General features: G+C 46.1%; 1 protein-coding gene, 1 long non-coding RNA gene, 1 other non-coding gene and 3 pseudogenes across 3 annotated transcripts; 3 read left to right on the top strand and 3 right to left on the bottom strand.

The window, feature by feature from the left end:
- Positions 1 to 3,198: 3,198 nt before the first annotated feature.
- Positions 3,199 to 3,854, top strand: LOC105734526 (DNA replication complex GINS protein PSF3-like; annotated as a pseudogene).
- Positions 3,855 to 15,058: 11,204 nt separating this feature from the next.
- On the top strand, positions 15,059 to 15,165 carry LOC135273032 (U6 spliceosomal RNA). Its single transcript, XR_010340926.1, has one exon. It is a non-coding gene; the product is annotated as a U6 spliceosomal RNA (small nuclear RNA).
- A 21,558-nt stretch (positions 15,166 to 36,723) lies between these two features.
- Positions 36,724 to 38,591, bottom strand: LOC135273024 (pyruvate kinase PKM-like; annotated as a pseudogene).
- A 30,031-nt stretch (positions 38,592 to 68,622) lies between these two features.
- LOC105733681 (protein MGARP-like) lies at positions 68,623 to 125,871 on the top strand. Its single transcript, XM_064371862.1, has 9 exons — positions 68,623 to 68,777; positions 70,507 to 70,722; positions 71,017 to 71,105; positions 90,299 to 90,356; positions 91,605 to 92,565; positions 114,292 to 114,481; positions 117,141 to 117,235; positions 123,157 to 123,250; positions 125,000 to 125,871. The coding sequence occupies exons 7-9, from the start codon at positions 117,155 to 117,157 to the stop codon at positions 125,434 to 125,436; spliced, it is 612 nt and encodes a 203-aa protein (XP_064227932.1). The 5' UTR covers positions 68,623 to 68,777; positions 70,507 to 70,722; positions 71,017 to 71,105; positions 90,299 to 90,356; positions 91,605 to 92,565; positions 114,292 to 114,481; positions 117,141 to 117,154; the 3' UTR covers positions 125,437 to 125,871.
- LOC135273028 (uncharacterized) lies at positions 92,139 to 97,546 on the bottom strand. The gene is made up of 3 exons (XR_010340921.1): positions 97,408 to 97,546; positions 94,007 to 94,108; positions 92,139 to 92,708 (listed from the first exon to the last, which is right to left on the bottom strand). It is a non-coding gene; the product is annotated as an uncharacterized LOC135273028 (long non-coding RNA).
- LOC135273027 (malignant T-cell-amplified sequence 1-like) lies at positions 111,023 to 111,783 on the bottom strand (annotated as a pseudogene).
- Positions 125,872 to 143,601: the final 17,730 nt, after the last annotated feature.

The raw sequence follows: 143,601 nt of genomic DNA, 5'->3' as shown, positions 1-143,601 counted from the left end.
AAAGATTCAACACAATTGGTGATGGAGATGGTTAACAATTTCTAGAAAAGAGTCTTAGAATATTTACATTGTGCAATCCCAAATAAATTCAAAGTTAGTAATAATCCTGTCAACAAGTTGGTTATGACTTTTGAGAAGACATCTAAATAAGTTGGTGACAATTCTTTGTCAAACTTCAAATTAAAAAAAAAACATTCACACTACCTCCAGAAATGTTATTTAGCAATGTATTATAGCAGAAATAATTTATATATGTGATGGGAGAGATTTTGGTAGATAAATAATTTCTGATGAATTTGTTAAAAGCTGTTTGAGCTACTCAAGGATAAAAAATTGAACTTGTCGAAAGTTTTAAAGTTAAAATTTAACATTTTTTTCTTACTGATGAAAAACTTAGATTGAAAGAATATCAATGTTAGCCAAGCAAACTAAATATTCAAACCTGTAGTCATGTTTAATGGTATAGGTACAACTCATATTTCCATTGACATAATTCATTTCACTATAATCATATTTTATAAGAACTATCTAGATTAGCATGCTGAAAATGACATAGGTGATGGCTCAACTTTCTTTATGACTTCATCTTTGCTAAGATATATGAAGTGGTAACACTTCTAAGATCAGGAATTTATCTTATGGGTACAATGAGTGAGTCTTGGGTTTTTGTTTTTGTTTTTTTTGCTTATAGTTTGAACACATTTTCTATAGAAAGAATATTATTATCGTGGAGTTCCATTAAAAGTCTAGATTATTTTCCTGCTGTTTGTAGACATTTTGCATTCAACCAAAATATGTAATTAAGTATTTTAACGCCTTTTAAATATGTTTAAACAACAGGTGAAAATGCTATATACACCACTGCCTATATATTGCACTGTTATCACCCCATATTAAACAAATTTATCCTAATATCACATTAGAAAAAGATTTTGTATTAGCACTGTGTTTCTGGTGTTTATATCTAAGAAAGTAGCACATTTTCATCTATAGTTATAGATGTACAAAATAAACAATGCTAGTAAAAGGTTTTCATATGAGAGCACACTGTCTCATCTGTGTTTTCTAATTCTTTGGGATATATTAACATTTTTAAATGTTGATTTCAAACTGAACTTATTAAGTTATTACTTGCTGAAATTTTAGAATTTTTAAAGGCAATTTTCATACTTTATGGAGATAGTGGGATTTATCAGCTTCAATCAGGATTATTCCCCCAAAGCCAGTCTATATTGTCACTGTTTTTTTTTTTTTATTGACCTTTTTAGGAAAGTATTTTTTTTCTCCAGAAACTATTCACTTTTGCTTCTTGATCTGATAAAGCAGAATGAATTGATCTGAGATTTCCTATTTCTAAAACTCATTTTCAAATTTGTATTATGTGATCTTTTATCATTTTTCAATGCATAGACAGCCACTGAAAAATGACTAATATGTGAAAGCATTAAAATTTGGCTGTATACCATGTAACTGTCATCACAGAAACAAAATATCAGTTCAGAAATTGTCTTCACATTTGCATGATAATATAATTCTAAAAGTGTTAGTCTAAAGCAAAAAAAGTTTTCTGAACAGTTTTATGAGGCTTTTCTTCTGACTTTAGCTGAGACATGATTTCAGTGTGTTGAGAACTGATTTATGCCAATTTGATCATTAAGAGCCATTAAGTTCCTTTCAGTGACTATCAGGGACTTTAGATAGCAGTGGATGAATTCCTTGTCACATCCCCAACAGAAACTACTGCTGCTGCCAGGTGGTATTATATGAATATTTATATACGGTAGAATTAGGTGTAAGAATTGGCTTTCTCATTTACCACACCTTCATAAATGTATAGACATAAAATTAGGGAAAGATGTGTACCACTATTGCTGCTAAGCCATTTTATAACAAGTTATAGAAAATATAATTCAACATTATAACAATGTGGTGAAGGTATAAGTCATTTCAGCTTTGGCTTTACTGGTTCATTGGGCCCTGAAAGCTATATATAGGAGTTGAATGCATAATTAAATCATATTCATAAATTTGTGGTGCAGATAGATTTCTTAATTTAGCTGGACAGAGGCCTCAGAAAGTGTTACTGTCCAAAACATTTGTCATAGTGATGTGCTCATTCCTTATGCATCCCTGGCCATACACACTTTCAGTATTCTTGTCTGTAGTGTGTACAAAGCATCTATCTTTGAAAAAATAGGATGATTAAAAAAACACCTTGTATTTTTCATGTTCTTATAATAGTGTTAGAATTTGCAACTGGTTGAGCATAACTGATTAAATGTTTCTGAACTTATCAGCAATCTAGCAAGTAAACTCACATATTGAATTCTACTAGAAGACAGAGCGTAAGCATATTTGAATCTAAAAATTCTGCTACATTTTGTTTGAAATAGGTTTCAGCTAAAACACGATCACAGATGCAACTGCATAATTCTTCCTGTTGAAAACTTGTGAAGATTATTATACTCATCTCTCAGCTTAAAATGATCTGTGAATATATAATTTTATAACCAAAATGTATTTATATTACTTTTAAATTTGTAAGCATTTCTGATCTATGCCAATTTTTTTATTTGTAAGCAGTTTATGGAGAAACAGGTGCAAATTTGGCAAATTTAAAATATATCTGCAAGACTTAATATTGTTAAAATGTCAGTACTGTTCAAAGTATTCTACAGATTAAATGTAATCCCTATCAATATCCTAATAGTGTTTTTCAGAAATAGAAAAAAAAAGTTTATATGGAATATCATGAAATCCTAAGTAGCCAAAACAATGTCAATAAAAGAAAAGCAAAGGTGGGGAAGATCTCATTCTTCCTCAATTTAAAATTTAGTACAAAGCCACTGAAATCAAAACGGTATGGTACTGGCACTAAAACACATGTAAACCAATGAAATGGAGAAAAAAAGAGATTCTAGAAGTAAACCTTCCTATACATTGTCTAATAATTTTCAAAAGAGTTCCGAAACCATTCAATGCAGAAAGAGCAGTCTTTTCGGCAACTAGTGCTGAGAAAACTGAATATCCATTTGCCCCCAGAACAAAAAACAAAACCCGCAAAAATAGAACAATGGAATCCACTCCCCTGACCCTAACCATCCTGCCCAATCTCCGCCCCTCCGTGTTGTACACCCCTAACTCTCCGAGGCTCCTCCGAATCACGCAAGTGGAAGCGGAGAAGCTAAAGTGGCTGCCATGTCCGAGGCTTATTTCCGAGTGGAGTCCGGTGCTCTGGGGCCTGAGGAGAACTCTCTTTCTTTGGACGACACTCTGATGTCCCACGAGAAGCTCCCAGTGCGCACGGAGACCGCCATGCCTCGCCTCGGCGCATTCTTCCTGGAGCGGAGCAGAGCGGAGCCGCAGACACTGACAATGCGGTCCCGCGGGGCTCCAAGCTTGAACTCCCCTCGTGGCTGGCAAAAGGACTTTTTGACAACAAGCGACGGATCCTTTCTGTGGAACTTCCCAAGATCTACCAGGAGGGCTGGAGGACCGTGTTCAGTGCAGATGCCGATATGGTGGACCTCCACAAAATGGGGCCCCACTTCTACGGGTTTGGCTCCCAACTCCTGCATTTTGACAGTCCTGAGAATGCAGACATTTCCCAGTCTCTGCTGCAGACTTTTATCGGACGTTTTCGCGGCATCATGGACTCCTCCCAGAATGCTTACAATGAAGACACTTCAGCCTTGGGAGCCAGGCTAGACGAGATTGAGAGGGGCTTATTTCAAACAGGGCAGAAAGGACTGAATGACTTTCAATGCTGGGAGAAGGGGCAGGCTTCTCAGATCACAGCTTCCAACCTCGTTCAGAATTTTAAGAAGAGAAAATTCACTGGTATGGAAGACTGAAGGCCAGAGCACAGAATGGCTTCTTGTAGACATATCCCTTCCTGTGTTCTTGATACGAGCTGGTTGACCTTGTACAGAAGCAGAATCCTGTCCCATTTCATGGCTTATTTCCTGTGGCCATATGGAATTGGACATGCTGGAGAATGTGGATATCCCTGCCTCTGTAAGTCTTCCAGGACCGTCCCACTCTGCTGACCCACAGCCCAGGCCCATTAACCCAAAAACCCACAGCGAAGGAGAAATCAAAGTCCTTCCTAATTAAGGATCACTGCCATATAACATATCACAGTAGAGTTGCAACTGGAATTCCTTGTGTCTAAGAGTTTGGACAGCTTCAGATGTACAGTTTCACTAGCCACAAAGCACAGGTACAAATTGGGTCATCTTTGCCCATTTACAAAATGTTCTCTTCTCTTATTTGCCTCATCTTCCTCACGGTTGTACAGAGGATAGCACCCCACCATGCTGGCCTGACTTGTAAATATCTATTGCTGCCTGACTGCAGGGAGTTACCCCAGTTTCCAAAAACAGTCGGCAAGATAAAGGAGGAAAAGGGAAAGGCAGATGAACAGCATGGCTTTTACTGAAGCAAAGACGTTGGCCTCATACTCTCTACTTAGAGCTTAATGAACTGGAATCCGCATAGCTCAGCAGTCAACCCAGAAGGGAAATGGTTAAACTGGGCTTGTTTTTGCCTCTGAGAGCCTAAGAACACCTGCACACTTATTTCACTCCCTGTCTAGAAAAGCTGTCAAGGAGTCGTTTGGAATTGCAAAGTAGTTATTGAGGAGTGTTCACCAGCCTGCATTACATCCGGAACTCAAGACTTGATAGCTGACTATGAAAGGCCCTGTTTTCAAAACCTAACATTGCAAATGTAAGTGGGCAAGGAGCCTCCACTGTGCTTTTTTTACCTCTTCAGTAAATATTGCAACATTGTTGCATAGAAGATCCCTGACCATTTGCTAGCATCCTGGTTAAGCAAGCACAAATCTCTTTTCCTGGACATCAAGGATGCAGCCTCAGGTTGAGAAAGAAACAGCGTTCCTTGGGCCGGTGAGACTGTTCGCAGGCATTAGTGCTTCCCCTCTGACGCCCCACAACTAGCAAAAGTTGCCTTTGTCATTGGGAATTATAAAGGGATTCGGGTATCCAGATTGTGCAGATGCAAACTTAGATTGTCAGTGCAAACTTACAACCACAGAAATGCTTTTAAAATGCCTGTTTTAAGTTGGAATTGATATTTTTATAATTTGGTTTTAGTGCTAAATACATGATTTGCTTTGTACATGAAAAAAAAAAAGAACAATGACCCAAAAGTAAGAGCTGAAACTATAAAACTCAGGAGAAAACATAAGAGAAACTCTTCGCAACATCTGATTTGGTAATGTTTTATGGGCTATAACAACAAAAATACAGGTAACAAAAGAATATATAGATGCATTATATTTCATCAAAATTAAAAACTTCAATGCATCAAAGAACACTTATCAACAGAGTGAAAAGACCACCCAAGGAATGGTAGAAAACTGCAAATCATCTACATAATAACAGATTAATATAAAAATTGGCAAAGTACTTGAATAGACAGTTTTTCAAAGATATGCAGATATCTAAATATCTTCATTTTACATACTTAAAGATATATCAATATATTTATTTTTTTCTTTTATTGAGATGGAGTCTCCCTCTGTTGCCAAGCTGAAGTGCAGTGGCATGACGTTGGCTCACTGCAACTCCTACTTTAAGGGTTCAAGCCATTCTCCTGCCTCAGCATCCCAAATAGCTGGGACTACAGGCACATGCCACCCCGCCCAGCTAATTTTTGTATTTTTAGTAGAGACAGGGTTTCACCATGTTGGCCAGGATGGTTTCAATCCCTTCACCTTGTGATCCGCCCCCCTCGGCCTCCCAAAGTGCTGGGATTACAGGTGTGAGCCACAGCACCCGGCCCAATATATTCTTTTAACGTACTTTTTGGTCATCTACCCAAGAAGATGGCCGTTGGCTTTTATTTTTATTTTTTCTATATCTGCAAAAACACCATTAGGATGTTTTAGGATATTTGAAATAGGTTTCAGCTAAAATATGACTGCAGATGCAACTGCATAATTGTTCATGGTGAAAACTTGCGAAGTTTATTATACTCATCTGTCAGTCTCTACAACCCATCCTTGGCCCACTGGACACTCCCTTGGATTCTCTTCTGGCACTTCTCTGCCATTTGTTTAAACCTAAATTCAGTTTGCCACATGTTGAAGACTACTCCCATTCTGTGTTTCTAACTGAGAGCATTACATTACCCTACATCCAGTTGCTATAGCAATAGGAAAATTTTTAAAAATTCTCTCCCTTGCCTTCATTTCTGGAGGAATGAAAAATACATCTTGAATCTTTTCCCTAAGCAATTGAAAAACTGGTCCCTTCTCTTTGTCCTCAATATGAGTCCTCATAGTCGAGCCCACCGTCATTTCTAGATAACCATGCAGCTTTGTGCATGATCCCGCTGCATTCATTTTTGTTGACTCTTAATCCAGTCCCCTTACACAGCCCCAAGAATATCCTTTCTAAAATGCAAAGCTCAACCTGAAATCATTTCAATGGTCCTTCAGTTCCCTCAGGATATCAAGTGCACCCTCCCTAAAAAGTTTCTCTCTCAAATAACTAGTACTTTATTTATTTATTGAGTTGTTTTGTTTTGCATTGTTTTGTTTTTTTTTTTTACTCACAAATTATGAACTTACCATTTTGGCCTGTTATCCAAAAACACCACATTCCTTGTTGCTTTTTGGTCTTTGTACCTGCTGTTTACTCACCTCAAGTCATAACACTAACTCACACTTTTCATAAGACACATTCTTCCTTCCGGTTTCACTTTCTTTCCAGTCTCTAGGCTGCGTTTAATGGACTTTTTAGATATTCTTATTAAAATATCATACTTCTCCACTCTATCACTTACCACGGTCTTTTGTAATTTGCTGTGTATTTTGCTGCATTCTCCATTAGGTTGGAGTAGTCCTTTGATCTGGAATGCAATCGGTATTCACTCTCAGTTGCTGTCATAATAAATTTCTACTTGGCTTCAAACAACACAAAGTTATTAACTTAGAGGACTTTAAATCAGAAATAAGTCACAGGTCTTCCCGGGAAAAAAATCAAGGAGTCAGTACCAGGGCTGCATTCCTTTGGGAAGTCCCAGAGAAGAGTTTTTATTCTTTCTTTTTTCAGCTTCTAGAGGCCACCCCAGAATTACTTGGCTCAACCCTCTACCTTTAAAACCAATAACATTTTGCCAGGTCTTCCTAAAACCACTATCTTTCTGGTTCTCTTCCTCCTGCTGCCCTCTTCCACTTATAAGGACACTTATGATTACATTTGACCAATCTAAATAATCCAGAATAATCTCTCCATCTGAAGGTCAGTTAATTAGCAGTCCTAATTTTATCTGGTAAATTTAATTCTCCTTTGCCATGTAACTGCCATTACAAAGATTCTGGGATTCAATGAGGACATCTTCTGTTGGGGGTCATTATTCTTCCTACCTCCCTGCTATGACCTGAATGTGTTTGTCTTCATCAGGTTCATATGTTGAAACTTGATCATCAGTGTGATGACAATAGGAGGCAGGGCTTTTGAAAGGTGATTAGATCATGAGGCAGAACCCTCATGAATGGGATTAGTGCCCTTATTAAGGAAGTCCCAGAGAGCTGCTTTGTCTCTGTCATCATGTGAGAAGATACTGAAAAGGAACATCTAAACCAGGAAATGGGCCTGCACCAGACACTGAATATGTCAGGACTTTGATCTTGGAATTTCCAGCCTCCAGAATTTTGGGAAATACATTTCTGTTGTTTATAAGCTTCCCCATTTATGGTGTTTTGTTACAGCAGCCCAACAGATTAAGACATACACTATCTGAGTACATAGTATAATCCAAATGCATATTTTATGAATGAAACAATAATCAATCACTGAATTCCAAAATATATCAAATTTAAAGTGTAAAGCTTAATGTTTGTTCAATACCTATGAAAATTTCTGCACAGATATAGGTTTACCATGTGTCAATACAATGTGATATAGTATAAATAACATGGAAATTCAATGCAAGAGACTTATTTTTGTCTCAGCTATGCTTCTCACCATTCTTGCTTTAAAGGGTTTATTTCTTGAAGAAGCATGTTTTGTTTGGAGACTTGCTTTTTTTTTTTTTCTTCCATAACATGGAGGTTGAAATAGGGTCCAATATACTTATCTCATAAAAATACATTACTCAAATTAGATAGTATATAAAAATTCTTCTTAAACCTCCATAAACAATTAGAATATCACCAATCAAATACTAAAAGCAATACTATACTATTGTAGGCTGGGCGTGGTGGCTCATGCCTGTAATCCTAGCACTTTGGGAGAGTAAGGTAGGCAGATCACTTGATATCAGGAGTTCAAGACCAGCCTGCCTACCATAGTGAAACCTTGTTTCTACTATTAATACAAAAATTAGCAGGGCATGGTGGCACAGGTCTGTACTCCCAGTCACTGGGGAGGCTGAGGTGGGAGGCTGAGGTAGGAGACTTGCTTGAACCGGGGAGGCAGAGGTTGCAGTGAGCTGAGATCATGCCATTGCCCTCCAACCTGGGCAACAAGAGCAAAACTTCCTCTCAATAAATAAGTAAAGTGATACTATACTATTTTGAACACATGAATTACTATCTGGGATTATTTATCAGAGGCAGTTAAAAACAGATTCCTCTGTATGGGGTTAAATTGCACTTGTGTTATGTGCCATTAAATTTCTTGTTTGCCTTTCACGGTGTATAAGATTTCCCTGGTGACTTACTATTTTCAACATTCAGCTCATATTTACTTGCAATTTTAAGCTTTTGTCACCAACAGTGTTGTCACTGAGAAAATACTGAACCCTATGACATAGCATGAGTCTGTTCTTGATCTTTAGGAAATAGGACAACAAGAGCATTTAAGATAAATGATACAGAATAGAGCTTTGTTTCAGCCTCGTGGAGGATGGAGAAGAACAAATTCTTAAGTTTGGACAAGCTCATCTTTATTGTAGTAGCTCTGGGATTCAAAGATGCCCTGATGTTTCTCTGCTAACTTGGCTATCACTGTCTGGCATTCCTGCTTTCTTAACCTGTAATTAGACAATAAGATAGACAATGAATTACATGGGAAAATGTGGAATGAAACAACAGAGAAGGACAGAAAGTGTTTCCATCAGTAACTCTCCTTTTCTAAGTTACCACTTATCTTCCACATTTTGCTTCCCAAAGGGGCTTCTTTTGTTTGTTTGTTTTTCTTTTAATTTTTAATTGTTAGATTCTGGGACATTAGAGCCGTCCTCTCAGTTCTGTGGCATAACTGATTAATTAGAGTATGTAGAGAGGAGAGCCCGCATAGTTTTACAAGGATGTAGAGGCATTACATTTTAAATTTATAATTTCCAAAAAAGGGAAGAAGTCAAGATAATTTATATTGCTGTGTCCAACTTGTTTTTCATTCTGAGTTTAGCTTTAAGAAAGCTTACATTAAAATAAGATATACTTTATTGTTGTAGCTTCTAATTTCTATAATTCATGATTATTTATTAACATATTACTTGTTATTATCGCATTATAATATAATTTAATATCAACTAAAGGAATGTGAATTACTTGATGAATGCTTAGAAAGTTAATGCCTGCTATGTCAATATAATATTTTAGCAGAGAGTTAAAGTGCCAGAGGTTAAATGCAATTCTGTATCATGTAAAGTAGTTAATTAAGAAGTAATTTTAGGGCCGGGCGCGGTGGCTCACGCCTGTAATCCCAGCACTTTGGGAGGCCGAGGCGGGTGGATCACGAGGTCAAGAGATCGAGACCATCCCGATCAACATGGTGAAACCCCGTCTCTACTAAAAATACAAAAAATTAGCTGGGCATGGTGGCGTGTGCCTGTAATCCCAGCTACTCAGGAGGCTGAGGCAGGAGAATTGCCTGAACCCAGGAGGCGGAGGTTGCGGTGAGCCGAGATCGCGCCATTGCACTCCAGCCTGGGTAACAAGAGCGAAACTCCGTCTCAAAAAAAAAAAAAAAAAAGAAGTAATTTTAACTATATAATATCAAAGATTGAGAGTAGAAATCTAAAATATGTGTCTCATTTAAAAATTCCCCAAATCTCAGAATTAATATGTTATAAACTCATTGTATAGAGAAAAACCATAACAAATAAAGCAATCTTAATTTATAATAGCAAAAGCTAAACTTTAAAACTGTATTTTGCAAAAAAAAACTGATATGATAAATAAGAAAACTTGAAACATTATTAAAACTTTGGGACGCCTTATTTTAAAATGTCTTTATTATGTAATCATTTTCTTTCCAAGTATGAAGCATACACAGGAATTATAGCATCTTTTCTAAGATTAATATTCTTATATAATCTTTCTAAGATTAATATCTTTATATCAATGTGATTTCTAGCAATAAAATCTTATGTTAGAGATTATTTTAAATCTATAAACATACATAAACTTAATGTAATGATAAAGTTATTATAATTGCCATTAAAATGATCCCAAATTTTTTATCCCAAATTACATATTCTATCCTATTTATCCAGGCCCTCTATATACATTTCCAGTAACTACTAAATTGTAATATTATATTAATTTGAAATTAAATTTTCATTTTAGTACAGCTTTAAAAAAGCAGTTTGGAAAGGCATACAATGCTCCAGAAAGAATTTTCCGAATTTCAATGACAGATACAAAACAGATTTTGAATTCTTGAGTTTGTATTATCTGCTCATCATTGTACACAATTAGCATATGCAAATTGACATTGGCTTTATGAAGTGCTAAGTCATCATACTATATAGCTAACCTAGCATGCAAGTCTATTTAGCAAATAACTGGTTATATTATTTTTAACAACTTGTGTTGTCTTTAAACAAGTGAGCAGAGATTTCTAAATGGACAATATGTTTAAGATCATTTGTGAAAAATATTCAATCTGTTAAAAGATAATATGAATATAGAAATAAGAACAGGTCAAAAATAACACTTAGCTACTATGAATTGATCTATATCTTCTGCCTTCCTCTAACTGTTGTGATTCAAGTCTCTGAAACAAATGAACAAATAGAAGTGTAATGCTATTTGCATCTAGAAAATGATCTTGAAAGATTAATGGACAATGGAAAGTTTCAGAAAACTTGAAGTTCCTGACTTTTCTATGCCAACCTTAAGGTCATCATCATCTCTTTTACGTTGTGGGGTCTTCATTAATTTCACAACAAATTGCACAATGCAGTTGATGAAATCTTAAATTAATGTCTAACTGCCATTCACATCAATTTAAACGTTTCAGACAAAGGAATATTAAAGATATTAAAATACATGGTTGCGTCATGAAAAGCATGGAATAAGGGTCACATTTTTCTATTTCCCATGAATATAAAAACACTGTTTAGCTTAATGTAAATTAAATGCAAGAAAAACCACCAATTTTGTACAGTTTCCGTTCATGTTTAGAATGTTCTCACAGTCCAGAAGCACTTCTATTGTTCTTAATAATTATATGGTTATGTCACATCACCGAGTATCTTCTGTATGAGCTCTATCCTGACCCTCTTGGACCCCTATTAAATATTTATTTTATTTTATAACCTTCAAAAATTTTTTAAAGCATTAATGTGTATACAAGTAACTTCAAGGTCTTACGAAATACAGATTCTGTTTTTATGGGCCTGGAATAGGTCCTGAAAGTCCTCATGTCTAACCCCTCCTCTGGAGATGCTGATGTTGCTGGTTTAAGAACCACAGTTTAAACACAAAAGTCCTTCAGCATTTATAGCATGAATGACAACATTTTTCCTTTTTATTTCAGCCATTGTTTCAGATCCATTAAAAAAACTCTCAATTGAGATAAACTATTTGTATTAAAATTGTAGAAATTGTTTTAAAAATATTCTTGCATCAACTATTTTGGTCCTGAGCATATAGTATTTGCTTAATAAAATGTGTGGACACTTTGAAAATGAAACAAAGTTTATTTCTTCATTTGATAATCATGTGTCAAATATTGTTTCAGATGCCAGGGATAGCATTATAAAGAAACAGGGTCTTTGTACTCATAGAGATGGTAGTCTGCCGTTTAGACTTGAGGAAGTAGATGGGTTATTATATGGGTTTTGACTGTACAGTAACTCAAACATCACCCACTGTGCTGAAAACATATTAAGGTAGACATGTGTTTCTGGATTTCCTCAGGTTATGTTTTAGTTTGTTACGAACACCTTACCTGTAGAAGCAGCAGAGCATTTTAGTAATAAGAGGAAAATAAATTGATCTTGGTCAAAATACAGAGAATATGAATACAGGAGAAAATAACTTAGAAAAGATTATAAAATGTTAAAGAATATATATTAAAACTTTAAAGGGTTATATACATTAAAAATATCATATAGTCAGGAAGATTTTTTAAAACCAGCCTCTTTCTAGAGGCTAAAAGTAGAAAGGGCCAATACAACTGGGAACATTATCCTTATAAATAAATTTCTATTTTAAAATGAGTTGTAAGCTATGACACCATTAAAAACCGCAACTTCCGCCTCCTGGGTTCAAGCAATTCTCCTGCCTCAGCCTCCTGTGTAGCTGGAATTACAGGCGTGAGCACCCGCGCCTGGAAGATTTTTTTTTTTTTTGAGACGCAGTTTCGCTCTTGTTACCCAGGCTGGAGTGCAACGGCAGGATCTCGGCTCACCGCAACCTCCGCCTCCTGGGTTCAGGCAATTCTCCTGCCTCATCCTCCTGAGTAGCTGGGATTATAGGCACGCGCCACCATACCCAGCTAATTTTTTTGTATTTTTAGTAGAGACAGGCTTTCACCATGTTGACCAGGATGTTCCCGATCTCTTGACGTCGTGATCAACCCGCCTTAGCCTCAAACAGTGCTGGGATTACAGGCGTCAGTCACCGCGCCCGGAAGATTTTTTTTTTTTTCCGTTTTTTTTTTTTTTTGAGACGGAATTTCACTCTTGCTACCCAGGCTGCAGTGCAATGGCGCGATCTCGGCTCACCGCAACCTCCGCCTCCTGGGTTCAAATAATTCTCCTGCCTCAGCCTCCCCGAGTAGCTAGAATTACAGGCGAGAGACACCGAGCCCGGATGATTTTTTTTTTTTTTTTTTTTTTTTTTTTTGAGACGGAGTTTCTCTCTTGTCACCCAGGCTGGAGTGCAATGGAATGATCTCGGCTCACCACAACGTCCGCCACCTGGGTTCAGGCAATTCTCCTGCCTCAGTCTCCTGAGTAGCTGGGATTATAGGCACGCGCCACCATGCCCAGCAAATTTTTTGTATTTTTAGTAGAGACGCGCTTTCACCATGTTGACCAGGATGGTCTCGATCTCTTGACCTCGTGATCCACCCGCCTCAGCCTCCCAAAGTACTCGGAATACAGGCGTGGGCTACCGCACCCGGCAGATTTTCTCTTTTTTAGTAAGATGGAGTTTCACCGTGACAGCCAGGCTGATCTTTAACTATTGACCTCAGGTGATCCACCCACTTCGGCCTCCCAAAGTGCTAGGATTACTGGCGTGAGCCCCGGAACCAGTCCAATCTCTCTGATTTTTAAAAATAAAGTTGGCCGGGCATGGTGACTGATGCTTGTAATCCAAGCACTTTGGAGACCAAGTTGGGTGGATCACCTGAGGTTGTGTGTTCAAGACCAGCCTGACCAACACGGTGAAACCCCGTCTTTTAAAAAAAATAATATATAAATTAAAAAATAAATAAAGTTAAGCCTGGTTGTGAGGGCTCACGCCCATTATACATGGACTTTGGGAGACTGACTTGAGTGGAACACCTGAGGTCCGCAGTTCAAAAGCAGCCTGGCCAACATGACGAAACCTGTGTCTCCTAAAAATACAAAAAAGTTTGTTGAGCATGGTGGCGAAGACCTGTAATCTCAGCTCCTCAGGAGGCTGAGGGAAGAGAATCATTTGAACCGGGGAGGCAGAGTTTGCAGTGAGCCAAGATCCTGAAACCGTACTGCAGCCTAGGCAACAAGAACAAAATTCTGTCTCAAAAGTAAATAAAAAAAGAAATAATTAAATAATAAAGTATACACTGGGCACAGTGGCTCACCCCCGAAATCCCAGCATTTTGGGAGACTGAGAAAGGAATATCGTTTGAGGCTAGGAGTTTGAAACCAGACAGGGTGACAGAACAAGATCCTGTCTCAAGGAAACTTTAGCTGGGTGTGGTGCTGTGCACCTGTAGTCCTAGCTACTCAGGAAGCTCAGGTGGGAAGATTGCTTAAGACCTAGAAGTGGGAGGCTGCATTAAGCTACGATTGCACTACTGCACTCCAGCCTGAGGGACAGAGCAAGTTCATTTCTGTAAAAAAAAAATAAAAATAATCTTCCTTTTTTGAGACAGACTCTTGCTCTGTCACCCAGGCTGGAGTGCTGTGGCGCGATCTTGGCTCACTGCAACCTCTGCCGTCCGGGTTCAAGTGATCCTCTTGCCTCACCCTCCTGAGTAGCTCGGATTACAGACACACACCACCATATCTGGCTAATTTTTGTATTTTAGGACAGACAGGCTTTCACCATGTTGGTCAGGCTGGCCTTGAACTGCTGACCTCGTGATCCACCCGTCTCTGCCTCCCAAAGTGTTGGGATTACAGGCATGACCCACTGTGCCGGGCCATAATGTGAACTTTTCAGAAGGTTTTAAGATTAAAATATTTACAGGGCTGGGCATGGAGGCTCTTGCCTCTAATCCCAGCACTTTGTGAGGCACAGGCGGGTGGATCACCTGAGGTCAGGGGTTCAAGACCAGCCGGCCAACGTGGTGAAACCTGGTCTCTAATAAAAATACAAAAATTGGCCAGGCCTAGTGACTCAGGCCTGTAATCCAAGCTCTTTGGAGGTCAAGGCAGGCAGATCACCAGAGGTTGGGAGTTCAAGACCAGCCTGACCAACATGGTGAAACCTCGTCTTAAATATATATATATATATATATATATATATATGTTGGACACGGTGGCTCACACCTGTAATCCTGGCACTTTGGAATGCTGACGTGGGCAGATCATGAGGCCAGAGGTTCAAGACTAGCCTGAACAACATAATGAAACCCATTCTGTGTAAAATAAATAAATTAATAAAATAAAATAAATTAAAAAATTACCTGGGTATGTGCTCTCTTCGGCAGCACATACACTAAGATTGGAAAGATACAGAGAAGATTTGCATGGCCCCTGCACAAGGATGACATGCAAATTCATAAAGCGTTCCATATTTTCTTTGTTGTTTTTAAAAATCAAATAAAAATAAATTTAAATTCAAAGTTAAAAAAAAAAAAAGAAAATTAGCTGGACACGGTGGTGGACACCTGTAAACCCAGCTACTTGGGAAGCTGAGGCAGGAGAATCGGTTGAACCAAAGAGGCAGAGGTTGCAATGAGCCAAGATCGCAGCATTCCACTCCAGCCTGGCTGACAAGAGGGAAACTGTATCTCATAAAAAGGTGGGTCGGGAGGATTTATCCAGCACCTCGTTTTGACAATTGTAGACATTGATCTCTCTGATTTTTTTTTTTTTTTTGAGAAGGTGCCTTGCTCTTATTACCCAGGCTGGAGTGCAATGGCGCGATCTCGGCTCACCGCAACCTCCGCCTCCTGGGTTCAGGCAATTCTCCTGCCTCAGCCTCCCGAGTAGCTGGTATTATAGGCACGCGCCACCATACCCAGCTAATTTTTTGTATTTTTAGTAGAGACGGGCTTTCACCATGTTGACCAGGATGTTCTCGATCTCTTGACGTCGTGATCGACCCGCCTTAGCCTCAAACAGTGCTGGGATTACATGCATCAGCCACCGCGCCCGAAAGATTTTTTTTTTTTTTTTTTTTTTTTTTTGAGACGGAGTTTCCCTCTTCTTACCCAGACTGGAGTGCAATGGCGCTATCTCGGCTCACCGAAACCTCCGCCTTCTCGGTTCAAACAATTCTCCTGCCTCAGCCTCAGAAGTATCTGGAATTACAGGCGTGAGCCACCGCGCCAGGAAGATTTTTTTTTTTTTTTAGACGCAGTTTCGCTCGTGTTACACAGGCTGGAGTAAAATGCCACGATCTCGCCTCAACGCAAAGTCCGCCTCCTGGGTTCAAGCAATTCTCCTGCCCCAGCCTACGGAGTAGCTGGTATTACAGGCTTGAGACACCGCGCCCGGATGATGATTATTATTATTACTGTTTGAGACGGAATTTCACTCTTGTTACCCAGGCTGCAGTGCAATGGCGCGATCTCGGCTCACAGCAACCTCTGCCTCCTGTGTTCAAGCAATTCTCCTGCGTCAGCCTCCTGTGTAGTTGGAATTAGAGGCGTGAGCCACCGGGAAAGGAATTTTTTTTTTCGAGACGCAGTTTCGCTCTTGTTGCCCAGGCTGCAGTGCAATGGCGCGATCTCAGCTCACCGCAACCTCTGCCTCCTGGGTTCAAGTTAATTCCCCTGCCTCAGCCTCCCGAGTAGCTGGAATTACAGGCGTGAGCCACCGTGAGAGGAAGATATATATATATATATATATATATATATATATATATATATTAACACGCAGTTTCGGTGTTGTTAAACAGCCTGGAGTGCAATGGCACCATCTCGGCTCACCGCAACCTCGGCCTCTTGGGTTCAGGGAATTTTTCTGCCTCAGTCTCCCTAGTAGATGGGATTACAGGCACGCGCCACCATACCCAGCTAATTTTTTGTATTCTTAGTAGAGACGGGCTTTCACCATGTTCACCAGGATGTTCTCGATCTCTTGATGTCGTGATTGACCCGCCTTACCCTCAAACAGTGCTGGGATTACATGCGTCAGCGACCACGCCCGGATGATTTTTTTTTTTTTTTTTTTTTTTTTGAGACGTTGTTTCGCTCTTGTTACCCAGACTGCAGTTCAATGGCGCGATCTCGGCTCACCGCAACCTCGGCCTCCTGGGTTCAAGTAATTCTCTTGCCTCAGCCTCCAGAGTAACTGGAATTATAGGCGTGAGCCACCGTGAAGGAAGTTTTTTTTTTTTTTTTTTAGACGTAGTTTTGCTCTTGTTGCCCAGGCTGGAGTGCAATGGCACTATCTCGCCTCAACGCAATCTCCACCTCCTGGGTTCAAGGAATTCTCCTGCCTCAGCCTCCCGAGTAGCCGGAATTACAGGCGTGAGCCACCGCGCCCGGATGATTTTTTTTTTTTTTTTTTTTTTAGACGGGGTTTCGCTCTTGTTACCCAGGCTGCAGTGCAATGGCGCGATCTCGTCTCACCACAACCTCCGCCTCCTGGGTTCAAGCAATTCTCCTGCCTCAGCCTCCCATGTAGCTGGAATTACAGGCGTGAGCCACCGCGCCACTAAGATTTTTTTTCTTTTATTTTTTTTGAGACGGAGTTTCGCTCTTGTTACCTAGGCTGGAGTGCAATGGCACGATCTCGCCTCAACGCAAACTCTGCCTCCTGGGTTCAAGCAATTCTCCTGCCTCACCCTCCGGAGTAGCTGGAATTACAGGCCAGAGACACCGCTCACGGATGATTTTTTTTTTTTTTTTTTTTTTTTTTTTTTGAGACGGAGTTTCGCTCTTGTTACCCAGGCTGGAGTGCAATGGCACGATCTCGTCTCACCAAAACCTCCGCCTCCTGGGTTCAAGCAATTCTCCTGCCTCAGCCTCCTGAGTAGCTGGAGTTACAGGCGTGAACCACCGCTACAGGAAGATTTTTTTTTTTTTTTTTTTTTTTTTTTTGAGACGCAGTTTCGCTCTTGGTACGCAGGCTGGAGTGCCATGGCACGATCTCGGCTCACCGCAACCTCTGCCTCCTGGGTTCAGATCATTCTCCTGCCTCAGCCTCCTGAGTAGCTGCAATTACAGGCACGCGCCACCATGCCCAGCTAATTTTTTGTATTCTTCGTAGAGACACGGTTTCACCATGTTGACCAGGATGTTCTCGATCTCTTGACCTCTTGGTCCACCCACCTTAGCCTCCAAGAGTGCTGGGATTACAGGCGTGAGCCACCGCGCCCGGAAGATTTTTTTTTTTTTTTTTTTCAGACAGTGTTTTGCTCTTGTTACCCAGGCTGGAGTGCAATGGCACGATCTCGGCTCACCACAACCTCCACCTCCTGGGTTCAGGCAATTTCACCACAATCAAGGAACAGGTTGGACTTGTTGCCCTGCCGCCCTTTTGGGTCCCACAGCGTGGGTACATGAACTGCCTGAAGGAGCCTGCAGGGGTTGGGGAGGAAGGTCCCCACTGTATCATCCCTGTTTCCCAGTGGCCGTTCTGGGAGCTCCAGGGTCCACTTGTCCCCATGCTTGGCCCAGAGAAACAGGGTTGTGGCCACGGGAACTTACACGACAGCTTTCCGGTTAGAGTCCTGGGAGGTCCTGTACCAAGTAGACAGCTTTCTAAGGGGAATGGCTCCCTTGAAGTACTCCAGGCAGCATTCCTGGCCAACACTGGTCCCTCGAGTTGCAGGGAGAGGAAGCAGGGTGGGCTGTGTGTGAGTGTCTGCGTGTGTGTTGTGGGAGCCCTGGGGGTGTCTGTGGAAGGTCGGCATGTCCATGTCCACAAGTGTGCATCTGTGTGTGGTGACTGCATGTGTCACTGCCTATGTGTATGTGTGTGTGAATGTGCACAGGTATGTGTGTGAGGCCTCTGTATATGCTGTGGGGGTCCTGTGTGTTTGTGGCTATGCATGTCTGCATGTGTCTGTGGGGGATCCTGTGTGTCCTGTCAGTGCCCACATGTGTGTGTGTCTGTGTGCAGTCCTGTGTGTCTATGCCTGGCAACCTTATTTCATCTTTCCTTTCCTAACCTAATATAAGAATCTGTTTTTTAGGCCAGGCGCAGTGGCTCATGCCTATAATCCCAGCACTTTGTGAGGCCCAGGTGTGTGGGTTGCTTGAGGTCAGGAGTTCGAGACCAGCCTGATCAACATGTTAAAACACCATCTCTACAAATAATACAAAAATTAGCCCAGTGTGGTGGCAGGTGCCTGCAATCCCAGCTACTCGGGAGGCCAAGGTAGGAGAATCGCTTGTACCTGGGAGGCAGAGGTTGCAGTGAACCAAGATCCCACCATTGCACTCTAGCCTGGGTGACAGAGTGAGACTCCATCTCAAAAAAAAAAAGAAACTCTTTTTTACGTGCCCTTGGAATCTTTATGCTGATTCTCTCATTGTGCATAAAACTTGTTAAAATAAATGCTAATAAATAATTTTGAGAATCGTTCATTTTCCATTGCACAACTACAGCCGTGAATCCCAACCTCACAGCCATTGCAGCTCGAGATGTGCTCATGTTGGTCCTTACCAAGCCCACCTGCAAGAGCTGTGACATCATCATCATAGACATTTTTCTCTGCTTGTTTCCCTCAAAATCCTAGTGATGTGGGCTTCTCATGTCTTTTGTGGGATGGGAGTAGGTGGGGTGTCAATAATGCACAAATGTGTGTGTGTGTTGCTTCCGTGGTTTTCATGCCCCCAACTCCTGTCCTCCCAGTGCCTGTCCCTGGCCACCTTTCCCTGCTCTCACCTCCATGGATGTGCTGCAGAAGACCCCAGGAGGAGGGTGACCAGGGCCAGCATCTTCAGTGGGGCCATGGTGCCAGAAGTCCAGGAAGGAGTCTGTGTGTGCAGGTCCCTCTGCTCAGGGAGACACCCTGCTGGAGTCGAGGGTGGCTGTGACCTATTTAACCTCCTTGGGGGTCTTGCCTCGCCTTCTGTCACCTCCCCACATCCTTTGCTAGACCAGTGAAGTTTGAAGAATTTGAGATGATTCAGGAAAGTCCAGCTCTTGGAATGTTTGTGAATTTCCAGAGAATGGGCCCTCAACTGGAGACAGAGGCAGGGTACATGTGTCTGGAGCCCATGCAGTGACACACTTCTCCTTTCAAAAGGGACATTTCTTTGTTCCTCTATTAGAATTGAAAAGCCTCCATCCACAACGGAGTTCATCCCTCTGTGGCTAGAAAGCATCCTTCATGCATGGCGGCCTGAGTGGGGGGAGATGGGGGTGTTGGGAATCAACCAGCAGAAACTAAGCAGGGCTCTTCTCCTGGACCATGGGCAAGCTTCAGGGCACTAGGGGCCCACCCTGGCTGCAGGCCACGGGCACAGGGGCATCGCTCTGCAGGGAGGTCTATGCTTTATCTGCCTCTGAGAGAGGCTGAGGCCCAGCCAGGGCACAGAGCAGCTTTGGTTGCCTGTCCCATCCCAGGCTAGGCCCTGACCACAGGAGGCCAGAGCCCAGTGGTGCTTCAATCACCATTCAATCCAAATAGCTAGAGAAACCACGTTCCCCTAAATGGGTTGCCTTACACTAAGATGCACAACAGGGCTGGGTGCGGTGGCTCATGCCTGTAATCCCAGCACTTTGGGAGGCCTAGGCAGGTGGATCTCCTGAAGTCAGGAGTTCGAGACCAGCCTGGCCAACATGGTGAAACCCTCTCCACTAAAAATACAAAAAATAGCAGGGCGTGGTGGTGGTCGCCTGTAGTCCCAGCTACTTGGGAGGCTGAGGCAGGAGAATCACTTGAACCCGGGAGGCGGAGATTGCAGTGAGCTGAGATCGCGCCATTGCACTCCAGCCAGGTGGACAAGAGAGAGACTGAGTCTTAAAAAAAAAAAAAAGATGCAGAACAGAACAAAGGGGTCTGTGGGAGATGCTGCTTCTCGCTTCTAGCAGAGCTGTGTCCTGGAGTCTACTGGACACCTGGTCAGGATCCAGCCCGAGTCAGGCCCTGAGCTGACTTTCCCAGCACCCCAGCTCATTGCAGGGCAGATGACAGAACGCAAGTCCACTTTCCAGTAAGGGCAGGACTGAAACAAGAACTACAAGCATAAGGCAGTGGATAAAGTTGGTGAACTGGCTTCTCTGTGACTCTAGGGTCTCAGCCCCAGGCCACAGCATCACTGCATGCGGGTCAGGCCCCTGGCCACCCAAAGAAATTGCCAGTCACCCTGTCAGGGCTCCAGAGAGCCAGAGCATGGGCATCCCTTCAGTAGAATGAGGGTCCCATGCCCTCCAGGTGGGCAGCACCAGGGCAGGGTGGCTCCAGGCAGGGCAGTACCTGGACTCTGATTGTGACATGGGGGACCTAGGCCTGGCTTTACCCTGTCCCTGCATGACCAGGGCCAGCCCAAAATGACAGCAGTGCCCCTTCGGCAACACGGCACAGGTGCCTTCCGCCCTCTCACAGTCCGCCCTGTGTTGATCTCTGAATCATTACTACGTTTTCATTACCGGTCCTGATAACAGCAACAGCAGCTATGTGTCGTGAGATTTTTGTTTCTTGTTTTTACATTCTGGGGATACCTGTGGAAACGCCACTCTCCCGGAGCATCGCTCAGAGCTAACCTCATCAGTCTTCAGGTGGGGCGGGGGTTTCCGATGAAAGGAAACCAGACAAGGACCCTCCACCTCAGGAGGAGCCCCAGGCGCTCCTCTCCCCACCCCTCACAAGGGCGGCCTGGGAGGCTGGGGCTGCTTCCATGCCTGGGAGCAAGGCTTCCCCTGCCCATGCGGAATCTTTCCGTGGGCAGGATCCTCTGTGTGATCTCAGGCAGCTCACAGACCCTCTCTGGACCTCAATCTTATCACCTGTAGAGGGAAGTTTGGTCTGTCCCACAGAGCCCTGCCAGGATGGTTGATCTCAGGAAAATGGGGTCCACCTTGGTGGGCCTCGCACCAGCATTTCTCTGCTTCTCTGGGGGTCATATCAGCTGCCTGAAACCCTGACCCTGCCCCCTCCTCAAGCCACAGCCCAGATGGGTTCTTTGCCCCCAGTCACCCGTCCTGTGCCCAGGGCTGGCTTCCATTTGCACATGCAGAGGAGGGGGAGGGGAGCCTACTTTTCCTGCCTGGGCCCCTCCTGGGTGCCAACATCCCAGAAAAAGGGAGGGGCAGCCTCAAGGTGGCTCCCTGCAGAGTCCCCCTGCAAAGAAGGCTGGCTGGGCAGGGGAAGGGTGCAGGCACAGGAGGCCCTGACCTGGAGACAGAGCCTGGGCCCAGAGGTGCAGGGCCTGGGGCCCGGGAGGAGGCAGGAGGGAGCACCTCTTCGACCACCCCTCCTGCCTGCCCCACCCTCATGCACTCAGCCTGGTGGCTTCTGCCCACCCTCTTGTGGGGGCTCCACCTGCCTGCAAAGGACAGCTGTGATTCAGCGGGCAGCCTGATGATAATGATGTGGCTGCAGTCCCTGCCACTGGGGAAACTCCCCGGGTGAGTTCTGAGTCCTCCTTGCTTTCTCACAGACTCAGAGCTTTCTCCAGAAGGACCCGAATTCCCCTGTTTTTTCTGGGGAACAGACTAGGAAGCTTCTGGTTCAGCTCAAGGCTGGTGCAGGCTGCCTGGCTGGCAGGGGCAGCTGAGCCTCTAGGGGCTATGCCTGGCACTGCAGGGTGGGCAGAGGCCAGAGTCTGCTGTTTTGGGGGTTCACAGTGGGTAGGGGTTGGGGAACAGGGCCTGACTCCTCATAGTGACATGCAGGTGAGATTAAAGGACCTCAGGGGACAGCCGGGGGAGTGGTTGCTTCTGGCCAGAATTCATGGAAGGCTGCCTGGAGGAGGTGGCTGTGGGGCTAGGTCTTGTAAATAAGATTCATACTGAGATTGGAAGAAAGGGCATGTCACAGGGGGCACTGTTTAGGCAAAGGCGCAGAGAGGGGAATGTGCAGAGGTAAATTAGGACAATAGCATGAAAGCCCAGCATGGGGCACAGCCTCGATGGCAGGCTGAGAGCCAGTCACATGAGGACAGGCTGTGTCTGCCTTGCCCCATGCTGTGGGCATCCCCAGTGCCAAGCACAGTGCCTGGCATGTAGTGGACCTTCAGTGTCACCTGACCGAGTCCACACAGGACTGGAAGGGCAGGCGAGATGGGCGCGAAGGGCCCAGTGTGCCTCAGCCTTCTTTGGGAGGTGGTGGCGGGGACCAGGGACATTTTTGAGGTGGTTTCCTCACCAGGGATTAACTGGGCTTATTCCTCGTCAGTTCTCCCGGGCAGTGAGATGGATGCCAAGGGACCTTCCAGACACAATGTGCTGAAGTCTGGGCCTACGAGAAGTATCGAGAGATCTTTATGATGCTGTGAGGACTCTAGGACCTGGAGGTCTGTCAGGGCAATCGGGAATGCTTCCTGGAGGAGGTGGCGGTGAGGCAGAGCTTTGCGGAGGGGCAGCAGGGGAGAGGGTGCTGTGGCCAGAGGAAGGGAAAGGGCCACAGCAGAGAAGCAGGCCATACACCATTAGGCCTGTTAGGAGAGTGTGAAAGGGGGATTGGATCTGAGTGGGAGGAGCAGCCGAGGTAACTCCCTGTCTCAACGCCTCTGACTAAAGCAGGCCAGGCACACCGCCCAGGCACCTGCTGCTCTTGCCCCAGCACTTGCTGCAACACTCCCACTCCACGTTGGCCAGAGGGCACAGGGCCAGGCTGACTCGGGGTCCTTCTCCCTGAAAGGCAGGAAGGAGGTTTCCTGCCCCGACCCCAGGCTCTGCCCAGGCTCCTGGAGAAGGCTGGCCCCTAGGCATGGGTGGAACCAGGATGCTCTCAGTCACAGAGCAGGGGCCAGGTGGCGGGGCAGCAGCTCTTCATCATCTTCAATTGCATTTGATAGCTGTAGATGACCGGGAGGGAGCGGCTAGGCAGAAGGGTCATCCCGTTCATACCAGTGTCACCTGAGGCTCATTTGTTCACTCATCTCCATCGCTGACAGCTGAAGCTGGATTTGTCCTGCCCTGCCCAGGGGGCCAGGAATCTGGGATCAGGGCCAGCCCAGCTGAGATGTGAGGGTCCCAAATGGTATTTCCACCCCTGACCCCAAAATAGGCCCCACTCCCCTGTTGCAAAGAGTTGACATGACCATTGATGTGTCTGTTGTTCTTGACAGGGTGTCCTCTTGGTTCCTCAGGTCAGAAACCCAAGGGTCATCTCTGCCCCGGGCTCTCCCTCACTGCCCACATCCAGTCCATCAGCAAAGTGGCTAGCTGGATGTGTCCTGAATCCATCTCCTTCTCCTCCTCCATCTCTCTGCTGGACCGCAGTCCTGAGCTCATGCCCCAGCCTCCTGGCCTTCCTGGTCCAGTCCATCTTCCTCTCAGAATGCCAGTGATCTCCAAAACACAAACCTGAGCAAGATTCTCCCCTCTCGATTTTATTTTTGAGACAGGGTCTCACTCTGTCGCCCAGGCTGGAGTGCACCCATTCATGGATGGATGAATGGGTGGATAGGTGGATGGATGAATGGGTGGATAGGTGGATGGATGAATGGGTGGATAGGTGGATGGATGAATGGGTGGATAGGTGGATGGATGAATGGGTGGATAGGTGGATGGATGAATGGGTGGATGGGTGGATGGATGAATGGGTGCATAGGTGGATGGATGAATGGGTGGATGGGTGGATGGATGAATGGGTGGATGATGGATGGATGGCTCACACCTGTAATCTTGAAATCCTTCAATGCCTCCCCATTACCCTTTCAGGACGAAGCCCAAATTTCTGCCTACTTCTCCAGCCTCAACTTTTTCCTCCAGCTCCACCACCCACCACATCACTTTGTCCCAGCCACATGGACCTTCTTTCAGTTCCTTGAAAATGCTGGGCTCTGCCAGACTCCCAAGCCTTTGTACAGCCTGTTCCTCCTGTCTGGAACGCTCTCTCCTGCTCCTCTGTCTCACTTCCTTTCTCTCCTACCCTCATTTCAGAGCACAGCTTGAACCCTCACTTCCTTCCTTCAACTCCTACCTTCCTCTATGTCCCCAGAGTTCATTGACTTCCCTCTTCATGGCTGTCTTCATACAGTGTTGTGATTGCTAGTTTATTTGTTGGGACTCACACACAAAACGGTACAATCCTTGAAGGACCTCTTTTGTGTTCCAACTTATCCCTCCAGGACTTAGCACCTTAGTGGGTGCTCAATAAAATATGTTTATTGGGCCAGTGTGGTGGCTCATACCTGTAATCTCAATACTTTGGGAGGCAGAGGCAGATGGATCACTTGAGCCCAGGAGTTCAAAACAAGCCCGGGCAACATGGTGAAACCCTGTCTCTACAAAAATTGCAAACAAAAAGTAGCCAGGTGTTACAGTGTGCATCTGTAGTCCCAGCTGCTCTGGAGGCTGAGTGAGGAGGATCACCTACACCAGGAAGGTTGAGGCTGCAGTGAGCCGTGATTGCACCACTGCACTCCAGCATGGACAACAGAGTGAAACCCCATCTCAAAATATATATATATGTTTACTGAATGTATAACTAGGTGAGTGGTTGTATGGATGGCTGAATGAATGAATGGGTGAATGGATATGGATGATTAAATGAGTGAATGGATAAATGGTGGATGGATGATGGATGGATGTGTGGATGGGTGATGGATGGATGGGTGGCTGGAAGGTGGATGAAAGAATGGATAGATGGATGGTAGAAAAATGGATGGGTGGATGTGTGGATGGATGATGGATAGATGGATGGGTGGGTGGATGGTGGATGGTAGATGGATGTGTGGATGGAGGCTGAAAGAATAAATGGATGGTTAGATGAATGGATAAATGGATGGGTAGATGGATGGATGGTAGATGGATGTGTGGATGAATGGTAAAAGAATAAATAGATGGATGGGTAGATGGATGGATGGGTAGATGGATGGATGGTAGATGGATATATGGATGGATGGCAAAAGAATAGATGGATGGATGGGTAGATGGATGGATGGGTACATGAATGGATGGATAGATGGATGGATGAATGAATGGCTGGGTGGATGGATAGATGGATGGATGGATGGGTGGATGGATGGATGGACAAATGGATGGATGAATGAATGGGTGGGTGGGTGGATGATGGACAGATGGATGGGTGGGTGGATGGTGGATAGGTGGGTGGATGGTAGATGGGTGGGTGGATGGTAGATGGATGTGTCGATGGATGCTTAAATAATAAATGGATGGGTAGATGAATGGATAAATGGATGGCTAGATGGATGGATGGTAGATGGATGTGTGGATGAATGGTAAAAGAATAAATAGATAGATGGATGGCTAGATGAATGGATGGGTATATGGATGGATGGTAGATGGATGGATGGTAGATGGATGTGTGGATAAATTGTAAAAGAATGAATAGATAGATGGATGGGTAGATGGATGGATGGTGGATGGATGGTAGATGGATGTGTGGATGGAAGGCAAAAGAATAGATGGATGGAGCCGAGTGCGGTGGCTCACGCCTGTAATCCCAGCACTTTGGGAGGCCAAGGCAGGCGGATCACGAGATCAAGAGATCGAGACCATCCTGGCCAACATAGTGAAACCCCGTCTCTACTACAATATAAAAATTAGCTGGGCATGGTGGCGCACATTTGTAGTCCCAGCTACTTAGGAGACTGAGGCAGGAGAATTGCTTGAACCTGGGAGGTGGAGGTTGCAGTGAGCCGAGATTGCACCACTGTACTCCAGCCTGGTGCCTGGTGACAGAGCGAGACTCTGTCTCAAAAAATAAAAATTAAAAAAATATATAATAGATGGACAGATGGGTACATAAATGGATGAATGGATGGATGGATGGATGGATAGATGGATGGATGATGGATGGACAGATGGAAGGATGGATGAATGGGTTAATGGATGATGGATGGATGGATGAAACTGGATGGGGGAACGGATGGACTGATGGATGGGTGGGTGTATGTTGTAGATGTATAGATAGATAGATGGATGTGTGGTGGGATGGATGAATAGAAGGATGGGCGCATGGCTTGATAGATGATGAATGCATATATACATGCATGGATGCATGGATAGATGGATGGTCACTTACAGATTTCTGAACTACAACATGGGTCCAGCTGACATTCTATCTCAGGGCCTCCTTCACCCCAGAGCAAATTGTTTTTAAACCAGTGTGTCCCACCAGTTTATGAGACACACCGAATCCTTCTGCCATGGATGAAGCAGAGGAACCTATTCAAGGGCACCCTGACTCCTCCTCTATCCAGTTTACAACTTCCTTGTGGTTATGGCCATTTTCTGCCAAACCTAAATTGCTTCAACTGTGGCTTGGATATCAACCTTTATCCAGCCCAGAGGGGCCTCCTTCACTCAGTTACACCATCTTCTAGCTCTGCACTGTCTCCCATCCCGTGACCCCCTTTCCCTCTGCTGACAACATGATGCTGTTTCTCCACTTCCATAAAGACCTCTCCTTGACCTCAACACCCCCAAATGCTGCCCTCCCATTTCTCCTTTCATTCATGACCAAAACGCTTTGATGTGTGGTCTGTACTTCCCTCTACCATTTCCTCTCTGCCCACTTGTGATTCAATTAATCCTCAGCAATGTGGCTTCCAGCTCTGATGCTCTAGGAAGGGTCCTCTCTCTGAGCCTCTCAATCCCCTCCATCCACTCCCTGAACCTCCCATTGCCTTACATTGGGCAGTGTGGGGCAGTGGTTACCAACAGAGGTTCTGGAATCATTACTTATAGCCCTGGGTTCCAGTCCCTCTTCTACTTGTTCCTGGTTGTGTGACCAAGAGCAATTTTATGAACCTCATTTTTCCCATCTGTGAAATGGGTGTGATGATAAACCCTCCCTCATGGTATGACCTGGAGAACTGACTGAGATAAAGTCTGTAAAGTTCCTGGTCTCCAGCTGGCTCAGGGAATCTCCTTATCATCCCTGGGAACCTACCTCCCTTCTTGATGCTCCTGCCACTGGGATCTGGGACACGGTTCCTCCCTGGGCTCTTTGTGAGCTCCCCTTCTCAGAAATGTCCCTGAGCCCTCACTATAGGCTGGGGTGGGGGTCGGGGGTCTCAGCAGTTTAGTCTATTAGTTTACTTTGTCTTCACAGCAGCTTCGGGGGTAAGAACTATTATTTTCTACAGATGAGAAAATTAGGAACTAACCAGAGTAGTTGAAACAACGGGTTCACTGTACTCCTAGCACTTCGGAGGCTGAGGCGGGAGGACCGCTAGAGCCCAGGAGTTTAAGACCAACCTGGGCAACATAGTGAGACTCTGTCTTTATTAAAATAAATAAAATGAAAATTAGCCCATCATGGTGGTGCACGCCTGAGCCATAAGTGTGCCACTGCACTCCAGCCTGGGCAAAAGAGCAAGACCCATTTCAAAAAAACAAAAAAACAAAACTAAAAAAAACCTACTTCATGGGCACAGAGCTAGCTGGTGGCAGGAGCAAGCCTGCGCCTGTCCTAGACTTTGTTTTTTTCCCTCAGGCAACCTTCCCTTCCTCCCTGGCGTCGTCTACCCCAGATCTTTCACCTCTGGGTAAACACTTCTTTAATCTCTGTCCCTAGCTCTGACCAATAACCAATCAGACACACTCACCGGACGCTGCCCCTTCCTGCCCATCTTTCTGTGGCACCCCTCAGCTCTCTCTGCCTTGCAGCCTGACCAGCCCTGTGCAGTTCTGTCCCCTACACTAGCCTGCAAGCTGCTGGGACGCAGAAATCTGTCCCACCATGGTTCACTTAGCCCCAAGTAGAAGACATGCAAAACCGAGTTCCCTCTCACACCAGTTCCCTTTTTTCTTTTCAAGCCAGCATTGTTTCCCACCTCCCTATCTGCCCCCACCAGTCTGAAACTTTGCCCTTGACTCATTCCTCACCTCTATCCCCCACATTACATCAGGCAGAGACTCTGCTCAGTGCTGTCTTCGGTGGGAGCTTGGCTTCCTCGCTTCCTCCTCATCTCCACTGTCTCAGCCCTCATCCTTCACACCCAGACAGTCTCAACAATTTCTGGGCCTGTTTCCTCCTCTCTGGTCTCTCCTGACACCTCCCTCATCAGCCTGAATGCCCATATCTGATGGGTCTTTCACAAGGGCTGCACTGATCATGTAATGCCCCCCTCCTCCAAAACCATCAATCGCTCTCTGCTTCCTTCCCCATCCAGTCAAACCTTTTCAGGCCAGTCTTGAAGCTGTACCCTCCATCTAGCCCCTCCTTCCTATTCAGTCTCATCCCACTGCTCCCCAACATTCAGCTTCCTTGAGGGCCAGTGTGTCCCCTCACTGTGGGACTTGGTTTGCTGATTCCAAACTCCTGTCCCCTTCTTGTATGGATTATCTTCCCTTGATCCAAAGTCCATCCACCTCTCATCTAAGACATGCCCTGAAAGATCCAGTGAGGGGGTCACCTTGCAGTGGAGGGCTTAGGAGCAAAGACTGTAGGTCAGGTTGAATTCAGCTCTCCCATCAGTGGGCGGTGACACCGTGAACTCCAAGTCACTTCTCTCTGAGTGTCGGTTTCTACAGCTGCAAAATGAAAATAGTAACAGTAACTACATTAGAAGGCTTCGGTTCGCATCAACTGCCTTACTGCATGTATCTGGCAAATAGTACACGTTTCTGACTTTAAATATCATCTATATGCCAACCACTCCCAAGTTTCTCTTGCAAACCCCAGCCTTCTACGTCCAGCTGCCTACTTGCCATGCCAAATAGGCAGCTCCAACCCCCCAAGTCCGAAACTGAATTCCTGATTCCCACCCACCCCTACACCTGCTCTCTCCTCCTTCTCTGCCAGCCCCTTCCTTCTGGTTACTAGGTCCAGAACCCCAGGCGCTATCCCTGACGCCTCTTCCTCTCGCCCCCAACTTCCCATCTGTTGGGTGAGCTCATGTCTCTGCTTTCCAAATACACCCAGAAACCAGCATCTCTCCCCAGCTTCCTACAACTGCCTTCTGGGTGCTCCCCCTGTCTCCGTCCTTGCTCCTAGAGTATATTCTCAGCACAGCAGCAGAGGAACCATGAATCTCCTGTGTTCAGAACGTCCCTGTGGCTCTCCACCTCACCTAGAGGACAAGTCCAAGAAGATCCTCCTGCAGCCATGAGGTCCTGTGAGCTCTGTGCCCTGCCTCTGCCCACCTGTGTCTCCTGCCTCCCTGGTTCACTCTGCTCTAGCCACATTGGCCTCCTTGCTATGCCTCAGTACAGCCAGGCAGACATGCTCCCTCCTGAGGAGGTTTGCATGGACTGTTCTTTCAGCCTGGAATGTTCTGTCCCCAGATACCTGCAGGACTCACCCCTTCACCTCTTTCAAATCTTTGTTTAGGCTGGGCACAGTGGCTCACACCCAACACTTTGGGAGGCCAAGATAGGCAGATCACTTGAAGTTCAAGACCAGCGTGGCCTACATGGTGGAACCCTGTCTCTACTAAAAATACAAAAGATAGCCGGGCATGGTGGCAGGTGCCTGTAGTCCCAACTACTTGGGAGGCTGGGGCAGGAGAATCACTTGAGCCCAGGAGGCAGAGGCTACAGTGAGCCAAAAGTGCGCCACTGCACTCCAACCTGGGCAACAGAGCAAGACTCCGTCTCAAAATATATATATAAATTTGTTTAAATTACATCTTTCAGTGAAGTCTACCCTATTTCAAATTGCACGCTACCTCCATCTCTTCCTCTGCTTTTTTCCCTTCTTTTTTGCTGTAATACTTATGTCTTCTGACATGCTATGCCATTCACTTACCTGTGTCACTGTTTGCTGTCAGTCCTGTACGCCTAACCCGACCAGAGTAGGATATATGTTGCACGGGACAGAGGCCTCTGTTTCTTTTCTTCAATGGAATATACCCCGGCACATGATAGGCCCTCGATATACAGTTGCTGGATTAAGTGAGTGAATGGATAAGTCACTGGTGGTGTTCCTGAAGCAGAGTTCAGAAACCCTTCTTATTACTCTCACTCTTACCAATGGACTTGTCTCAATGTCTCTCTGATACCTGGGCCTCAAGGCTTCTGGGATTTCACTCAAGCCTTGTAAATTAGTGCCTTTTATTCATTGCTAGAGTCTGACTCTCTTTCCAAGGAGCATCTGTCCATGTTTCCAAGCTACTTCACCATGTTGCCCAGGATGGTCTCTATCTCTTGACCTCGTGATCCACCCGCCTCAGCCTCCCAAAGTGCTGGGATTACAGACGTGAGCCACCGCGCCCTGAAGATATTTTTTTCTTTTTTTTTTTTTTGAGACCGAGTTTCGCACTTGTTACCCAGGCTGGAGTGCAATGGCGCGATCTCCGCTCACCGCAACGTCCGCTTCCTGGGTTCCAGCAATTCTCCTGACTCAGCCTAAGGAGTAGCTGGAATTACAGGCCTGAGCCACCGCCCCAGGAAGATTTTTTTTTTTTCGAGACGCAGTTTCACTCCTGTTACCCAGGCTGGAGTGCAATGGCACGATCTCGCATCAACCCAAACTCCGCCTCCTGGGTTCAAGCAATTCTCCTGCCTCAGCCTCCTGAGTAGCTCGAATTACAGGCGTGAGCCACAGCGCCAGGAAGATTTTTTTTTTTTTTTTTTTTTTTGAGACGGAGTTTCGCACTTGTTACCCAGGCTGCAGTGCAATGGAACGATCTGGCCTCAACCCAAACTCCGACTCCTGGGTTCAAGCAATTCTTCTGCATCAGCCACCCGAGTAGCTGGAATTACAGGCGTGAACCACCGCGCCAAAAAGATTTTTTTTCTTTTTTTTTTTTTTTTGAGGCGCAGTTTCGCTCTTGTTACCCAGGCTGGAGTGCAATGGCGCGATCTCGCCTCAACGCAAACTCCGCCTCCTGGGTTCAAGCAATTCTCCTGACTCAGCCTCCCGTGTAGCTGGAATTACAGGCGAGAGACACCGCGCCAGGATGATTTTTTTTTTTTTTTTTTTTTTTTTTTGCTACCGAGTTTCGCTCTTGTTACCCAGGCTGCAGTGCAATGGGGCGATCTCGGCTCACCGCAACCTCCGCCTCCTGAGTTCAGACAATTCTCCTGCCTCAGCCTCCTGAGTAGCTGGGATTACAGGCACGCACCGCCATGCCCAGCTATTATTTTGTATTTTTAGTAGAGACGGGCTTTTACCAGGTTGACCAGGATGGTCTCGATCTCTTGACCTCGTGATCCACCCGCCTTAGCCTCCAAAATTGCTGGGATTGCAGGCCTGAGCCACGGCGCCTGGAAGATTTTATTTTATTTATTTATTTATTTTTTTGGAGACGGTGTTTCGCTCTTGTTACCCAGGCGGCAGTGCAATGGCGCGATCTCGGCTCACCGCAACCTCCGCCTCCTGGGTTCAGACAATTCTCCTACCTCAGCCTCGTAAGTAGCTGGGATTACAGGAACGCGCCACCATACCCAGCTAATTTTTTGTATTTTTAGTAGAGACAGGCTTTCACCATGTTGACCAGGATGGTCTCGATCTCTTGACGTAGTGATCGACCCGCCTTAGCCTCAAACAGTGCTGGGATTACAGGCGTCAGCCATCGGGCCCGGAAGATTTTTTTTTTTTTAGAAGGAGTTTCCATCTTGTTAGACCAGAGAAGGCGAGCCGGTCCCGGCGGGGGAGTCCAGCGGCAAACGGTGCGGTGGGGACAAAAGGAGACCAGGCATGGTGAGCCGGTCCCGGCAGGGGAATTCAGGAGCAAACTGCGTGGGCGGGCAGGAGGCGACCAGGGACGGCGAGCCTATAACGGCGGGGGAGTCCAGGGACAAATGGTTCGGGGGGGAGCAGGAGGAGACCAGGGACGGTAAACCGGTCCCGGCTGGGGAGTCCAGGGGCAAAAGGTGCGGGGTGGGCAGGAAGAGACCAGGGACGGCCAGCCCGTCCCGGCCCGGGAGTCCAGGGGCAAACGGTTCGGGCGGAGGGTAGGAGGAGACCAGAGACGGCGAGCGGGTCCCGGCGTCGGAGTCCAGGGACAAACGGTGCGGGGGAGGCAGGAGGAGACCAGGGACGGCGAGCCGGTCCTGGCGGGGGCATCCAGGGGCAAACGGTGCGGGTGCGGCAGGAGGAGACCAGGCACGGCTAGAGGGTCACGATGGGGGAGTCCTGGGCAAACGGTGCGGGGCAGGAGGAGACCAGGCTCAGTGAGCTGGTCCTGACGGGGGAGTCCCGGGGCAAACGGTGCGGTGGGGGGCGGGAGGAGACCAGGCATGGAGAGCCGGTCCCGGCGGGGGAGTCTAGGGGCAAATGGAGCTGGGGGGGGGTGCAGAAGAAGACCAGGGACGGTGAGCGGGTCCCGGCGGGGGAGTCCAGGGGCAAACGTTGCGAGGGGGGCAGGAGGAGACCAGGCATGGAGAGCCGGTCCTGGCGGGGGAGTCCAGGGGCAAACGGTGTCGGGGTGGGGGGGGGGGCGCAGGAGGAGACCAGGCACGGCGAGCCGGTCTCGGCGGGGGAGTCCAGGGACGAACCGTGCGGGAGGGGGCAGGAGGAGACCAGGGACGGCGAGCTGGTCACGACGAGGGTGTCCAGGGGCAAACGGTGCCGGAGAGGCAGGAGGAGACCAGGGACGGCGAGCCCAGAACCGAATTCTGTCAACAACCCAAATTAGCAGGAAATGGATTTTCCACCTAGACCCTCCAGAAAGAAACATAACGTATTGACACTTTGGTTTTAGTCAAAGAAACCCATGTTGGTCTTCTGACTTATAGAACTGTGAGAGGATACATTGGTGTTGCTGAAAACTCTAAGTAGTTAGCAATTTGTAATGGCAGCAGAAGAAGCCACTAAGTTGTTAATAATTTGTAATGGCAGCAAAAGGAGTTTGACTTTGATCTGCTGTTCTCTGCCAAGTAGGCCCAGATTAAATGAAATATTTGAAACTTGGATTTCTACATATAAGTAGAAATGTTTTAAAGTAAAAACATCATTTAAAACTGGAGAAATTTAATCGTGAGCTAACTGATGCTGTTGCAGCTTTATAAGAGTCAAGATCCAAAGGCGGAAGTGGAGGGTGAGGGTGGTAATCGCAGACGAGGGCCTCTCTCTGCTCATGGGAATTTGCAGCAATCTTGTGTCTGAATGTTCCTCCTCCAGACGTGTCTGCAGCATGCCTTCTGCCCACACAGAGGCTATATTCCACTCCTCTTTTGTGGGAAGACTCAATTTTAAAGTGGAAGCTCTTCCGAAAATAGAGTCCCATTGGATCTGCAGCTTGGATGTCATGACATTCCCTGAGTACTACTCACTGTGTAACTGTTTCACTTTTGTTGGATGAAACCAACAATATAAATTTTCATTTTTCTTAGATTTTCAATCCTTTCCTGTGTTCTTGAGTGTTCTGCCTGGCCTAAAGTAGGAAATATTAAATTATCTAACTTCAGCAGTTGGAAGCTGCATTTGTAAATATTTTGATTAGCAAGTTTGTTAGACATTGTGTGGATAGGCCTAACTTCTAAATTTAACGTTTCCATTTTTTAAAAACAACAAAGCTGTGACTGAAAATTATACCCATGCTGTGTGTGCAGATCACATACAGCAGACATAGGTCTGTGCAGATTCAGCACAGTAGTTAGGTAGAAGTTTTGGTAAAACAGAATACTTCCATGTCACACAGGGTTTGCCATAGTCACTGAGCTTGGCTGAGACTATTAGCTTCTTTCTTCCCACCTATCTTCCTTATTTCCTTTTCCCCTCTTTTACTCATTAGATATTTATTGACTCTCCTCCATCTCATGCACTATGTTAGTGCTAGAAATTCAGTGATTAGAAAAGCATGTAGGGTTCCTATACTAATGGGGCTTAGAATCTAAGCGGTCAATCAGACTTTAAATAATAGCACCAATGTATATAAATCCACTGAAATAAAAGTGCTTAAGGACAGTATGAAGCAGGGAGCCTAGAACTGCTCTGGAAGGTCAGAAAAGCTCCCTAAGGGAAGTAGCCCTAAGCTACACTGTGAAGGATGACGGGGAGCCAACTAGGAACCTGCAGCTCATGCAAAGTCCTGAAGAGGGAGGACCATGTCAAAGATGTCACTATCTAGGACCAGTGGTGTGGAGGTGAGAAGAATTTACCAAGACAGTTGTGGGTAAAGAAAGGCAGATTTATTAGAGAAAGTATGAAAATGCGTTGTAAGGGGACAAGTTGCTGTTAGGAGAAGAGGTGCTAACTGCAAAGAGACAAAGGCTTGCTGGGGACTTTAGCGAACAGTACTTGTGCTGTGTGCCGAAGAGGGCTTTGTGCGGTACTGATAACGCCAAGGTGGCAGGGAACTAACTTGCATTTTTCTATCAGGCAAGGGTCTGATGATAACTGGATGCAGGAAGATAGTGAGTTATTTGCACAGGAGGGCTGCATGTCCTGGACCGTGAAGAAAGTCAGACACAACTTATCTGCTTTTTCTTTTCCTTTTCTTTCTTTCTTTCTTTCTTTTTTTTTTTTTTTTTTGATGGAGTTTTGGTCTTGTTGCCCAGGCTAGAGTGCAATGGCGCAATCTCAGCTTGCTGCAACCTCCGCCTCCCAGGATCCAGTGATTCTCCTGCTTCAGCCTCCCAAGTACCTGGGATTACAGGTGCATGCCAGCACGCCCAGCTAATTTTTTTTTTTTTTTTTAAGTAGAGACAGGGTTTCACCATGTTGGTCAGGCTGGTCTCGAACTCCTGACTGCAGGTGATCCACACACTTCAGCCTCTCAAAGTGCTGGAATTACATGTGTGAATCACCATGCCCAGTCCAATCTTCTTTTTCTTTTTTCTTTCCCTCAGTCTTGCCATCCCAACTTCTTTTCCCTAATTAGGTTGCCACAAAAGATTTCCATCATTATCCAAAAAGAAAAGGGAAAACCTTGAAGAGTTTTAAATATAGAAAAGAGAGAGTCAGGTTTTTGAATTTTTAAAAAATCTTTGTGGAGGCAGAAAACAGGAGAGGGAGGGGTAGGGGAAGCAAGAGTGGATTGGGTGAGAAATAGTGGCCTGTGGCTGTAGGAGAGAGTGGAGCATGGGGTGGGGAGTGTCCAGACTCCCTCCTACGTCTGGTCTGAACAATGGATGAATTCACCTGTGACATCATTAGGTCTAGGACTTTTTGTAGAGATTTTCTTTTTTTTAGAGATACAGTCTCTCTCACTATGTTGCCCAGGCTGACTTCAAACTCCTAGGCTCAAGTGATTCTCCCACCTCAGCCTCCTAACTAGCTGGGACTTCAGGTGTGCACCACAACTCCTGGCTGTCTGGAGATTTTTGATTATTGATTCAGTCTCCTTACTAGTCATAGGTCTGTTCAGATTTTCCATGTCTTCATGGTTTAGTCTTGGTAGGTTTTACGTTTCTAGGAATTTGTCCATTTCATCTAACATATCCAATTCATTGGTGTACAGTTGCTCATGGTACTCTCTTACGATCTTTTTTATTTCAGTAAATCTGTAGTCATTGTCTTTTCTCTCTCTCTCTTTCTTTCTTTCCTTCTTTCCTTCTTTCTCTTTCTTTCTTTCATTCTTCTTTTTCTTCGGCTGTTGTTTATTTACATACAGCTAGGCTCTCTGGCCACAGGCCCAGAGGTGACTGCAGTAGTAGGGGAGATGGAAGGTGGAGGGTCGAGTGTTTGCTGCAGGACAGCTGAGTGGAGGGTGGGGACAGGTGTCAGTGAAAAAGGCCCAGGGGGTTGGGAAAGCAAGTAAGGGCCAGGGCCAGAGTCCGCTTAAACTAGAACTACTGCCCCACACCCTAAGTCCCCTAACTCTTGGTGGCTGTTTCCTGACCCCAGGCCAGGGTTGGGAGTCCTCTGGGCATCCATTTTCTACAGGAACTGAACAGAGTACACACAGGAAAGGAAGCTGTTACCCTCTTGCCATATGCTCTGGGAGCCTCCATTCTGCATTCCTCCTTCTTCCCTTGCTTGGGTGGGGCCACATGATGGGTAGCCAAGCTCTGGACTGTCACACCAGAGCAGGCTCTAAAAACAGCTATGTTTCAGTGAGGCATAAATCTTCTTCCCTTGTGTCCCCGCCTACCAGTGCCACATTACAGCCCAGAGTGAGCTCTATAAGCATTGCTGGCCTAATGGAGGGGTTGGGGAAGGCAGTGGACAGGGGCTGGAGGAAGGCCTCTGGGGTCTATCACAGTATATCACAGCATGGGAACAACACACATGGTGTTGGTGAAGCCAGAGCCAGGGTGTCACCAGGTCAGCACAATGACCACATCTTCCTTCTTGAAGAAGCCTCAGGCCTTACCAACATTCATGGCCAAGTTCACCTGGAGGTCCACATCCTCAGCCCAGGCCTCCTGGACCAGATTCTTACACAGCACAGGGAAGATGCCATGGTACAGGTGGACCTGGCGAGCTGTCTGGGGATTCCATGTCACAGAAGTCATGGGGGTGCATGGGCAGTATCTGGCTACCTGGTGAGCATACCCGCAGACTTGGTGAGGAAGACTACGGCCCCACTGCAGCACTTGAAGGAGGCCTCCACGGCACCCACGGCAGTGACTTCTGTGGGGTCACTGGTAATGGGTGCCAGATGGCAGAGCTCCTCAAATAATTGCAAGTGGCAGATGGTGGCCTCTGCCTCACAGGCAATCAGGTGCTGCATGTGCACCACCTCCAGAGGATCGTCCCCTTTGGCTGTCTCTAGATAGCATGATGCAGTCAGCTCCCTCCAGGACTGCAGTGGCCACACCACTGCCCTCAGCCCGGGTGCAACGGGGCTGCTGCTGCTGCTGCTGCTTCTTTTTTTTTTTTTTATGGCAGAGTTTTGCTCTTGTTACCCAGGCTGGAGTGCAATGGTGCAATCTCGGCTCCCAGGTTCAAGCAATTCTCCTGCCTCAGCCTCCCAAGTAGCTGGGATTACAGGCATGTGCCACCATGCCTGGCTAATTTTGTAACTTTAGTAGAGACGAGGTTTCTCCATGTTGGTCAGGCTGGTCTCAAACTCCCACCTCAGGTGATCCACCTGCCTCAGCCTCCCAAAGTGCTGGGATTACAGGCGTGAGCCACCGCACCCAGCCAGAGTAGAGCTTCTTGATCATGTCCTCCAGCATCAGAGTGGCAAGATGACAGGCTTCCCAGCTTGGTTGTACCACCCAATCATCATTGTCTGAGCAAGAAAGACCTTCTCTGCAGGAATCTCATCTCAGTAATCCCATCACTGGCCTTAATCCCATCACTGGCCTCCAGGATTTCATCAAACCTCCAACCCCCTTCATGATTCTCAATTTTGTTGATTATCTTGATATTCCTTCCTTTCTCTCCCAGGAACTTTCTAACTTCATGGACATCAGATGTCTTGCAGATGAATGACGTGAACATCATATTGACATCTTGCTTGACCCCTAACTTCAGGTCCTGGATGTCCTTCTCTGACATGTCAGGCAGGTCCACGGCAGCCCCGGGAAGGTCCATACCCTTCTTGCTGCCCAGGGAGCCACCATTTTCCACCTCCGTCACCAGAAAGTCAGCATCCATCATCTGTGTAGATCTTGCTGCCCCCCTCCACCACTTTGCAGATGTTCTTGTAGTCCAGCCACAGGATGTTCTTGTTACACTTTTCCATTTAGGCGTTATAAAAAAAAAAAAAAAAAAAAAAATCCAGTGTGAACTTGAGAGGGGTTCCCTTCTTCAGCTCCACCTCTGCAGTGCTGCTGCCCTTGAGGAGCCCAGCTGGGATCTCAGGTCCTTTAGTGTCCAGAGCCACAGCAATGGGCTGGTAGAGGATGGAGTAGGAAGCACAGCTTTCTGTGACTGTGTGCACGTTCTTGATGGCCTCCACATGGTACTTCTGAGTTTCATGAGAGTTCAGATGAGCCGCATTCATTCCAGACTTAATGGTCTTCTTCAGCATCTCTAATGATAGGGAAGGTGGGCCCATGGTACAGATGATGCTAGTGCTCCAGGCTGTGATGGGTGGCAATTCAGTGGCCAGGCAGCACATGCGCTCCAGGAATGTGTCAGCCATGGCTGCATGCAGCTGCTGAGTCTGAATGAAGACCACCCCAGCTTCACCACGGGGCTTCAACGTGACTCCTGAGGTCCTCCAGTGCTGACAGATTTGGGCTACGCTCCAAACCTAGAGAGAGGTCAGGAGCCCTGGATGCGCAGCTGCTGTGCCTACTTTCATTTCTAATTTTAGAAATTTGAGTGGTCTCTCTTTTTTTCTTAATTCACCCAGCTAAAGGTTTGTCAATTATGTCAATCTTTTCAAATAACCAACTTTTGATTTTGTTGATATTTTTGTATTATTTTTCTATTTTCTAGTTCATTTATCTCTGCTCTAGTCTTTCTTAAGGAAAATGTATTTTTAAGACATAAATTAGCTTTCTTTATTGTTAGTTACTAACTTTGAAAGTTTTATTCTCTTTTAAGGAAAATGTATTTTTTAAAATATAAATTAGCTTTCTTGGTGCTACTAACTTTGAAAGTTTTATTCTGCACATGGTAACATTGTACAAAATTAGTTTTAAAAATTTCAGTCTCCACAAATGCTTGCATTCAAAAATCATCTTGTTCTTCATCTCTAAATCCTTATCCAATTGGAATCTATTTTATTATTTTAACTTTTTAAAAATCTTATTTTATTTTATTAGAGATTCAGGGTTTACGTGTGCAGCTTTGTTACCTGGATATGTTGTATAATGCTGGGGTTTGGAATTCTGGTGAACCCATCACCCAAAAAGTACATGGTACTCTACGGGCATTTGGAAAGATATTTTTAATGAGAGAGATAATAACATGTTTTATGCTAATGTCAGTGATCCCAAAGAGAAGAAAAATTAATGATGTAGCAAAAGGATTTCTGGAAGAATGTTTTTGGTTTGCCAGAGGAGGTGTCATTTAGTGTGAAGTGATAGAATGGCTTTGATAAGAGCATCGATGGGAAATCTGAGGTCCTGGGTGGGAAGGCAGCGCAAATAGGTGCAGATAGGTGAGCCAGTGTTGGGGCAATTACTGCTGCAAGAGAATCATTACTTCTCTGTGCCCTCATTATCTCTATAGCTATACTCTGGGGTGGGATAGAAAAGAAACAGAATGGAAGACAGAGATTGGCTCTATTATTTCTCCAGCTGGAAAACCTGGGATGTTCCCAGCAGTCCATAATGGAGCATGGGCCAAGGTTGTGGGGTGGTGCACATTCATGAAGGATGTGATTTCCAAATGGCGTCATGAGATGGTCATTGTGTGTGTGTGAAAGGTGCTAAGTGTCAAACCTAAACATTTGAAATACATGACAGTATGTGCTCTTTATTATTTAAAAAATATTCTTTAGAGCTCTCAGACACAAGAACTAACTTAGATGTCTCATCCTCCGATAGGTCCTGCCTGTCTTACACTCTAACTTGGTTGTCTTTCTCACATGAATTATACTGAACGATGACTAAAGTTTAGCTGGTTCTTTACTGGCTCGTCTTGTAAAGGTCCCAAGGCTGTGTAGGATTGTCACAGAATGGGGCTGCAGCATGTGCCTTCAGCCTAACTACCTCACCCCCTACACCATGAAAGGAGAGGACTCACCACCATTTAACACATTTCTCTACCCTCTGCATTTCTTGTGGGTTATACTCAGATCTGATGGCTTGATTAGCTTCACATTTCATCTAGATGGTGCCAGCCATGTGTATTTTGTGACATCTGGGATACATCATGTCTGCCAGTTCCACTGTTCCACTTCCAGTAGGCTACGGTTGAACAGTGGGTTCATGGATACCTATCTATTAGCAAAGTGTCCATTAACCTTTGCTGCATGGTTTCAGTAGCCATTGATGATCATTCCTGATGCCATTATTTCAATGAGTTGCAAACTGGTAATTTTCTAACATTCCTCCTCCATTATCGATTGTGATTTTTCCATAAATAAAAACTTTTCCTCATCAGCTATTTGGTTGCCCTGAAAAAAATGAATACAGGAAAAACAGGATGGATGTTTTATTCTTTTCTGTCATTTATCAATCTTCAGAATAATGAGTTGGTGCCCAAGCAACTCCCAAAGGTAGTTAACCAATGAGTTATGTGTTGTGGTTTTTGTGAGAGGGTGGAATGGTGTATTATTATAAACTCATGGATTTTTTATATGCTTGACACTTTCCAATCCATGTCAGCCATCTTTCTTTTTTAATCCAAATTGTCCATCTTTAGCCAGTGAGTATCATTTCAAGTTGATGTGTGTGTCATTTCAGCATAAGCCCAAAATCTGATCTTTGACTTCTTCTTTTCTTTCTCAATTTATGTATTTCTTGCCCCAGAACTGGAAATGGCTACGTTTCTAAGGAACCTAGTTCCTTTTCATGAAAGGTATATAAAATCCACAATCTGAGTGCCTGCAAAGTCTTCCAACTTGTTTTCTCAGTTCTGCTCAACCCTTCACAGACCTACCATAAGTAGCATTGCCAGATGAAACTTCCTGGACCCCTGGCGGGATAGATCATCCCACCATTAAATATCTTTCAGTGAACTTTGGGGACCAAGAGAATACAAGTCGTTCACATCAGCTAAGACATTTCTGCACCCAGACCTGCTTTTGTCTCTCATGGCAGCTTTGCGGGAATGCTTGGATACAGCCAGGCAGCCCTGGCTCCTGGAGAAGTTCATGGCCACCCCATTCATGTCATTGTTGGGGTTGAGCCAGAGTCAAGGCAGTGAGTGGGGTGTGGGACACAAAGCACCAGGGTTAGTCCCATCTCTGTCATTTGCAACCTGGGTGATTTGAGTTCATTATTTCCCCCTCAGTGCCTGCAGGCTCCTCATTTACAGAAAAGGAGAGGAAAACACCAATCTCACAGGGTCATTGTGAAGATTAAGTGGGACCTACATACAGCACCCAGCCCAGGACACTAAAAGACAATAAATAAGTTTCCTGTCCTTTCCCAGATCACTTATCCTCAGTTATATAATCAGATGGTTCAGAATCTAAAAATTCTGAGTTCTTCCTGAAGTGCTGCAGCTATTTTTACCTGTCCTTTCACAAAAGGTTACAGTCCTGTCCTGTTGTCGGGGTGAGGGCAGCCCTGAGTCACTTCCTCCCTCCCTGTGCTGGTCCTTCTGTGCTGAGCTGGACCAAGGCCAGGCTGCTCACCAAGAGCTGCCCAGGCCACGAGGGCTTATGCTCGCTGACATTCAGGAAGGGTTTCTGTAAAACCATGGGCTTTGCAGGAGACTGGGCTGATCTCCCACTTCCTGAATTGGTCATGTACTTTTACTTCCCTGACATCCTTTTTCTGAAATGGATCAACGTTTCTCCCAAAGTCAGCGATAATTAGCAGGTGGTTGATATTCAGATTTGAGGCTGATTGTCTTTGGACTTCAAACAAGTGATAAGACTCTTTCCTTTGAAAGATAAAAATGAATGTATAGCTGTAATCCACAGCTTGACCTCACATCGGGATGACCAGAAGAGCTTAAAAATACTGATGCCTGCATCTCACTCCAGAGACTCTGACATAATTAGTCTGGGGTGTGACCTGGGCATTGGGGTATTTTATAAACACCCCCAGGTGATTCTAATGAGCAATGAAAGGTGAGAACAGAAAAAGTAAGTGCTTAGGTAAGTGCAGTTTCCCTGCCCCCAAGCAGGTGTCTTATGAGCTGGAGAACCAAAAAGTAAAGTTGGCCTTTCTCTGGCTTCCAGGACTCTCCGTGTGTCATGCCTACAGGTGAGTCAAGAGATGGAAGAAACTGCCAAGTTATGGAAGGTTTGTGAGCCATGCCAAAGGGTGATCCATTTCAGAAAGAGGATGTCAGGGAAGTGAAAGTGCATGACCAATTCAGGAAGTGGGAAATCAGCCCAGTCTAGCTCTTGCTAAAACCCTTGTCAAAGAGTTTTCATCAGAATGGCAAGTTGGTCAGGTTTGCATTGTGGGAAACATTGCCTGGCAGCACTGAGGAGAATGAATCTGAGTGGGGATGGTCACAGGAGGCCCCTGAGGTCCCAGCTAGAAGATAAGAACCTGAAAAAAGGCAGGCACCACAGCAGATGGCCAGGGCCTGGAGCACAAGAAACAGGGGGCTTCTCCTCCCACTGTGCTGGCTCAGGACTCTTGGCCTCTGTGCTGAGCCCATTCTCCCGGTTGCCTTGTGATTTGCTGGACTTTCATATAGAGGCCTCAGTGTCTCCACTGAGTTGTCCTTCCTCATAATAATGACTCACATTAATTATGCTTTTGCTGTGGGCCAGCCACCCACTCAGAACATCTCACTTTACCAATAAGAAAGCTGAAGCTTAGAGAGGTTAAGTGATTTGCCCAAGGTCACACAGCCAGTAGGAAGTGAAGCTGGATGCAGAGGCTGATTTCTGACCGATAAACTACTCATGTCCACTTCTACCTATGGCGCTTCTGTGCTCCTCCCCTGGCTGAAGCCAATTCCTGTTGAACTGAGCCCGAGAACCTGCTGCACCCACAGGCTCTATGTAACTTTCTGTCCTGGGGCTTCCTGATCAGCCTGCCCTTGGAGTCTTGGTGCCCACAAGAAGGAGAGGGTCCAGCTTGTGGTTCCATTGACTGGACTGACCAACCTCTTAAAATAATTCTAATTTACATTATTTCAGCTCCTATTTCCTCATAACTAAAAAGGCCCCTGTCCCTTAAGTTTCTCACATGCTAAAGTACTGAAACTCCATAAATTCACCATTTTTTTTAGAGAAAGTTTTTTTAAATAGTGTCTGTAAAGAACTTAACCTTTGTGAATGGGTTAGAGTTACAGGCTATAAGTGTGCATAGTTTAGAAGTTCCTGGGTTAAGACTTTGAGTTCAGGTTCCCAGTACACCTAGAAAAATCCAGAAGGTATAGGGGGAAGTAGAGAAGGGTTACACTTTAAGAATTTCTGCGTCAACACTGTTGGAAATGCAGCCTGAAATTATACCTACAATAGTTAGAAGCAACATCTTAAGAAGGCTCTGTCAGTTCCCAGTGGTACCATTTATTTAATCTATATCACATACTTTTGGGCTATGATTAACAGTGAGTGAGTGCACACTATATGGCAATGCTGTGTTAGTACCTTACACAGATTATCTCTCATTATGACATCCCCATTACATAGATGAGGAAACTGATGCTCCCAGAGGCTAAATAAATAACTTGCCAAACTTTCCAAGTTAATATGTTATAGGGGCCGGGCACCGTGGCTAATGCCTATAATCTCAGCACTTTGGGAGGCTGAGGTGTGTGGATCACTTAAGGTCAGGAGTTCAAGACCAGCCTAGCCAATATGGTGAGACCCCGTCTCTACTAAAAATACAAAAATTAATCGGGAGTGGTGGCATGCGCCTGTAATCCTAGCTACTCGGGAGGCTGAGGCAGGAGAATCACTTGAACCCAGGAAGCAGAGGTTGCAGTGAGCTGAGATCATGCCATTGCACTCCAGCCTGGGTGTTGCAGCGAGACTCCATCTCAAAAAAAAAAAAAATATATATATATATATATATATGTGTAATAGAAACTGTACTGTACAGCAAACCCCCATGTAACAAACCCTCACATGTACCCCCAAACCTAAAATAAAAGTTAAAAAAAAGAAAAATCACAAAAAAGAAAAATAAACTGTACTTGAAAGTAGACCTGTCTAACCCAAACACCATGCTCTTAACCATTATCTATATTGTTAAGACTCTCAATAACAAATTATAGTCTCATTTGTATGTGAATGTCCACCACTTCACATATTGTTTTGTTTTTGTATATTTGACAGGTTTTTCCGATAGATAGCATTGTAATATTTCTGTTAACTTTATTTTTTGTAAAATGACATCACTGGTATGTTTCAAATAGGTTTTCAGTCAGTGACAGCTAATGAGCAAAGGAGCAATGATTAGAGAATCATTTCATCTTGGGATCTTGAGAAGAAATGATTCTCTAATCATTGCTATGGCTGTGTCATCACTATGTCCATGGCTATGTCTTTGCTTATTGTGTAGCGCAGCAGGGATGCTGGCCACCTGCACAACCCATGACCAACCGAGGGTTCATTCAGCCTTCAACCTGGTGTGGGGCATGAGGTAACTTTTCTCTCCGGGCCTCGGTTTCTTGCTCTGAAATATAAGATGCTTTGCAGCACCAACCTATGGCTTTCTCTGGCCAGCTGCTGGTAGTACGCTAGCAACTCTCTGAAGAGTTGTCCGGTTCCATGATTTTACAGCTTTGTTGCTGGTTACAGCAGTAGCCTCTTTTAAAACAGGAACCCATCTATATTATGCAGAACCTGCGTTTCCCAGTCTATGACAATCACTAGCATCAACCTTTTGTTAATAAAAATAAAGTAACACTCAATTCAATAAGGGGTTACTGACAAAACAAAATCAGCAGAACTCAGGCATTTCTGACCACTGGAGACTTTACTGATCACCCCAAAAAGCCAGGCAACTTTGAGGAGGCCCAAGCACATTCAGCCTTGGACTGCCAGCACCTGACTCTCCCATCCATCACAGGGCCTTGCCGGAGCCAACTCCCAGCAGTATTGTTCTCCATATGCAGTGGAGTGTATTTTTAATTTTAGAAATTCCCATCTCATGACCAGTTTGAAAGAGCCTTTGGTGACTCTTTTAGGAAAACTAAGAATTATTTGGTGACACGGGTAGTTTCTTCAACTCAACTAGGGGAGGAGAATTTTTGTGTGCTAGTTGTGTGAGTATGGCAATTCCAAGCCTTTGGTAACAGAACTGTGAACTCCTCTGCTACACTGGGAGCCCCGCTGTGGGTAGGACCCATATGCAAATTTGCCGGGTACAGGGCAGGTACGAGTCTGTGCTTGTTGTGTAAATGAGTAGATGATGAATGGTTGAATTCCAGAACCCAAAAGACCTTTGGATTCAAATTTCTTAGCTTTATAAGAACCACTATGTAAGAATCACTGAATTTACTTGGAGGCTATGTGTATATACATACATATATATGTGCATATATTTCTCTTATTTATGTTACAAACACACTGTATACATTTTATAGATTCTTCTTATACTGAAGAGGGTGGGATGAGAATAATTGTTTATATTTGTTGATGTTTTCCAGTATGACTTATGATTACAGAATATGGCTTTCTTTGGAATAAAATGGTATGTGAACAAAGGCAAGAAACCATATGGGAGGGAAATAAATGCCAGCACAATTTTCCTTCCTCATTTAGGTAGAACTGAAGAGTCTTTTCAGGTTCTACCATACAGAAGAGACTTGTAAAAACTTCAGTGGGGTATTCTGTTGGGTTCCGTTGACATAATAACCCCAGCAAATATTTTAAAAGATATAGTATTCTAGAAAAATAATCTCTCAACTATGAGCATGAGCCTTTACTTAGATAAATGAATATAAAATGGATCAACTGGTGCCAAGCAAGTCTTAAAATTCATGTAATTATCTGGATAATATCTTAAAAGTCACCCCTTGTCTTGGTCAGTATAGTGTGACCTGTGAGATTATGTGTTTCTCCCACTGGGTAGACAAAACTAGTATATTTTAACATAGTAAGTATCATGTTAGGCAGAGCGTGGGGTGGTGGTGGTGGCTGTTTGGAAGTTTAAATGTGGGAAAGGGTTGTGATGGATTTTCTGCATGGTCTGTGTAAACCCAGCATCCTCCCTGACCCCTGCCGCACCGTATTCTGCATTGCTGGAGCAAAGTCTGCAATTTCTTTTCCCAATGTGGTTCAGAGTTAGGGCTTCCCAATGAAAAGTGGAAGAAAATAAATCTGTCATGCAGATGAGATAATTTGCTGTTGTTTTGGGGGGATCTCCCCCCAAGAACCACATACTGCAGATAAGCAGCTGAAATTTTGTGATTGTTTTCATCTTCCATTTTTCATCTCTAGTTAAATTTACACAGCATAGAGGTGTCTTTAAGAATGAACAAACTTTTTAAAAAGCCACAAACAAACTGAGAAATATACATAATCATTCATTTGGCACGATCTTCTAAAATTTCACACTTCAAGGATAAGGAAAATTAGTATAATTCGCTTCTTAAATTGCTTGCTCACTAACATTGTAAGTGAGGCAGTGCAAGAGGAAGGAGATCGTAGCTTTCAACAGATGTGACAAGGCCACCCTCCCAAGGGTTTTAGTGAATGGAGTGATGCTGACAGATGCCAAACCTACTGACCCAGCCCTGATGGCTCCTCGGTGGGGGGCCTGAACTGTCTAACCCATGGTATCCCCTTTGCATACTACACCCAGACTGTGGGTGGTCAAGGAAAATATTTCAGCCACTAAATTTTTCCACTGACTTTTTGCTGCCCAAGTGGAATGTCAGTGGTAAGCTACCCTGTTCAATAGTTACTTGAGATACAGAGTTCTTTAACATGAAGCTCTCTTCTTTCTATGGGGGTAGAGATCGGGTTATAGCATTGTTGGTATGGTTACACACTCCTTCCTTGAGTTCAGATAGTGCCTCTTAGTAGCCAAGAGAACTCTATATATGTGAGCCTAATACTCCACTCAATCTGAAGGAATGGAGTGAGAAATGTCCCAGCCAGTTTCCTGTTGTCCGGGTCAAGGGAGGAGCACGAGGCCCCTGTGATGAGGCTCCCACAGGTGCCCTGGCATCACTTGGCCCCATGCGACCCCACTTGTCGTCGCTCCCATCGTCTCCCCAGGTCTTGCATGACGCAGTACAGTGTGGCTAAGAGCATGGGACAGCTTGGTCTGTGTCCCTGCCTCAACACCTATTAGTTGAGGAAACACGGGCAAGTACCGAATTCATTTAGGCTGGATCCTCTCATTTTCAGAACAGAAGCAGTAATAGCACCTATTCTATAAGATTACAGTGATAATTAGATAATCCCATAAAGAGCCTAGCACAGTTCCTGACACATATGTTCTCAGTTAATTTCAGCCACCAAAATATACTGGTAATTACTATTATGAAGGGAAGATGCCATAGAGTGTAGGTGTAGGTGTAGGGGGCTCCTTGGTGTAGGGGGCTTTGAGTAGAGTAACTACAAAATAGACAGTTCCTCTTCCACCATCTCACCCTTATGTCAGCCCCCAGAGGATCCAGATAAGACAGTGGGGTACTGGAGGATGTGGTGTTCTACATCCTGACCACCCCTCACAAGGCTCTGAGGGCCTTCTCACACCTGCCAGGCCTAGCAGAGTGCCCCACCAGTGTGGTGGCATGGAGCTGCCTGAGAACTGACTCCTGGAGGAGCGGGACGGTGAGGCGATAAACATATCCAGCTTCCAAGGACTGATTTTGACATCTTATTTCAGATCTGATGAATCTGCCCCAGGCTCCCCCAGGCTGCTGTCTTTCGTAGTTTGACACACGCATCTGTCATTGGGTACCTGCCATTTGGGGCCGCAGAGTGAGAGGCAGAGCCATGTCACCACGAGCCACACAGCAGCACCGTCTCTGAAGCCACCACATGGAACAACACGTGCATAACATGCCTCTCGTTTCTGGGATGTGTCCAGCGCCTGCCCCACCCCCATTGGGGTTTGGAATAGACGCATCTGCTGCACTACTCTGCTCCAAAATGCACGTCTTCGAGGCTTCCTCGCTCCTTTAAAACAGCACTGGAGGGGCCGGGCGCGGTGGCTCATGCCTGTAATCCCAGCACTTTGGGAGGCCGAGGTGGGTGGATCACAAGGTCAAGAGATCGAGACCATCCTGGTCAACGTGGTGAAACCCCGTCTCTACTAAAAATACAAAAAAATTAGCTGGGCATGGTGGCGCGTGCCTGTAATCCCAGCTACTCAGGAGGCTGAGGCAGGAGAATTGCCTGAACCCAGGAGGCGGAGGTTGCAGTGAGCCGAGATCGCGCCATTGCACTCCAGCCTGGGTAACAAGAGCAAAACTCTGTCTCAAAAAAAAAAAAAAAAAAAAAAAAAAAAAAACAACAACAAAAAACAGCACTGGAAGGACTGAGGCATGTGGCTTACGGGCAGGTTTCTTACAGCTCGGTTTGGGGAATCTCACCGTGGGAGCCCTACTCGACCTAAGGAAGAATGGCTCCTGCCTTCCCTGACCCTTAGCTTCACTTTCTCAAACTGATCATAAGTTGTATTCACTCACCTTTTCATTCCAGGTGGAGGGACTAAGTGTTGTGATAAATGTCAGGGCACACAACCTGCCCCGAAGGAACTGATGGTGGGTCAGAGGGGCCCCCCGGGGCCAGCGAGCTGCAACGTCCTATGGTGCATATTATCATCCAGCGATGGAGTGGAAAGGGGTAGAAAGGATAGGGAAGGACCTAGATCTTCCTAATGGAACTAGGGGTGGGTGGCATCAAGAAAGGATTATCCAGGAACTGACATGTGAGAAGATTCTAGAAGGAATTCCCCAGGGGGAGAAAAAGCATGCCAGGTGTGAATAGGAGAAATGATGCTTCAACCTGAGAGAAGAGCACAAGAAAGCCAGGGACATGAGAAGCCGGGCAGGACACAGATCCCAGGAGATTCTTAGGTGTGGCTAGGATGTAGGGTGTGAAGAAGGGATGAGATGTACAAGGCTGGCAGAGCCAAAATAGTGATGATCTTTAGATACTTCGAATAATACATTTAGGGAACTTTGTGAAATAGTCCTCTATATAGGATGGTATCCCCAGAATCTACCTGTAAAACCAGTCAGTTGCCCCAATTTCAGACGGCATCAGGGAGAACGAAGAACAGGAAAAAGTAATGGAAGTACCCCTTCCTTTAAGATTAACCTTTTTGCTGCCTTGGATGAAAGTCAAAGGTAAATCAACCTAGAAATGCTTTTACTTAGATTAAAAACTCAACTGCTCATTTTAATGAAAGGAAAAAGTAAAGCCAGAAGAGCGAAGTGCCTTACTCAAGTTAGCAGGAAGGCGCAGACATAAACCCAAGTTATCTAGTTTCCCGTCCAATCCAACACATTCCTTCATAACATGTTAAAAATGGAAGATAAGCTGCCTTAGGGAGTTTCGTGTTATACCTGAGGAAACAGAGACATTTCTGAGTCAAGTGAAGGCATGAAGTCTTAAAGTTTCCAATGACAGAGGCACAACTTGAATTCAGAGCCCAAAACCACTAACCCCTGCCCCCTAAGGGATGTTGAAGCATTTCTTCTCCTGTTCACACCAGCTTGTTTTTTGTTTTTCTCCACCTGGGGAATTCCCTGGAACCTTCTCACATGTCAGTTCCCAGATCATCCTTTCTTGACACCCCACCTTCCCAGTTCCATTAGGGAGGTCTAGGTCCTTCCTTATCCTTCCTCCCGCCTTCCACTCCATCACTGTATCATGATTCAGAGCTCATCTAATTGACTACACAAATTCCTTACTCCTATCACAGCAGGGGAAGCAGCTGTCCTCGGAAGTGGTGACTGGAACCACCTTTGTTAGAGAAGAAGTGCATCATTCTATAGAAGCTTAGGGAGGTCATGGGAGGTGATTTGTCCTGCAAAACTTGCCACCCCAGGCTTAGAGGACCCTTTCTAAAGCATTTGCTGGAGACTAGGACCTGAGAATTGTGACTCTGTGGAACCCTTCCTAGCCTTCTTCCCAAAGCCTAGCAGTCTCCCATTTATTCAGTACCCGGGTACCACATTCTATGCTAGCCCAGTGTTAGGAACTCCTTGCAAGCAGACCACTCCTCCTGGGGAGTAAAACAAATGCAGAGAGTCACTTTCTGGGTCCCAAGCTCCCTACCTGCAATGTGCGAGCAGTTTGGAGGAAAAAGCTGAATTCTTCCCAGCCAGGCACAGACAAGACAGGTTGTCACCTGCCTCCAGTGACCCACACTTTCTTTTCCTGCAGCTGAGTTTAAAGCTTTTAGGCATCTTGTCCCTGTGTGGTTTTGGCTTTCTGCTTTGGTCTCTAAGCTGTCACAGTTTGGCTTTGGTAACTGAGGGGGACATCTCATATCTCAGAGACACAGCAGGGCCGTGTAGCCTGGCCAGCCTCACCACAAAACCATTTCTCTTATGCAAGCTCCTCAAAGCCCCTTTGCAGTCCATGGTAGGGTCACTAGGAACCAATGAATGTGCTTGGCCAAGCTCTCAAAAAGAAAAAGCACACAAGAAGGAGGAAAGAATGGAGAATATGAAGGCAGAGAAGGTGGAGAGAGGTACATACAGAGAACAATAGCATGTATCAGGCGTCACTAAAAAAAAAAAATCAATTCCCATATTTGACTGTTCATGGCTTCAGCACACAGGTATTGATAGTGTGCCTGCAGTGTGCCCACAGACGTCCCCAACTGACCTAGGTTTGCAGCCCCGTTTAGAATTACACAGACTCAAGTCCTGTCATTCAGGAGAAAGAGAATCTAGAAAGCCAAATCTTCCAAAATGCCAACACTGAGCAATTCTGGCTGGCTGTTCACATCAAGGAACTTCTCCTCTTTCCTCTCCGCAGCGCAAGTCACTTTGCTTTGCCTGTGCATGCCTCAGGAAGTCTCCCCCATCCCTGTGGAGCGTGCGTGAGGCATCTCGCTACACATTTACAAGGGGGAAGCAACTTCCAGAATTACTCTGTTATTTTCTAAGTAAGTTTTTAATTTTGGAACAATTTTATATTTTCAGAAAAGTTGCAAAGATAGTACAGAGAGTTTCCGTGTATCTCTCACCCAGTTTCCCCAGTGGAACATCTTACATTTCCATGGTACCGTGGTGCTTTACTATTAACGAAACTCCAGACTTTATTTGGATTTCCCTAGTTTTCCCCCTAAATAGTTATTTTTTTTCTGTTCCAGGATCTTATCCAGGATCCCACATTGCATTTAGCAGAATTTTGTTTTGCGGCTCACGTACACTTAGAGAAAATTACTCGAAGTAAATGAGGCCATTTTTAAGTGTTCAGAACTTGGACTAATAATAATTCCAAAGGATGAGTCACATTTCCCCTTTGTTTTGTGTCTGTATGCACAATTTAAATAATCAACTCAGCCAACAATTATTTGTTAAAAAAAGCTTTAGTTTTTTGTTTTTGGGTTTTTTTTTTAAGTTGCAAAACACATTTTTTATTCCTGTCTCCCCTTCATCCAGAAACAGCAGCAACTAACTCTTCTGACTGGATGCACAGAGATTTCCCCACAGGGCCAGAATTCCAGCTCTTTGGAGTTTGTGAGCCCCAGGGAGGATGACAGCAGAGTTCATTTTCCCTGAGGGTGTGATAGAAGGTTCTGCCCTCTAACAAATGAGCAGCGGCCCCCTAAAAACTCCCACGGAAGTTGTGAGGTTGAAGATGTGACAGATTCCTTATCAAGAGCTCAAGGCTACAGATCCACACAGTATTGTTAGCATTTGTGTGACACCTTTCCAAGAAGAAGTTCTAGCACAGGGTGGTCACAGTCCTGTTTAGAGCTGGGCCTGCCCGAGGACCCCCAGCTGGTGTGCTGAAGGGTCTCGAAGCAGGTTAGGGTGGAGAGGCTCACACACCTGCCACTTCTCTTCTAATGAACTCTGCTAATTCCTGTAAGATAGCATTCAGCTGACTCATTTTCACCACAAATTCTGCTTTTTCCCTTGTGAACTAACATATCAGCTTATTTATCTATTTAACAAGGGGGAGGTTTTTGTGTGTCTGTTTGTTGTTGTTTTGTTTTGCTTTGATTTTGAGACGGAGTCTCACTCTGTCGCCTGGAGTGCAGTGGTGCAATCTCGGCTCACTGCAACCTCCATCTTCCGGGTTCAAGTGATTCTCCTCCTGCCTCAGCCTCCCAAGTAGCTGGGACTACAGGCACAAGCCATCACACTTGGCTATTTTTTTGTATTTTTAGTAGAGACGGGTTTTCACCATGTTAGCCAGGATAGTCTTAATCACCTGACCTCAGGTGATCTATCTGCCTCGGCCTCCCAAAGTGCTGGGATTACAGGCATAAGCCGCCGTGCCCAGCCAACAAGGGGGAGGTTTTTAAGGGTGATGGCAAATAGTGTTGCTATTCATATTATTATTCAAATTATTGCTGAAGTATTGAGTGGTTTGACACATAGCCCATGCTTAACAATACTTGCTCTTTGGTAAGTGTCCGAGATGAATGAAACCTTAGAAGAGCTCCAAACTCAGAAGAACTACTTTGGAAAACACTTTGTGTTTTTTGGCTGGGAGCAGGTGTGAGATAGGCAGACAACGGAGAGAAGGGGCAGAAAGGAGGCCATTCGCTTCCCACGGATGTCATCAGATGTTCAGAATCTGGGCACCTTTCTTGGTTTCCTTTGGGAGGCACCTTTCCCTGTGCACTTCTGTATCTGAGTCACAAATTCCTTGAAGAGAAAAACATAATCTCAGGAAAATTATCTTTAGAAATTTTAACACCATTTTGTCATTTTTTCCATAGCATAATACAAAAAAATGATTTTAAGCTATTAGTAAAAATATTTTTGTAAATGCCCAGTGATTTTTACTACAATTTAAAAATTATTCTGTCTTTCCTCATTTAATAAGAAATTTCTGCACTTCCTTCTTTAAATGAATTATGCAATTATGTGTTAACAAATAAACTATGAAATTATCTGCATTATGTTTGTTTTTAGTCTGAATTGATATTAACATATATTGCAATTTACATCTACAGCATGAAAGTAGACAGAATTGATTTATTTATATAATTTTATTGTTTTGTTTCCAAAGGAAAAGAAAAGAGAAAGGATTATGGATTACCATTTATAAGTTCTTTGCCACAAATAATGCATTGCAGGGTGGATAGTAAACGTCTTTACAAATAAGATTGTGTTTATTGGGTTGTCTGCTCTTGCATCACATGCAAATAACTGGATAGATTTTCACCAAATATTGAGGGTGTGTTTGAGATAACATGACCTGAAATATAAGAACCACTAGCAGAGGCAGACATTCTCCCAAGCAGCAGGGAACAAGTCAAGTTAGAGGATGCTGTGACACCAGGCAGAAGTAACATGTTGTACACACTAGGGTGGACTGGACTGGAAAATAGAAAAGCAATGATTTTTAGATATAAGCCCCAAATTAAAAATCAATGGAACAAATGCACCCAGTTGCCAAAGTTAATTTGTGGTGGAGCTACTTCTCACCTGAGGAACTCAGTGCAGCTCTTGGGTAATCAGCAGCAGGGACTTATTTATTTCATGATTTAATATGCTACTGTGCAGTGTGAGGAAGCCCAGCCAGACCCCAATAAGTGAAAAGCCAAACTGGATAAGATCATCACTTAGACAGTGGGGGGTGGGGAGGGATAACATGGGGAGAAATGCCAGGTATACTATGCACCAAAAGTAAAATAAAAATAAAAAAAAAAAAGTAAAATAAAGTTAAAAAAAAATTATAAATTTCAAAAAAAAAAAGATCATCATTAGCTGTTTCATTTTGGTATATTTCTCAATGTGTTGTAAAGAATTTTGATAAGATGAATACAACTTTAGACCTAATATAGATTCTCTTGAGGCACATTTGCAGAATGAATATAATTTTTTTCTGTTCTTCATTAATTTGTTGTATTTCTTCATTAGTTTCTTATGCTTTTTGACTAACCCATGGCCACTGTGTGAATAACTGAACAATGTTTGGGTAAGATTACAAGCAAGTGATACCACACAATGGTCAAAAATCTCAGGGCAACTGGACATATTAGCCATAAACCCACAGCTGGAGTCGTGAGCAAGCTTTCTGATCTTGACTAGTCACACATGTTCACTAGAGATGTCCTCAGGCTTTTGCATGGCTTCATTCACAATGGATTTACATATTTATCTGAATAAGACATACATTTCATATGTTCAAACACTGGAAAATAAGAAGCATATTGTAAAAGTTTTTCTTATCCTGTAGCCCAGTTCCCCTGCCTAAAGACAACTGTTGCAATTGCTTGGTCTTCTGCCAGAGATATATTATGCAAATATAATAAATGTGTATATGTATAAATACATATGTTTATTACTTATATATTTTTCTTAATGATACATCTTGAAAACAATCCATATCAGTACAAAATGAGATGCCTCATTCTCTTTAATGCCTGCAATTCCATTCCAATATATGTATGCACCATAATTTATTACATTCTTCCCTCTGGATGGACATTTAGGTTGTCTACAATCTCTTGCTATTACAAGCAATACTCTAATAATAAATTGCCTTATACATGGCTCATTTCTCGTATTTTTAAGTACATATATGTGATTAATTTCTAGTACTGGCAATACAAATCACACAATCATCTCAATAGTGCAGAAAAAGCATTTAACAAAATTTAACATCTTTTCATGATTAAAAAAAAACCTCTCAACAAATCAGGTGTAGAAGGAATGTGTCTCAACCAATAAAGGCCATGTAAGACAAACCTACAGCTAATATCATCATATTCAATGGAAAAGAGCTAAAAGCTTTTCCTCTAAAATCAGGAATAAGGCAATGGTGCCCACTCTTGCCACTCCTATTCAGCATAGTACTGGAAGTCCTGGCTAGAGCAATTAGACAAGAAAAAGAAATAAAAGGACTACAAATTAGAAATTATTTCTGTTTACAGATGACGTGATACTAAATATAGAAAACTTTAAAGACTCTATCAAAAATATTTTTTTAATTTAATTTTATTCTTTTAGAGACAGTGTCTTGCTCTGTAGCTTAGGTTGGAGTGCAGTGGTATGATCATAGCTTACTGCAGCCTCAAAATTCTGTGGTCAAGTGATCCTCCCACCTCAACCTCCCAAGTGGTTAGGATTACAGGTGCAAGTCACCATATCCAGCAAAAACAATAACAACAAAAAAAGCCAACAAAACAAAAACCTTTAAACCTAGTAAACAAATTCAGTAAAGTTGCGGGATACAAAATCAACATACAAATATCAATTATAGTTCTATACACTAAGAAAAAATTATCCAAAAATTTAAGAAAATGATTATATTTACAATAACAGCAAAATGAATAAAATATTTAGGAATGAATTGAACCAAGGAGTTGAAAGATCTGCACCTTGAAAACTATAAAATATTGTAGAAGACACAAATAACTGAAAAGAAATTCTGTATTCATGAATTCAAAGAATTAAAAATTTTAAATGTCCATACAACCAAAAGCAATTTACAGATTCAACACAATCTCTATCAAAATTCCAATGACATATTTCACAGCAATAGAAAAAAATAACCCTAAAATTTGTATGGAACCACAGATAACCCTGAAAACAAAAGCAATTTTGAGAAAGAACAGAGCTGAAAGCATCATATTCCCTGATTTCAAACTATATTACAAAGCTATAGTAATCAAAACAATGTAGTACTGGCATAAAAACAGACATACAGACCAATGGAAAAAATAGAGGGCCCAGAAGTAAAGTCACATATATGTGGTCAACTAATCTTTGACAAGTATGCCAAGAATACACAATGGGGAAAGGCAAGACTTTTCAATAAATGTTGTTGGGAATACTGGACATCTACACATAAGAAAATAAAATAAAATTAGATGCTAGTCTTACATTGTATAAAAATTAACTCAAAATAAATTAAAGGCTTAACTGCAAGATCTGAAATGGTAAAACTCTTGGAAGAAAATAGAAAAAAAAAACGTTTTTGACATTGGTTATAGCAATGATTTTTCAGAAGTGACACCAAAAGCACAGGAAATAAAAGCAAAAATAAACAAGTAGGACTACATCAAACTGAAAGGCTTGTCAGTAGAGGAAGCCATCAACAAAATGAAAAGGCAGCCTACAGAATGGGAGAAAAATTTGCAAACCATGTGTTAATTCATTTAGTCTTCACAGTAACACTGAGGTAGGCACTAGTGTTATTTCTCCTTTGCAGATGAGGAAACTGAGGCTCAACAAGATTGCTCACGTAGTGAGCAACAGAGCTGGGATTTGGCTTCAGATTCTACCACTCTGAGATAATTAAAGGATAAAGACAAAATGTCCCATGTCTGGGAAGCATGAGTTAGACGGGGGTCCATCTCAGTATGTGGGTAGCTGGGAGGTGGGTGCCCCCTGGCCAGATGAAAAGAGAGTGGATTGGCAGATAGATGGATTTGAATCCACTTTTCCTTACAGGTTTAGTAGATCCTGATCTTCAACCTACAGGTGAAGCACCTGGCCTCATGGTCTATCAATTTGTACTGGTGTAATTCCAATTGTGCACAGAACAAAACACTCGAAAGTTGCTGTATTTTGTTTCATCTGCCAGCATCTAAGAGGCGAAGAGTCAGGCATTATTTCCCCAGCCAGAGATCTTATTACTTAGGTGGCTCCCCATTGTTGGGTGACTTGAATATCCTGTCCTACTTTCCCAGGGCTTTAGAGATTAAAGAGACTGCTGGAATTAGAACTCATCTACTCCAGGTATTTTAAAGAATGTTTGATAACAAAACAAACTATCCATAATGCTCATTCCCATTCATTTACATCAGGAAAACTTTTAAAATGTGGGCAGGGATAGACGTGAATGACCAAATTATCCTAGAACTGATTAAAAAATACAACTAGATCCAGTACCTTATCAGTGATTTGATCATTGCTATTCTAGTTTACCAGCAAACGTTTTAAAAGCAGAGTTTATTCTTCAAAAACAATTTGTAACAATACTGTCCAGTTTTCTTTGTTAAAATAACTTTAGAGTTCCTTAAATATTTGGCTAAAATTATGGGTGCCCCCATCCAAGAGAGCAGCTTGCTAGTGAGAAGAGCCCAGAAGCAATGGGTACTTCAGTGGTGGGAGCGAGGAGGGAAATGGGGCAGAGACCAAGGGAGTTAAAAGAGAGATAACTGGATGTGGACCATGTCAGGGAAATGGTATTTCCCCTAAAGGATCCTCCTATAGATCCACACTATGTACCACAAAAGTATCAGTATTTGGATGTCTGCTACATGAAGACATTGGCTGTAATGCCATTTAAGTAAGATACACCCATCCCTTTCCTTGTCTTTATCCCCCACCAGCCCAATATTCTGGAAAACCCAGAGTCCCAAAAGAGAGGGTCTTCGCAGGCAATCAGACAATGCACTCCATCAACTCCACTCTAAGATCAGATCAATGGCTTTCCCACACTCTGAAATCATTATGCTGAAGCATTGCTGGGTCTTAGGGAAAGGAAACTGGAATTTGGTTTAAGATTGGAGTTTCAACCTGAATGGGTTTCTGATAACATAATTTTATTAAATAGTAATGGAATCTGCCCACTTTGTTGATATGAGGAAGGAAAAGGATATTTACCATAGTTTAGTTGGGGAAGCAATCAAAAAAAACCTCCATTCATGTTTCAGACCTCTTCATAAACCCATTGTGAGTGTGAGAATTGAAATGACAGAAAGACAGAAGGGTGTCGTGAGAGTGGCGCCCTGCCTAGGAAGTAGTGTGAAGGCCCAGAGACAGGGCTGCGGCTGATAGAGCAGCATGTAAAGACTGGAGTAGGTTAGGGGAGAGGTGGTGAGAGGTGTTAGCAGGGGATTCAGGGACTAGATCACAAAGGACCGTGTAAGCCTTGGTAGGGTAGCTGGACATTATTTTGAAGGAAACGGGAAGTTGTGGAAGTGTTATAAAGCTGGGGGGCAGGCGAGGGGAGAAGCAAGATGCAACATGGATTGGATGAGGCAGAGTGGAGGCTGTTGCACTAATCTAAGCAAAAGATGCTGATGAACTAGCCCAGGATGATTGGCAATAAAAACGAAGTGCATTGGAAGGATTGAGATCGACGTGAGAAGTGGATCAGCACAATGATTAGTGAATGGTTGGATGGATGGTGGGGCAGATGAAGTAGGGGATTATGGAGAGGATGACACCTAGATTCTACTTTTCTGATCTGGAATTGATGGTGCAGGTGAGCCCACAGTAGCCTGTCTGAAAGTAAACCAGTTGCTTAACTTAGACCCTCTAAATGTTGTCTAGTTCTCCGAAGACTTTAAAATACCTTCCACCCACAATATTGGCTGGAATGCTCAAACCCCAGCTAAGCAAGCTAATTACGGACCAATTAAAGGGCAAAAAGCCTAATTTATTATGAGAAGGAGTATATCAATTAGCTGCTACTAGAATAATGCTGCATAATAGAGCCCTCCCAAACTCTAATGTGGATCAAACCAACTGTCCCACATTATCATAAATCAGGTAGCACTGCTCACATGGTGGCTGTAGAAATTTTGGACATAACGTCTGGAAAGAAATAATGAGTCCCTGTAGGGCAAGCCTTGCAACTTCTAACTTATACAATGATGGAAATTTTCAAATTTCCCAAACTTTTAAGAATATTCTTAAAAGAACATTCATTTATTCTCCTTGATCTGTGTGTTGATTGGGGCAGATCTTGTACGCTGGGCTTCATGGGGCACATTGCTTCAACTGTGGGTCTGGCCGGGTTTTCTGGGTGACTCTAGTCCATATAGCATTTATTCTGAGCTAAAGAAGTAGTAGTTACTTATAGAAAGTAAGTCTCATAGAGATGGCAGAACCAGGAGAACACAGCCAATCACCCAAGTGCTTTTCAAGCCTTTGCTCACATCACATCATTAATATTATATTGGTTAAAGCAAATCCTAAGGCTAAGACCAAAGTTCAGGGGCAGGGAAGTATAAATGCGAAGGTGCAGTGGAAGTGAAGATTTCTGGGTAATAATCTGATCTACTACAAGGACATAATAGAAGTGTTTTCTCCTCCTACATAACTCCACAGGGTGCATTATCATAGGTTGAGACGTTAGACAGAAAGAATAAACTTCCTACAGCAAGCACAATTGCTGTGAGATGAAGCAATATTCAAACTCAATCGAGTGTAGAAAGAAATTCCAACTCCACTGAAAATTTCCATCATTGTATAAGTTAAAGTTTGCAAGGCTTGCCCTACAAGGACTCATTATTTCTTTCCAAATGTTATGTCCAAAGTTTCTACAGCTGCCATCAGGTGAGCAGTGCTACCTGATTATGATAATGTGGTCCAGGTGGTTAAGCATGCAAATCACAGAGATACCAGACACAAAACACATAATTCAGTCATTCATGAATTTTCCACCAGAGTATAACTTTTGATTCAAACAACAGCATACATATTTAACCTCTTGCTGTGTAGAAGCGATCCTGTATTTTGCTTCAACTGTTATCAATCACTAGGTAATGTAACTTTGGTTTTGACTTCCATACTTGAGGTTAGAAAGTTCAGGGATGCACACAAGACTGTGAGTGTTTGGCCCCAGCATGGAGGCTTTAGAGAAGTTTTATCATAAAAGCCTTTGCTAATGTCTTGCATTTGCAATTTCCTCCTGTCTTCAGTGGTAAGAACCCCGTTGCCTTTGTCCTATTGTATTCATGAAAATTTCCATGCCCTCAGAACAACATTTTAAAAAAGTTTTAGGTGTGTGGCTGACCTCTTAAAGTAGGTGAAATTTCAAATCAAAATCCAGTTTCCTGGCTTTTCTTGGACTGTCAGATCTGGCCATTCCAACCTTGTATTCGTATGTTATGATGACTGGCTGGGGTCTTGCTGTGCTGCCCTCTGCAGGTTGGGCATGAATTCTCCAGTCTAGCCCGTGGGCCTCTGCTTACATTGCTGGCGTGGCTGGAGGCACTTAGTCACCGTCCTGCCTTCCATCTTTGCACTATCTTTGCATGAACGATGGCCTCACTCTACCCCATGTAATTGTTGTCTGTGCGCAGCTTCCTCTCTGCCACGAGAAGTGAAATTGATGCATCTCTCCCTTCCATCTCTGCGGCAGCTCATTCCATGTATCCTCATAGGTGAGAAGACCGCACTCTGTGTCAGCATAAAAGCCTATGGTGGCTGCTTTTCAACCAGAAAAATATCTCCCTGGCCACCATCCAGCCACCTTCCCATCCACTTTTCTTTGTGGCTTCTAAATCTCAGTTTATTTCAAATTATTTTGCATACCACACTCAAGCCTCTAAAGATTATTCTCTACCCTAGCTTCTCCAGTTTACATTAAATGATTTCTTAAAGTGGTATGTTTTCTTTAGAAGACATTTGGAAAACCACAATTTTTAAGCAAAATTATACAGTGATTTTTTTCACACCTACTTCACAAGTTTTTTTTTAATTCTCTCTCTCTGAAAATGTCTAGAGTTTCCTACTGAATATGGAAGGGCCTACAATCCCCATGGTGAACCTTCTTGGTTTCTTCAAGCTGTAAAAATTAAGTCTTCTTTTAATTAATTTTCCAAAACATTCCAACTCTCTACCCAAGGATTTCAAGGTGGATTCAATAACAATGATAAATATAAGAGCAGCACATCTCAGCTGCTAACAAAATCCTCTCTTAATCACAAAGTGAAAGACCAAATCAATATAATTTCAAGGGAGAATAAAACAGATAGCAAAAGGTTAGCATTCTGCCTTGCCTAGAAATGGAGGTATTTTTTTTTTCTGAGTTGCTGTGAAAGAAAGGACATGTGTTTGTGGTCTCAGCTTGTCCATTGCTACATCATCAAGAGAGCTCATGAGTAAATCAAAGGCAGTTCCAGAAGCCCACTGAGAATCCCACTGATACAGAAGCCCCCAGACGCCTCCTCGGCAGAGGCACAATTCCAGAAGAATAGACTTAATCTAGCTGCTTAGACACATCCCATGCTCCTGAAGAATCTATTTCTGGCTCTAGGCTTCATTAGAAATGTCAGGACACAGTGTAGCAATGGTTACAGAGGCATCTTCATTATAAGTCCCTCTTCCTAGACACTTGCAGTTTTTTGAATAAATTACCCTTTGGGAACAAAATTTATCCTCAGCATAAAGGTAAATTTGTATGGAAAGCTTGACAAAATCCAGATTATCTTTTCCTTTTGGTGGGCAATGCTGACAACGTAAAGGCATTGAACGATGCTTTACACTAAAGGACGAGGCAACCTGTTTGGGTGGTCTCAGTATTTGCAGTCTCATTTGATTTTATACTCGCTACAAAAGAAGAGGTTCTGAGACAGTGGAGGGAAAAGAGAGAGGGTCTACCTCTGTTACTCTGGTACATAGTCACCATCTTTCCTTCTTTCTTGGGCTGGAGGCTGGGCGACTGCTGTAGTTTGGTTTTTTTTGACCTCTCCAAATGTCATGTTGAAGTGTGATCCCCAGTGTTGCGGGTGGGACCTAGTGAGAGGGGTCATGATTCGATGAATGCCCTGCCTGGTGGAGGTGGATTCTTACTTTGTTAGCACCCGAGAGAGAGAGAGACAGCTGGTTGTTGAAAAGAGCATGGTACTTCCTCTCTTCTCTTGCTTCCAATCTCTCCATGTGTCCGCTGCACACGCCAGCTCCCCTTCGCCTTCTGCCATGAGTGGAAACAGCCTGAGCCCTCACCAGAAGCAGTTACTGGTGCCATGCTTCTTGTACAGCCTGCAGAGCCATATCCAAATAAACTCCTTTTCTTTAGAAAGTACCCAGCCTCAAGGATTGTTTCATAGCTACACAAATGATTAAAACAGCTGCTAAGATCAAAGGTCATTTTCTATAGGCCCAGAGTTAGTGAAGGGAATCTTCTGCTTTTACAGGTAGCAGGGGATGCTCAGGGCAGAAAGGTTAGCTAAGTGAAAGTGTGAGGGAAGAAAAGCTGAGTTCAAATACCAACTCCAGGAGAGTGACAAGTGGAGATCAACAGTCTGGAGTGAAGAGTTGGGTTTTATTGGAATGAAATTGGAATGAAACTGGTGAAGTGTTGATTGGGAAGGAGGGGTTGCCTTGAGCCATCATCTCAGCTTGTCAGTAGATGGAGAGTTTAATGATGCTTCCCAAAAGGGTCCCCAGCAATGGGAAGGAGGTAGAAAACTAAGGCGATGATTTCATAGAACTGTTTCCATGACCCCTCCATGTTAGCCGGAAATGCAAATGACTGGACATCAATGTTATCAATATAACCTTAACATCTTATCAGTCCCAAGAGTCAAAACTCAGAGTAGGTGTTTGGGTTTGGAGACAGATGACCTCCTGTGTAATCGAATAGTTATTCAATTGCTTTGTAGTTTTTGGTTTTGAATGGCAAACCCTGAATTCTCTGCAAAATCTAAACAATCAGTAACTGTGATTGCCCTATATAAATGATGCTGAATACTTGGAATTAATAAAGATTTTTAGTGAAAACTTGAATGTTTGAAAAACCCTGGGCTGTATCTTACTCCTCCCCACTGAGTGGGTGCAGAGAAATGGTCTGCAATAGCTCTCCCTTGACATCACCCACAGCTGCTGTATGTGAAGGGCCTCCTTACAGCCAAAAGATAAAAATTTCTCCTTTCACCCTGGAGGCTCTAATTTCTTCTGTATTCTGTCTCCTGCCTTCCCTGCATGTGTGGGTGAGTGGTAAATGCCTCTGACATGTTTGAATAGACCTGCGTTAGGAATGAACCTCCAAGGCTTTTAAAAACCACCCACCGACCAAGTAAAAGTTGTCTTTCTCACCCTGATAGAGATTTTCCAACTTTTTAATAAGGTGTCAAGGTGGAAAATGGGATTTACATTGAGCCACCACACTAGTAATGAACATCGAAGGATTTTTTTCCTGGCACATTTATAGCCCAAATAGACCCTTCAGATCCCCAAGCATTCTGTAAAAGTTGACTTATTGGATCTTTGCAATCCTTGCAGGATGTGGAGAAGGCAGCCCCCATTAAGGCTCTGCCTCTCCAGGGTCCAAGTACAGTTAGAAGAAAATTCCACAGCTGAACTAAACTCAAACAATGATAACTGAGCACCTTGCCAAGGAAGCAAAGAAAAGGATTAGTTGGGCAAATACTCCCATAATTACACTAGAAATCCTCTTTAAAACAGGGATCATTGGAACCATATTCTTGTGAGAAAAGGATAATAAGATTGATGCAAACATTTAGATTCTGCTTACATTAAAATTCTATCTAGAACAATCCGGGGTAGAAAATAATTTGATTATTTTCTCAAAGCAATAAGATCTATATTACTTTCTGTTCAGTATCAAGTCACTGAAGATTTCTGTAGCTGTGATGGCCTGTGCCTGTATCCTGGGAGGATAGGGACATTGCTGGGCTGTATTAATAAGGGTGTGGATACTCACAGCTCTTTCCACCTGTCAGTCAGTGCTCAAGCTGAAGAGTGAAATTTTTTCAAGGACTGAGGTCCTCAGCACCCTAGAGCAACTCCTACCCAAATAGCACCAGCACCGTCACTTCCACATCAGGAGACTACTATTTTTCTCTGATTCCTCCACAACAGAGCAGCTCCTCCTGTCACTCTGGTGTTCTTACCAGTCTGAACATTGAGTTCATTGGCCTATGAACTTTAGTCATGCTCCCAGAATACCTATGCTTTCTGCTACTCTGAGGCCAACTCTTAAGGACTGAGCTCAGTTATCTGTCCTCAAATCTTTCCTGCTCCAACTCTTGTTCCCCTTTTCTGCTAACTGTTGCTTCATCTTGCCTTATTGCCTTGTTTTTCTGTTATGGAGTGAAATTTGCTGAAGATGAGCCAGCCCAGCTAGGCTTAGTCTTGCCAAGTGACTGAGCGCACAGTCCAGGGAAGCAGAATATGAGCATCCTGAGTCTATGGCTATAATCCCAAGAGCTGGAGCCTTGGAGTTGGAAAGAATGATCTGGCCAGAGACTTTCCCTGTCTCTCATGATGTGGAAGGGGTTCAGGACTCTACACAAGTCTCTCTTGGTTCCTGACTAGCACTTCTGCTCCCTTGCTGGAATGGCCATGATGCTCTGACTGGTTCTAAAAAACTCTTTGAGGACAGATACTGCTTAAGTCAAACCCCAGAGAAAAAAGCCCCTGTGACTGCATCCAAATCAGTTTCATTTTTTACCTTACCTCAAAGCACATAGGAACAGAAGAAGTCAAAGTCCTTAGTCTTAATTGCATTCAACGAACTTTTGCTGAGCGTATCTACGTCACAAACCATCAATAATTAGTACTTGGGCTAGGTGGTGTCTAAGGAGTGTTCAGGAAGAGAAGATTCAAACATGACTAACTCATGGTGGCTGCCTTTGTGAAGCTTACTGTGGGCTTGAGGTAACCTCATAAATAGCTAAGTGCAATATAAGTCAGATTATTACAGCTAGTACAACAAAATTGTCATGGGTCACAGGAATGGAAGAAATCTACCTTAATTGGGTGGACTACAAAGTGCTCCTTAGAGGAAGCATCATTTTAAGTGGATGCTGAAAAATGAAGGGAATATAATAGGTAGAGGTGGAAGTGGAGGGAAACAGGTGAGTGACATTTAGGACCCATAAGGCAAGTTATGTAGGCTCCAACGGGGTATTCTTATGGCTGAAATCACAGACTGGTAAAGGAAGAGAAGTGGCAAGAAGTGAAGACAGGAGGCCGGGCACAGTGGCTCACGCCTGTAATCCCAGCCCTTTGGGAGGCCGAGGCGGGTGGATCACGAGGTTAAGAGATCGAGACCATCCTGGTCAACATGGTGAAACCCCGTCTCTTCTAAAAATACAAAAAATTAGCTGGGCATGGTGGCCCATGCCTGTAATCCCAGCTACTCAGGAGGCTGAGGCAGGAGAATTGCCTGAACCCAGGAGGCGGAGGTTGCGGTGTGCCGAGATCGTGCCATTGCACTCCAGCCTGGGTAACAAGAGCGAAACTCCGACTCAAAAAAAAAAAAAAAAAAAAGGAGTGAAGACAGGAAGAAGGGTTGGAGTCTACAAGTGGTTGTTGAGAGGGGGTCCTCTGACCGTAAACCAGACTACCTGTCCTCACACAAATGCTTATGACCCTCAGCTTCCCTCACTGTTTGAGACAAAATCTTGACCTGACAATCGTCCCATGTTTTGAGGCTGGTGTGAAAGTAATTGCAGTTTTTGCATTGTTGAAGTTTGCCATTTGATATTGGAATGTAGTCTTAAATAAATGCGGTTATGTCATATATCATTTTAAAGTGCACTTCTCACTTCATGTTTTTTGCTAATGACTTATTTCTTGCTGTTTATTTTATATTTTTTTAGATTATGGAAATAATGTTAGACAAACAGCAAATTGGAGTGATTTTCTTACTTGAGTTCAAAATGGGTCATAAAGCAGCAAAGGGAACTCACAACATCAAATTGCATCAAATCGCAACAACAACGATTTTTATTTGAGGAAAAGTTGTTTTAGTTTTCTTCTTATTTTCAAGAAAAACATTAAGTTTGTGATATGTGATACAAGAAAAAAATATGCAACTCAAACAAATAATTATAGAATTCAAAGAAAAAATAGTGCGAGGCAAACGGTGCGGGGGCGGGGTGCAGGAGGAAACCAGGGACGGCGAGGCGGTCCCGGCGGGGGATTCCAGGGGCAAATGGTGTGGGGTGGGTCAGAAGGAGACCAGGGACAGTGAACCGGTCCCAGCGGGGGAGTGGAGGGTCAAACGGTGCGGGGGGGGTGCAGGACGAGACCAGGGACGGGGAGCTGGTCCCGGAGGGGGAGTCCAGGGGCAAACGGTGCAGGGGTCGCAGGAGGAGACCAGGGACTGCGAGCCAGTTCCGGCGGGGGATTCCAGGGGCAAACGAGCCGGTGCTGGTGAGGGAGTCCAGGGGCAAATGGTGCGCGGGGAGGCCAGGAGGAGACCAGGGACAGGGAGCCGGTCCCGGCGGGGGAGTCCAGGTACAAATGGTGCGGGGGTGGCAGCAGGAGACCAGAGACGGCGAGCCGGTCCCAGTGGGGGAGTCCAGGGGCAAACGGTGTGTGTGGGGGGGGGGCAGCAGGAAACCAGGAGAGTCTAGGGGCAAATGGTGCGAGGTGGGTCAGAAAGAGACCAGGCACGGTGAGCTGGTCTCGGCGGGGGAGTCCAGGGGCAAACGGTGCGGGGGGAGCAGAAGGAGACCAGGGTTGGCGAGCCTTTCCCGGCGGGAGAGTCCAGGGGCAAACGGTGCGGGGGGCAGGAGGAGACCAGGCATGGCGAGCCGGTCCCGGTGCGCGAGTCCAGGGGCAAATGGTGCGGGGGGGGAGGCAGGCGGAGACCAGGGACAGGGAGCCGGTCCCGGAGAGGGAGTCCAGGGGCAAACGTTGCAAGAGTGACAGGAGGAGACCAGGGAACCCTAGCGAATCACCACGGGGGAGTCCAGGGGCAAAAGGTGCACAGGTGGCAGCAGGAGACAAGAGAAAGCGAGCCGATTCCGGCTAGGGAGTCCAGGGGCAAACGTTGCGGGGGGGGCGGGCAGGACGAGACCAGGTACGGGGAGCCGGTCTCGGAGGGGGAGTCCAGGGGCAAACGGTGCGGGGGTCGCAGGAGGAGACCAGGGATGGCAAGCCGGTCCTGGCGGGGGAGTCCAGGAGCAAACGGTGCGGGGGAGGGGGGGCAGGAGGAGACCAGGCACGGCAAGCCGGTCCCGGCGCGCGAGTCCAGGGGCAAATGGTGCGCGGGGGTCGCCAGGCGGAGACCAGGGACAGGGAGCCGGTCCCGGCGGCGGAGTCCAGGGGCAAACGGTGCAAGGGGGACAGCAGGAAACCACGGAGGGCGAGCGGCTCCCGGCGGGGGAGTCCAGCGGCAAACGGTGTGTGGGGGGGTAGACGGAGACCAGGCATGGCGAGCCGGTCCTGGCGGGGAAGTCCAGGAGCAAACCGTGGGGGGGAGCAGGAGGAGATCAGAGATGGCGAGCCGGTCCCAGCGCGGGAGCCCAGGGGCAAACGGTGAGGGGGGTGCAGGGGGAGACCAGGGATGGTGAACCGGTCCCGGCGGGGGAGTCCAGGGGCAAATGGTGCAGTGGGGGCAGGAGGAGACCAGGGACTGCGAGCCAGTTCCTGCGCGGGAGTCCACTGGCAAACGGTGCGAGGGGCCAGGAGGAGACCAGGGAGTGCGAACCGATCCCGGCGGGGGAGTCCGGGGGCAAACGGTGCGGGAGTGGCAGGAGGAGACCAGGGAACCCTGGCGGATCCCCGAGGGGGAGTCCAGGGGCAAAAGGTGCCCAGGTGGCAGCATGAGATCAGAGAAGGCGAGCCGGTCCCGGCGGGGGAGTCCAGGGGCAAACGGTGCGGGGGTGGCAGGAGGAGACCAGGGACGCCAAGCCGGTCTCGGCGGGGGATTCCAGGGGCAAACCGTGCGGGGGCGGGCAGGAGGAGATCAGGCACGGCGAGCGGGTCCTGGCGGGGGAGTCCAGGGGTAAATGGTGCGAGGGTGGCAGGAGGAGACCAGGGACCGTGAACCGGTCCCAGCGGGGGAGTCCAGGGGCAAATGGTGCTGGGGGGCAGGAGAAGACCAGGGACTGCGAGCCGGTTCCTGCTCGGGAGGCCAGGGGATAATGGTGCGGGGTTGGCAGGAGGAGACCAGGGATGGTGAACGGGTCCCGGCGGGGGAGTCCAGGGGCAAACGGTGCGGGAGTGGCAAGAGGAGACCAGGGACAGGGAGCCGGTCCCGGCGGGGGAGTCCAGGGACAAACGGTGCGGCAGGGGCAGGAGGAGACCAGGGAACTCTAGCGGATCTCCACGGGGGAGTCCAGGGGCAAAAGGTGCCGGGGTGGCAGCAGGAGACCAGAGAAGGCGAGCCGGTCCCGGCGAGGGAGTTTAGGGGCAAACGGTGCGGGGGGGGGGGGGCAGCAGGAAACCAGGGGAGTCCAGGGGCAAATGGTACGGGGTGGGTCAGAAGGAGACCAGGCACTGTGAGCTGGTCCCGGCGAGGGAGTCCAGGGGCAAACGGTGCGGGGGGAGCAGAATGAGACCAGGCTCAGCGAGCCGTTCCCAGCGGGGGAGTCCAGGGGCAAATGGTGCGGGGGTGGCAGGAGGAGACCAGGGACGGTGAACCGGTCCTGTCGGGGCACTCCAGGGGCAAACGGTGCGGGGGGTGCAGGAGGAGACCAGGGACGGCGAGCCGGTCTGGGCGGGGGAGTCCACGGGCAAATGGTGCGGGGGTGGCCAGGAGTAGACCAGGGACGGGGAGTCGGTCCCGGCGGGGAGTCCAGGTGCAAACGGTGCGGGGGTGGCAGGAGGAGACCAGGAACCCTAGCGGATCCCCACGGCGGAGTCCAGGACCAAAAGGTGCCGGGTGGCAGCAGGAGACCAGAGACGCCGAGCCGGTCCCCACGGGGGAGTCCAGGGGCAAACGGTGCGGGGGGTGGGGCCAAGAGGAGAACAGGGACCGCGAGCCCTTCCCTTGCCGGGAGCTCGGACAACGCGGAAGTGCTCGCTCTGCAGCAACCTCCGTCACCAGCCCGCGCATGCGCGCTCCTGGAAGAACCAGCAGCCCCGCCTCTACTTCCAGTTGGCTACGCGTGAGGGGCCGGCCTCTGAAAAGGTCATGGCGGCGGGTCCCGCCAACGTCACAAAGGCGGGCCTCCGGCGACCTCACGCGGAGGTGTGTCGTCTAGGAGCTGCGTTGTCTTCTCCGTAGAGCAGAGCCCGGTAACCTCCACCTCCCGCTGCGTACTGTGTGCTGCTGGCTGGAGAAGCGTAGGTAACAAACTCCGACCCAGCACCGCGTTTATGTGGGTGAAAAATAGAAAAAGTGTGTCCGGACCCTGGGGAGGTGGGAAGTTTCCTTCAGGCCAGGAGTTGAAGGGCAGCCTGGCAAAGTGGTGTGACCCCATTTCTGTAGTCCCACCTCAGCCTCCCAGCTACTTGAACCCCAAGGTTCAAGGCTGCAGTGAGCTGTGATCCTACCACAGCACTCCAGCCTGCGAGACTGAGGTAAACCCTGTCTTCAAAACTAAAAAAGAAAACTATCCAAGCGTGCGACATTGGGGGACTGCTTAAAGAAAAATTGCGGCTGCCTGGGCCCTGTAATCCCAGCACTTTGGGAGACCGAGGCGGGAGGATGGCTTGGAATCAGGAGTGTGAGACCGGCCTGAGCAACATGACAAAACCCCGTCTCTACAAAAGATACAAAAATTAGCCAGGCACAGTACATGCCTGACCTAATATTTTGTATTTTTTTGTAGAGATGGGGGGAGTCTTGCCCCCGTGTTGCCCAGGCCGGTCTCGAACTCCTCAGTACAATCCGTCTTCTCACCTTGGCCTTCAGAGTTGTTGGGATTAAAGGTGTGAGCCACGGCGCCCCACTTGGGTTAGGCTATTTAATAACAAAGTCCGTGGCTCGGCTTGGTGGCTCACACCTGTAATCCCAGCACTTTGGGAAGCTGAGACAGATCACTTGAGGCCAGGAGTTTGAGCAGAGCCTGGGCAATATGGCAAAACCGTGTCTCTACTAAAAACACAAAAATTAGCCAGGTGTGGTGGCACTTGCCTCTAATCCCAGCTACTCAGGGGGCTGAGACAGGAGAATGGCTTGATCCAGGCAGGCAGAGGTTGCAGGGAGCTGAGATCATGCCACTGCACTCTAGCTTGGGCAACAGAGTGAGACTCCATCTCAAAAAAAAAAAAAAAAAAAAAAAAAAACCCTGAAGAAGAAATGTCTACTTCTGGGGGTTGTGTGGGGGACTGCTGACAGAACTGGAAAAACTTTCTTCAGGTGGGGTTTGTTTTGAGATGGAGTCTGGCTCTCTCACCCAGGCTGGAGTGCAGTGGCACAATTTTGGCTCACTACAACCTCCTCCTCCCCCTCTTCAGGTTCGAACAGTTCCCATGTCTTAGCCTCCTAAGTAGCTGAGGTTACAGGCATGTGCCACCACACCAGCTAGTTTTTTTTCAGATACGGGGTTTCACCATGTTGACCAGGCTGGTCTCAAACTTCTGACCTCAAGTGATCTACCCACTTTGACCTCCCAAAATGCTGGGATTACAGGCATGAACCACTGCACCCAGCCCCTGCCCCTTCAGGTGGGTTTTGAGGCTTCACTACGATACTAGTTTCCTGTTTCTGCTGCAACAAATTACCACACAATTAGGGCTTAAAACAACATAGACGTAGCTGGGTGTGGTGGCTCAGGCCTGTAATCCAGCACTTTGGGAGAGTGAGGTGGGCGGATCACCTGAGGTCGGGAGTTCGAGACCAGCCTGACCAACATGGAGAAACTCCATCTCTACTAAAAATACAAAAATAGCTGGGCGTGGTAGTGCATGCCTGTAATCCCAGCTACTCAGGAGGCTGAGGCAGGAGAATTGCTTCAACCTGGAAGGCGGAGGTTGCAGTGAGCCGAGATCGTGCCATCGCATTCCAGCCTGGGTAAAAAGAGTGGAACTCTGTCTCAAAAAAAAAAAAGCAACACAGATGTATTCCCTTACAGTTCTGAAGGCCAGAATTCTAAAGTCAGTCCCACTGACTCAAGGTGGGAGCAGGGCAGGTACCTTCTGAGGCTCTGTAGGAGCATGAGTTTCCTGGCCCTGGAGGCGTCCTGCACTCCTCAGCTGTGCTGCCCTTCTTGAATGACTCGAGGTTTCTGCTTCCATCACTACACTTCCCATCGCTCTCCATCACCTGCTCTGCTCTGATAAGGATCTGGGTGAGTACATCAGCCCCACTGTGACAAGCCAGAATAATCTTCCTTGCCAAAATCCTTAACTTCATTATATCTGCAAAGTCCCTTTTACCATATGAGGTCATGTTCACCAGTTCCTGAGATTAGGTTATGAGCATCTTGTGGGGTCACTGTCAGCCTATTACAGGTATGCTGCAAAACTATTACACCTTCCTGGTGTTTCAGTGATTGGGAGAAAAAGGGTTGGGATTTTTGCTTTGGGGTTCCTCTTAAACTTGATTTTTCTTTTTTGAGATGGAGTCTTGCTCTTTTGCACAGGCTGGCTGCGGTCTCCGTTCCCTGCAACGTTTGTCTCCTGGGTTCAAGTGATTCTTCTACCTCAACCTCCTGAGTAGCTGAGACTACAGGTGCCTGCCACCATGTCTGGCTAAGTTTTGTATTTTTGGAGGAGATGGGGAAAGGGAGGGGGGTAGTGGAAGGTGGGGGAGGGGACAGAAGTTTCTGCTATGTTGCCTTCAGCTCAAAGTGATCCTCTGGATGGGGTAGGTGCCGGGGTCCTGGGTCTCTGGATATGGGTAGGTGCCAGGGTCCTGGGTCTCTGAACAGGGTAAGTGCCGGGGGGCCTGGGTCTCTAGACAGGGGTAGGTGCCGGGGGGTCTGCATCTCTGGACAGATGTAGCTGCGGGGGGCCTGAGCCTGGATAGGTGCCAGGGTCCAGGGCCTTTGGACAGCGGCAGGTGCTGGGGGCCCTGGATCTCCGGACTTGAGTAGGTAGCGGGGTCCTCGGTCTCCGGACCAGGATAGTTGCCGGGGGGCCTGGGTCTCTGGGAGGGCCAGGTGCCGGGGGCCTGGGTCTCTGAATGGGGGAAGGTGTTGGGGGCCTGGGTCTCTGGACGGGGGTAGGTGCCGGGGTCCGGGGCCTCTGGACAGGGTAGGTGCCGGGGGCCTAGGTCTCTGAACAGGGGTAGGTGCCAGAGGTCCTGGGTCTCTGGATGGCGGTAGGTGCCAGGTGGGCTGGGCCTGGGTAGGTACCGGGGTCCAGGGCCTCTGGACAGGGCAAGTTGCCGGGGGGCCTGGGTCTCTGGACAAGGGTAGGTGCCGGGGGCCCTAGGCCTGGGTAGGTGCGGTGGTCCAGGGCCTCTGAACAGGGGCAGGTGCCGGGGTCCAGGTCCTCTGGACAGGGGCAGGTGCTGGGTGCCTGGGTCTCTGAATGGAGGTAGGTGCCAGGGTCCTGGGTCCCTGGACGTGGGTAGGTGCACATGGGCCTGGGTCTCTGGACGGGGGTATGTGCCGTGGGGCCTGGGTCTCTGGAAGGGTCAGGTGCCAGGGGCCTGGGTCTCTGAATGGGGGTAGGTGCAAGGGGTCCTGGGTCTCTGGATAGGGTAGGTGCTGAGAGCCTAGGTCTCTGGACAGGGGTCAGTGCCGACGAGCCTGGGTCTCTGGACAGGGGTCGGTGCTGGCGAGCCTGGGTCTCTGGACAGGGGTAGGTGCCGGGGGGCCTGGGTCTCTGGATAGGGGTAGGTGCTGGGGCTTGGACCTGGGTATGTACCGGGGTCCAGGGCCTCTTGATAGGATGAGGTGCCAGGGGGCCTGGGTCTCTGGACAGGGTCAGGTGCCGGGGGGCCTGGGTGTCTGGACAGGGGTAGGTGCCGGGGGGCCTCGGTCTCTGGACAGGTATAGGTGCCGGGGGTTCAGGGACTCTGGGCAGGTTAGGTTCTGGGGGCCTGGGTCTCTGGACATGGTAGGTGCCGGGGGCCTGGGTCTCTGGATGGGGAGGTGACGGGGGCCTGTGCCTCTGGACAGGGGAAGGTGCCGGGGGGCCTGGGTCTCTGTACAGGGGTAGGTGCTGGGTTTTGTTCAGGGGTAGGTGTTGGGGGACCTGGGCCTCTGGACAGGTGTAGATGTTGGGGGACCTGGGTCTCTGGACAGGTGTAGGTGCGGTGTCCTCGTCCTCTGGACAGGGGCAGGTGCCGGGAAACCCGGGTCTTTGGAAAGGGGCAGGTGCCGTGGCGCCTGGGTCTCTGGACAGTGATAGGTGCCGTGGGGCCTGGGTCTCTGTACAGGGGTAGGTGCCGGGGGGTCTGGGTCTCTCGACAGGGCTAGTTGCTGGGGGGCCTGGGTCTCTGGACAGGGGTAGGTGCCGGGGGGCCTGGGTCTGTGGGCAGGTGTAGGTGCCGGGGTCCAGGGCCTCTGTATAGTGCTACGTGCCGGGGGGCCTGGGTCTCTGGACAGAGGTAGGTGCTGGGGGGCCTGTGCCTGGGTAGGTGCTGGAGTCCAGGGCCTCTGTACAGGGTACAGGGGTAGGTGCCGGGGGCCTGGGTCTCTGGACAGGTGTAGGTGTGGGATCCTGGGCCTCTGGACAGGGGCAGGTGCCGGGGTCCAGGGCCTCTGGACAGGGGCAGGTGCCACGGGGCCTGGTTCACTGGATGGGGTAGGTGCCACGGCACCTGGGTCTCTGGACAGGGGTACGGGTCGTGGGCCTGGGTCTCAGGACAGGGGTAGGTGCTGGGGTCCTGGGCCTCCGGACAGGGATAGGTGCCGGGGGGCCTGGGCCTGTGTAGGTGCCGGGGTCCAGGGCCTCTGGATAGGGGCAGGTGCCAGGGGGCCTTGGTCTCTGGACAGGGGTAGGTGCCAGGGGGCCTGGGCCTGGGTAGGTGTCACAGTCCAGGGCCTCTGGACAGGGGCATGTGCTGGAGGGCCTGGGTCTGTGGACAGGGGTAGGTTCCGGGGGACCTGGGTCTCTGGACAGAGGCAGGTGCCGGGGGGCCTGGGTCTCTTGACACGGGTACGTGCTGGGGGTCTTGGGTCTTTGGACAGTGGTAGGTGCCGGGGGGCCTGGGTCTCTGGACAGGGGCAGGTGCTGGGGCCTGGGTCTCTGAATGGGGGTGGGTTCCGGGGGCATGGGTCTCTAGACGATGGTAGGTGCCGGGGGGCCTGGGCCTGGGTAGGTTCCGGGGTCCAGGGCCTCTGGACAGGGGCAGGTACTGGGGGGCCTGGGTCTCTGAACGGGGGTAGGTGCCAGGGGGCCTGGGTCTCTGGACAGGGGTAGGTGCCGGGGGTCCTGGGTCTCTGGACGGGGGTAGGTGCCAGGAGACCTGGGCCTGGGTAGGTGCCAGGGTCCAGGGCCTCTGGACAGGGGCAGGTGCCAGGGTCCTGGGTCTATGGACGGGACACGTGCCGGAGGCCTGGGTCTCTGGACAGGGTAGGTACCGGGGGGCCTGGGACTGGGTAGGTGCCGGGGGTCCTGGTCCTCTCGACAGGGGCAGGTGCCGGGGGTTTGGGTCTCTCAACAGGGGCAGAGACTGGCTGAGCAGAAGCTCTTTCGTTAGAGCCCATTTATCAATTTTGGCTTTTGTTGCAATGGCTTTTGCTGTTTTAGTTATGAAGTCTTTGCCCTTGCCTATGTTCTGGATGATATTGCTTAGGTTTTCTTCTAGGGTATTTATAGTTTTAGTTTTTATGTTTGCGTCTTTAATCCATCTTAATTTTTGTATAAGATGTAAGGAATGGGTCTAGTTTCTGTTTTCTGCATATGGCTAGCCAGTTTTCCCAGCATCATTTATTAAATTGGGAACCCTTTCCCCATTGCTTGTTTTTCACAGGTTTGTGGAAGATCAGATGGTTGTGGACACGTGGTGTTATTTCTGAGGTCTCTGTTCTGTTCCTTTGGTCTACATATTTAGTTTCTACCAATTACTGTATCTCTTTAGAACAGTCTGAAGTCAGGTAGTGTGATCCCTCCAGCTTTGTTCTTTTCACTTAGGATTGTCTTGGCTATACGGGCTCTTTTTTGGTTTCATATGAAATTTAAAGTAGTTGTTTCTGGCTTTGTGAAGAAAATCAGTGGTAGCTTGAGGGGAAGAGCACTGAATTTATAAATTACTTTGGACAGTATGGCCATTTTCACGATAATGATTCTTTCTACCCACGAGCATGGAATGTTTTTCCATTTGTTTGTGTCCTCTCTTATTTCTTTGAGCGGTGGTTTGTAGTTCTCCTTGAAGAGGTCCTTCACTTCCCTTGTAAGTGGTATTCCTAGGTATTTTATTTTCTTTGTAACAATTGTGAATGGGAGGAGTTCACTCAAGGTTTGGCTCTCTGCTTGCCTGAGATGATGGGGTTTTGTAAATATACACTCATGTTGTCTGCAAACAGAGACAATTTGATGTCCTCTCTTCCTGTTTGAATACACTTTGTTTCTTTTTTTTGCTTGATTTCTCTGGCCAGAACTTCCAATACTATGTTGCATAGGAGTGGTGAAAGACGGCATCCTTGTCTTGTGCTGGATTTCAAAGGGAATGATTCCAGCTTTTGCCCATTCATTATGGTACTGGCTATGGGTTTGTCATTAATGGCTGTTACTATTTTGAGATAGTTCTGTCAACACCTAGTTTATTGAGAGTTTTTAGCATGAAAGGGTGTTGAATTTTATCAAAGACCTTTTCTGCATCTATTGAGATAATCGTGTTTTTTTTTTTTTTGGTCGTTGGTTCTGTTTATGTGACGGATTACGTTTATTGATTTGCATGTGTTGAACCAGCCTTGCATCCCAGGGATGAAGCCCACTTGATTGTAATGGATAAGCTTTTTGATGTGCTGCTGGATTTGGTTTGCCAGTATTTTATTGAGGATTTTCAAATCATGTTCATCAGCAATATCGGCCTGAAACTTTCTTTTTTTGTTGTCTCTCTGCCAGGTTTTGAAATCAGGATGATGCTGGCCTCATAAAACGAGTTAGGGAGGAGTCCCTCTTTTTCTATTGTTGGGAATAGTTTAGAAGGGATGGTACCAGCTCTTCTTTTACCTCTGGTAGAATTCGGCTGTGAATCCATCTGGTACTGGGCTTTTTTTGGTTAGTGGGCTATTCATTACTGCCTCAATTTCAGAAGTTCTTATTGGTCTATTTAGGGATTCGATGTCTTCCTGGTTTTAGTCTTGGGAGGGTGTACGTGTCCAGGAATTTATCCATTTCTTCTAGATTTGCTGGTTTATTTGTGTAGAGGTGTTTATAGTATCCTCTGATGGTAGTTGTATTTCTGTGGGATCAGTGGTGATCTATCTTTTATCATTTTTGTGTGTCTATTTGATTCTTTTTTCTTCATTAGTTTTGTTTGTGATCTATCTACTTTGCTAACTTTTCAAAAAACATTATCATCAAAGTGAAAAGGTAACCTACAAAATGGGTGAAAATTTTTGCAATTTATCCAGGCCTGGGCCTGGGTAGGTGCCGGGGTCCAGGGCCTCTGGACAGGGCAAGGTGCCAGGGGCCTGCATCTCTGAACGGGGGTACGTTCCGGGGGGCCTGGGTCTCTGGACGGGGGTAGGTGCAGGGGGACCTGGGTCTCTGGACAGGGGTAGGTGCCAGGCGGCCTGGGTCTCTGGACAGGGGTAGGGGCCTGGGGGCCTGGGTCTTTGGACGGGGGTAGGTGCTGGGGGGCCTGAGTCTCTGGATAGGGGTAGGTGCCGGGTGGCCTGGGCCTGGGTAGGTGCCGGGGTCCAGGGCCTCTGCACAGAACAAGGTGCCAGGGGACCTGGGTCTCTGGACAGGGGCAGGTGCCGGGGGTCCTAGGTCTCTGGACAGGGGCAGGTGCGGGGGCGCCTGGGTCTCTGGACAGGGGTAGGTGCCGGAGGGCCTGGGTCTCTGGACAGGGGTAGCTGCCCGAGGCCTGGGTCTCTGGACAGGGGTAAGTGCCGGGGGCCTGGGCCACTGGACAGGGGTAGTTGCCGGGGGGGCCTGGGTCTCTGGACGGGGTAGGTGCCGAGGGCCTGGGTCTCTGGACAGGGGTAGGTGCCGGGGGCCTGGATCTCTAGACAGGGGTAGGTGCGGGGTCATGGACAGGGGTAGGTGTTGGGGGTCCTCAGCCTCTGGAGAGGGGCAGGTGCCGGGGTCCAGGGCATTTGGACATGTTCAGGTGCCGGGGGCATGGGTCTCTTGACGGGCAGATGCCGGGGCACCTATGTCTCTGGACAGAGGTAGGTGCCAGAGGACCTGGGTCTCTGGACTGGGGTAGATGCCAGGGGGGCCTGGGTCTCTGGACAGGGGTAGGTGCCGGGGGACTTGGGTCTTTGGACAGGGGTAGGTGCCGGGGGGCCTGGGTCTGTGGACATGGTTAGATGCCGAGGTGCCTGGGTCTGTGGACAGCGGTAGGGGACGGTATCCAGGGCCTCTGGACAGGGCTAGGTTCCGGGGGTCCTGAGTCTCTGGACACGGTTAGGTGCCAGGGGTCCTGCGTGTCTGGACAGGGGTAGGTGCCGGGGGTCCTGGGTCCCTGGAGGGCTTTAGGTGCCGGGGGTCCTGGGTCTCTGGAGGGGTTTAGGTGCCGGGGGTCCTGGGTCTCTGGACAGGGTAGGTGCCCGGGGTGCCTGGGTATCTGGACAGGGGTAGCTGCCAGGGGTCCTGGGCTTGGGTAGGTGCCGGGGTCCAGGGCCTCTTGTCAGGGGAAGGTGCTGGGGGGCCTGGATCTCTGGTCAGGTGTAGGTGCCGGGGGGCCTGAATCTCCGGGAGGGGCAGGTGCCGGGGACCTGGGTCTCTAAACGGGGGTAGGTGTCGGGGGCCTGGGTATCTTGACGGGGGTATGAGCCGGAGTCCAGGGCCTCTGGACAGGGTAGGTCCCGGGGGCCTTGGTCTCTCAACAGGGGTAGAAGCCAGGGGTCCTGGGTCTCTGGACGGGTGTGGGTGCCGGGGGTCCTGGGCCTGGGTAGGTGCCGGGTTCCAGGGCCTCTGGACAGGGGTTGGTGCCGGGGGGCCTTGGTCTCTGAAAGGGGCAGGTGCCGGGGGGTCTGGGCCTGTGTAGGTGCTGGGGTCCAGGGTGTTTGGACAGGGTCAGGTGCCAGGGGGCCTGGATCTCTGGACAGGGCCAGGTGCCGGGGGCCTGGGTCTCTGAACGGGGGTAGCTGCCGGGGTCCAGGGCCTCTGGACAGGGTAGGTCCCGGGGGCCTGGTTTTCTGGACAGGGGTAGGTGCGAGGGGTCCTGGGCCTCTGGACAGGTTAGGTGCTGGGGGCCTGTGTCTCTGGATGGGGGTAGGTGACAGGGGGCCTGTGTCTCTGGACGGGGGTAGGTGCCAGGGGCCTGGGTCTCTGGACAGGAGTAGGTGCCAAGGGGTCTGGGTCTCTGGACCAGGGGTAGGTGCCGAGGAGCCTGGTTTTCTGGACAGAGGTAGGTGCCAGGGATCCTGGGCCTCTGGACGGGTTAGGTGCCAGGGGCCTGTGTCTCTGGATGGGGGTAGGTGCCTGGGGGCCTGTGTCTCTGGACGGGGGTAGGTGCCAGGGGCCTGGGTCTCTGGACAGGTGTAGATGCCGGGGGGCCTTGGTTTCTGGATAGGGGTTGGTGCCGGGGGCCTGGGCCTGGGTAGGTGCCGGGATCCAGGGCCTCTGTTCAGGGGCAGGTGCCAGGGGGCCTGGGTCTCTGGAGAGGAGCAGGTAATGGGCGCCTGGGTCTCTGGACAGGGATAGGTACTGGCGGGCCTGGATCTGGGTAGATGCCGGGGTCCAGGGCCTCTGGACAGTGGCAGGTGGCGAGTGGCCTGGGTCTCTGGATAGCGGTAGGTGCCAGGAGGCCTGGGTCTCCAGACAGGGGTACGTGCCGGGGGGCCTGGGTCTCTAGACAGGGGTTGGTGCTGGGGGCCTCGGCCTGGGTAGGTGCCGGGGTCCATGGCCTCTGGAGAGGGGTGGTGCCAGGGGGCCTGGGTCTCTGGACAGGAGCAGGTAATGGGGGCCTGGGTCTCTGGAGAGGGATAGGTACCGGGGAGCCTGGGCCTGGGTAGGTTTCCGGAGTCCAGGGCCTCCAGACAGTGGCAGGTGGCGAGTGGCCTGGGTCTCTGTATAGCGGTAGGTGGTGAGTGGCCTGGGTCTCTGGATAGCGGTAGGTGCCAGGAGGCCTGGGTCTCTGGACAGGGCTGGTGCCCGGGGGCCTGGGTCTCTGGAAGTGGCAGGTGCCGGGGCATGGTTCTTTGAACGGGGGTAGGTGCCACGGCTCTTGGGTCTCTGGACGAGGTAGGTGCCGGGGTCCTGGGTCTCTGGACAGGGTAGGTGCCGGGGGCCTGAGTCTCTGGACAGGGGTAGGTGTGGGGGGGCCTGGGTCTCTGTACAGGGGTAGGTGCCGGGTTCTGGACAGGTGTGGGGGTTGGGGGACCTGGGTCTCTGGACAGGTGTAGGTGCGGGGTCCTGGTCCTCTGGACAGGGGCAGGTTCCTGGGAACCCGGGTCTCTGGAAAGGGGCAGGTGCCGTGGCGCCTGGGTCTCTGGACAGGGATAGGTGCTGTGGGACCTGGGTCTCTGGACAGGGGCAGGTGCCGGGGGGCCTGGGTCTCTGGACAGGTACAGGTCATGGGGGCCTGGGTCTCTGAACGGGCGTAGGTGCCGGGTCGCCTGGGTCTCTGGACGGGGTAGGTGCCGGGGGCCTGTGTCTCTGGACAGGGGCAGGTGCTGGGGGGGCTGTGTCTCTGGACAGGGGTAGGTGCCGGGGTCCTGGGTCTGTGGACAGAGGTAGTTTCTGGGGGCCTGGGTCTCTGGACAGGGGCAGGTGCCGGGGTCCAGGGCCTCTGGAAAGGTGCAGGTTCCCAGGGGTCTGGGTCTCTTGACAGGGGCAGATGCAGGGGCGCCTGGGTCTCTGGACAGGGATAGGTGCCGGGGGGCCTGGGTCTCTGGACAGGGGTAGCTGCCGGGGTCCTGGGTCTCTGGACAGGGGTAGGTGCCAGGGGCCCTGGGTCTCTGGACAGGGCTAGTTGCTGGGGGGCCTGGGTCTCTGGACAGGGGTAGGTGCCAGGGGGCCTGGTTCTGTGGGCAGGTGTAGGTGCCAGGGTCCAGGGCCTCTGTACAGTGCTACGTGCTGGGGGACCTCGGTCTCTGGACAGAGATAGGTGCTGGGGGGCCTGTGCCTGGGTAGGTGCTGGAGTCCAGGGCCTCTGGACAGGGTAGGTGCTGGGGGTCTGGGTCTCTGGACAGGGGTAGGTGCCACGGGTCTTGGGTCTCTGGACGGGGTAGGTCCTGGGGGGCCTGGGTCTCTGGAAGAGGCAGGTGCCGTGGGTCTGAGTGCCTGGACAGGGGTAGATGCCAGGGGTCCTCGGTCTCTGAACGGTGTAGGTGCTGGGGGCCTGGGTCTCTGGACAGGGTTAGATGCGGGGTTCTGGACAGGGGTAGGAGTAGGGGGACCTCAGCCTCTGGACAGAGATAGGTGTTGGGGGACCTGGGTCTCTGGACAGGTGTAGGTGCGGGATCCTGGGCCTCTGGACAGGGGCAGGTGCCGGGGTCCAGGTCCTCTGGATAGGGGCAGGTGCCAAGGGGCCTGGTTCACTGGACAGGGGTAGGTGCTGGGGCGCCTGGGTCTCTGGACAGGGGTAGGTGTCGTGGGCCCGGGTCTCTGGACAGGGATAGGTGCCAGGGGGCCTGGGTCTCTGGAATGGGCAGGTGCCAGGGGCCTGGGTCTCTGAACGGGGGTTGGTGCCGGGGGGCATGGGAGTCTGGACAGGGGTGGGTACCGGGGTCCAGGGCCTCTGGACAGGGTAGGTGTTGGGGGCCTAGGTCTCTGGACAGGAGTGCCAGGGGTCCTGGGTCTCTGGACAGGGGTAGGTGCTGGGGTGCCTGGGCCTGGTTAGCTGCCGGAGTCCAGGGCATACGGACAGGGGAATGTGCCGGGGGGCCTGGGTCTCAGGATGGGTTGGTGCCGGGGGCCTGGGTCTCTGGAAGGGACAGGTGCTGGGGCGCATGGGTCTCTGGACAGGGGTAGGTGCCATGGGGCCTGAGTCTCTAGACACTGGTAGGTGCCGGGATCTGGGTCTCTGAACAGGGGTAGGTGCCAGGGGCCTGGGTCTCTGGACAGGGGCAGGTGCCGGGGAGCCTGGGTCTCTGGACAGGGGCAGGTGCCGAGGTCCAGGGCCTCTGGAAAGGGCTAGGTGCTGGAGGCCCTGGGTCTCTGGACCGGGGAAGGTGCTGAGGGGCCTGGGACTTAGTAGGTGCTGGGCTCTAGGGCCTCTGGACAGAGGCAGGTGCCGGGGGGCCTGGGTCTCTGGACAGGGGCAGGTGCTGGGGGGCCTGGGTCTCTGGACAGGGGTAGGTGCCAGGGGGCCTCGGTCTCTGGACAGGTATAGGTGCCGGAGGTCCAGGGACTCTGGACAGGTTAAGTTCTGGGGGCCTGGGTCTCTGGACGTGGTAGGTGCCGGGGGCCTGGGTCTCTGGACGGGGAGGTGATGGGGCCCTGGGCCTGGGTAGGTGCCGGGGTCCAGGGCCTCTGGACAGGGGCAGGTGCCTGGGTCCTGTGTCTCTGCAAAGAGGTAGGTGCCGGGGTGCCTGGGTCTCTGGACAAGGGTATGTGCCGGGGGGCCTGGGCCTGGGTAGGTGCCGGGGTCCAAAGCCTCTGGACAGGGGCAGGTTCTGGGGGCCTGGTTCTCTGGACAGGGGCAGGTGCCGAAGGCCTGGATCTCCGAACGGGGATAGGTGCCGGGGGCCTGGATCTCCGAACAGGAATAGGTGCCTGGGGCCTGGATCTCCGAACGGGGATAGGTGCCAGGGGACCTGTGTCTCCGGACAGAGATAGGTGCCGGGGTCCAGGGCCTCTAGACAGGAGTAGGTGCCGGGGGCCTGGGTCTCTGGATAGGGGTAGGTGCCGGGGTCCTGGGTCTCTGGACGGGGTAGGTGCCGGGGGCCTGGGTCTCTGGACGGGATAGGTGCCGGGGGCCTGGGTCTCTGGACAACAGTAGGTGCCGGGGGGCCTGGGTCTCTTGACAGGGGTAGGTTCCGGCTGTCCTGGGTCTCTGAACAGGGGTAGGTGCTGGGGGGCCTGGGTCTCTGGACAGGGGTAGATGTTGGGGTCCAGGGTCCCTGGACAGGGCTAGTTACCGGGGTCCTGGGTCTCTGGACAGGGGCAGGTGCCGGGGTCCTGGGTCTCTGAACGGGGGTAGGTTTCGGGGGGCCTGATTCTCTGGACAGGGATAGGTGACAGGGTTCCTGGGTCTCTGGACGGGGGTAGGTCCCGGGGGGCGTGGGCCTGGGTAGGTGCCAGGGTCCAGGGCCTCCAGACAGGGTCTTGTCCCGGGGAGCCTGGGTGTATTGACAGGGGCAGATGCGGGGGCGCCTGTGTCTCTTGACAGGAGTAGGTGCCGGTGGGCCTGGGTCTCTGGACAGGGGTAGATGCCAGGGATCTGGGTCTCCGGACAGGGGTAAGTGCCAGGGGGCCTGCGTCTCTAGACAAGGGTTGGTGCCAGGGGCCTGGGCCTGGGTAGGTGCTGGGGTCCAGGGCCTCTGGACAGGGGCAGGTGCCGGGGGGCCTGGGTCTCTGGACAGGAGCAGGTAATGGGGGCATGGGTCTCTGGACAGGGATAGGTACCGGGATGCCTGGGCCTGGGTAGGTGCCAGGGCCAGGGCCTCTGGACAGTGGCAGGTGGCGAGTGACCTGGGTCTCTGGATAGCGGTAGGTGCCGGGGTCCTGGGTCTCTGGACAGGGGTAGGTGCCGCGGGGCCTGGGTCTCCAGACAGGGGTAGGTGCCAGGGGGCCTGTGTCTCTAGACAGGGGTTGGTACCGGGGGCCTGGGCCTGGGTAGCTGCCGGGATCCAGGGCCTCTGGACAGGGGCAGGTGCTGGGGGAGCCTGGGTCTCTGGACAGGGACAGGTCACGGGGGCCTGGTTCTCTGAACGGGCATAGGTGCCGGGGTCCTGGGTCTCTGGACAGGGGTAGGTGCCGGTGGGGCTGTGTCTCTGGACAGGGTAGGTGCCGGGGGCCTGGGTTTCTGGACGGGGTAGGTGCCGGGGGCCTGTGTCTCTGGACAGGGGCAGGTGCCAGAGGGGCTGTGTCTCTGGACAAGTGTAGGTGCTGGTGTCCTGGGTCTGTGGACAGGGGTAGGTTCCGGGGGGCCTGGGTCTCTGGACAGGGGCAGGTGCCGTGGTCCAGTGCCTCTGGAAAGGTGCAGGTTCCCGGGGGCCTGGGTCTCTTGACAGGGGCAGATGCAGGGTTGCCTGGGTCTCTGGACGGGGATAGGTTCTGGGGGGCGTGGGTCTCTGGACAGGGATAGGTGCTGGGGGGCCTGGGTCTCTGGACAGGGGTAGGTGCCAGGGGTCCTGAGTCTCTGGACATGGGTAGGTGCCAGGGGGCCTGGGTCTGTGGGCAGGTGTAGGTGCCGGTGTCCAGGGCTTCTGTACAGTGCTAGGTGCCAGGGGGCCTGGGTCTCTGGACAGAGGTAGGTGCCGGGGGGGCCTGTGCCTGGGTAGGTGCTGGAGTCCAGGGCCTCTGGACAGGGTCAGTGCCGGGGGCCTGTGTCTCTGGACAGGGGTAGTTGCCACGGGTCTTGGGTCTCTGGACGGGGTAGGTCCTGGGGGGCCTGGGTCTCTGGAAGAGGCAGGTGCCGTGGTCTGAGTGCCTGGACAGGGGTAGGTGCCAGGGGTCCTGGGTCTCTGGATGGGGTAGGTGCCGGGGACCTGGGTCTCTGGACAGGGGTAGGTGCCCAGGGGCCTCGGATTCTGGAAGGGCTAGGTGCGGGCTTCTGGACAGGGGTAGGAGTAGGGGGACCTCGGCCTCTGGACAGAGCTAGGTGTTGGGGGACCTGGGTCTCTGGACAGGTGTAGGTGCCGGGGTCCAGGGCCTCTGGACAGGGGCAGGTGCCGGGGGGCCTGGTTCACTGGACAGGGGTAGGTGCCGGGGCGCCTGGGTCTCTGGACAGGGGTAAGTGCCGGCGTTTTGGGTCTCTGGACAGGGGCAGAGACTGGCTGAGCAGAAGCTCTTTCGTTAGAGCCCATTTATCAATTTTGACTTTTGTTGCAATTGGTTTTGCAGTTTTAGTCATGAAGTCTTTGCCCTTGCCTATGTCCTAGATGATATTGCTTAGGTTTTCTTCTAGGGTGTTTATAGTTTTAGTTTTTATGTTTGCGTCTTTAATCCATCTTAATTTTTGTATAAGATGTAAGGAATGGGTCTAGTTTCTGTTTTCTGCATATGGCTAGCCAGTTTTCCCAGCATCATTTATTAAATTGGGAACCCTTTCCCCATTGCTTGTTCTTGACAGGTTTGTGGAAGATCAGATGGTTGTGGACACGTGGTGTTATTTCTGAGGTCTCTGTTCTGTTCCTTTGGTCTACTTATTTAGTTCGTACCAGTACCATTGCTGTTTTGGTTACTGTATCTCTTTAGAACAGTCTGAAGTCAGGTAGTGTGATCCCTCCAGCTTTGTTCTTTTCACTTAGGATTGTCTTGGCTATACGGGCTCTTTTTTGGTTTCATATGAAATTTAAAGTAGTTGTTTCTGGTTTTGTGAAGAAAATCAGTGGTAGCTTGAGGGGAAGAGCACTGAATTTATAAATTACTTTGGACAGTATGGCCATTTTCACGATAATGATTCTACCCACGAGCATGGAATGTTTTTCCATTTGTTTGTGTCCTCTCTTATTTCTTTGAGCGGTGGTTTGTAGTTCTCCTTGAAGAGGTCCTTCACTTCCCTTGTAAGTGGTATTCCTAGGTATTTTATTTTCTTTGTAACAGTTGTGAATGGGAGGAGTTCACTCAAGGTTTGGCTCTCTGCTTGCCTGAGATGATGGGGTTTTGTAAATATACACTCATGTTGTCTGCAAACAGAGACAATTTGATGTCCTCTCTTCCTGTTTGAATACACTTTGTTTCTTTTTTTTTTTTGCTTGATTTCTCTGGCCAGAACGTCCAATGCTATGTTGCATACGAGTGGTGAAAGACGGCATCCTTGTCTTGTGCTGGATTTCAAAGGGAATGATTCCAGCTTTTGCCCATTCATTATGGTACTGGCTATGGGTTTGTCATTAATAGCTCTTACTATTTAGAGATAGTTCTGTCAACACCTAGTTTATTGAGAGTTTTTAGCATGAAAGGGTGTTGAATTTTATCAAAGACCTTTTCTGCATCTATTGAGATAATCGTGTTTTTTTTTTTGGTCATTGGTTCTGTTTATGTGACGGATTACGTTTATTGATTTGCATGTGTTGAACCAGCCTTGCATCCCAGGGATGAAGCCCACTTGATTGTAATGGATAAGCTTTTTGATGTGCTGCTGGATTTGGTTTGCCAGTATTTTATTGAGGATTTTCAAATCACGTTCATCAGCAATATCGGCCTGAAACTTTCTTTTTTTGTTGTCTCTCTGCCAGGTTTTGAAATCAGGATGATGCTGGCCTCATAAAACGAGTTAGGGAGGAGTCCCTCTTTTTCTATTGTTGGGAATAGTTTAGAAGGGATGGTACCAGCTCCTCTTTGTACCTCTGGTAGAATTCGGCTGTGAATCCATCTGGTCTTGGGCTTTTTTTGGTTATTGGGTATTCATTACTGCCTCAATTTCAGAAGTTCTTATTGGTCTATTTAGGGATTCCATGTCTTCCTGGTTTAGTCTTGGGAGGGCGTATGTGTCCAGGAATTTATCCATTTCTTCTAGATTTGCTGGTTTTTTTGTGTAGAGGTGTTTATAGTATCCTCTGGTGGTAGTTGTATTTCTGTGGGATCAGTGGTGATATATCTTTTTTCATTTTTGTGTGTCTATTTGATTCTTTTTTCTTCATTAGTTTTGTTCGTGATCTATCTATTTTGCTAACTTTTCAAGAAAGCGTTATCATCAAAGTGAACAGGTAGCCTACAAAATGGGAGAAAATTTTTTGAATTTATCCGTCTGACAAAGATCTAATATCCAGAATCTATAAGGAACTTAAACAAATTTACAAGAATAAAACAATCCCATCAGAAAGTGGGTAAAGCATGTGAACAGACACTTCTCAAAGGAAGATATTTATGCACCCAACAAACATGTGAAAAAAAGCTCATCATCACTGGTCATTAGAGAAATGCAGATAAAACCACAATGAGATACCATCTCATGCCAGTTAGAATTGTGATCATTAAAAAGTCTGGAAACAATAGATGCTGGTGAGGATGTGGAGAAATAGGAACACTTTTACACTGTTGGAGGTACTGTAAATTAGTTCAACCATTGTGGAAGACAGTGTGGCAATTCCTCAAGGATATAGAACCAGAAATATCATTTGCCCCAGGAATTCCATTACTGGGTATATACTCAAAGACTACAAATCGTTCTGCTATAAAGACACATTCACATGTATGTTTATTGCACCACTATTTACAATAGCAAAGACTTGGAAGGAACCCAAATGCCCATCAGTGGTAGACTGGATAAAGAAAATATGGCACATATATGCTACGGAATACTATGCAGCCATAAAAAGAGTAGTTCATGTCCTTTGCAGAGACATGGATGATGCTGGAAACCATCATCCTCAGCAAACTAACACAGGAACAGAAAACCGAACACTACATGTTCTCACTCATAAGTGGGAAACAATGAGAACACAGGGACACCGGGAGGAGAACACACACCGGGGCCTGTTGGGGGAGGTAGGGGGAGAGAGAGCATTAGGACAGATACATAATGCATGTGGACCTTAAAACCTAGATGACGAGTTCATAGCTGCAGCAAACCACCACGGCACACATATACCTATGTAAAAAACTTGCACGTTCAGCACATGTATCCCAGAACTTGAAGTAAAATAAAAAGATAAAATAAAATGATAAAGAGCAGTAAATGAAATAAAGTGACTCAGTGCAGTGGGTGATTTAAAATGCAGAGTACAGAATCTCAGACTTGTTAAATAGCTGGGTGTTTATCTTAGAGCAGAAGTATGAGGAGGCAGCTGAGCATCTTAATAAGAGGCTCCATCTCTGTCAGAATCACTCTGCATTGAATCCATCATCTTCATGTAGACACCAGTCAGCGTGAACCTAAGAAGCACCAGTGCTTATTTCCCATGCTGTCTCCCTGTTTCCGTCCTCTTCTCCTATTAATACTAAAGATCCCCAGTTATTCTGACACTTCTCCCATTTCACATCTTAGGGTGGCTGGACAAAGGAGATAAGTATTAAAGGAGGAAAGGTCTATTCTTCCCTACAGCATCTTGTACCTTTTAATCTTTATGTTTTCTAAGTGGGACCTCCATGATTTTCCTAATAAATATTACCATCAATCATCACGCATCTGCCCAGTACATGAGCCAGGTGTCAGGACGGCATCCTGGGACTCAGATCTGCCACTGAGAAGAAGAGAAGCCAGGTGACCAAGACGGCAAGTCAAAAGGCTGATCTTAACCAGAGTCACCCTCCCTGAAAAAGAGTTCAGTGACTATAGGCTGTACTTTGCAGGAGGAAGGGTCTCAACATTTGTTTGAGCATTTTATCCAACTACTGATTCTAACAGCAGGGAAGTTTTGCTCCATAGAGATGTGTTCCTCTCCCTAGAAAAAAACAAGTCTACAGAGCTTCCCAACCTTCCCAACGTCTGGAATACACAGAAAATTACAACATATGTCTGGCTTAGTTGGGAGAAAGGCAAAGCTGCCATAGCCAGAATTGACCCTCTAGAGCTCCATCCACCCTGTAGTTGGGGGAATCGGTTCCTTGGAGCAGCTTTTCACGTATCACCTGCTCATGTCCTGTCCTTGCCTCATGAAGAGAATTTCTGAGACCCTGACCTTTGGAGGAAATCAGAAATCTCAGAAGAGAACAACCAAGACAATTTGTGAGTCAAACATTGAAGCTTTATTATCACATGAAGTAAAGGAGGAAAAGAAGCCATGCATTTGGGGTGCTCCATGAAGCACAAAGTTCTTCCAGGGAAGCGCCATGAGTCTTCGTGGTCCCAGCCGACCCACAAATGGCATGAGAGCCAGTGGAAAGAGTTAAGCCTCAGGCTGTAGCAGGATCTTCACCATTCAGTCCCAAGAGCTCCTCGGTAGCCCAGGTCAGCAGTAGCCCCCAGAGCTGTGGCAGCAGCCAGAGCCCCCGGAGGGTTCACTCTCAGTAATCAGAGCTCTGGTGGCGGCACCGGTGGAAGAGATGGGGCCTGTGGTGGCCCAGGCAGCAGCTGCCACCCCCAGAGCTGCAGCAGCCCTCAGAGCTGGAGCCACAGCAGCCCCCGGAGCTGGGACCACAGCAGGAAGAGACTGGAGGTGGGCAAGGGGCTGGGCACTGGGGTGGGCATTTTGGGGGACACAGGTGGAAATTTTGGGGTGCACTTGGGAGGGGGCTGGCATTGCTGCTGGTTTTGCTGGCAAGACATGCTGGCAGGAGTTATGTCAACCTAAAAAAAATAATGAAACTCTTTAAATATTTAAAGCTGGAGATCATATTATACCTGTTCTAAAATCAATGCATGTGTAGAAGAAGAATGATATTTACATCATACAGTCACATCGTACAGCTGAAAAAAACAGCTTGAATCTTTCCTCCAGATAAAAGTACATAGATTAAAAAATCAACAGAATGAGCTTCTTATTCTTCCTTTCAGGGGGATGCTGAAATTGCTCTATCTTCACAAGCCTGAATAGAGGATTCACAGCTCCGTGAAGTACCTTTTCCCTTAACAAAAGCCCTAAGGACAAGTTGGGTGTTGCAGGACACACCCAGGGGTTCTCTGGAAAACATTTTGCAATGAAAACTCCAGATAAAAGGGCTAGGCTTGAAGTATTTGCAAATTTCCATGATGTAAATATACCCAAAATGACAATTTTGAAGTTAGCAGTGTGAAGTCACTGAACTCAAAATTGGAAAAGTTGAGCACAGTTATCTATCCCCACCTATATGAGCTCCAGTAAGCCTTAGAACCTCAGTAGATTTGAGGCAGACCGAATCCTACTCTTGCTCAGTATGGCAGAACACAAGCACACAAATCTCTTTCTCCAGCCTATCTTCCTCTCCCTCCCTCTGCCTGGCTAATATCCCTCCTGTCTCCCATGTTCCCACTCACCCTGGTCACACACAGGAGCACAGACACATCCCTGGGGAGTAAGAACAGATGAGGTGCTGGAGCTGGATGTGTCTTTTATAGGGCCCAGGCTTGGCTCTAGGAAGAGGATGAGGTGGCTCTTGCTCAACCAGGCACGTGCTGGGTCATTCCTGACATTTCCCTGCCTCCTAGACCCTGCAATCCAAAGAGGCCTTGGGAGCTTCCAGGACTCCTCTCTGGGGCTGGGATCTAGAGAGGCTTTAGCCAGTCATAGCCTTCACAAGGTGGGAGCCCTAAAGAGTTAACTTAGGGTACTCAAGAGACCTACATCTGGACAAGATTCTTTTTCCTGTATCTTTTTTATGCATGTTCCCTGAGGAAACATCAGTTCTGAGCCACAGCTTTCCCAGACCTTGTGGAAATGTTCCACAAGGGAGAAACTTGGAATTACAGATAATGGATGTAGGTTCCCTTTTGGAGTAATGAAAATGTTCTAAAATTGTGGTGGTGATTGTCCAACTCTACGAATATAATGAAAACCATTGAATTTACACTTTAAATAAATGGGCTATAAAATATGTGAATTATGTCTCAATAAAGATGCTAAAATTAAAATTTAAAAATACAGATATTCACAGCTCTGATTAAAACAGAAAAAGACTGTACCTTCATATTGCCTAACGCCTACTTGGTGAGGGAGGAGAGGATGAAGAGAAATCCTAGTTTCTCATTGTCTGCTTCTAACTGAGGGATTCTGTGTACCTATTCATCCAATCCTAGTTTCAGACCTGATTCCTGCTCTCAGAGAGATTTTACTTCAAGGATAAAGTAAGTGAATAGTGTGACCAGAGTGGTGAATTCAAAAGGCATTCTTTGAAAGCCTACAACGTCTTGGACCATGTATGTCCAAACATAGGGATATAGAGGTGAATAATAAATAACCCATGACCTCAAAGACTGCAGAATTTACTGGCCTCTTTGAAGAGGACTGCAGAAAAGCATGGGTACCAGAGAAGATGATGCTTGGGCCTGAACCTCCTGAGTCACTATTTCCCAATGTGTTTAGAACAAGGTGGTTCATTCCACTGTCGTCATGGTGATATCACCCTCAGCTTCCTCATACTCTTTGACAAAGGTATTTGTAACAATGTGGTAAGTGAGGAAGCAGGGGAGGAAAGACTGTGTGTGTGCATGTGTGTGCACCGTGTGTGTGTGCATGTTGTATTTATATAAAAGTGCAGGTGAAATGGACATGCACATACGTGAGCATCTGGATTGAGTGGTTGAATAAGCAATGGAAGAACTAATGGGATTCGATCCCCTGGGAAACCAGAATTGGGAGATAAGCAGCTCTTTAACACGTCCCCTTTGTCCCTTTATGTCTCAGAAAGTGTTGGGAATTGGTTCACAAGTCAGTGAAGAAACACCTGCCTCCAGGTGTTCTTGCTTCTACCTCCACAGCCCTCACACCAGCATGTGTGATCCCTCTGAGCCAGGAGACCCCATGTCACATTGCCCATGTTCCCTCAGGGACCAGCCAAACACTCAATTGCCTCATGAATGTTGGCAGGATCAATGCATGATTGCAGGACCACATAAACGAGGACATAGATGTCGAGAGAAGAATGGGCTGGGCTGATTTCAGACATCTTATCTGAAGTTCACTCATCTGGAAAGTCATGTAGCTCCTTGATTTGTCTCCCTGGGAAGTTAAACTCCCTGTATTCCAGAAAAATATTCCCCACCAAATGCTGAACCTTATTTTAGCCACAGTACAAGAAAAAGCCTTACCATGCTTTTTGATTTATCTCCCCTTATTTGATAGATTCACTAACACAAATGTTTCCTCTACCGTATCTTTGCAGCCCTTTTGATCTTCTTGTCGATAGCGCCTGGCTCTGTCTTGTTTCCACTCCCGAAAGAGTAAGTGTGGAGATAAAGCTTTATTGAACTATTGTTTCCACAAAGTTAAAAGCGTGACTCATATAAATATATAGCAGGCATATATCAAAGTTTGTTTCACTCATTAATAAGGGAACCTCAGTGTAAACACTGAGGACAGGGGAAAACTTTTTAACCAACTCCAGAAACCCTGAAGCTATAAAAGCAAAGGAAGTCATATTTGAGTATATAAAAACTAAAAATATTTATATAGCAAAAGTTATTATAAACAGATTCAATTAAATCTGATGTATTATATATTAAATATTTTCATAAAGACAGATCAAAGTATCAATGATATATCAAGAGCTCTTGAAAATTGAAAAGAAAATTTAAAATCATTTTACAAACTTTGTAGAAATTGCCAATGTACATATTTTTAGAAGCTCAAAGTTACTACTCATCAGGGACTTGAAAATTCAGCTAAAAATGAGACTGGAAAAATAATAAAGAGCATTAAGATAAAGCAAGTGTCTCAGCACAGAGGGTGATTTAAAATGCACAATAGTACAGAATCTCAGGTTGGTTAAACAGCTTGGGTTTTGTCATTGCAGCAGTAAGGGTCAGGAGGGAACTGAACATCTTTTATTTATTTATTTCTGAGCTAGAGGCTTGCTCTGTCACCCAGGCTGGAGTGCAGTGGCACAGTCTTGGTTCACTGCAACCTCTGCCTCCCCGGTTCAAGTAATTCTCCTGCCACAGCCTTCTGACTAGCTGGCATTACCGGCACGTGCAATCATGTCCAGCTAACTTTTGTATTTTTAGTAGAGACGGGGTTTCACCGTGTTGGCCAGGCTGGTCTTGAACTCCTGACCTCGTGATGAACCACCTCGGCCTCCCAAAGTGCTAGGATTGAAGGTGCGAGCCACCGCGCCTGGCTAAGCTGAGTATCTTAATAAGATACTCTGTCTCTATGAGAATCTCTCTGTGCTGATCCATCATCTTCATGCAGAAACTTGTCAGCCTGGACCTAAAAAGCCCTAGTGCTTATTTCTCCTGCTGTGTCCCAGCTTCCCTCCCCTTCTCCTATTAATATTAAAGATCACCCAACCACCATGTCGCTTCTCCGACCTCACATCTGAGTGTGGCTGGGCAAAGAAGATGAGTATTGAAGAAGGAAAAGTCTATTTTCCTATAGCATCTTGTACCTTATGTTCTTTGTGTTTTCCAAGTGAGACTTCCATTTTTTTCTGAATAAATATCTCCATCTCTCATCATTCACCTGCCCAGAACCTCGACCAAGTGTCAGGACAGCATCCTGGGACTCAGATCTAACACTGAGAAGAAGAGAAGCCAAGTGTCCAAGGCAGCAAGTCAAAAGGCTGATCTTAACCGGAGTTATGCTCCCTGGAAGGGATTTCAGTGACCATGGACTGCACTGTGAAGAAAGAAGAGTCTCAATATTCATTTTAAGCAATTTATTCAACTATTACTTGTAACAATAGAGAAGTTTTGCTTCATAGAAATGTGTTCTTCTTCCTAGGGAAGAATAAGTCTATAGAGGTTCCCAACCTTCCCAATGTCTACACAAGCAATTGGAACATATGTCTGGGTTAGTGGGGAGAAAGACAAAGCTTCCGTAGCCCGAATTGACCCTCTAGAGCTCCATCCACCCTGCAATTGAGGAAATCAGTTCCTCGGAGCAGCTTTTCACGTATCACCTGCTCATGTCCTGTCCTTGACTCATGAGAATTTCTCTTAGGCCCTGAACTTTGGAGGACCTTAGAAATCTCGGAAGAGAAGAGAACAACCAGGCAATTTGTGAGTCAGAAATCAGAGCTTTATTATCGCATGAGGTAAAGGAGGAAAAGAAGCCATGCATTTGGGGTGCTCCATGAAGCACAAAGTTCTTCCAGGGAAGCGCCATGAGTCTTCGTGGTCCCAGCCGACCCACGAATGGAATGAGAGCCAGTGGAAAGAGTTAAGCCTCAGGCTGTAGCAGGATCTTCACCATTCAGTCCCAAGAGCTCCTCGGTAGCCCAGGTCAGCAGCAGCCCCCAGAGCTGTGGCAGCAGCCAGAGCCCCCGGAGGGTTCACTCTCAGCAATCAGAGCTCTGGTGGCGGCACCGGTGGAAGAGATGGGGCCTGTGGTGGCCCAGGCAGCAGCCGCCACCCCCAGAGCTGCAGCAGCCCCCAGAGCTGGAGCCACAGCAGCCCCCGGAGCTGGGACCACAGCAGGAAGAGACTGGAGGTGGGCAAGGGGCTGGGCACTGGGGTGGGCATTTTGGGGGACACAGGTGGAAATTTTGGGGTGCACTTGGGAGGGCACTTGGGAGGGGGCTGGCATTGCTGCTGGTTTTGCTGGCAAGACATGCTGGCAGGAGTAATGTCAACCTAAAAAATAATAATGAAACTCTTTAAATATTTAAAACTATCGTCAAAATTGAAAGAGCTAGAGGAGCAAGATCCAAAAAACTCAAAACCTAGCAAAAGACAAGAAATAACTAAGATCAGAGCAGAACTGAAGGAGATAGAGACACAAAAAACCCTTCAAAAATATTTAAAACTAAAGATTATACCTCTTCCAAAATCAATGCACAAGTAGAAGAATGATATTTAGATCATTCAGTCACATCAGTAACCTGAAAAAAATAAGTCGAATCTTTCCTTCAGATAAAAGTACACAGATTAAAAAATCAGCAGAATGAGCTTTTTATTCTTACTTTCAGGGGGCAGCTGGTATTGCTCTATTCTCCCAAGCCTGAATCGAGTATTGACAGCTCCGTGAAGTACCTATTCCCTTAATAGAAGTCTAGCACCCAGCTGGGTGTTGCAGGAGACACCCAGAGGTCTTCTGGAAAATGTTTAGCCATGAAAACTGTAGATAAAAGGGCCAGGCTTGAAGGAAGCATTTGCCAGTTTCCATGGTGTAAATATGCCCAACGTGGCAGTTTTGACATTACCAATGTGAAGTCAGTGAACACAGAGTTGGAAAAGATGTGCACAGTTAGGTATCCCCACCTATATGAGCTTAGCCAGTCCCAGAGCCTCAAGGATTTGAGGCAGACTGAGCCCTATTCCTGCTCAGTGTGGGAGTAAACAAGCACACAACCCTCTTTCTTCAGCCCAACTCCATCCTCCCCAACCCTCTGCCTTGCTTATACCCCTCTGGTATCCCTGGTTGCCACTCACCCTGGTCACACACAGAAGCACAAACACGTCCCTGGGGAGTCAGAGCAGATGAGGTGCTGGAGCTGGATCTGTCTTTTATAGGACCCAGGCTTGGCTCTGGGAAGAGCAGGAGGTGGCTCTTGCTCAACCAGGCATGTGCTGAGTCATTCCTGACATTCCCCTGCCTCCTAGACCCTGCAATCCAAAGAGGCCTCGGGAGCTTCCAGGACTCCACCTTGGGTCTGGGGCTAAGGTCTGGAGAGCTTAGCTACCAGGTGGTAGCTCTGAAACTTAGGATATCCAAGGGACCCCCACCTGGACAAGATTCTGTTCCTGCATCTTTTTTTACACATGCCCTCTGAGGAAGCATCAGTTCTGAGCCACTGCTTTCCCAGACCTTGTGGAAATGTTCCATTATGACTCCCTCCATCCTGAACAGTTTGTGTTCCATGTCCTGCTGTGGATCCAGCCATCCCAGGGGCTTCCACAGCCTTGGCTCTTTCTAGGCATCCCTCACTTACCTGGGCTCTCAGTCCTTCCTCTTGACCTCTCAGTTTCTGTGTTTCCTCAGACTCACCATGACAAGCAGATTCAGTGGATTAAATCTGAGTTTACTCTGTGGTCTAAAGCAAGGAGAGTGATTGAGAATAAACAATTTCCTCTAAAATCCAAATATTTCCCTTAGAGGAATTGTATTAAATCTACTACTGGAATCAGAAGTAGACCTACCCTCTGGACAGGGGTAGGTGCCGGGGCGCCTGGGTCTCTGGAGAGGGGCAGATGCTGGGATCCAGGGCTTCTGGACAGGGGCAGGTGCCAGGGGGCCTGGGTCTCTGGACAGGGGTAGGTTCCAGGGGGCCTGGGCCTGGGAAGGTGCCGGGGTCCAGGGCCTCTGGACATGGGCACGTGCTGGGGGGCCTGGGTCTCTGGACGGGGGCAGGTGCCGGGGGCCTGGGTCTCTGGACGGGGGTAGGTGCCGGGGTCCAGGGCCTCTGGATGGGGGCAGGTGCCGGGGGCATGGGTCTCTGGATGGGGGTAGGTGCCGGGGTCCAGGGCCTCTGGACAGGGGTAGGTGCCCAGGGCCTGGGTCTCTGGACAGCGGCAGGTGCCAAGGGTCCTGGGTGTCTGGACAGAGTGGGTACCAGGAGCCTGGGTCTCTTGACGGGGTAGGTGCCGGGTGGCTCGGGTCTGGTTAGGTGCCGGGGTCCAGGGCCTCTGGATGGGGCAGGTCCCGGTGGGCCTGGGTCTCTGGACAGGGGTAGGTGCTGGGGCCATGGGTCTCTGGAAGGGGCAGATGCCAAGGGCCTGGGTGTCTGAACGGGGGTAGGTGCCAGGGGCATAGGTCTCTTGACAGGGGTAGTTGCCGGGTCCAGGGCCTCTGGTCAGGGTAGGTGCTTGGGGTGTGGGTCTCCGGACAGGGGTAGGTGCCAGGGGTCCTGGGTCTCTGGACAGGGGCAGGTGCCAGGGGCATGGGTCTCTGGACAGGGGTAGGTGCCGGAGTCCAGGGCCTCTGGACAGGGTGGGTGCCGGGGGCCTGGGTCTCTGGAAAGGGATAGGTGCCAGGGTCCTGGGTCTCTGGACAGGGTAGGTGCCAGGGTCCTGGGTCCCTGGACAGGGGTAGGTGCCGGGTGGCATGGGTCTCTGGAAGAGGCAGGTGCCAGGGCCCTGGGTCTCTGAATGGGGGTAGGTGACAGGGGCCTGGGTCTCTGGACGGGGGTAGGTGCCAGGATCTTGGGCTTCCGGACAGCGGTTGGTGCCGGGGGGCCTTGGTCTGGGTAGGTGCTACGGTCCAAGGCCTCTGGACAGGGCCGGTGCCAGGAGGCCTGTGTCTCCGGTTAGGGGTTGGTGCCGGGGGGCCTGGGTCTCTGGACAGGGGTAGGTGCCAGGTGTCCTGGGTCTCTGGACCAGGGTTGGTGCCGGCAGGTGTGGGCCTGGGTAGGTGTTGGGGTCCAGGGTGTCTGGACAGGGGCAGGTGCCTGGAGGCCTGGATCTCTGGACATGGCCATGTGCCGGGGGCCTGGGTCTCTGAATGGCGCTAGGTGCTGGGGTCCAGAGCCTCTGGACAGGGGTAGGTGCCGGTGTCCTGGGTCTCTGGACAGGGTAGGTGCCAGGGGCCTGGGTCTCTGGACAGGGGTAGGTGCCGGGGCACCTGGGTCTCTGGACAGGGGTAGCTGCCGGGGGGCCTGGGCCTGGGGAGGTGCCAGGGTCCAGGGCCTCTGGACAGGGGCAGGTGCCGGGGGCCTGAGTCTCTGGACAGGGGCAGGTCCCGGGGTCCAGGGCCTCTGGACAGGGCTAGTTGCTGGGGCGCCTGGGTCTCTGGACAGGTGTAGGTGCCGGGGGGCCTGTGCCTGGGTAGTGGCTGGGGTCCATGGCCTCTGGACAGGGGCAGGAGTCGGGGGGCCTGGGTCTCTGGACAGGGGCAGGTGCCGGAGGGCCTGGGTCTCTGGACAGGGGTAGGTGCCAGGGGACCTGGGCCTGGGTAGGTGCCGGGGTCCAGGGCCTCTGGACAGGGTAGTTGCCAGGGTCCTGGGTCTCTGAATAGGGGTAGATGCCAGGGGTCCTGGGACTCTGGACGGGGGTAGGTGCTGGGTTGCCTGGCCTGGGTAGGTGCCGGGGTCCAGGGAGTCAGGACAGGGGCAGATGCCGGGGGGCCTGGGTCTCTGGACAGGAGCAGGTGCCGGGGGCCTTGGTCTCTGGAAGGGACAGGTGCCAGGGACCTGTGTCTTTGAACGGGGTAGGTGCCGGGGGGCCTGGGTCTCTGGACAGGGGTAAGTGCCAGGGGTGCTGGGTCTCTGGACTGGGGTAGGTGCCGGGGGCCCTGGGCCTTGGTAGGTGCCGGGGTCCAGGGCCTCTCAACAGGGGCAGGTGCCAGAGAGCCTGGGTCTCTGGACAAGGGCAGGTGCCGGGGACCTGGGTCTCTGAACGGGGGTAGGTGCCGGGGTCCAGGGCCTCTGAACGGGGTAGGCGCCGGGGTCCAGGGCCTCTGGACGGGGTAGGTGCCGGGGTCCAGGGCCTCTGGACGGGGTAGGTGCCAGGGTACTGGGTATCTGGACAGGGGTAGGTGCCTGGGGACCTGGGTCTCTGGACAGGGGTAGGTGCCGGGTGGAGTGGGTCTCTGGACAGGGGTAGGTGCCAGGAGGCCTGGGTCTCTGGACAGGGGTAGGTGCCGGAGGGCCTGGGTCTCTGGACAGGGGTAGGTGCCGGGTGGACTGAGTCTCTGGACAGGGGTAGGTGCCAGGGGGCCTGGGTCTCTGGACAGGGGCAGGTGCCGGGGACCTGGGTCTCTGGACAGGGGTAGGTGCTGGGGTACTGGGTATCTGGACAGGGGTAGGTGCCTGGGGGCCTGGGTCTCTGGACAGGGGTGGGTGCTGGGTGGACTGGGTCTCTGGACAGGGGTAGGTGCCAGGGGGCCTGGATCTCTGGACAGGGGTAGGTGCCGCGGGGCCTGGGCCTGTGTAGGTTCCGGGGTCCTGGGTCTCTGTACAGGGGCAGGTGCCGGGGGCCTAGGTCTCTGGACGGGGATAGGTGCCGGGGTCCAGGGCCTCTGGACAGAGGTAGGTACCGGGGGCCTGGGTGTCTGGACAGGGGTATGTGCCAGGGGTCCTGGGTCTCTCGACGGGGTAGGTGCCGGGGGCCTGGGTCTCTGGACAGCGGTAGGTGCGGGGTTCTGGACCAGGGTAGGTGTTGGGGGACCTGGGCCTCTGGATAGGGATAGGTGCCGGGGACCTGGGTCTCTGGACAGGGGTAGGTGTCGGGGGCCTGGGTCTCTGACAGGGGTAGGTGTCGGGGTCCTGGGTCTCTGGACAAGAGTAGGTGCCGGGGGTCTTGTGTCTCTGGACAGGGTAGGTGCCGGGGACCCGACCTCGGTCACGCCTTCCAAGCCATCCCGGATGCAATGGGGCAGGGAGTCCGGAGTGCCTACCTCACTTTCTGAAGCGCCCTGCCCCTCCAGCCAATCCGATCAAGAAATCCGGCTGGAAGAGGTACAGAGGTCAGAACTGTCGGTCTCCTGCGCTGCTTGTGGCAGGCAGGCTCTTTGCCGGGCACCGCCCTGGCACCGCCTCCAGCCTTGTCCTGTGCGGCTGCAGCGGGTGAGCGCGGACACTGCGGCCGGCCATCCTGGCACGCCAATGCGCATGTGCAAGCCGGTCAGGGGCACGAGCGGTGAGCTGGTGCTCGCGTCACAGTGAGGATTACCGTGTCCTGGGGAACCGTCTCAGCGGCTGGGCAAAACAGGGGCCCTCTGCAGTAATGCCTTCTCCATCAGCAGTGCTGAGAAGCAGGGGTCCCTGCACTTGGAGACCAAGCCAGGGCCCCTTGGTGTGTGGCCCATATCGAAAGGGGGTAGTGAGCACACGGAGCAGGGGAGTGTTCTGCTGACACCCTCCTCGAGGGCCTCAGGCCCATGTTTCTGGGGTCCGCCGACCCCCGCCACACCTCATCAGACTGAATCTCCAGCCCGATGGGTCCTGACCTCGGCCCACGCATTCCAAGCCATCCGGGATGCAATGGGGAGGGCAGTCCCGCGTGCCCACCTCACAATCTGAAGCGCCCTCCCCATCTGGCCGATCGGATCAGGAAATGTCGGCTGTAAGATGTACGGAGGTCAGAACTGTCAGGCTACTGGGCTGCTTGTGGCAGGCAGGCTCTTTCCCAGGCACCGCCCCGGGCATCGCCTCCAGCATTTTCCTGTGTGGCTGCGGTGGGAGAGCGCGGACTGTTTGGCCAGACATCCCGGCATGCCAATGCGTTGCTTGTGCCAGGCAGGGTCTTTCTCTGGCACTGCCCGAGGAACCGCCCCGGGCACCACCTCCAGCCTTTTCCTGTGCGGCTCCTGAATAGCTGGGACTACATGCACTTGCCACCATGTCCCAGCTAATTTTTGTATTTTTAGTATAAATAAGGTTTCACCATATTTGCTAGGCTGGTGTTGAACTGCTTACCTGTGATCCGCCAGCCTTGGCCTCCCGAAGTGCTGGGATTACAGGCATGAGCCACCACACCTGGTCATCACCTTTTAATTTTGGATCCAAACATTTATTTAATATTTTAGGAGAACAGAATTACCTTAATTCTCAAAATACATATTATCACAAAGATTATTTTCTCTAGAGGAGTCATTTTGTTAAGTTAGAAATGAAGGATGAATCTTGTTACCAGAGTTTTTTCTAAGTCTCTGAATTTGAATGGTTTTCATGTGGGTGACTACTTTTACTCACTGTTATGGCAACACAAAATTTGTTGTCTTTTTTGCTAATAGGACTTTAAGCCCATGATTTAGCAAACTTTAACTCTTGATTGTTTTTAGGGGAGTTATTTATTTGCAGCTTCTTTTTGAGACAGGGTCTTGCTCTCAGGGTTAAGTGATTCTCTCACCTCAGCTTCCTCAGTAGCTGGGACTACAGAGGTGTGCCACCATGCCCAGCTAATTTTTTCTTAGTTTTAGTAGAGACAAGATCTCTCTATGTTGCCCAGGCTGATCTCCAACTCTTCAACTCAAGTGATCTTCCCACCTCAGCCTCCCAAAGTGCTGGAATTAAAAACACGAGCCACCTCACCCAGATGCTTGATTTTTAAAAAGAGGGTAGAGGATTAATAGACAATTTTAAATATATATTTGACTTCCTCAGTAGGAGCACCAACCCCTTGAGCAATAAAAAAAATCCATGTGTAAATTTTGACTCCCCAAAATTTTAACTATTACCAGATGCTGTGGTGTGTTCCTGTAGTCCCAACTACTTGGGAACCTGAGGCAGGAGGATCTCTTGAGCTCAGGAGTTCTGGGATATAGTGCACTATGCTGATTGGGCTTCCTCACTAATTTCGATATCCATATTGTGACCTCCCAGGAACAGGGGACCAGCAGGGTGCCTAAGAAGGGGTGAACACACCCAGATCAGAAACAGCTGGTCAAAACGCCCATGCTAATCTGTAGTGGGATCACGCCTGTGAATAGTCACTACACTCCAGCCTTAGCAACATAGCAAGACCTCATCTCTTTAGAGAAAAAAAAAAAGTGTGTGTATATATATATATATATATACACACACCATTGGGTCTCATAAATAAATTAAAAAACTATTAATATCCTATTGTTGACTGGAAAACTTACCAGTAACAGTCGATTAACACATATTTTGTAGGCTATATGTGTTATATACAGTATTCTTACAATAAAGTAAGTTAGAGAAAATAGATTGTTCTTTTAAAAAAAAATGCTTGAGGGGCCAGGTGTGGTGACTCAACCCTGTATTCGTAGCACTTTGGGACACTGAGGCAGGCAGATTACTTGAGCTCAGTTCAAGACCAACCTGGGCAACATGGCAAAATCCCATCTCTACAAAAAAATTAATACAAAAATTAGTCAGGCATGGTGGCTAATGCCTGTAGTCCCAGCTACCTGTGAGGCTGAGATGAGAATCTCTTGAGCCTTTGAAGCAGAGGTTGCACTGAGCCAAGAAACCACTGCACTCCTTAAGGAAAACATATAATTACTATTCGTTAAGTGGAAATGGATCATCATAAAGGTCTTCATCCTCATCATCTTCACATTGAGTAGGCTGAGGAGGAAGAGGAAGAGTTGGTCTTTCTGTCTTGGGTGGAAGAGGGAGAAGAAAATTCTGTATAAGTGGATCCATGCATAAGTGGACCCATGCAGTTCAAAGTCATGTTGTTCAAGGGTGAACTGTACTTCATTTGACCCTCAGGAAAGCCCTTTTCCCTTTTTTTGAGACTGGATCTCCTCTTGCCCCAGCTGGAGTGTAGTGATACGATCACAGCTCACTGCCACCTGGATCTCCTGGGCTCAAGTGATCCTCTCATCTCAGCCTCCCAAGTAGCTGGGACTACAGGCCCATGCCACCAGATCTGGCTAATTTTTTGAAGTTTTTGGTAGAGATGGGGTCTTGCTATGATGTCCAGACTGGTCTCAAACTTTTGGGCTCAAGCAATCTGCCTGCCTTCATTAATTTGTAATGTCAGCATTTATCCTGAATTATGTAGTTGGGCCCAATGTAATCACAAGGTCCCTATAAGTGGGAGAGGGAGCACAACAATGTGTCAGAGTGATGTGATATGAAAGTCTTCTTTACCATTGCTTCTTTGAAGATGAAGCTAAAAGCCAAGGTATCTCAAGAAAACAAATTCCCCACTAGAGGCTGCAAAAAGAAACACAACCCTGCTAGCACCTTGACTTTAGCCCACCTGTATCAGTTTTCTCACCTACAAAACTACAAGATAATGCATTTGTGTTGTTACAATAAAAAAAGTGTTGTTATAGCAACAATGTGAAGCTAATATGATTTGTCTCATAGTAACAGAGTAAGAGTTCAAGTACTAACTGTGAATTCAGGGCTCTTTTTACTAAAACACTAAAAATTCACATCTCTAAAGGGAATAGAAACCTAAGACACTTGGAATTTTGGAAACTTACAGCCTTAGTTGGTGGAAATAAAGTACACCTTAATAAACAGAACTTAGTGTACAATGGGCTTTGAGAATATAGCTACGTGTGTTGTGTGGACCCTCCTGTTCTTTTTTTTTTTTTCTTTTCCTTGTCTTGGCACAACTGAGGATGGACTTTCCTCTTGATTATGCCCCTTTAACTCCAGGGAGCCATTCATGGAAGACCAGGGCTATCCAAAAGAACTTTCCAATGATGGAAATGTTCTGTCTGTGCTGTCCAGTACAGTAGCCATTAGCCTCTTGTGGCTATTAAGCATTTGGAATGTGATTAGTGTGACTGAATTATTAGTATTATTTAATTTTAGTGGGTTTTGTTTTTGTTTTATTGTTGTTGTTGTTGAGGCAGAGTCTCACTCTGTCACTCAGGCTGGAGTGCAATGGTATGATCTCGGCTCACTGCATCCTGCGTCTCCTATGTTCAAGCAATTCTCCTATTTCAGCTTCCCAAACAGCTGGAATTATAAGTGCCCACCACCATGCTCAGCTAATTTTTTGCATTTTTAGTAGAGACAGGGTTTCACCACATTGACCAGGCTGGCCTCAAACTCCTGATCTTAAATAATCTGACCACCTCGGCCTCCCAAAGTGCTGGGGTTACAGGCATGAGACACTGCACCTGGCCTTAATTAATTTTAAATATATATTTGTTATTACATTTAACAAAAAAAGGTTTTGTAGAGACAATGTCTCACTATCTTGCCCAGGCTGGTTCTCACATTCCTGGGCTCAGACAGTCCTCCTGCCTCAGCCTCCCAAAGTGCTGGATGAACAGACACGAGCCACTGCCCCTGGCCTAACTTTAATTTGAACAGCTAGATGGGGCTGGTGGCTGCTGTAATGAACAGTACTACCTAGTGTTGTGCCACACAGCAGTCCTGGTAAAAATGCTTCCTAAATTAATCAAAACCTAACTCAAATTATGTATTTTTTAAAAAACTGTGAGTATAGACAATTTTGAGTATAGACAACTCACCCCAAGAATAGGAGTGAACCTGAGCCCAAGAATAATTGAAGCCTGGGACCCAATTGGCATTAAGACTCTTGCTCTTGACTCAGCTACCTGTGCATCTGCCTTATCTTTTTGGCACATGGACCTTCTCTTCCTCGATCCACATTGTAAAGAGATAGCCACAGCAAATGTTTCCTGAGTTACTTCTCAATTCAAGAGAGTAGCTGGACTGAGCAAGAATCATACTGATTCTAAAATCCACAAAGGAATTTAGAGTTACCTCTAGTCAAGGGATGATTCAGTAATAAAAGAGTTTACAGGCTGGGCACGGTGGCTCACACCTGTAATCCCAGCACTTTGGGAGGCCAAAGTGGATGGATCACAAGGTCAGGAGATCAAGACCATCCTAGCTAACACAGTGAAACCCCATCTCTACTAAAAATAAAAATTAGCCAGGTGTGGTGGCATGCACCTTTAGTCCAGGCTACTCAGGAGGCTGAGGGAGGAGAATCGCTTGTACCTGGGAGGGAGAGGTTGCAGTGAGCCGAGATTGCTCCACTGCACTCCAGCCTGGCAACAGAGTGAGACTCCATCTGAAAAAAAAAAAAAAGTTTCCATATAAAGGAAGATGCAGACAAAATCATATTTCAAGTATAGTCAGTTAAATAGATCAAAATCAGGTAAACCTTTCTTCAGATTTAATGTGTCTGTGAGGTTTTTAAGTCACACTTAAAAAGGCAATTTAAGTCACACTTAAATTGCCTTGGAAAACACAGGCTGTGTATAAACTAAGTTTCTGGTATAAGAAGTTGTGGGTTAAATTGTTTCCCCCAAAAAAGATATGTTAAGACCTCAACCCTGAGCTTGGGCATATTGGCTCATGCCCATAATCCCAGCACTTTGGGAGACTGAGGCAGGCAATCACCTGAGGTCCAGAGATCAAGACCAGCCTGACAAACATGGAGAAACCCTGTCTCTACTAAAAAGACAAAATTAGCTGGGCATGGTGGCACATGCCTATAATCCCAGCTACTGAGGAGGCTGAGGCAGGAGGATCACTTGAACCTAGCAAAGGTTGTGGTGAACTGAGATAATACCATTGCACTCCAGCCTGGGCAACAAGAGCAAAACTCCATCTCCAACAGTACCTCAAAAAGTGAACTTAATTGAAAATAGAGTCATTGCAGATGTAATCAGTTAAGATGAGTTCATGCTAGAGTAGAATGGGCCCTTAATCCAGCATGACTAGTTTATTTAAAAGAGACACAAGGAGAAGATGGTCATGTGATGACAGAGGCAGAGATTGGATGAATCTATGACCAAGGATTGCTAGCAAACAGCATAAGCTAGAAAAGGCAAAGAAGGATTCTCCGTTCTTAAAAATCACAAGATCTACAAGTTGGAAATGGAAACTATTTCTTTTAAAGGATTACAGCTTACACGGTGGCCATCCTGCAGGCTGGGAAGTACAGCCTCTAGCAGAGTCCAGAGACGGGCACTTTGTAGGAGAAGGGATTGAAGTAGAGCTTTATGAACAGTTGGCTAAGCACTCATATTCAATAGGTTGCAGGAGGAGCTATGAATTTTCACAAAGTTCGTTGTTTTAGTTTGTTCTCACATTGCTATAAAGAGCTACCTGTTGTCTGGTTGTGGTGGCTCACACCTGTAATCCTAGCACTTTGGGAGGCTGACATGGGCAGATCACCTGAGGTTGGGAGTTGGAGACCAGCCTGAACAACATGGTGAAACCCCATCTCTATGAAAAATACAAAATTAGCCAGATGTCATGGCATACGCCTGTAGTCTCAGCTACTCAGGAGACTGAGGCAGGAGAATCGCTTGAACCTGGGAGGCAGAGGTTGCAGTGAGCCGAGATCATGCCATTGCACTCCAGCCTGGGCAACACAGCAAAACTGTCTCAAAAAAAAAAAAAAAAAAATAGCTACCTGTGACTGAGTGATTTATAAAGCAAAGAGGTTTAATCTGCTCACAGTTCTGCAGGCTGTACATGATTCTGCTTCAAGAGAGGCCTCAGGAAACTGAACAATTATGGTGGAAGGCAAAGGGGAAAGAAGCAGTTCTTTACATGGCCAGCAGGAGAGAGAATGAGTGAAGGGAAAGGTGCTACAGGCTTTCAAACATCCAGATCTTGTGAGAACTCACTATATTGAGAACAGCAAGGGGCTAACCCATCCCCATGATACAATCACCTCCCACCAGGTCCCTTCCCCAACATTGGAGATTACAATTCAACATGAGATTTGGGTGGGGACACAGAGCCAAATGATATAAGTAGTCCTGATACATGCATATTGACCAAACATGCATGTAACATACAACTTACATTCACTTTGGAGTGGAGACTTAACATTTAAATGTATTGCTGGGTTTGATGTCTCGCGCCTGTAATCCGAGCACTTTGAAGGCCAAGGCGGGTGGATCACCTGAGGTCGGGAGTTCAAGACCAGCCTGACCAACATGGTGAAACCTCGTTTTTTTTTTAAAAAAAAAGAACGTTTAAATGTATTATAATTAGGCCCTATATGTCAAAAGATCTTTTTAGGATATGAAGGCACTGAAGTGCTCAGCATCTGTAAACAGGCCAGACCCAGTACTTGGTAGGTGGTTTTTTTTTTTCTTCCAAAGAAATGTGGCCTTGCAGTGCAGTGATGCAATCAGCTTACTGCATCCTTGAACTCCTGGGGTCAAGGGATTCTTGACCCACTACAGGTGGGTGCTACCACACCCTGCCAATTTTCTTTTTCTTTTTCTTTTTTTTTTTTTTTTGACAGAGTCTTGCTCTGATGCCTACGTTAGAGTGCAATGGGAGGATCTCTGCTCACTGCAATCTCCGCCTCTCAGGTTCAAGTGATTACCCTGCCTCAGCGTCCCAAATAGCTGGGACTACAGGCATGTACCACCACAACTGGCTAATTTTTTGTATTTTAGTAGAGACAGGGTTTCACCATGTTGGCCAGGACAGTCTCGATCTCCTAACTTTGTGATTGACCCACCTCAGCCTCCTAAAGTGCTGGGATTACAGGCATGAGCCACTGAGCTAGCCTGGTGGTTTTGTCAGGAGAAAGTTACTGAAATCAGTCTCTTGTCCAATCAAAGCTGTAGTTATGGCTCGTGTAACAGGGGGTCAGTTAGTGTCTGGTGATGAGCTACAATTGTTTTAATATTCCTTATCTAGAGACTAGTGCTTGTTTAGTTGCTAGAGAAAAAATAATACCTTATGGAAGTTAGAACACAGCTTATTATTTTAAGTGAAAGCGTGAGTGACTTAACCCTTGCCTAGCATGACCTTAACTCCTGTTTATAATTTGGTATCTTATTGCCACAAAGAGTCTATTCCATCAGTTTTAGGATCTCTATTTTAACATTTATCCTGGCCAGTTACTATATCTAAAGTGCAAAAGGGAGTGGGTATAATGAGGGATATCTGACCTCCCATCCCATCATGGCCAGGAACTCAGTTTTTAAGATTTTTCTGGGGTCTCCTTGGCCAAGAGGAACTCTATTCAGTTGGCAGGGAGCTCAGGATTTTATTTTTAGTTTATATCCCTAATGGGTTTCAGAGAGGCAATGGCCCTGCCAACATCTTCATTTCAGACTTCTACGCTCCAGAAAACTGTTAGAGAATAAATTGTTTCAAACCATCCAAGTTTGTATCCTCGAGAAAATATTTCAGAAGTGTTAGGAAATCTGATGTTTATTTTGCTATGGAAGAGATAGTTAATAGATGGGGAGAGTACTGAGTGACTTTCAAGAATACTCTGAGAAATGGCTATCTTGATTATCTTTTCTCCTTCACTTTAAGAAGTTTTAGCTATGAAAAAGATGCTTATCAGGACTTTCTTTTTTTTTTTTTATTGCATTTTAGGTTTTGGGGTACATGTGAAAATCATGCAAGGTTGTTGCATAGGTGCATACGTGGCAGTGTGATTTGCTGCCTTCCTCCCCTTCACCTATATCTGGCATTTCTCCCCATGCTATCCATCCCCAACTCCCAACTGCTTGCCAATTTGTCCTCCTAATTACTCCTCTAAATTGTTTCAGTTTGTGTCAGTATTTATCTCTCAACTGTATAGACAATAGCCTAAGAACTGAGTGCTCAGAAAAACTGAGCTGATTTTTCTGTGAAATCTAGGAAACAACTCAGACTTTGAAAATTTATTTTAGTTATATAGCACTTAAGCCTTGAGAGCATAATTAATGTTTTCAAGACTAATACAATCTTTGTCAATAGTCACAGTTAGATGGAGGTCATCTAAGGTAAGCTGAGTTATCTCTGACCCTAAATTCTTGTTTTTCCAACAAAATGAAGAAAAATTTCAAGATGTCCTCAAGGGCAGCATTATGAACAGTATGGCTAACAGGAAACTATTGGCTGAGCCTTACAGAGTATTCCATGGCAAAGATCCATTCAATTTATCTGGGGTGTGGAAGAAACAGCTTGCTATGGAGTGAATTTGACAACTCAAGGGCATGTCCTTTCTTAGAAAATGTTTCCTCAAGATTTGAAAAGAATTTACCATCCAAATGGAAAGCCACAGAAGCAAATGAGTAGATAGAAATTCTCTTCAACTTGAAAGGCATGAGCTTTTAACTAAGGAAAATAATCTGGAGAAGTGGCACTATTTATCTCATAGTTCTTTTATATCTCAGCTGGTATGGCCACATTCAACCTAGAGAGCGTGATAAGCTCCCCCTGGACCTTACCATCTGATAAGAGATGGCAGGATACAATGAATCTCACCATGTGCTACACTGAAAGGCAGCAGAGTGTATCAGGAGAGGCTTGAGCTTCACCTTAGGCTGGAAGTCAGAATCTAGCACTGCCTCCTCCAACTTGCTGAGCACATTTCATATCCTTTTTATTGTTTTACTTTATTTTTTACATTTCATATCTAATGTGCCTTTTTTTTTTTTTTTTTTTTTCCAAAAAAGAAACAGGTTTTATTATTGTTTTTGAGACAGAGTCTTGCTCTGTTGCCCTGGCTGGAATGCAGTGGTGTGATCTTGGCTCACTGCAACCCTCACCTCCTGGGTTCAAGCAATTCTCATGCCTCAGCCTCTGGAATAGCTGGGACTACAGGCGTGCACCATGAAAACTGACTAATTTTTGTGTTTTTAGTAGAGACAGGATTTCACCATGTTGTCCAGAATGGTCTCAAACTCCTGATCTCAAGTGATCCACCTGCCTCCACCTCCCAAAGTGCTGGGATTACAGGTGTGAGCCACCACAACCACACCCAGCCTTTTTTCTTCTTTTCTTTTCTTTTCTTTTTGAGAGACAGGGTCTTACTCTGTCATCTAAGCTGGAATTCAGTGGCTCTATCATAGCTCACTGCAACCTTGAAATCCTGGGCTCAAGCAATCTTCCCACCTCAGCCTCTGGAGTCACAGAGACTACAGGTGCATGCCACCATACCTGGATAATTAAACTTTTTTTTCGTTTTTTGTAGAGATGGTATTTCACTATGTTGTCCATGCTGGTCTTGAACTCCTGGGCTCAAGCCATCTTCCCGCCTCAGCCTTCCAAAGTGTTGGGATTACAGGCATGAGACACCATGCATAGCTCCTAATGTGCTTTAAAGGTTTCATCTCCCCTATGAATAAATGAATTACTCACATTTTAGTCAGTCCAGCAAAATAGATCAGGTATATTATTTCCAGATGCACACCCTTAACCACAGTATTATACTACGTCAATTTTTTTCATATATAATATAGGGATAATCAGCATTCCGTTCACCTACTCTTAAGAACTGGTAGCCGGGTGCAGTGGCTCACACCTGTAATCTCAGCACTTTTGAGAGGACAAGGCTGGCACATCATGAGGTCAGGAGATGGAGACCATCCTGGATAACACAGTGAAACCCCATCTCTACTAAAAATACAAAAAATTAGCCAGGTTGGTGGCATGGTGTCTGTAGTTCCAGCTACTTGGGAGGCTGAGGCAGGAGAATCACTTGAGCCCAGGAGGCATAGGTTGCATTGAGCCGAGGTTGTACCACTGCACTCCAGCCTAGGTGACAGAGTGAGACTCTGTCTCAAAAAAAAAAAAAAAAAGAAAAAAAATGGTAAAGAAATGTGACAATGCTTTGGGAAAAGTTTTTAAAGCCCTGTATACATGTGTGTTATTTTTATATTAAACCAATTTGATTTTGGCCAAAGCTCTTGTTACATTTATTATTTATATCTGATGAGAGATGTATTTGTGATCATTAACCTCGATGATAAGCTTGCCAGCTAGACCTGAGGAAAGATGTTGGTTCCATGTCTCTTTAACCTGAAACTATAACTTCTGTGATAGCAGAAATCTGATTTTGCTCATTGTAGAACCTCCAAAACAGTGCCTAGCACATAACAGATATTGATATATATTTGTGAGATAAATTATAATGAATCTCCATCATCTATCACAGTTTCTATCCTTTTTGTTTGAGACTGGATCTTGCTGTGTCTCTCAGGCTGGAGTGCGATGGCACAATCTCCACTTACTGCAGCCTAGACTTCCGGGGCTCGAGTGATCTTTCCCCCTCAGCCTCCCAAGTACTGGGACCACAGGTGTGCACCTCCATGCCTGGCTAATTTTTGTTATTTTTTGTAGAGACAGGATTTTGCTGTGTTGGCCAGGGTGGTCTCAAATTCCTGGGCTCAAGCAATCCTCCTGCCTCCACCCCCCAAAGTGCTGGGATTACAGGTGTGAGCCACTGTGTGTGGCATTTTTTTTTTTTTTTTTTGAGACAGGGTCTCACTCTGTTGCCCAGGTTGGAGTGCAGTGGAATAATCTTGGCTCACTGCAACCTCCACCTCCCAGGTTGAAGTGATTCTCCTGCCTCAGCCTCCCTAGTACCTGGAATTATGGGTGCCCACCAGCACGCCTGGATAATTTTGATATTTTTAGTAGAAATGGGGTTTCACTATGTTGGCCAGGCTGGTCTCAAACTCCTGACCTCAGGTGGTTTGCCCACCTCAGCCCCCCAAAGTGCTGGGATTACAGCTGTGTTTTGTCCAGCCTCTTTGTAAACACTTTAAGATTCTTATACAGTTTGACTGAGGTCAGGTGGCTACTATGGAACCTGAGGGTGATCCAGAGATCTCAAACTATACCAGTCCCTGAGTCTACAACTGAATTCTGAAGGAATGTCTAAAACAGTGTGTTGGGAGCCATCACCATTTACAAGTGTTTACTCAGAAAGAATACTTTTTTAACCCTGCTTTAGAATGTAATGCTTATAACATATTAAATAACAATATGATGCATCCATTCATTCATTTAAGTACATGTACTGCCTTTGACTATTTTCTGTCCATGGCAACCAAGTAAAAATTCAGTCCTAAGTGCACCAAAAAAAGAATGAGCCGGCCGGGCACGGTGGCTCAAGCCTGTAATCTCAGCACTTTGGGAGGCCGAGGTGGGTGGATCACGAAGTCAAGAGATCGAGACCATCCTGGTCAACATGGTGAAACCCCATCTCTACTAATACAAAAAATTAGCTGGGCATGGTGGTGCGTGCCTGTAATCCCAGCTACTCAGGAGGCTGAGGCAGGAGAATTGCCTGAACCCAGGAGGCAGAGGTTGCGGTGAGCCATCGCGCCATTGCACTCCAGCCTGGGTAACAAGAGTGAAACTCTGTCTCAAAAAAAAAAAAAAAAGAATGAGCCATAGTAGGTAGACAGATGTAGTTTGATTGTCAAGTTGTCCTAGCTGCTAGTAGTTCATTAAACATTCTACATCAGCAGTGGGATAGCTAATCGTTAGTTGCCAGAGGATGTGTACTTGATGCTGGTCTAATATAGCAAACATTCAAATCATCTGTGTTTTGCTATTTCCAGGACTACCGACTTCTTGGTGAAGGGTCTGGGTATCTAGTCCCTTCTTGTACTGCTTGGAAATCTAAACTTGACCCTTCATTAACTACAGGTCACTTCATTGCCCTTGTTAAGTGTTTAATCTCTAGAGATAGTTAACTCTGAGTATCAAAAAATCAATCAGATGGATTGTATTCTTCATATGAGAATATGTAAAATATAATTATAATTGGGTTCAGGACTATAACTTCTGAGAAATGTTTATTTACATAGCAAATGAACAAATATTGTGCCCGTTACATGTCAACAGAACTTTAAGCTAGAAGTATTATGTTCATATCCTTTTAGTTTTTTTAATTCTTGACCACCAGTAAATCCTTGGACATTCTCACCTATCACCTGGTCATGTTATTTGCTAAAGGGAGTAATTGCCACCTTCCTCAGAGGGTTGCAGTGAAAATTAAAAGAGATAGTAAATGTGAAAGTGCTTTATAATCTGTCAAGTGCCAAACACACATACAGGATTATTATAGTAGGAAATGGTGTCTTCCAAAGAGTAATCATTCAGACAATGTTATAAACCTGATAAATTATTGATTTCCATATTCAACCCATGACAAGTTTTTGTAGCCACGATGAGGCAGAAGAAACTAATAATTTGGAATTTTCAGTTGATGTGGTTTTGTTTGTTTGTTTGTTTGTTTTGAGACAAGGTCTCGCTCTGTCACCCAGGCTTGAGTGACAAGCCATTTTGGCTTGCTGCAACTTCTGTCTCCCCGGTTGAAGTGATTCTCCTGCCCCAGCCTCCCTAGTAGCTGGGCCTACAGGCCCACATTATCATGCCCGGCTAATTTTTGTATTTTTAGTAGAGAAGGGGTATCACCATGTTGCTCAGGCTGGTCTTCGACTCTTGACCTGAAGTGATTCGCCTGCCTCAGCCTCCCAGAGTGCTGGGATTATAGATGTGAGCCGCTGTGCCCAGCCGTTATGTGGAAATCTTAATTTCACATCCCATAGAGGAATATACAGTGTTTTTGGAGTTTATATTTTAAAGTTATTGTAACAGTGAATGTCTAGAAATTCAACCATTGTCTGGAGATTTTCTTATGATTCTGAGCTTCTCCCAGTGCTTTAATGGAAGGCTGAGGCTACCCCTTTGCTCTTTACTTTTTTTTTTTTTTAGCATCTGGTGAATTTATTCAGCATAACCACAGGCATTATCTTTATGCTTTCACACACAGACATAAACACAGACACAGCACAATATCCATATTTAGCCCAAGTGCATTCCTTTTGAAGTTCATTTATATGTCTTCATATGCCATAGCCCATCATTTAAATAATGATGGTTTGTTTTTTTTTTTTGAGATAGAGTCTGGCTCTGTTGCCCAGGCTGGAGTGCAGTGGCGCAATCTTGGCTCACTGCAACTTCTGCCTCCGGGGTTTAAGCGATTCTCCTGCCTCAGCCTCCCGAGTCGCTTGGATTACAGGCAGCAGCCACCACACCCAGCTGGTTTTTGTGTTTTTAGTAGAGACGGGGTTTCACCGTGTTGGCCAGGCTGGTCTTGAACTCCTGACCTCGTGATCAAAGTGTTGGGATTATAGGCGATACTTTCAATGCCAATTCCTTTGTTGACTTTCTCAGTATCTTCTGCAGATATCTTCATGACTCCAACACATAGAGCATGCTGTTTTCCTTCTGCCATGGTAGGAACAATGGCATCTACTGCAGCAGGGTAAAGCGTAGCTCCAGGAGAAGTTAAGTCATTGAGTACAAATTTGATGGCTCCTTTATCAACCTGCTGGTGTGGCAGGACAAAAGGATATTTGTGAAGTAACCTTAGGGTTGGATAAAAAAGGCCCTTCTCCATTTACTGTAATAATTACTATATGTTCATGGCATCAGACTATTTTGACAGGATCTTTCTTAGGCATGATCTGGTTAAGCCATGGTTCAATACCTGGAAATTGCTCTGTCATTTGACACTTAATACCCTTAATAACTGAGGTTTTCAACTGGATGCAGTTGGACACGTTTTCTTTTTAATCAAATTCTTTTCTTTTTAATCAAGTGTCTTGAATATGATCCAAGGTGAAGGAGGCGACGATAGAGAGGGCCCAGAATGGGAAAGAAATTGAATTTGCAAGGGTCTGGCAGATCCCCTCACACCAAGAAGGCCAGCACCGACAGCGGAAGCTGCAGTCGTTATCCGGACCGCTCTTTACATTTGTAAAAAACTTCCCACTATCCTTCCCTCTCCTCGGAAAGAGAGCAGAGTGCATGAGATAAAGTAGTTCAGATTACATCCAGCACGATAAACTGTGTCCTTGATTAATCTTGTGTGATTCCCAAAACATTTCCAGCCTACTGCGAGGAGTTACATTCAGTGGTATGCAATGAGTCAGGCAGGCGACGGCGACTCCTAGGTCCCCCATCCCTTTTCTGAGACCCCAGGGAAAGCAAGAGAGTTGGAGATGGATTTGGGGAGGATGGCGAGGAGTACAAAGGTCTCCCCACCTCCTGGGGACCCCGGGGGCGGGGCTGAAGGTCGACGTGCCTCCTCCGGCCGGGTCGCTGCCAGGCTCTCAGCCTCTCTGTGGAAGGGCGGCCTGCGCCTGGGTACCGAGGCTGCTGCGCCGCAGACGGCGGGCGAGATGTATCTCCGCAGACGGCGGGCGAGATGTATCTCCGCAGGGCGGTCTCCAAGACCCTGGCGCTGCCGCTGAGGGCGCCCCTCCAACCCCGCGCCACTCTGGAAGGACGGTGAGTAAGGACGTCTAGCCCGAAGGGGAGGACGGGCGCCTCGGGTGCAGATTTCGCCTGCGCCCGGGTACTGGCCGGCACCCAGTTGGCCAAACCCGACCCGGAGCAGCAGAAGTCTGGGTTGGAGGTCGAAGATAATGGGCGAGAGTCCCCGGAAGACGTCCCGAAGTAGGGAACTTTTCCAATGTGCCGCTGAGTCCAGACTATCTGGGTTCGCATCCTGATCTTGGACAAATGGCTTAACCTGTTTTCTCCTCTGTAAAATGAGGGCGATAATGGTTTTGCGTTTAAATGAGTTATGTATAGTTAAAAGCACTTAAAACTTACCCGGCTGACATAGTCGTAGCTTAGCACTTTGATTGTTAGAGGCACCATTCGCTCTCCAACCTCCTGAGGAAGCAGAGGAAGGGTGGGAAGGTGGGAGCCGATCAGCGAGCTGGCCCCGGCAAGCGATGGGAGGCAGAGGCAGTGGACGCTGGACGAATGCTCGTGGGGTGAATAAACCTAACCCTTGGCCGGGTCTCAGCAGCCTGAACCCCGCGAGCGCCTGACTCCGAGATCCACACCCTCCAAAAAAGAAGCGACCTTCGGGGCACTTTCCTTTGAGGTTGCAGGTCGTCCTGCAGCTGCCTGACTATGTTCAAATATCGACACCTTTGGATCTGGTGGCACGCGGGAAAAAGCAGCATACTCAGAAATTAACTAAAGGGGGAGTTTCAGTGTGAACTGGAAGCTGATTAAATAAAAATGGACGTATGGGAAAGCGCCTCGTATAGTGCCTGGAATACAGTAGGTGCTTAATAGGTGTGAGCAAGGAAGATTGTTTTTCTTCCCAGCAGCCTGCGGCTCTAGGACCAGGCTTGCGCTCCCGGGCGGTTATGCCCCAGCCGCTCTTCCCTAGTCCCCATCTTTCCCTCCGGATTGAGGGACGGCTCTTAGACACATCTTGAAGCGTTCTTAATGCTCTCTTCACTTTGCCTCACTTTCTGAGGCTTTCGAGCCCAGAGGGTGGATTCCAGCGGGAGAGAAAGACGTGCGGAAAATTCCATGGGCCGATTTTTTTTCACATTGATTAGGCCTCTGTTGGTGGTGAAGGGAGGGAAGGAGGGAGGTCTAATCAACTCGTTTTATTTTTCTTCTAAAATGCTGGTGGGAGGAAGTTGCCCCTCAAGTATCAGCAATAAGACTTCTTCGTTTTCCTAGATCTTTATTGTCTTTATTTTTCTAGAACTTTATACCAAATAACATAGAACTTTTAAATATATATATTGATGAAATAGGGAGAAGCCATTTATTTTAAACTTCTAAAGATAACGGGCTGTTCTGATGGGAATGGGGAGAAAAATTAGTTCTCTGACCGTGACCTTTCGCTTTATCTGTTTGCCTGCATCCCCCACCGACATCACGCGTGCGTGCACGTGTGCACACACACGCACCTCTTTTTGTAGCTGAACAAATTTCAAATACTTTTCTTCCCAGTTTGAGGCAAAATAGAAGTAGTTTAAAATTTTTAAATACGTATCTAGCAATGCTGCTTGTAGAAGTACTGGTCTTTCTCTAATTTTCATCTAACTACTATTTTTTCAGCACTTAAAATGTATTTAAGAACTATTATTGACTGGAAACAAATTTGTCTTCAGTCGTGGACATTAACCTTTTGTCAATATTTTCTACTTTGATGAAAAATAAAATTTTTTCAGTTTCGTTGAAGGAAAATTTTTTAACTGTCTCATCACATTTTGTTCTCTTCTTTTTTGCTTTTAAAAGGGCAACTCTTTTTGTTTTCTCTCTCTCTCGTTGCCCAGGCTGGAGTGCGATGGCGTGATCTCAGCTCACCGCAACCTCTGCCTCCCCGGTTCAAGCGATTCTCCTGCCTCAGCCTCCAGAGTTGCTGGGATTACAGGCATGCACCACCACGCCCGGCTAATTTTGTATTTTTGGTAGAGACACGGACTCTCCATATTGGTCAGGCTGGTCTCCAACTCCCAACCTCAGGTAATCTACCCGCCTCTGCCTCCTACAGTGCTAAGACGACAGGCAGTGAGCCACCATGCCCGTCCTTAAAAGGGTAACTTTTTAATGAATAAATAATTTAGGTGTATGACAGATAATTGGGGAAAAACAGGTAAAATAAAAAATAGAATTCACCTGTAATTCTACCACTCAATGAACACAACTAACTGCTTTTCAGTATGTTTAGTTTTCCAGACCTTTTGTTTCTCATTCCTTCTTTATGCACATTATTTTCACAAATTTGGGATAGTTGCATACAGAGTATTTTGCTATGACTTTTCACCTAATACATTGTAAATATTTTCTCATTGTAAGTAAATGTTGTTCTGCAAAAGTTATGTCTATTTGTTTCACATTGTATGAATCTGCCAAAATTGGTCTAATTAATCCTTACTGAAAATTTCTCATTTCATTGTCTTTTTAAGTAACTTGTCCATCACTGTATTTGTATTCAAGTCTACTTAAATCTCTGATAATTTTAGTTCTTTCATTTAAAAAATATTTCTGATATTTTTGTCTGTTTGAGAAATATGAAGGCTATGTATTCCCTGTTTGATCACAAAGGTATTTTTAAGCTAACAGAAGTCCCACCACAAGTCAAGACCGTAAACTCTTCTCATAACCTTTTGGGCACATTTGAAGGAAAACAAGTTTTTACAAGAAATCGTCGTTTATAGCCAAACTAAGAACATAAACAGAGATCATTGTGATTTTGCTACTGTAAAGTTTGTAAGCAGTGCAAATGACTTAAGATTTTCCCTGTGCAAATCATAATCTTCCACTAGCCCCTGCACCCCTACACTTTATGTTAGGCCCATCAAACTACAGGTTGGGCATGCATAATCTGAAAAACTGATATCCAAAATGCTCCAAAATTAGAACAATTTGAGCACTGACATGATGCCCCAAGTAAAAAATTCCACACATAAGAACTTAACACAAACTTTGTTTCATGCACAAAATTATTCAAAATATTGTATAAAATTACATTCAGTCTATGCATGTAAAGTGTATATGAGACATAAATTAATATTTTGTTTAGACTTGGGTCCCATTCTCAAGATACCTCATTATGTGTATCCATATATTCCAAAATAAAAAATATCCCAAACCCAAAACACTTCTGGTCCCAAGCATTTTGTTTTATTTTAATTACTTTTTTGAGACAGAATCTTATTCTGTCACCCAGGCTGGAGTGCAGTGGTACAATCACAGCTCACTGCAGGGCTCAAGTGATCCTCCTGCCTCGGCCTCCCAAAGTAGCTGTGACTACAGGCACATACCACCACTCCCAGCTAATATTATAAAAAATTTCTCTAGAGATGGGGGTCACTACATTGCCCAGGCTGCTCTTGAAATCCTGGACTCAAGTGATCCTCCCATCTCTACCTCCCAAAATGTTGGGATTACAGGCGTGAACCACCACACCCACCCCTAGCATTTTAGATAAGGGATATTCAACCTATACTTTGTACCTTCGAGGTCACGAAACTCTCATGCTTTTACACATTACACCTTCTGCCTCCAGTGCCATTCCTCCTTCCCTTACTTATCTGACAAATTTATTTTCCCTCAAAACTCAGGTCTCTTCTATTAGGGCAGCTACCGTGGCCAACCAGCTGAGTTTTTTCTCTGCATATAGCTTGGCTTAACACTTATTGCATTTGTCATACTGCATCACAATTATTTGTCTGTATGTTCATACCCTCTTTCTAGACTGAATGGCTCGAGGCGAGGAACCTTGTCTGTCTTGTTCACAGTTGTATTCTTAATGCTTCTAACAATTCCAAATACATAGTAGATGCTCAGCTGTGTTAGTGGAAAGAATACATAAATGTCTCTACATCTTTAAAATAAAGAATTTGAGTTGTATATACTTTAAGCTCCTTCCAACTTTGAGTTTATTTTAAAAATTTCAATTCCAGGGCATTATGGGATATACAAATTTTCGTACTACAAAACAAATATATTTTAACATAATAATATAGTACTTTTATATGTTTCTATTAGTTTATACAGAATTGTACTTCTATTTCAGATACAACCTGATTGCAACACTTGGCTTAAAAACCTTTTATCTGCCCATTTTTGCTTTATAAGAGAAAAATTGAGATTTCTTCCTCTATCTACATTTGTATTATAGAGTTATAGAAATATGTTGGATTTCAACATAAGTGCTTGATTTAACATATAAATACTAATTTTATTACATTTTAGGTATAAACATACTGAATTCATTTTTTGAAAAATAATTTTTAAAAAATAATCCTTTCTTAAAAAGTAATCATTTTCTTTGAATTCTGTAGTGGAGTATATGGCTTTTTCTTGCTAATGTGCACTTCATTTGGCTGTTCAAATTGTTTAGTGCTTTTGTCATTTCTCCTTACCCACACCTGCACCCCTTGCAAGAAGGCATGATGCTCGGCATCAAGATGACAGGTTTCGTGAGTGTTTATCAAATTAGACTGGGAGAATGTCAAGTGGAATTATTACCCAGCCTGGTACTACTGCATTCCCTTAAGCTAAAATCACTTGATATTCATAGATTCTAGATTCACTGAAGAGAAAAAATTTAAAAGGTGTAATTATTTAAAATAGTTTTGCTTGAGTAGTGAAGCTACTGTGTTTGTTTCTTTCCCAGCGTCTCCGTGCCAGATGTCATCTATCAGATTCCCTGGATCAAATATGATCTATTATCTGGTTGTAGGCGTCACAGTCAGTGCTGGTGGATATTATGTAAGTGATTATATAACCGCAGTGCTTAACAATTCATGTATTTTACAACTCGTGATAAAGCTCAAAGCAATGTCAATATCAAGACATGGGATTAATTAAATATAAAGCAGCAATAGATTTAAGTGTCATTAAGCATACACATACAAAAAATACCTTGCAATCATTAGAAATTCAGGGTTTTCATAAGAATATATTAACTAGACTATTATGAAGATTTTTCTTCTTTATTTTTTAATTTCATTTCATCTGAATCTCAGCTTTCTAAATTATGAAGAATTTTGTATGTGTAAACTCAACATTTCTTAATACCATTAATATGGATGACTTTTAGTAAAATAATTTTATTATAAATGCTAATAATGAGAGCTGATACTTGAGTGTTTACCATATGCCAGACTCCTGGATCATTTAATAATTACAACAATTCTATCAGGTAGGCATTATTATTAACATTTTAAAAGAACTATTTTGAAAGATTAACTTAAAAATTAATATAGGTGTCGGGCTCAGTGGCTCACACCTGTAATCCCAGCACTTTGGGAGGCTGGGGCAGGTGGATCACCTGAGGTAAGGCATTTGAAACCAGCCTAGACAACATGGGGCAACCCCATCTCTACTAAAAATACAAACATTAGCTGGGCATTGTTGCACGAGCCTGTAATCCCAGCTACTTGGGAGGCTGAGGCAGGAGAATCGCTTGAACCCGAGAGGCTGAGATTGCAGCAAACTGAGATCATGCCATGGCACTCCAGGCCTGAGTGACAGAGTGAGACTCTGTCTCAAATAATAATAATAATATAACTGTTTAAAAAATCAATAGTTTTTAATTTTTTAAATTAAAAAACTATTTTAATTTTTAAAATTTAAACTGCTTTTTTTGGAGCAGTTTTAGGTTTACAGAATAATGAGCAGAAAGTACAGAAAATTCCATGTACCCCCCCTTGCACACCCTCTTCCTTTCCCCTATTAACATCTTGCATTGATCTGGAAAATTAAAATTGACAAGCCAATATTAATATATTATTATTAACTAAAGTCCAGGGTTTACATTAGGATTCATTCTTTGTGCTGTATGTTCTATCTGTTTTTATAAATAGATTATAGTATTATACAGAATAACTTATAGTATCATACAGAATAAAATAAAGTATCATACAGAGTAAATTACAGTATCATACATAATAAATTACAATATCATGCAAAGTAGTTGCATCACCCAAAAAATCCCTCTACTCCACCTACTCATTTCTCCCTCTCTTCTCTCAATCTTTTTACTGTGTCCATAATTAGTTTTACATTTTCACAGTTTTATTATTTGAAAAAGTCGTATTTGTTCATAAGTGTATTTTCCTTCCCAGTCCCCATGTCCATTCCCTCCAGGTAACCACTGTAAGACAGTTTTAATAGTGAGATTTTGGGACTAAAATAACAGGTATTTTTGAGTTGAGTAATATAAGCCTGTTGAGTCATTCATTATTTTGTCATAAAGTTTCTAAATCAAAATCTAATCTTTATTAAAAATAAAAGTAGGCCGGGCACAGTGGCTCATGCCTGTAATCCCAGCACTTTGGGAGGCCAAGATAAGTGGATTGCCTGAGGTCAGGAGTTCAAGACCAGCCTGGTCAACATGGCAAAACCTCATCTGTACTAAAATACAAAAATTAGGCAGGTGTGGTGACAGGCACCAATAATCCCAGCTACTTGGGAGACTGAGGCAGGAGAATCTCTTGAACCCAGGAGATGAAGGTCACAGTGAGTCGAGATTGTGCCACTGCAGTCCAGCCTGGGCAACAGACCCAGGTTCCATCTCAAAGAAAGAATAAATGTAGAGCAGTGACTCACACTTGTAATCCCAACACTTTGGGATGCTTGAGTCCAGGAGCTTGAGACCAGCCTGGGCAACATAGTGAGACCTAATTTCTACCAAAAAATTTCAAAATTAGCCTGGTGCAGTGGTGTGTGCCTGTGGTTCTATATACTCGGGCGGCTGAGATGGGAGGATCACTTTAGCCTGGGAGGTTAAAGCTGCAGTGAGCCAAGACTGCACCACTGCACTCCAGTCTGGGCAACAGAATAAGACCCTGTCCCCCCTACCCAAAAAAAAATAGAGCCTAGAGTGGTGGCTCACACCTGTAATCACAGCACTTTGGAGACCAAGGCAGGAGAATTGCTTGAGGTCAGGAGTTTGAGACTAGCCTGGCCAACATAGGGAGACCCCATCTCTACAAAAAATTTTAAGAAAAAATAAAAGTAGAATAAGTAGAAGTTCTTTGTAAACCATAAGAGTACACAGTCACTATATTTTGGTTTGGCGCTACAGAATTATGAATAAAGGGGGCCAGGAACGGTGGCTCACACCTGTTATCCCAGCATTTTGGAAGGCTGCAGCTGGTGGATCATGAGGTCAGGAGTTCAAAACCAGCCTGGCCAAGATGGTGAAACCCTGTCTCCTCTAAAAATACAAAAATTAGCTGGATGTGGTGGCAAGCACCTATAATCCCAGCTACCTGGGATGCTGAGGCAGGAGAATCGCTTGAACCCAGGAGGCGGAGGTTGCAGTGAGCTAAGATTGTGCCACTGCACTTCAGCCTGGGCAATAAGAGCAAAATTCCACCTCAAAAAACAAAACAAAAAAAAGCAAAATTAGCCAGGCATGGTGTCACATGCCTGTAATCCCAGCTACTCGGGAGGCTGAGGCAGGAGAATCGCTTGAACCTGGTAGGTGAAGGTTGCAGTGAGCCGATATAGTGCCATTGCACTCCAGCCTGAGCAACAGAGCTAGCCTCCATGTCAAAAAAAAAAAAAAAAAAAAAAGAAAGAAAGAAAAGAAAAGAAATATGAATAAAGGGATGTTTAGTCATAACTAGAAGCAGTTTCAAAGGACTATGTAAGATGGCCAAACCAAAATATGTATTCTAATCCTCAGATTTTTTTTAAGGCTAGTCATAGTCTTCAGAATTTTGAGAGCCTCAAGTAGTCAGGAAACTGCAAACCTGTCACTTATATTGTCCTCTACTAATCTGCCAGCTCTCACTTATGCCCAGATTCCTTTGTTTCTGTCATCTTTCTACTGCTTAATGATGAATTCATTGCTCAGAGCCACTCTAGTTGTATGTAGGCCACCAAAAAAAAAAAAAAAACACAGATTGAGACTAGGCCATGTGAGGGGCTGGGAAGCTGGAAGACTGAATTGCATTTGGACATCACTGTATCCCTAATTATATTAATATTTACCAGTGCTAAGCACAAACCTTTCCAGACTGCTAACTCACTTTTGCAAAAAGGAATCTTAAACTGAAAGGTTAGGCCAGGCATGGTGGCTCATGCCTGTAATTCTAGCACTTTGGGAGGCTGAGGCTGGTGGATCACAAGATCAAGAGATTGTGTTCATCCTAGCCAACATGGTGATATGCCATCTCTACTAAAAATACAAAAAAGCTGGGCTTGGTAGCACATGCCTGTAGTCTCAGCTACTTGGGAGGCTTAGGCAGGAGAATCATTTGAACCTGGGAGGTGGAGGTTGCAGTGAGCTGAGATCGCACCACTGCACTGCAGTCTAGCAACAGAATGAGACTCCATCTCAAAAAGAAAAAAACAAAAACAAACAAACAAACCTTATAAACTTATAAAGCAGCTATCCCTGAGAACCCTTTTGGCCTTATTCTCTCACAATAAGGATGAAAGTTGTTCCCTTCCATTTCTAAGATTATGTGATTTTTATCTCAAATGTTGGAAGTCTTAATTCCCAAGAATCTTAGGCTACTTTCAGGAGGAAATGCTGAATGTGAGGCACTCCGAAACCTGTATACTAGTTCTTCCCTCCCTTCCATGTCCTGTACTAAGATAATCTCTATATTAGATTTTTATGAATTGACCCCACAGATGCTTAGTAGCCAAAAGCAGTTTTCCATTTCCAAGCAAAATCCTCTTCTATTATGGATCATTGGAATCTGAAAGAAGCCCAGATCACTTCAGATTTTTTGAGGGTCTGGGTATACTTTAAAAAGTAGTACCGGCCAGGTGGTGGTGGCTCATGCCTGTAATCCCAGCACTCTAGGAGACCCAGGCAGGTGGATCACGAGGTCAGGAGTTCAAGACGAGCCTGACCAATATGGTGAAGCCCCATCTCCACTAAAAATACAAGAATTAGTTGGGCATGGTGGCACATGCCTGTAATCCCAGCTACTCAGGGACTGAGGCAGGAGAATTGCTTGAACCCAGGAGGTGGAGGTTGCATTGAGCCAAGATTGCTCCACTGCACTCCAGCCTGGGCAACAGAATGAGACTCCGTCTTAAAAAAAAAAAAATTAAAAAGTAGTACAAAACTGGCTTATTAAAATTAGACTATATTTAAATGCTTATATTTAATAAATAATTAATATCATTTGTAAATAACTACCAACATCTAAATTTGAGACCCTCTCTTCTAATAGGCCTTTATTCTACTTTGTGCTTAGCTGTGCTGGATATGGAAAACCTAGAGTCTTTGGGCCACATATTAGGGTGATTATTCTAGTATTGTATCTCTTCAATTGTGCCTAAAGTTAGTCTTTCTTTCTTGCCTTGTGTTTCAGCCCCTTGAGGAATAAGACTAACGCCCCTTGGAATGTTGCTTCTGGGATGATCATTTCAAGGATGTGAACATGTTTACCGGTTTTATTTTAGTGTACTGAGAACTGAGGATACTGATTTGTCATATTGGTCCTGTAAGGTGTCAGGAGCATACACCCAACATGGAAAATATTCCTTGCTTTTATAAAGAAAATGTTGATTATCATTCCTGCTGATATGATATCATAGTTGCTCTGTATGTTTCAAAGCCAAATGATTCAGGTCTGAGTTCACTAAGAGAAGTTTGTTATAAAAGGGTTACTTTGCATCACTTCTACCCTGACATTACAGATTTTCTTTCTTTTTCTTTTCTTTTTTTTTTTTTTTTGAGATGGAGTTTCACTGTTGTTGCCCAGGCTGGAGTGCAATGGCACAATCTCAACACAACTTCTGCCTTCTGGGTTTAACTGATTCTCCTGCCCCAGCCTCCCGAGTAGCTGGGATTACAGGCATGCCTCAGCACACATGGCTGATTTTGTATTTTCAGCAGAGATGGGATTTCTCCATGTTGGTCAGGCTGGTCTCGACTTCAGGTGATCTGCCCGCCTCGGCCTCCCAAAGTGCTGGGATTACAGTCATGAGCCATCTCACCTGGATTCTTTTGTATTTTTAGTAGAGACAGGGTTTCATCATGTTGGCCAGGCTGGTCTCAAACTCCTGACCTCAGGTGATCTGCCTGCCTCGGCCTCCCAAAGTGCTGGGATTACAGGCATGAGCCACCACACCTGGACTGATTTCTGTTTTTGACTATTACAAATAAAGGTACCATGAACATTTGTGTACAGGTGTTTATGTGAACCTAGATTTCCATTTCTCTAGGATAAATGCTAGAGAATATTTGTAAATGCCTGTCAGGATATTCTGGTTGTAGCATAATTTATTTTTTTCTTCCTTGTTGTTAGTTATCTTTAGCTAAGACAGAGCATCTATTTCCTTCTCTTTTTTAAAAAAATTATTTTATGTTAAGGGGTACATGTGCAGGTTTGTTAATAAGTAAATTGTGTGTCATGGGGGTTTGATGTAGAGATCATTTTGTCACCCAGGTAGTCAATATGGTACTCAATAGGGAGCTTTTCTCTTCTTAGGCTCCTCTCACACTTCTTCCTTTTTAAAGCATTCTATTTAATAACAATGTTTCCAAAAGGGAAGTAAAAGAGTAAGTGGTATGCATTGATTTCTCTTCTTTGCTACATTGGGATTATGGTTTAAACTTCTAATGATGATTACACAGAGCATTGAGTGTACCTTTGGATGTGGCATGATGAATCTTAAAGCTCAAGAAATAAACCTAAGCATACATTTACTTTCAGGCTTACAAGACAATCACATCAGACCAAGCTAAACACACGGAACAGATAACAAATTTGAAAGAAAAAACAAAAGCGGAGATATGTCCATTTCAAGGTAAATGAATTTATGAATTTTTTATTTTTATTTATTTTTTGAGGCACTAATTTCCATCTACTTAGTCTAGCAATGAACACTATTTGCTTTTGGCCTCTTTTCTAGCTTCATCCAAAATGACTCTGGGTATAAGTTCATTTAGAAAGGAAAAGCTCAACTGAAACCTAAAGAATATTCTTATACCTTTTGGTTGAGTGCATTTGACAAATGAACATTTTACATTCATATTGCTGACCAGTGACTTTTGACTCCTTTGTGTGGTAATATTATTTCCCCCTACTCAGACATTCACTCATGCAGGCATAATTTTAGTATCTGTCTCTCTCAGCAGGTTGATCTTTCATTTTCCTCATTATTTAAAAATAATAATAAAACTAATTTATCTTTCAGTTTGGGCTAAGACCACTTTTGTGCCTTTGTGCAAATAAGGTACATATGACATAATAGAATCAGGTGTGTATATATCGAGTCCTTCAGTTGATCAAATAGTGACCATGGGAACAGAAACTTTATCTTTTCAGCCTTTCTTTCCTTCCTACATTTCTTTTTCTTCTTTCCTTCCTTCTCTACCTTCCCTCCTCCCTTCCTCCCTCCCTCCCTCTTTTCCTCCCTTTCTCCCTTCCTCCCCGTCTCCCTTCCTCCCTTTCTCTTGTCCTTCCTTCCCTTCCCCCTTCCCTTCCCCTTTCCCGCTATGGGCTCTCTCTCTGTCAACCAGGCTGGAGTGCAGTCGTGCAATCATAGCCTACTGCAGCCTTGAAATCCTGGACTCCAGGAATCCTCCCATTTCAGCAGCTAAACTGCAAGCATGCACCACTACACCCAGCAAGTTTATTTTTTAATTTTTGCAGAGACAGGGTCTCACTATGTTGCCCATGCTGGTCTTGAACTCCTGGCCTCATATGATCCCCTCCTGCCTCAACCACCCAAAGTGCTGGGATTACAGGCATAAACCACTATGCCTAGCCACTTCTTGCTTTAAACCATCCTTTTTTTCCATGCTATTATTATCAATTACTATGATCACTACTCAGAGATATTAGCTGCTTATGAACCAGTTTTAACCTGTCATGACAATAATAAAAAACAGAATGTCATCAATACATATCGTTGAATATAATCATGTAGTTGTTTATAATACTAATAAAATAAGCATTTGCATAGAACTTTTTATATTAATCCCCTTTTCATATACAATATTTTAATTAATCTTTAAAATAGCCCTGTGCAATAGATATTATCAATATCCCTATTTTACAGACGACAAAAATGAGGTTGAGAGAGGATTAGTGATTTCTGAGTTATCAGCTAGGAACTTGGCTACTCTTCCATGCTAACTCATGGAAAATGAATAGGGTCACTACTTATTTTGGTATTCTTCATATTTGGCTAAGTAATATATTCAAGTTTTGTTTTTAAGTTCAAAGTGTTTACAGAAAAGCAGATCCCCCATTTTCCCTCCAAGAGGCAACCAATAAAACCAGTTTCTTTGAATCCTCCTGGAGAGTTTTTGCAAATGCAATTATCTAGGCACACAACTTACCCCTTTCCGCTCCCCCACCACTTTGTCCTAGCACAATAGTAGCATACTATATATGTTGTTCTTCTTTGCTATTTCACTTGAGAGTCTACCTTGAAGACTATTACACATCAGTGCATGTATATCTGTCTTATGTGTTTAAATGACTGCTGTGTTTCATTGCCTTCCCATTATCTTTAATTAATACCTTGCTTAATGACTAATTCTTAAAGGTGAAAAGGAGAATGTTGCAGAAACTGAGAAAGCAAGTTCAGAAGCCCCAGAAGTACTTGTAGTGGAAGCTGAGGTGGTGGATGCTGAAGAAAGTCCAAGTGGTACAGCTGTAGTCATAAAAGAAACATCTGCCTGTCCAGGTCACGTGGAGGCTGCTCCGGAGACCACAGCAGTCAGCGCTGAAACTGGGCTAGAGGTCACAGATGCAGCGGCGGCAGGGAAAACCGCAGAAGTCAACCCTGAAGCAACCCCCGAGGTTACAAATGCAGCTCTGGATGAAGCCGTCACCATCGATGATGATAAAGATACATCAGAGAACCGAAGCTCTGATGAATATGCTGAACTAGAAGAAGAAAATTCTCCAGCTGAGTCAGAGTCCTCTGCTGGAGATGATTTACAGGAGGAAGCAGCCGAGGCTGCTTCAGCTCAAGGCTAATCTGCTAGTAGACATTTCAGCAACAAATGCCATAGAGTGCCTGATAAGTGCTTTTGCGTTTTTAGTACACTTAGTTTAAAAAAAAAAAAAAAGACATTTTCTAGAAAACGTTAATTTGTCTTGAAGATTTTTGGCATCCCCTGACAGATTTTAGGATTCAGAGACTTGAGACTGTCCATTTCTTATTACTAGTTTACTGTCTGAGATCAGAATATGGCATTGCAGTAAAGAGCTTCAATAGTTTCACCTTTGGGTTTTTTTTTCTAGACATCTTTCTTTTATCACAGTCATCTTTGAATTTATATTTTTTATTAGAGAAATTCAGCTATCCACACAACCTGTATTCACTTTAATTTTGCTATGCCTTCAGCTTACTTTATTGTATACTATGTAGATCTAAAATACAGTTTAAGTCAAATAAAATTAGAAAAGCTTTGGTGTTTCTACTTTTTTCACTAATATTTACATGTACAAATAATATATATTAACATACACTTACATAACATCACATAAAGAAATTTAAGCTTTCATAATATTATTGAAGAAAGAGCATATAATCTATGGAGAAGCCTGCATATAACAATATGTGTACCCTCTCCTATCTATAGTACTTACATAGGGGACGTGGAGATCCTTTTGGTTCAGTTCAGTTCAATATTTATTGAAGATTAACACTTTGTGCCAGGAATCATTCATTCATTCATTCATTCACATGTTCAGCAAGTATTAGCTGAGCACTTACAACATAATAGGTATTGTTTTAAGTGCTCCCCAGTTTATATTCTAGAGTGGAACCGGGTAATAAGACAAATGAGAAAATGATATAGTATGTTAGATACTGACAAGTGCTAAGGATAAAAGTAATGAAAATAAAAGGATTGTAAGTGTTAGCTCGAGGTGGAAGTTGTAATTTTAGATAGGATGGCCAAAAGAGACCTTACTAGGAAGGTGTCTTTTGCATAGAGACCCAAAAGATATATAAGGGACCATCTCATGGTCGGAGTTATTGGGGATCGGCCAGGTAAGGGAACAGAAAAGGGCAAAGGATCTGAAACAGGAATATGCCGGGAATTTGAGGAATTGTGAGGTGGCCAGTGTGGCTAAAGTGGAGTGAAAAAGAGGGAGAGTACCCAGAGATGGTCTCAGAGAGAAAGGGAGTAGGCAGGCGGGGTGGGCTAGATCATGCACGGTCATGTAAGGTTTCGGCTACGGAGTAAGTTGGGAAATTGTAGCGGACACTGCTGATGCTCTGCCTAGATCCCATTAATCGGGCCCCTTAACTGAGTAAATTTATCCCCAGCTGCTGTAAATGTTACACTCCACACCCCACCCTCACCATAGGCAGTTCACAACCAAGAACTGACTGCCATAGAAAAGGGGCGCCGACGCTGCAGTACAACTGTACAGCTCATGCTTCAGCCCACTCCAAGGGGCAGATCGAAGCTGGTCTGCAGCTGAGATGACTTCCCTGCTTAGCTCTTCCCCCTGTTCTTTTCTGCTTCCCTGCCTCCATTCTCCTGGGAGCACTCCTCTCATAAATGACTTGCAGAAGAATCCCTGTTTCTAGGGAACATCACTTTAGATCATTGGTACTGCATGTGATTCTAGGAAGCAGGCTCTAATAGGATTCTGGAGTTGTATCACTCTTCAGCTAGAGGGCAATGAGACCTTGCACATGCATACAAATGCATTTTCCTCCATTTTCTACTATAAATAACAGAAACATACTCAAAAGGGATTAAACAACAGAGATTGTTAATTATATAACTGGATGGATAGTTATTATATAACTAGATATCCAAGGTTGGCTTATTCCATGGCTCAGTCATCAAGACCCTGGTAGTACCTGTTGTCATGCTCTATCAAGAATGTTTTGGGCCAGGCACTGTGGCCCACACCTGTATTTGCAGCACTTTGAGAGGTCAAGGTGGGAGGATCACTTGAAGCCAGGAGTTTGAGACCAGCCTGGACAACAAAGTGAGAACCCCGTCTCTACAAAAAAATTTTAAAAAATTAGCCAAGTGTGGTGAATGCCTGTGGTCCCAGCCACATGGAAGGCTGAGGCAGGAAGATCACTTGAGCCCAGGAAGTCGAGGCTGCAGCGAGTCATGTTCATGCCACTGCACTCCAGCCTAGGAGACAGAGCAAGACCCTGTCTCAATAAAAAAAAGAATGTTTTGGCTTTGTTCCTCTTGTAATTACAGGATGAATCACCACAACTCTAGGTATTTTATAGAGTTTACTAGGAGTGTTAAAAAAAAAGTTTCCTTATCTTAAAAAAATCTTCTACTGTTTTATTTTAATGTTTTATTATAGAAAGTTTCAAACACAAGTAGAGAGAATAGTATAATGAATCCTCATGTGCACTACATCCAGATTTACCAATTATCAACTAATGGCAAATCTTGTATTCATATTCCTATCCATTACCTTCAATCACCACAACTGAGCGCCCACCTACAGCTAACACTAATCCAAGACGTATGAGTAAGGTTATGAAGTCAAATCTATGATACTGGATATATGTCTGTAAAATATTAATAACAATTGTTTACCATTATTAATTATCTAGTCAATGATCAAATTTTCCTCAAGTGCTTCATAAAGGATTTCTCTCTCCCTTCAGTTTGTTTCTTAAGTCAGAATCCAATTAAAGTCCACAAGTGGGCAGCCGGGTGCTGTGGCTCACGCCTGTAATCTCAGCCCTTTGGGAAGCTGAGGCAGGCAGATCACCTGAGGTCAGGAGTTCAAGACCAGCCTGGCCAACATAGAGAAACCCTGTCTCTACAAAAATACAAAAATTAGCCTGGCATGATGGTGGGTGCCTATAATCCCAGCTACTTGAGAGCCTGAGGAGGGAGAATTGCTTGAATCCAGGAGGTGGTAATTGCAGTAAGCTGAAATCATGCCATTGCACTCCAGCCTGGGCAACAGAGCCAGACTCCAAAAAAAAAAAAGTCCACAAATGGTAAATACATCTTTAAGTCTCTTTTTCTATAGGTTGCTCCTCCATCTCTCTTCTACTTTTCTTTGCAATTGATGGTTTTAATAAACTGACTCATTTGATTTGTAGAATTTTTCAGTCTGGACTTTGCTTCTTGCAACCACATGTGTTGTTCTGTTTAACATGTTCCTCTCCCCGATACTGCCTATAAATTGGTATTTAGATCTAGAGGTTTGATCAAATTGCTATTTATTTATTTGTTGTAGAAACACAGTCTTGCTCTGTTGCCCAGGCCAGAGTGCAGTGGCACTATCAAAGCTCACTGCAGCCTCCGACTCCTGGGCTGAAGCAATCCTCCAACCTCAACCTCCCAGGTGGCTGGGACTACAGGCACACACTAATTTTTAAAATTTTTTGTAGGGAAAAAGTCTATGTTGCCCAGGCTGATCTTGAACTCCTGGTCTCAAGTGATCCTCCCACCTCAGCCTCTCAAAGTGCTGGGATTACAGGTGTGAGCCACTGTGCCTGGCCTTGGTAGGAATTATTCGTAGGACATGTTCATACATCCATCAGGAGGTGTATAATATTTGGTGCTTTTCTCTTCGTGATGATAGAAGCCATTGATTCATTATTTTATTAGGAGTTGTTACATGGTGATACCCTTTCTCTATATTCCTTCCATCTATTTCTTCCACTTCCCAATATGGATTCATTCTGGCTTATCATTCTTTCCACTTTTTCTTTATATATGCTATATGTATGTTATATATAGCATATATATATATGTGGCTTATACAAATAAAAAATGAAAAGAGAGATAAGCCTAAATCCTTCTTTCTTAGCTATACATATAGACAGAGCTTATATATATATATATATATATATATATATATATATATATAAGAATTTAGTCACAAATTCTTCCCACCCTTTATATGTATAATATGTAACCTATATATACATAACCTATATATATTACATATATATTGTTATTTTTTTTTCTTAGATAAGCAGTAGTATACTATACACATACATTTTTCTACCTTGCTTTTTTCATTCAACTATATGCCTGGAGATTAAATTGTAGATAGTAATATTTCTCATTGCTTTTCATGGTTGCATAGAACTACATTGTGTAGGTACCATGGATAGTTTATTCAACCAGTCCCCTGTTGATGGACATTTGGCTGGTTTCTAGTATTTGCTATTACAAATAGTGCTGCAGTGAATAATTTCATGCATATATATTTTTGCTACTGTATCATTGGGATAGATTTCTGAAAGAGGGATTACTAGGTCAAATACATATGTAATTTTGCTGCTATTACAAAAGTCCTTTCATAGGAGGGCTACCATTTTACATCCCCAAAACAACAACGTTTGAGTGCCTGCTTCCTGTTTTACGTGCAGAAACAGCAATGTATGTGAGTTCCCTAACATTTGGGTTTTTGCTCAAGTGATAGATGAAAAAATATCTCAGTGGAGTTTAAATTTGTATTTCCCTTATTAAGAGTGAGCTTGGGCTGGGCCCAGTGGCTCATGGCTATAATCCCAGAACTCTGAGATGGCTGAGGTTGGCAGATCACTTGAGCCCAGGAGTTGGAGCCCAGTCTGGGAAACGTGATGAAACCATGTCTCTACAAAAAATATGAAATATTAACAGGGCACGATGGTGTGCACCTGTAGTCCCAGCTACTCAGGAGGCTGAGATGGGAGGGTTGCTTAAGCCTGGGAGTTCAAGGCTGCAGTGAGTCATGATCATATCACTGCATTCCAGTGTGAGTGACAGAGTGAGTCCTTGTTTCAAAAAAAAACAGAAAAAAATAGAGATGTTGGACATTAATTTTTTTTTTTTTTTTTGAGATGGAGTCTGACTCTGTTGCCAGGCTAGAGTGCAGTGGTATGATCTCGGCTCACTGTAACCTCCTGGGTTCAAGTGATTCTCCTGGCTCAGTCTCCCAAGTAGGTGGGACTACAAGTGTGTACCACTACAGCCAGCTAATTTATTTGAAAGTTTAGTGGAGACAGGGTTTCACTATGATGGCCAGGATGGTCTCAATCTTTCGACTTCATGATCTACCTGCCTTGGCCTCTCAAAGTGCTGGGATTACAGGTGTGATTTAAAAATTTTTTTAATATACTCTTTTGTAGCTACAGGGTGTCACTATGTTCCCTAGGCTGGTCTCGAACTCCTGGCCTCAAGAGATCCTCCCACCTCAGCCTCCCACAGCACTGGGATTACAGGTATGAGCTACCATGCCTGGCCTGAACTTTTTTTTTTTTTTTAAATGTTAAGGACCATATGCATTTCTTTTTCTGCAAACTGTCTTTTTATATCTCTAGTGCATTTTCCTGTATTGTGTCTGTCCTTCCTTCCATTTTTTAGAAGCTGTTTATATGCTAAGGACATTAAACTTTTATCTCTGATATAAATTACAAATATTCTTCCAAGTTTGTGATTTATCATTTTACTTTTTACTTATGGTATTTTTGTAGTATAAGATTTTTTTAAATCTCAGTGTAATCAAATTGATCAATCATTCTATGTATTGTTTCTGAATTTTGAGCCATTGTTAATGTAGTAGATTGAAAATAAATAATCATAAATTCTTCCCACCCTTTTGTATACACTCCTGTTAAATGTAACTTTAGGCTGGGCATGGTGGCTCAGGCCTGTAGTTACAACACTTTGGGAGGCCAAGGTGGGAGGATCACTTGAGCCCAGGAACTTGAGACCAGCCTAGGCAATATAGCAAGACCCTGTCTCTACTTCAAAAACAATTTTTTCTTATTTAAAAGAATTTTTTAAGAAGTGTGGCTTTACATCTCTTCCTATCAAAAGATAGAGACTGGGCTGGGTGTGGTGGCTCATGCCTGTAATCCCAGCACTTTGGGAGGCCAAGGCAGGCAGATCATGAGGTCAAGGTATCAAGATCATCTTGGCCAACATGGTGAAACCCCATCTCTACTAAAATATACAAAAATTAGCTGGGCATGGTGGCACACACCTGTAGTCCCAGCTACTCTGGAGACTGAGGCAGGAGAATTGCTTGAACCTGGGAGGCGGAGGTTGCAGTGAGCTGAGATCGGTCACTGCACCCCAGTCTGGCACCTGGCAACAGAGCAAGACTCTGTCTCAAAAAAAGAAAAGAAAGAAAAAGGTAGAGACTGTTTCTTCATTCTCTTGAATTTGGGCTGCCCTTGTACTTTGTTTTGACCAACAGAATGCTATGGAAGTGACTTTCTGAGTTCTCACCCTTTTGAAATCCTGAGACTACCATGTGAGAAGCCTGAGCTATGCTCCAGGAGAATGAGAGATTGTATGGAAAGAGATGCCCCAACTACAGATAACACTAATTCCAGATGCGTGAGGCTATCCAAAACCATCCAGCTCCAGCACCATGCCAGATGACTCCAGTAGTTATATGAATGACCACAGGGGAGACCAGAAAAGAACCACCCAGCTGAACACAGACCAAATTGCTGACCTGCTAAATTGTGAGCAAATAAGATGGTTATGTTCTAAGCCATGAAGTTGGGGTACTTTATTAAGTAGCAATATGTAATTAAAATACTTAGGAAATAGACTAGGAGTGGTGGCTCACTCCTGTAATCCCAGCAGTTTGGGAGGCCGAGGCGGGTGGATCACGAGGTCAAGAGATCGAGACCATCCTGGTCAACATGGTGAAACCCCGTCTCTACTAATACAAAAAATTAGCTGGGCACGGTGGCGCGTGCCTGTAATCCCAGCTACTCAGGAGGCTGAGGCAGGAGAATTGCCTGAACCCAGGAGGCGGAGATTGCGGTGAGCCGAGATCGCGCCATTGCGCTCCAGCCTGGGTATCAAGAGCGAAACTCCGTCTCAAAAAAAAAAAAAAAAAAAAAAGAAAATGCAAAAATTAGTTGGGCATGGTGGCGGACACCTGTAATCTCAGCTACTAGGGAGACTGAGGCAGGAGACTCACTTGAACCTAGGAGGCAGAGGTTGCAGTGAACCCAGATCATGTCATTGCATTCCAACCTGGGTGACAAGAGTAAAACTCCATCTCAAAAAAAAAAGAAAAAGAAAAAAATACTAGGAAATAAAACAATTTGAATTTGACACCTTTTTTTCTTTTTTTAGATTTAGTATTATGACTTTTCACATTCCTTAATGGGACTGAAGAAAGCACTAGCTGTGCCTAGCAGAAACAGAATTTGTCTGGCTTAGCCTTCCAGCCAACTGGTACCTTTTCTTAAATTCTTTTCAGAGCTGCTAAATGCTGAAATGTGACCACATACGGAAAAATTATTTTTTCCATTTTAAAATTCAGTATTATTTAAAACATGGAGGCAGGAGGATCACTCAAGGCAAAGAGTTCAAGACCAGCCTGAGCAACATAGCAAGACCTCATCTCTACAAACAAATTAAAAATTAACTAGGCATGGTGGCATGTGCTGTAGTTCCAGCTACTCAGGAGGCTGAGGTGGGAGGATCACTTGAGCCCAGGAGTTCAAGGTTGCAGTGACCTATGATAGTGCCACTGCACTCTAGCCTGGGCAACAGAGCAAGACCCTGTCTTAAAATAAAATAAGATAAAATAAAATGACCCTTTAAAACAGCAGCTATCAAGTCCAAAAACAACCTGTGTTTTATTGATCCTTTTTGAGTTTAACAACCAGTGTAATGAAGGTTTAGCAACAGTATTCCATAAAAAGCATTTTTAGTGTTATATCATTGACTGCTTTTTTTTTTTTTTTGAGATGCAGTCTGGCTCTGTTGCCCAGATTAGAGTGCAGTGGTGTGATCTTGGCTCACTGCAACCTCCACCTCCTGGACTTAAGTGATTCTCTTGCTTTATCCTCCTGAGTAGCTGGAACTACAGGCACTCACCAGCACGCCCGGCTAACTTTTTTATTTTCAGTAGAGACGTGGTTTCGCCATATTGGCCAGGCTGGTCTCAAACTCCAGCTTGACCTCAGGTGATCTACCCACCTTGGCCTCCCAAAGTGCTGGGATTACAGGCATGAGCCACAGTGCATGGCCTGATTGATCGTAACATAATAAAAATGTATTATATATTGAAAAAGTCAAAGTGAGATAGAGTGTGAGGTATAGAATATGAAATTATTGCAAAAGATAAAAATTGACACAGAACCAAGTAGTTTAGCTACTTCTCTTTGATGTAGACAAGAGATATAATGGAAGCCTAAAATAGAAAATGTAACACATTTTCCAAACACTGACATGACCATAAAATTTAAATATTACACTTTGGGAGGCCAAGGTGGGTGGATCACGAGGTCAAGAGATAGAGACCATCCTGGTCAACATGGTGAAACCCCGTCTCTACTAATACAAAAAATTAGCTGGCCATGGTGGCATGTGCCTGTAATCCCAGCTACTCAGGAGGCTGAGGCAGGAGAATTGCGTGAACCCAGGAGGCGGAGGTTGCAGTGAGCCGAGATCATGCCATTGCACTCCAGACTGGGTAACAAGAGCAAAATTCCGTCTCAAAACAAACAAACGAACAAACAAACAAATAAATAAATAAATAAAAAAGATTGAACTAAAAAGTAAAAATCTAGGCCAGGCATGGTGGCTTGTGTCTGTAATTCCAGAACTTTGAGAGTCTGAGGTGGACAGATCACCTGAGGTCAGGAGTTTGAGACCAGCCTGACCAACATGGAGAAACCCCATCTCTACTAAAAATATAAAATTAGCCAGGTATGGTGAAAAATGCCTGTAATCCTAGCTACTGGGGAGGCTGAGGCAGGAGAATCATTTGATCATGGGAGGTGGAGGTTGCAGTGAACCAAGATCGTGTCATTGCACTCAAGCCTGGGCAACAGGAGTGAAACTTTGTCTCAAAAAAAAAAAAAAAAAGAAAGAAAAAAAGTAAAAATCTGTCACTTATTGGCGATTAGTGTAAGAAAGGGTTCCAGCTTCGTGGTGAGGTTGCTGGGCTATAGTGTCAAGAACTTCCCTGTCATCCCCTCTAGAATTTGTTTCTTGTTCTGTGATTTGCTGAGTGATCAAAGACCAATGATTATATGGCTCTGCATCTGTATTTCTGTTAAATGGAAATTTTAAAACAATTGTTTTCTTAGACACAAGAGTTGCAGATTTGAGGCTGGATTCTCACTTTTTGTGGTCAAGAGGGAATTAGGAATGTGCCGTCCGGAACCTGGAAGAGAAAGACAAGTAAAGAGTAGTCAGTGCCTGGTTGTAATCTCTGTCAGTCATTTTCACAGTCACACAGCAAGAACCCATGCTGAAAATGAAAATAAAGGTGATTGTTTTCATTCTGAAATTTTTCTGAGCATAAAAAGAAAGGCATCATTCATTCTTTTTTAATTATTATTATTTGAGATGAAGTCTTGCTCTGTTGCCCAGGCCAGAGTGCAGTGGCATGATCTCGGCTCACAGCAACATCCGCCTCCCTGGTTCAAGCAATTCTCCTGCCTCAGCCTCCTTGAGGAGCTGGGATTACAGGTGGGCACCACTGCACCCAGTTAATTTTTTATATTTTTAGTAGAGATGGGGTTTCACCATGTTGATCAGGCTGGTTTTGAACTCCTGACCTCAGGTGATCCACCTGCCTCAGCCTCCCAAATTGCTGGGATTACAGGTGTGAGCCACTGTGCCTGGCCAATTCACTACTTTTCAAGACTGAATAACATTTCTTTTCTTTTTTTAAGTACAATTTCCATTTTATTTTTCTCCAGAGAATAGTTGCCTTCAGTCTTTTAAGGACTCAGCTCCTTACATGGGTTTTGTTGGGAGTCATGGGGCAGCACCTGCAGGTCTAAATCGGGGTGAGGGTGTTCGGTCCCTGCGGGCTTCACAAGATCAATTCCTGACTATGTTGCTGTGAATCGCACAACTCACACAGTAATGTAGCTTCACAAAGAGCTTGGGAAGTACATAAGCATCAAGGATGCTCGCTTCAGAAATGTCCCTGACTGCTGTGACCTCCACTATGTTTGAATGTCTTAATGGCCTTGTCTTTGGGCATGCATAGGGCACAGTTCATGTAGTGAATAGGCTGAACATGACCTCGGCCCTTTTTGACATGACCCTTGTTCCTTCTTTTCTTTGTCATCTTGGAGGCATGCAGCGGAGAGAGATGAAATGTTTTTCTAAATGTACATTTGTTGAGCTGCCTACTATGGTAATTGCACTTTACTAGGTGCATGAATAGACTGAGACGCTTACATTCTGGGCAGAGGGAAAGGCAAACAAAATATGCCATGTAATGTGTTAACTACACAGAAATTTGAAAGATGCTATGGGAGCTTATAGGAGAAGTGAAGATGTGAATTATCCTCAAAGAGGGCTCCTGGCTGAGGAGAAAATCTTACCTGGGTTTTGAAGGATGAACAGGGGTAGTCAAATGGAGAGGTGGGAGTTAGACTGATCTAAGATCAGTGGGCATTCTAGGTAAAGGGAACAGTCAGGGTGAACATTCAAAGTCTAAGATCTTTGGGTTCTGCAGGTGATTCTTGTGGGCACTACTACAATTATTTTATTTAAGACAAGGCCTCACTCTGTCACCCAGAATACCCATGTATTCTCTAAATCAGCTACGTCTTAAATTTCACAGCTCACTGCAGTCTCGCTCTCCTGTGCTCAAACCATCCTCCTAGCTTAGCCTCATGAGTAGCTAAGACTGAAGGTGAGTGCCACCACGCCCAGCTAATTTTAATTTTTTGTAGAGACAGGGTCCTGTGATGTTGCCCAGGCTGGTCTTGAACTCCTGGGTCCAAGCAATCCTCCTGCCTTGGTCTCCCTAGGTGTTAGGATTACAAGCATGAGACACTGTGCCTGGCCTACTATTTTAATCAGAGTTTCATGGCTGGATGCAGTGGCTCAAAGCTGTAATCCTAGCAGTTTGAGAGGCCAAGGCAGGAGGATTGCCTGGAGCCTGGAGGATTGCCTGGAATTTGAGGCTGCAGTGAGTCACTGCACTCTAGTCTGGGTGACAGTGAGACCCACATCTAAAAAAATCAAACAGACAAAAAATTAGAGTTTCTGGTTATTGGGGAGTTTCTGCTGATTGAGTTTCAGTGCTACCTAGATCTCTAACCCTTTGGAACATAACCATAATGAATCACAGAGTATGGACATGTTCGGACATGGCAATTGCCTTACTGGTCCTATTACAGGCACTGCTGCCTTAGTGCCTAAAGCATTTCCATGCTTTCACATGAACTAGATTTTTTCTAAAATGTAGATATTATGAAATCAGAGCACCAGTACCCAGAGGCAACTCTTATGCTATTAATCAAGTATTTTATTGACTACTGTTAGTCTCAGTGAACCCATCTGGATTGCATTGTATTACTTTGCAAACATGGAAAGTTGTCCTTTTTGTTTTTTCTTTTTCTTTTACTTTTTGTGTGTGTGTGTGTGAGATGGAGTCTCGCTCTGTTGCCAGGCTGGAGTTCAATGGCACAATCTCAGCTCACTGCAACCTCCACCTCCTGGATTCAAGTGATTCTCCTGCCTCAGCCTCCCAAGTAGCTGTGACTACAGGTGTGCACCACCACACCCAGCTAATTTTTGTATTTTTAGTAGAGAGATGGGATTTCACCATGTTGGCCAGGATGGTCTTGATGTCTTGACCTTGTTATCTGCCTGCCTCAGCCTCCCAAATTGCTGGGATTACAGGAGTGAGTCACCAGGCCCAGCCAAGTTGCTCCCCCAATCCCTTTTGTTGGAGATGAAGTTTCACTCTTGTTGCCCAGGCTGGAGTGCAATGGCATGATCTCAGTTCACTGCAACCTCTGCATCCTGGGTTCAAGCAATTCTCCTGCCTCAGCCTCCAGAGTAGCTGGGATTACAGGCCTGTGCCACCACATATGGCTAGTTTTGTATCTTTAGTAGAGATGGGGTTTCTCTATGTTGGTCAGGCTGGTCTGGAACTCCTGACCTCAGGTAATCTGCCCGCCTCATCCTCCCAAAGTGCTGGGATTACAGGTGTGAGCCATCACTCCCAGTCAATTGCTTTTTTTCTAAGGTAATAAAACATTCTGACAATTATGACATTCTTGGGCATTTTCTTGGTTCATAAGAGAAAAATATATATGGAATTGTGTTAGGTTTTTTGAGTTTGAAGCTTCATTTATCAGGAAGAATAACCCACACATCTACAGCCTAATCATTAGATTCTAAATATGACCCATTTAAGAGAAAAAAATTTTAATGTCATTATTATAAAGTTGAATTCCTGACACTTGTCCCCCTGAAAAACAAAACAAGTAAACAAAGAAAAAAAAAAGCCACTCTAAGCAAGACTACAGCTGTGTTTCAGGACCACACAAAGTGATTATTTCTGTTTCTGAAACCCAGCATATGGTCTGTCTAGAACACTCTCTATTTGTGTGTGGAAAGGTCATGCTCTTGGGCAGGAGTCACAGCTCCAGATTGGCACACATGGAGCAGGAGGCTCAGTTAAATCACTCTTGGTCATCAGTAGGCTGACAGAACACCCTCACTCTTCACTTTCTAGGTGACTTAGTGAAAAGTTTTCCTTTTGTAGGTAAATAAATCATTCTAGTCTCATTGATCACTGACTTCCAGATCTTGCCTGCCCTGCCCTGCCTTGTGGCCCCAGGGGCTCTGCCTCCCTGCCAGGAGAGCTGCTGTGGTGCTGAAACCCAGAGAAAACCACAGACCAAGGGCTTGGCTGGGTTCTCACTCACACATTCATCCTCTCCACAAGTATTTATTGAGTGCCTTGTACATGTCAGGCACTATTCTTTTTTTTTTTTTTTTTTTGAGCTGGAGTCTCGCTCTCAGGCTGGAGTGCAGTGGTGCAATCTCAGCTCACTGCAATCTCCGCCTCCTGGGTTCAAGCAATACTCCTTCCTCAGCCTCTGGAGTAGCTGGGATTACAGGTGCCTGCCACTATGCCTGGTGTTTTGTATTTTTAGTAGAGATGGTGTTTCACTGTGTTGCCAGAATGGTCTCCATCACCTGACCTCGTGATCCTCCCAGCCAGGCACTATTCTAAGCAGACACCAAAATAGACAATCTTAGTTTTCAACAGTCTTTTATTCTAAGGTACATTTCCATTAGCCCTTGTGAGGCAGGAAAATAGGGTCTGGAGGCAGGGAACATAAGGTCGAATCACGCTTCAGCTATGACAGGAAATACCCTCTCCATAGGGCACAGGACAAGCAAATGACTTGTAACTTTACTTCATCCTCTCTATTTACATAGGGCATACCCCAAGTAGGGGGCATTTAAACTCCCAAAGACTCTGCAACGGGGCCTTTGAGCCCCTGTACTCAGGCCTGCTCCCACACTGTGGAGTGTACTTTCATTTTCAATAAAGCCCTTCATTCCTTCCTTTCTTTGTTTGTGCATTTTGTCCAATTCTTTGTTCAAGAAGTCAAGAACCAGGACACCCTCCACCATTAACATTTTGGTAAGAAGGGCAGGAGGAAGAGGTAAGCAGAAAGTTTGGGATTCATTTTTCTCTCTTTCCTTTCTGCTCCGTACAAAGGCGTGCTCTCTTTTCCTTTCCAACTGGGACCCTTGCTGGGCAGCGCCTAAACCTGGAGACAGCTGCAGGTTTCTGGCCTTGGCAGGTGAAATAAGGGAGGCGCCTAACTGCCATCGCACAGTTCACTTAAGGGACCTGGGTCTTTTTACAGTTCACTTAAGGGATCTGGGTCTTTTTACAGTTCTCTTAAGGGACCTGGGTCTTTTTACAGTTCTCTTAAGGGACCTGGGTCTTTTTACAGTTCTCTTAAGGGATCTGGGTCTTTTTATTTCTTTTTTTCCCTTTCTTCTTTTTTCAGTCTTTCAGCGGCTGTTTATAATTGCCCAGCCCAGAAGGCAATCTTTTTTCCAGGCAGCCCCTGATCCCTGCAGCTCAGAGCAAACTTGCATGTGTTTCAGGGGACATAAACTTTCTTTTCTTAGGCTAAATTCTTCCCTTATCGACTCAACTGACTAAGGACAAAAAGCCCACCCAGCATCCCCTTCTCATTAGAGCTCATGGCTATTCTTATAAGGGTCATAGTAGGCCTTGGAGGGGAAAACCTGTACGTGGTACTGGTGCCCATCTAAGGTCAGAGACGTCTGACAGTCTAAGATCGGACCCCACAGGAGGATGCTCTGTGGGTCCTATTGTTAGAGGCGGGAAAGTTCTTCTTCAAAGTTTATATCAGACTACATTATAAGGAGTTACAATCTTTTGCTCTCTGGCCATTATCCCCTATTAGGATAAACATATACCCATGTATATATATTCTCTAAATCTGCTACATCTTCAATCAGCTACCTTGACTTGCTCTGGCATGTCTGAACAGAACTGGGCAAGCTCCAAACCCTGGTGCATGCCATTCCTTATTTGGAAACCCTCCTGACTAGCTTCCTCTTCTTCCTTTTCTTCTTTCTCCTTATCTTTTCAGGAAATTTCCAAGCTTTCAGCAAATCTGGTCAAGCATAGAATGTGAGGTCCTGTTCTAGCCAATGAAACTGGACTCAGCAGTAAGGCGATTGCATCAGGTTATGAAAGTTATAAATGTCCCTGTCTCCCTTGTTCAGGTGTGCTCTGGTGGCAAGATTACCGGCGAGTTGAACCCTCTAGCCTTGCTGAGTCATCCATTGTCTCAGAGTGGGTTTTTCCTGACATTATAAACCTGTTTCCAACACCTGTGGACCTCAACCTGCCCAAAGTGAAGCAGGAGTGGCCGTGAGAAACAGACCTCTTGGACACTGAACTAGGAAGGGAGAGGTGATTTATTCAGCTGGGAGCAAGGTGACATAGTTGTCTAACAGCCAAGCTCCTCTAACAAAGAGAAGTTCTGCCTTTACATACACTTACAACTCTAGATATTACACGTGAAAGGTTCTTGGGTTTATAACCTTAGAAATTACATGTGAAAGGGTCTTGGGTTTATAGTTTTAGATATTACATGTGAAAGGGTCTTGATCCATGGAGTAGGTGTGGGTTTGAAGAGGGAGACACAGGCATCTGAGATCAACTTCCCCTTTGACTATCACACTGCATTTCAATAGAAGAAAAGGCTGACCCACTGGTGCCTCCTGTTTCACCTTCCTGTAGGTGGCAGGCTTGGTCTTGGGAAACTCTCCTGAAGGCATTATTTTCACTTAAAACAAGATCAAACCAGAAACCTTTTCATGTGTGAGTCCTAAAACTGTGAACTGGAACCCTTTCATATGTGATTCCTGAAGCTGTAAACCTAGGCTCTTTTCATATGTGATTTCTAAAGCTATAAACCTAAGATTCTTCAACATGTAATATCTAAAGTATAAGCCTATATAAAGACAGAACCTTCCTTTGTTAGATGAGCTGAATTTGGACAGGTCATTTCCTCAGCTCCCGGCTGTGATAATAAACCCTTTCCTTTCCCATTCGGTGTTTGGGAGCTCTGTTTCTCGAGGTTGATTCTGCTACAGGGTGGGGGTTTGATCTTGTTTAAGTAAAAACAGTGCCTTCTGGAAAGATTCCCCCATCCTACGCCTACGATCTATAGGAAGGCGATTAAGGAGGTGCTGGTTGGCCAGCCTTTACTTCTATTGAAATGCAGTGTGGAAGTCAAGGGGGTGGTGATCCTAGATGCTTGGGTCTCTTTCCTCAAAAGGGGATGCTCTTGGCAGAGGCTCTGAGGTCTAGTACTAAACCCTTCTTAGAATTTCCTCTGGCAACTGCAATGCTGTTTGGCCCCAACATTGTTCAGAATCTGCAGTTTACTGTCTAATGGGAAAGGGAAATGACACTGCATGAATCCGGGCTTTTGTGCTGTGGTTCTAAGCACACCTGGTTAATGTGTGACACCCTCCTTTGGTACAGTTTTGCCCCAGTGTTCTTTGGAGTCTGGGAAGATTTGGCCTTTAAAAATCAAACTGCCATGGAAACTGCTTTAACTGAAATATTGGTCACAGCCTTAACTGAATTATCTATTGGGGCAAGCTTGTATTGCTGCTGTCTCATGGCTAAGGCTCCAAGCTACTGGATCTTCATCTACGTGTGTGTATTCATGTCTAGATGTGTTCATTTGTATGTACACGTGTTGTTATATGTTGTGTCTACCAAAATTGGCTTGTAAGTAAAAAACCACTCATAAATTAATATGTCTAAGCAGTCTTCAAGTTCACATGATTTAAAGTATAACTTTACTAAACAAGCTAGCTTCAAAATTATTGGTGGAATAAAAATAGAAATGCCTTTACAATTGTCAGCATACATTTTGTCTGAATTATATGTTTGCCTTTGCTAGATATTTTAAAATGTCAGTGTTAATTCAAGCCAGAGCTGCTTGGGGAGAGCCTGCCTCCCATTCTATTCAAAGTGTCACTGAGATAAATGCATATCTGATTGCTTCTTTGGGAATGGTTAATCAGAAACTCAGAAGAATCCAACTGTTGGCCTGTGATCTGAAACCCCCCAAGCTCCGTCCTCACCTCAAGTTGTCTTGCCTTTCTGGACCAAACCAATAATTTTTGTGTAAATTAATTGTTTTTTAGACGGAGTCCTGCTCTGTCGCCAGGCTGGAGTGCAGTGGCATGAACTCAGGTCACCAAAACCTTCGACTACCTGGTTCAAGTGATTATCCTGCCTCAGCCTCCCAAGTAGATGAGATTACAGGCATGCATCACCATGCCCAGCTAATTTTTGTATGTTTAGTAGACATGAGGTTTCACCATGTTGGCCAGGATGGTCTCAATCTCCTGACCTCATGATTTACCTGCCTTGGCCTCCTGAAGGGCTGAGGTTATGTTTGTCTTTGCTAGATATTTTTAAATGTCAGTGTTAATTCAAGCTGGGAGCTGCTTGGGGTGAAGACTGCCTCCCATTCTATTCAAAGTATCACTGAGATAAATGCATATTACAGCCATGAGCCACCACACCCTACCAGTAAATTAAAATCTTAAAGTTGTTTTTAATGCCCATTTAATATCTGAGTCATTTCTGTCAGAGTTGATAAATTCCTTTTCAAAAAGCTTTAGTTCCTGTTCCTTGTTTCTTAAGACCAACTTCCTTGTACTTCCTTGTCTTCTAGATACCTGTTCTGTAAACAACGTTCCTGCCATTGCCACACCCAGACAAGTTCAAATGTGCCTCCCCACCTAGTAACAGACAGTCCCTCTTCCTTCCTGCCTAATAGACCCTATTCAATTTTAAACCTTAGCCAATTGAGTTAGCTTAGATTGTGAGGCCTAACCCCAGCCAATGGGGAAAGGACACGGAAGTGATATTAACTGCATTAGGGATAAAAACCTCTGCCCTATTCTGCTCAGTGTTCTCTTGTGATTGTGACTAGTGCAAGCTGCACCCTTCTGCAGAAGAAAATTTGCCATGCTGAAGAATTTTCTGCCTACCTGCTGGTTTTCTTCACAGCACTGGGCACTTGTTTCTAACATTCCAAGTAAGAAAGCATTGTAATATAGGAAAATATGTTTCTGAAATTGTGGAACTCTTCTTATCTGTAAGTGTCCATATCTGATAGCTCAGGATTTCTTGCTTTTTAGGGTTTCACTAAGTTTTAGGTTACTAAAGATAAAAATTCTAGGTAACACATAATTCTGTATACAAAATGTGCCAGAAATAGTTATTAGTGGAAAAAAGAATAACTTTGTCTAATTCAGAAGTTATCTAAAAGTTAGTTCAAATTACAGATTTGAAAAAGTTATTTATGAAACAATGTAGTAAGGAACCATTAAGTAGAGGAGAAAGATGTGGAAAAAGTTTAAATAATATTGTTTAAAACTTGATAAATAATTGGAGATATTTGGCTATTTAGCATTTTTATAGTTAAAGCTCTCAGTCTGGATTAAAGTAAAATAAGAAGTATTGTAAAACATTCATTGGCAGTTTGGCAATTCTTTTTTTTTTTTTTTGAGATGGAGTCTTACTCTGTCACCACACTGGGGTGCAGTGGTGTGATCTCAGCTCACTGCAACCTCTGCCTCCCAGATTCAAGCAATTATCCTGCCTCAGCCTCCCAAGTCACTGGGACTACAGGTGTGCACCACCACGCCCAGCCAATTTTTGTATTTTTAGTAGAAACAGAGTTTCACCATGTTAGCCAGGATGGTCTCAATCTCCCGACCTTGTGATCTGCCCGCCTCAGCCTCCCAAAGTGCTCAGATTACAGGTGTGAGCCACTGCACCTGACCACTCTGTTTTAATATAGTTAAGCATGAAGCTGTATTTAATGTAAAGCCAAATTTCACATACATGCTTGCATTGCTTCACTGT

The sequence above is a fragment of the Aotus nancymaae genome, unplaced genomic scaffold (assembly GCF_030222135.1).
Source record: "Aotus nancymaae isolate 86718 unplaced genomic scaffold, 86718_ANA_hifiasm-v0.15.2.pri h1tg000200l, whole genome shotgun sequence".
In the NCBI taxonomy this organism is placed as follows: Eukaryota; Metazoa; Chordata; class Mammalia; order Primates; family Aotidae; genus Aotus; species Aotus nancymaae.
The sequence above is the reverse complement of the archived record's forward strand: the minus strand, read 5'-3'. Positions and strand labels throughout refer to the sequence as shown.

Excerpts from the sequence above, each read along its gene's own strand:
- LOC105733681 (XM_064371862.1), top strand. The coding sequence starts at position 117,155 with ATGTCATCTATCAGATTCCCTGGATCAAATATGATCTATTATCTGGTT. Across the intron at positions 117,236-123,156 it reads TCAGTGCTGGTGGATATTAT|GCTTACAAGACAATCACATC; the intron begins GTAAGTGATTAT and ends ATTTACTTTCAG. Across the intron at positions 123,251-124,999 it reads GGAGATATGTCCATTTCAAG|GTGAAAAGGAGAATGTTGCA; the intron begins GTAAATGAATTT and ends TAATTCTTAAAG.